Source organism: Microtus pennsylvanicus, chromosome 10, assembly GCF_037038515.1.
Source record: "Microtus pennsylvanicus isolate mMicPen1 chromosome 10, mMicPen1.hap1, whole genome shotgun sequence".
Taxonomy (NCBI): Eukaryota; Metazoa; Chordata; class Mammalia; order Rodentia; family Cricetidae; genus Microtus; species Microtus pennsylvanicus.
This window is the reverse complement of record NC_134588.1, coordinates 27,261,407-27,405,585: the sequence shown is the minus strand read 5'-3', so window position 1 is coordinate 27,405,585 and position 144,179 is coordinate 27,261,407. Positions and strand designations below refer to the sequence as shown.

Sequence of the window (144,179 nt, the reverse complement as noted above, 5' to 3'; positions counted from 1 at the left end):
GGCCAGCCTGCCTGTCTAGCTAGTGAGTGCACACATGTGAGTGTGTGCTTGTGTGTGTGTGTGTGTGTGTGTGTGTGTGTGCAGGGGCAGGGGGTTGTATTTCTGCTGGCAGGTACAAAGTGAGCAGGGTCTCAGATCCATCACCCATCCCAGAGAGCACAGAAGTTGGGTTATAGGCAAGGCCTGCTGAGCCTCCGCTAAAGCTTCCTCATCCCAGCAGAACTGTCTCCTGAAGGACAAAAGTATAGGCCTGAAGGCTGTGTCACCATGCAGAAGAGGATGGCTCACTCCCTGGAAATACTGCTTATTCAGAGGGAGGCATTCCCCACCAAGACCACATCACAGACTGGATTTTATTTTTCAACTATAGGAGGAGGCTTTCCAGGGCAGGAGCTGGGACGGTAGCTCAGCCGTCAGGGTTCTTGTCTAACTTTCATGAAGCCCTGTGTTCCAGCCCCAGCCCTGTATAAAACTGGGTATGGCCTCACACGCCTGTAACCCCTGCATTTAACTGGTGGAGGCAGGAATGTCAGAAGTTCAAAGGTATCCTCCGCTGCTTGGTGAGTTTGAGGCTGGTCAGAGCTACATGAGACCCCGTCTCCAAAAGAGAAAGGAGGGAGGGGAGTGGGAGAGGCAGGTTCCTTGACTTAGTTCTCCTTCACCTACCTTCTAGCTCATGGAAGACATCAAGGCCCACGATTTGATGGGACCATGGAGGGAATGATGGGGGCCACAGTTTGGTTAGTGAGATGACATTCAACCCCAGGCCTCTAAGGTGCCAGGAAGTGAAAGTGGTCACTCTCTGAGGTACCCACTCTCTTTTGTCTCTTCATGCCAGGGGTTCTGGGGACTCGTGTTCCCTACCGCATGTGTCTGCTGCCCTCCGAGAGTCTCCCATCCTTCTTGCCACCAGCAAGGGATGGTTCACTGGGTGGGTCTGCACAGAGGAAGGGAACTTCTACTCTCTTCTGACCTCTTCCCTTCATCACACACACACACACACACACACACGCACGCACACGCACACACACACACATGCATGCACACAAACACACACACATGCATGCACACACACACTTCCCATCCCCCTTTCCCTTCCCAAAGGTATTGCAGAAAGACAGTCCAGAAGCACAGTTGTGGAGGGGTGGGGTTAGAGAGCAGGCCTCATCCAACACCCTGCTTCAACCCAATCCCTTGAGAGACAGGCAATCTGCTGCGGCAGCAAAGCTGCCATCTGGTGTGCTGACCCATGTCTCCTCCGTCTACACACGGAGGAGGAGGGGATGCATAGCAGGCAGGCTGTGTGTGGGTTGTCCAGCTCTAAAAATAGATGGGCATCCAGAAAGGTGAGCCGCAGGCTAGGGTGTGGGTGGATCAAAGGGTCTGCCTGTCTTTATTAGCGGGCATTCCCAGGCTAGTCAGGTGTGCAACTGAGGGATCTGAGGAAACCCCAAGGGACCAGAGCCTGTCATCAGGAGAACGGGGCTTCCTGGTTAGAGCCTGTGAGTCCTCAGCCTTATCCTGGATGTTACTAAGTGTCTTAATTAGGGTTTCTAATTGCTGTGAAGAGACGCCATGACCACAGCAACTCTTAAAAAGGAAAACATTTCACTAGGGCTGACTTACAGTTCAGAGATTTAGTCAATTGTCATAGTGGGAAGCATAGAGGGGTACCCAGGCAGACATGGTGCTGGAGAGATAGCCAAGTTCTACATCTGGATCCGCAGGCAGCAGGAAGAGACTGTCACACTGGGCCTAGCTAGAGCATCTGAGACCTCAAAGCCCACCCCCAGGGACAGACTTCCTCCAACAAGGCTACATCTTTTCAAGCAAGGCCACACCTCCTAATAGTGCCACTCCCTGTGAGCCCATGGGGGCCACTTTCTTTCAAACCACCACAGTATGTAAGGATCCAAATGGTCCCTATTCAGACTCAAATCTAATGGCTGGTATTCTAGAAGAACCCTGTGTGTCCCTCGTTCCCCTGAAGTTCTAGGTGCCACCAATTCTTTCCTTGGCTGACATCCCTCCCCCATAGTCCCTGCTTCAGTTGAGAACCCAACACTCTTGAGGTTCCTTAGCACAGTTCCCACCACCCATGGGACCGTAGGGTCTCAGCACAGCAGTCAGTGAACAAGACTTGATCTAGTCTGCCCTGCGATCTCGCAGCAGTCTTTATAGCTTTTAATTGTCAAGGAGAAAGAAACAAAGGAAAATATGCTTCAGGACCTGTGGGAATGACATGGCATTCACATTTCTATAAACACAGTTATAAATTATGTTGGAACATGGCCCGCATGTTGTCGGCCACAGCCTTCCAGCTACAACAATGTGAAGTGAAGTGGTCTACGCAGCATGTGGGACCACAGGCATGAAATACTCCCTTTCCAGCCCTTTAGAGCCCTTCTCTTCACCCTCAGCCATTTTAGGGGGCAAGCAGGAAGCCATCCTTTTCTTGACAACACACTTGCCTTATGGCAAGCGGTCAACAGATGGCCACTCAGTGCCAGTGCCCACTGTTGGTCACTTACTGAATGCAGCCACCTTCTCTCATTTTCATATAATTTTCACAACCGTCTTGAGAGAAACAAGTACTACCAGTCCCCTTTCCATGAGGAAGTCACAGTGATGTCGCAGGAATTTCCCCTCCCTCACAGCTCCTTAGAAGAGTGTCCCAGGTTGAAGGTGTAACTCACAGATAAAGTGCAAGGCCTCTAGCACCAAAAATGTATTTGAAAAGAGCATCCTGGGCTGGGGAGATGTGCTCACCTGGCAGTCCCGGCAGCCTGATTTGTCTCCCTGGGACCCACATCGTGGGGAAGCAGAGAACTGGACAACTCCTGTAAGATATCTTTTGACATGTGTGCAAGGATTAGTGTGTACGTGTGCATGAATGCATGTGCATGCATGCGTGCAAGCAAGTGTGAGCGTGTTTGTGTGCACATGTGCATGTGCATGTGCATATGAATGTACATGTTCATGGGTGCATGTGCATGCATGCGTGCGAGGGTCTGCATGTGTGCGTGTGTGCAATGTGTTGAAAGGGGAGACAGAGAACCCTGAATTCCAAGCCAGGTGTTCCTGACTCTAATACCTATCTAGGTTCTTTCAAGGCTATCAGTCTAAGATGACCTCCTGCAGGCCTACACAAACTCCCAAACAAACATGGGAATAGGAGTTTGGGTGCTGGGGACAAGGACTCAGGTCCTGCCTTGAATTCCCTCAGCCTCAGGGCCTCGTTGCTGAGGTGAGAGGAGTGTAGGTGGCAGCCAGTCACAGAGGCGAGGGAGCCAGTTCTGTTCAGCCTCCCACCTCCAGCCTGCTCCTTGACCCTCTGAAGTTTCCTTCGCTCTTCAGCTTTCCTCTGGGAAGACTAATTTGCATTTAAATAGGAAAGGCCAGGAAAGGTCACGCTGTAGTGTTTGGGTGCTAATTAGAAATTCATTCCTGTTTAAATATTAAGGCACTTCCGTTAGTGTTTGGAGTGGGGGCAGGGAACGTGTCAAGGAAAGCACCAGGGATGTGTGGAATGTCCCAGTTAGGCCTTTGGAGCTTCAGCAGAGGGCAGAGGGTGTTCATAAGATCTTGCTGGCATGAGGACGTGTCTTGGTAGCCTGGCTCAACTCAGAATGAATAGTAAGGATCCTGGAGAAGAACTGGAAGGTGGTCAGCGGGGTAGGAGTCTTCAGGTTGTCAGTTTCTCAAATTGCTAAAGACAACGCAAAGTAAGGTCCCCATCCATCTCTTAGCCACTTGCCCAGTGGAGCCCCTAGCCTGGCATTCAGTGGGCACACAAGGAGTAGTTGCTGCATGCATGAATGAATCAATATTATTGTTACGAGGGGGGTTATTGGTCCACTGCAGGCATGAGGCAGGTGGTGTCCCCAGTAGTTTATCTGAGTCTTCCCGCTAAATGTTTTGTTTTTTGTTTGTTTTTGCCTCTGTGTTTCCCCCAGAGCTTTGCAGATGCCAGGCTAACATTTCCCTTGGTCTTAAAGCAGAGTACTTTGCCTTGAACAAGCTGACTTAATTTCAAGATTGTATGTTGTATTTGGTAATTGTAGTACAGCAGGAAGGTGAGTCAGGTTTTACTATTCCCCATTCAAAAGGAAGAAAACAACAACTCCAGAGGTCAAGGGATGACCCCGCGGCACTGGTTCAATGTGAAGCTCAGCCAGGGCCCAAGGTCTTGGGCTCCCACACTGGCTCTCTCTTGGCTGTCACACTCCCCCTTGTCCCTTTCCTGGGCTGGTTATTCCCAACATCCTGCCCTGAGACTGGTCCTGGCCTTCAAGTGCAGGCTGCCCAAATGATGTGGGAACCCCAAGTGCAGCTGAGCACCCCTGCCAGACTTAGAGCCTGAGGGCCGTCAACGAGTTGATGGCCAAGGCCTCACATGCTCATTCGAACTTATTCAAACCTCTTGTGCCCTTCAGTGCTCAGCCTGAATACCACCTTCTCGGGACTGGTGTGATTCCTACAGACAAGCGTCCTCTTTCCTGTGTTTCCATGGGATGTGCCCTGTGACTGGTAAGCATGCATGATAATAGCCTCTCACAGTAATAACTGCCACAGACATTCAGGGCACCACGAGAAAGATTTTTAGTATAGTCTATATAATTTCACATTCATAAGAACCCCAGAATAATTACGGTGATAGTTAATAAGTACACATTACTTCCTGTATGTGAAGAGCTGACCTGAGTACAGTGGGTGGGTAACATAGCCTGTAAGTCTGCCATTCTACAGATGAGAAAACTGAGTCTTCCAGAGGGCAAACAACTTGCCCCAAGGCCACAGAGTTAGGAAGACCTTTTTTGTCTGGACCCAGGGGCAGTGTGCGCATCTGTCTGGATGACCAGCTGTGACACACTTAAGGCAGGAACCATGCGATGTGTGTGTCATTCTTCACAAGCACACCTTTTCAGGCTTAGGCCAGCACCCATACATAGTAGGCTGTCCAAAAACCGAGCTGAAGTGGACCAGAAGCCAGACATTGTGAACGCTGGCCGCGTGCCGGCGAATCTGAATAGTGGTCTTTGAATGCAGTTAGCTGGGTTAAAGCCAGGCTGGGAAAAACGGTCCAGAGAGGCATGCACAACGGAGCAGAAATGACAACCTTGTAGGACATCCCTGCCCTCAAAAGAGGGCAGGCACCTGGCCCCATGCCAGGCACCTGGCCTGGGTACCCCTCTACTCACTAACACCACCACCCATCGCTGCCAGCAGCAGGCTCTCAGTATGCCAGGGTATACGCTTCTGCACAAATGAATGAGAAGAAAACTTACCTGACTGGGAGATGAAGGGCATCCAGAGACCATCGTAGAAGACAAAGGAGGGAGGCGGAGAGTCTCTCGGGTGGGCTGCCTCAGAGTCCTGTTTCTCCTGCAGTGTAGGCATGGTCCACAGGGGTTTCTCTGCCAGCAAACAATCTCCCACTCAGTTCCATCTGATGATATTGGATGACTTGAGAAGGAGCTATGCGTGCCCCACGTGTGCCCCCCCAAGGCAGGAGGGAGGAAGCCCTCAGGCCCAGCCCTATTCAAATGGCTGAGTGTCTCTCTCTGAGCCCAGCTGTCAGGGCCTGCTCTGTAAGATGGTAAGAGGGTGCACATGCTCACACAGAAAGTAACCGCCATGGACGCTAACAACAAACAGGTCAGGGAGCTGGGACTCCTCAGCAGATACAGGAGAATACAGGGAAGAGAGCAGGGCCAGTTCTTCAGTGGGTGACCAACAGGCTGCTCCTTTTTCGTTTGTTCGTTTCTCGAGACAGATGTTTCTCTGTGTAGCATTGGTCGTCCTGGAACTTGTTCTGTAGGGCTGGCCTTGAACTTGGAGATCCACCTGCTTCTGCCTCCCAAGTGCTTGGATTAAAGGTGTGTGCCACCACCACCCAGCCTCAATGGGCTCCTTAAACTTACCTTTTCTATCATAGAAGTTAGAATGGAAGCCGGGTGATGGTGGCCGTGCCCTTTAATCCTTTAATCCCAGCACTCGGGAGGCAGAGGCAGGCAGATCTCTGTGAGTTCGAGGCCAGTCTGGTCTACAAGAGCTAGTTCCAGGACAGGCTCCAAAGTTACAGAGAAACCCTGTCTTGAAAAAGAAGTTAGAATGGGTGAACAGGAGCTAACATGGCTGTGTAGCTGTGTACCCGTGACTCTGTCTCCTGAGTGTGAGCCAGGACCACGCCATTTCCATTTTGATCAAATTGCTACAATTTCAGCAACTAAAGTTGCTTGGGTTTTTTTCTTTCCTTTTTTCCTTCTTTCTTTATTTTATGTGCATTGGTATGAAGGTGTCAAATCCCCCGGGACTGGAGTCACAGATGTTGATGAGCCACCATGTGGCTGCTGGGAATTGAACCTGGGTCCTCTGGAAGAGCAGCCAGTGCTCTTAACTGCTGAGCCATCTCTCCAGTCCAAGTTACTGGGTTTCTAAAAATAAATTCGTTTTCTATATTCTTTTTTGTTTTGTTGTGTTTTTTGAGACATAGTTTCTCTGTGTGGCTACACAGCTGCCCTGGAACTAGCTCTTGTAGACCAGGCTGGTCTCGAACTCACAGAGATTCACTTGCCTCTGCTTCCCAAGTATTGGGATTAAAGGCATGCGCCACCACCACCTGGTTAGTTTCTAGATTCTTGATGCCCCACTCTTTACCCCCAATTAAAGTCCACACAGGAAAGACATTTATGGATCACCTGACACTAAACACCCCAAGCCTAGAGGGAAAACTTTCAACCTTCTTCCCTGTTCCCTCCTCTCTGCCCTGTAACTGTCCACCTTGTACAGGGTCAGCCAACTGATTCTCACAAGGCTCTCTTCGCCTCTACGGGTGCCACCTCCCAGAGAAAATCCTGCTCTGTCTGAAGTCACCTCTGTTTTTCCTTCTCACTGACCTTTCACCGAGGACTTTCAGTTCTATTTCAGGAGATTTTTCTCTCTCTCTGAGGAGAAAACAGGATCTGGGGATTTAAAATCTGCACACCAGAAATCCCGCTCCAACTATGAGGAAGACCCTCCTCTGTGAAAGGGGACCCGTTGGGCGGGGTTCAGGAGCAAATGAAACGATATAGCTAAGTTCTCAGAACTCGGGCAGGCGTAGAGTGTTTGCCATCTTCATGGCCTTGGCCCTAACCCCTCCAACCCTCAATTTCTGTAGCTATAAACTGAACAGGTCTCCCAAGGGGACTGAATTTGAGGCTTCATTTAGCAACTGTATTTGATAGGATGGAAGTCACATGTTTATGTTTGTCGAAACGGTTCAATATTTATTCATGCATTTATTATGTGTACATTATGGCCCGATATATATTTTTCGCCGTGCTGCAGATGGAATTCAAGGCCCTGAGACTGCCAGGCAAGCACTCTACCACTGAAAACACTGCAGTCTCTACATCCTGGCTTTTTAAAACGCGCGTTTATGTAACTAAGTAAATCAGCCCCATGGCCTAGGAAGTGTTCGTCTGCCTGGAAAGAGAGGAAAGAGGGTGCAACTCTAGAACCAGAGGACAGCACAGGTAAGATATGTCACAGGCTGTGTTGATTTCACAAGCAATGGACCTCCTATGGAGACTCAGGTGTTCCGGATGTTTCCTGGGGAAGTACCTGTACAGCTGAATGGCCTGCTTTAGCTCTAAGGTCATAACCCCGTGTACAACCCTGGCTTGCAGTCGAGTTGCTTCTTGTCCCAGAAGCCCCTCTGTCACTATTGTATCTCCACCACCACTACCCTTTGTCTCCCAGCCTTCCTGCTGGGCTATACTTTGGTCCCCCCCGAGCAGAGCGGCCTGGTGACTGTTGGCTACAGGTTGGCCCAGAGAGACAGTCATCTATCATGGCAGTCCCAGGATGATCCGTGAGCTGCATGTTAGAAATGCCTGACAAAGCTGGGCTACAGCTCAATTAGAGAGAAGTGTGTGTCTGTGTGTGTCTGTGTGTGTGTGTGCGCGCGTGTGCGGTCACACACTAGAGACTGGGGAGTAGAGAATAAATAATCAAGTAAATAGAGTAAAAATGTCCCTTAGCATCCTGCCTGAAAGACAGCTGCTTGGGAGATGGCAGAGATTAGACCCTTGCTGCCAAGCACCCCTAAACCTGGCCAAGCTTGTAGTTTGCTGTTTGTCTTATCCTATGGAGTAATGAATATAAATGCAATAAGCCACATTCGAAGATGATGTTGAGCTCAATTTGGGCCTTCACAGTCTAAGAAAATAGTTCAGGGTGCCAGCTTTTCTGCTTCATTTGGATTTACAAGATTTGGTGAGAGGGGCAGGAGATGGAGGGCAGGGGCAGGGCTCTCAACTACTACACACAAAGCCCTAAGTTAAACTGCCTGCCACCCCAAATTATGGAGGAAAAAAAAAGGAAGAGATAAGATGTGAGGCCAACACAAAGGTGAAGGTGTTTCCCATGTGGCATCTCTTCAGGAATCCTTTCCTCGGCTCTCCAAAGATGCTCTCATCTAGGAACAGGGGACAGAAGGTCATGGGCTGAGATGGTGACAACCAGGCCACTTGGATCTGGAGAGATGGTGTGCAGTTCACAACAGCTGGTAACTCCAGCTCCAAGGGATCTGAGGCTCCCTCTGACCTCTTCAAGCATCTGCACACACACACACACACACACATGCACACACTCATGCATGCACATGCACACATACACACACAAGCATCACGCACGCATATACGTGTACACACACACACACGCACACACACACATGCACACACACACGGTGACAATAAAACAAATCTTTAAGGCAACTGCTGCCCCAGTCACAATTCCCTGTAACATTGCAGTGATGGGCTGTCTGATGCCCAGCTCAGAGGCTTGGCAATAATAACAACTGTGTGGTTGGATACTTGGGGACAAAATAAAACCAGCTCCAGTAGAGACAAACAGGCCGGGACCGGGCTAAAACACTAACAAAGGGATGTATGTGGACGTTGAGATAACGACGTGGGCTCTGTTGCGGGCTTGGTACTGATTAGCTCAGCGCAGGTTTCCAGGGCTCCTCTCCGCTCAGCTCCTCTCTCCCCACCCAAATCACTAGGGGCCAGCGTAGACATAAAGGAAAGGACTGGAGCTGACATCTTGCCTAATTTAAACTCTGCTCACAAAGAGACCAGAGCACAGAAGGAAGGGTGGAAATCAAGTAAGTAAATGTCAGCCCTTACAGTTGGTCAGAAGCCATTAGCCAGGCAGAGGCTCCAATTAGAAACCATTGAATTAGCACAGTAAAAGAGGAAAGAAACAGGACCGGGCACAGCGGGGGAGGATGGAGAGAGTGAGCTGTGAGGCAGAGATCAATAGAGGATTACCACAAGATGTGCAATGACAGGAACTAGCAGATGTCTTCCACATAAACAGGGCAGCCGGGCCAGAAACCCTTCTTAAAATGTCCACACAGCTCCCTGGCCCTCTCAGATCCCGTCTCGGGGAGCCTGGCCATCTTGTGGACTATTTTGGAAGAGATTTCTCCCTTTTGCTTGAATCAATAGACAAATGGACAGCTTTCAGCCACTTGGGAGCTGGGGGGTTGGAATTTATTGGAACACACAGAGAAGGCAGTGACTCCTTTAGACAGTGCCGGGAGGTCCATTCTGTTTCCTGCGCGAAGCTACTTGAACAGAGATGGAAAGACATCCGACTGTGGAGGTGAACCACATAGACACGTTTCTCTTCAAAGCACTAATAATTATTAATTTCGCGTATAGTACTTGTCAAGGCCAAGACTGTCTTACACATTTTTAGTTTAAAGTCTCATTTTCTTGTCCAAAGAGAGATCAAGGTCCCTTCCCTTTCTTCTAGCTTGAAAGGCTTTCGATCAAGACACTTAAAAGCCTGTGATTGCCATGCGCTCCTGATTCCAGGGCTGGAGGATAACATACTGAAAAAGAACATGAAATCACCTTATTTTTAGGACAGTCAGGGCCCAGGGGCACACAAGGTGCAGAACATCCGTCTTCAGAGAGTGGATGTCATTCCTGTCATTCGAGGTCCACCCTTGCAACCAGGCGTGCAATGAGGGTTGCCAGTTAAAATACAGAAAACCTAGATAAGTTGGGATAGTTAGGGTCAACAAAAAAATCATTTACTGACTGAAATTCAGATTTAAGAGGGTGCTCTATATTTTTATTTATTAACCTGTTGATTTTATGTCAAAAAGAAATCGCCGCCCTAACCCATCCAGTAGAAGGGCTTGCACGCGACATTTGTCTGCACGTGTCTCTGTGAAGTGAGCATGAGCAAACTTCCTTCACAGATGGTCCAGGAAGCCAGGGATTACAGGGTTTTAGGAACTGTGATGCAGAGTCAAACAGGAAGAGGCAGCCTGAGGTCTACCCTAGGTCTGACCGACTCCCAGATGCCTGAAGAGTCAGGTGAGGGAGACTGGGCTCAAGAGAGCCCTTGCTTGAACGCCAGGTTGAGACAGATCCAGGTCTCAGGCAGAAGAGATGGCTCAGTGGTTGTTTCCTGCTCTTCTAAAGGACCCAGTTCAGGTCCCAGGACTCATGTTCTGTGGACCACAACTACCAGTAATAATAATTTAAACAAACTAACAAACAATAAAAGACAGGTTTCTTGGAAGACCTTGAAGTCTTTGAAGGATTTGTGCAGGCAAACGGAAGGACTAGAGTAGTTTTTGGAGGATTTTAGTTTGACCACAGACTACAAAATGCCAAAGAATCTGGCAGTGAGGACCCTGCCCAGTCCTCCCTTCTGTGAGGATGGAGGGCCCCCAAATCCAGAAGCCGGACCTTCACTTTGGTTTTATTTTATGTCTATGAGTGTTTTGCCTACTTGAATGTTTGTGCACCATGTGCATGCAATGCCCTTGGTGGCCAGGAGAGGGTGTTAGATCCCCGGATCTGGAGCTCCATATTGTTGGGGGCCCTCTGGAAGAGCACCCTGTGCTCTTAACCACTGAGCCATCTTCCCTGTCCCATAATCCAACTCTTAGCTACAAGGAAGACCGGAGCAGGAGAGACACAGATCATGAAAATCCAGATAGATGGCAAATCTGGTTTCCCAAGCATTCCATGTGTGTGCTGGCCGGCCTGTCGTCAACTTGACGCACAAGCTAGAAGAGAGAACCTCAGCTGAGAAAATGTTTCCATAAGATCCTGCTGTAAGGCATCTTTTAAATTAGTGATTGATGAGGGAGGGCCCAGCCCGTTGTGGGTGGTGCCATCCCTGGGGTTGGTGGTCCTGGGTTCTATAAGAAAGCAGGGTGAGCAAGCCAGTAAGCAGCACCCTTCATGGCCTCTGCATCAGCTCCTGCTCCAGGATCCTGCTCTGCTTGAGTTCCGGTCCTGACGTCCTTCAATAATGAACAGAACTGTGGAAGTGTAAGCAGAATAAACCCGTTCCTCCCTACCTTTGGTCACGGTGTTTCCTCACAGCCATAGAAACTCTAACTAGACAATGCTCCTATCTCTCATCCCATGGGTTGTAGATACATCAATATGTTTATCTAGTCACAGACAAAACAGCAAAGCATCATGGTTAAGAGAAAAACCTTCACAGATTTCAAGGCAAGTGCTAAAACTATGAAACCGTTAGAGGGGAGCAGGCGCACATCTTCCCGACTTTGGGTTAGGCACTGGTTTCTTAGTTATGAACTCGAAAAACAATTAACAAAAGAAAAATAAATATGTTGTGTAATGTGTCCACCTAAATAATAACTAGAGAGGGATTCCATAAAAAAAAAACAATGATATTTATTTGCAGTGACAAAGAATTGCAGTGGGAATGCATGGCCACAGTAAACTACAAACATAAGCTAGGACTGTGAGGCAGGAAGTATTTAGAGACGAAGATGAAAATGCTCCCTGGACAGGGAGTGGACTGGCCCAGGAATCTAGAGGCAGAAGTTGGCTCAGCTCGCTGGAGGTGGGTCTGTTCCTGTGTTCTGTCAAGAGCACGCTGTGGGAATTGTTGCACTCCTGGAGAACATGATAGACAAGCTTTGTTTCAGAAATCTGTGCAGGCGTGTGAGCACGGTGTATGTGAGCACAAAGAAGTGTTTTCTGAGGTGCATGCCCTCCATGCTCCGATTTTGCTGGGGTCTCACGAGAGTGATTTCATCTTTGGACCCCCACTTTAGTGCCTGATCGTATTTCAGTGTAGGGGGATTCCCATTTTGTTCGTCCGCTCGTCAGTTGATAGACGGGGTTTCTCGGATGACAGCTCTAACTGCTGGAAGTGAAGGACTGGACACTTGCAGTGGCCACATTGTATGGCACCTGGATTAGCTACCTAGTTAATTTGTCTTTTAAAGAACAGGAAGCCAGGTGCAATGCTGTGCAGTCACAGCTAGGCCAGCCTGGGCAAAATAGCAAGACTGTATCTCAAAAAACAATGATAGCTGGGTTTGGTGGCAGATGCTTTTGGAAAGCAGAGGCAAGCAGATGTCTGTGTATTCAAGGCCAGCCTGGTCTACACAGCAAGCTCCAAGCTAGCCAGGGCTAAACAGTGACACCCTATATTAACACAAATAAGTAAATAAATAAATAGTTGTTTATTTAGCATTAGTTGAACAGAGGCTCTTATCCTCCCTTGGACACAAACCAGCCTTCTGATTCTAATTTCCTTGTATAGAAAATCAGTGTTATTATAATGCCTATTTCACCAAATTGCTGAGAGGAGTAAACAGAACAATTTATGTAAAGTACTTAGCGCAACTCCAGGCTATCACAGGCTCTGTGTTGAGGTTGCTTATCCTACTGAGGCTGGATGAGTTCCAGCTTTGGCATGTGATCACAGATTACCCCGACTCCCGGCACCTTCAGTCACATGGCGTAGCTAACCTCTGAAACTGTAAACGTGCAATTGCATAGCCTTCCCAGAAATACACCTGTCAGATGAGCACACACACAGTTGGTTCAGTTACAAACCCCAGCCAGGAGATAGCCAGGGATTAACACTGTTGGAGTTTTGGGACATGCTCAGTACAGGTGTATGTACAAAGAGAATATCTATCTTTCTGGTAGATGCCCACGAAGCTGCTGCAGGAGGGAGTGTGACTTACTTCAGGCTTCACAGTCTGGACCAGCACAGCCAGATGTCAGGATTTCCACAGCTTTCACCTTGTTTGTTCTTCTTCTGTTTAAGTGGCCATGGAAGCTCAGTACCTATATTTCCGTGTGCAGATCAGGCTGAGCAAACATGGCTTCTTATGAAGCTATGAAGGGACTTGCTGCCTGCATGGGCTGGGCATTGATGTAGGAAGCTAACAGCAGAAGAGGGACTCATAAGTAACAGCTTTCACAGTTTCCGTTTCTTCTCCTGGTCCCCGTCTTTTATCTTTTGAGATGGGGGTCATACTGTGTAGCTCAGGTTGGCCAAGTGCTGGCACGGCAGGCTTGCCCTGTCCCGCCCTCTGACTTTTTTTAACAGTTTAAATGAGGAAAGTCCAGAGAAGACAGACAAACAAAGAAGTCTGCATCTCAGACAGGGGGAATGCCTCAGTGTTAAGAATAATTCCAAGGCCCTTTCGTCCCAGCACTTGGGAGGCAGAGGCAGGTGTATCTCTGAGTTCAAGACCAGCCTGGTCTACATAAGTGAGTTGAGGACAGCCAGAGCTACATAGTGAGACCCTGTCTCAAAAAGGAAGAAAAGAAGGGGGGAGAGAGAGGGGGAGAGGGAGAGAGAGAGAGAGGGAATGACGGCTGTAGAGGCGGGGAATGGCTAAAAGCACTAACTGTGCTGGACAGATGCCTCAGCCATTAAAGACTAGGCTCGCTGGGCAGTGGTGGTGCACACCTTTAATCCCAGCACTCGGGAGGCAGAGGCAGGCAGATCTCTGTGAGTTCGAGGCCAGCCTGGTCTACAAGAGCTAGTTCCAGGACAGTTAGGGCTGTTACACAGAGAAACTTTGTCTCAAAAAATAAAATAAAATAAATAATTAAAGACAGGCTAGACTCACAACCAAAAGTATAAAGAGCACTAGCTGCTCTTCCAGAGGACCTAGGTTCAATTCACTGAACCCATATGGTGGGTCATGACCGTCTCTAACTCCAGTCCCAGGGGATCCCTCATGCTCTCTTCCCATCACTGCAGGCACTGTATGACTGTAGTACACAGATGTGCTTCAGACAAACACCCGTACACGTAGAAAAATACTTAAAATCCTTCAAAAACTTAAAGAATAATTACATATTATTATTATTAATAATGTCAGCATTTCAATGCCTACTATAGAGATACACTCTATGCACAAAACCCAGGGCAGGGATATTTGAATCCCCATCGTATAGAAGAGTAAGCAGTAAGCGGAAGCCCACAGCTGCTCTCTCAAAACCACAGAGATCAAAATTAGCACCACCAGGGCTGGAACTGGAATCAGATAGAAGTCTTCCTCATCTCAGGGCCACAATTATTTTTGGTCTGTTTGCCAATGATAAAAGACCTTGAGGTCACGGTCTCCCCTGTTCTCTGAGTCCGGTCATTTGGAATCCGCTAATCCTCGTTAAAGTGAAATTCATTGCTGACCTTGGCAGCACACTGATGCCTCTGTCCTTCCTCCAGATGTGACGCCACCGGTCTGGGGAGTGGTCTGGGCATCAGAGGGCACATCAAAGCGCTCCAGATGACCCTCGCAGGCATTGAGACTGTAGCCTCCTGGGATAAGGACAGTGTGGCATTGCACGGGTGCTTTCTGTTCAAATCAGTGCCAGGAAGGACTGGGAGAAGTGGCTGCTTCCAGCAGGCTTGGGCCAGATCAGATTTGCTCAGGAGCTGGGCCTTGAGGTCACAGAAGGGAAGACCCTCTAGGAGGCCTGAGGTCGCAGAGCCTCTTGCATGCTAGGCCCTGTGCTAGATGGATATTGGAGACAAACCTGAACTCTAAGGTAGCTGCCAGGGCTTCACAGTTGTTTGGCCAGTTTGCTTGTGAACAAATGTATCAGTGTATAGGTTTCTGGAATCTAAACCGAGGGGATTAACACTGGGCAGCTAAGTAAGCATTATAGCGCCCTCCTCTGGCTTCTAGCTGGCCCACAGGGCAAGAGAGAAAAACATCACAGGACAGTGACAGATAGGAGCTACAAAGACAAACATTCTTGTGGCTTTTCCTTGGTATTTCCTATTTCCTAGTGTCCTTAAACTTTATGTTATTAAATTATGCTGTCTATTAGATTATGTAGTGAGAAAGCAGAATTGTAAAAATACTATTTTATTTTATATGTGTGCCAGGTGTGTAGCCGGTGCCTATCAAAGGTCTAAGGCCAAAAAAAGGCATTGGACCTCCTGGAACTGAAGTTACAGACAGCTGTGAGCCACCATGTGGGTGCTGGGAGTCTAATAAAGATCCTCTGGAAGAGCAGCCAGTGCTCTTAGCCACTGAGCCATCCCTACAGATCGAAAAGAACAGAATTTTAATATTCTGCTTTAGTCCCCTATTAATAAAATTCAAAACTAAACCTTAGTTTCCCCTTGACCATGACAGTATGTTACTCTGGTTTGGTTTGGTTTTGAGACAGGGTCTGACTATATACCTAAGCTTGCATTGGATTTGCTATAGACTGGACACAAACACTCAATTCTCCTGCCTCAATTTCCTAAATAGTACAATCACAAGAGTGTAGCACCATGCCTAACAACATCTGTATATACAAATTTTGTTTTCTGAGATAGTGTCTTATAGTCAGCAGACCTCTGCATGCTGGGGTCACCAGGGCTGGACACTCAAGGCAAGTGAAGAAGACACTGTCTTTACTTGCAGCCCCGCTGACAGCTACACACCCACCTACCAGTGCTAAGTCGGGGTAGATCAAAAGAGTGGATGACGTGGTCACAACAAAACCAATAGTCATAGTAATTCTGGTTTCTTCCAACCTTCAGCAGATTAGAGCCAGAACATTCAAATGACAGGAAACACTGTTCAGAATGGCTGACTTCCTAAAAGCAGGGAATGAAGAAAGCAAGGCCACCATCTTATTCTGTGGCTGTGAGGAGACACCGTTGACCACGGCAACTCTGACAAAGGAAAACATCTAATTGGTGCTGGCTTACAGTTGGGAGGTTTAGTTCACTGCTATCGTGGTGGGAAGCATGGTGCATGCAGGCAGACATGGTGCTGGAGAGGTAACTGAGTTCTACATCCAGATCTGAAGGCAGCAGGAAGAGGCTGTGAGACACTGGGTCTAGCTACAGCATCTGAAACCTCAAAGTAAGCCCCCAGTGACACTTCCACCAACAAGGCCAAACATCCTGATAGTGCCACTCCTTATAAGTCTGTGGGGGACATTTTCTTTCAGACCACCAGAGCCACCGACTCAGAAGGCACAGTGGTCTGGAAGTCCCCTGTAGGGATAACTGTCTTAGGTCTCTGTAGTCCAGTGGTTCTCAACCTGAGAATCACAACCCACAAACGTCCCTCTCACAGGGGTCACCTAAGACCATCAGAAAATATGGATATTTACAGGATGATTTGCAATAGTAGCAAAATTACAGTTATGAAGCAACAACAAAAATAATTTTATGGTTGGGGTCACCACAAATGAGGAACTGTATTAAAGGGTCACAGCTTTAGGAAGGCTGAGAACCACTGTTGTAGCCCCTGGCAGGCAGTGGTGAAAAAGGCCCAGGAATGGCTCTATTAAATACATTGAGTCCTCACCTGGGCCCGTAGATAATTCAAAGCAGGAGGAAACCCTGGCGCCTATGACAGTGACATGTGGGACCACACCTTGGCCAAGACTGATGGCTTATGCAAGCCCTTACTTCTCGCCCCAGTTTTCCTCCATTTAAGCCTAAAGTGCCTAGTGTTACATCATGAGGTCCCTGGATTCCTTCATTTGTTACTTTTCCAGCCTATGCCTTAGACCTCCCTTCTCCACTTTTCATTCTTCCTTGTCAGTACCAGGACCTAAAACTCTTGCTATAGTAGCAGCTGCTGCAATTTCTGGGCACTTCATGTGATGCTCCAGAGTACTTTATGTGATGCCCTAGGCTGGGCACTTCATCAGATGCTCCTGGTAAGCAGTTTTCCTCCCAGCAGTCCCAGCACACAAACACTGAGGCTCGCTCAGGAGCTGCTCCTGCCGGGAGGCATCAGCTCCTCATTTGGGTGATGCAAGGGAACCAAAAGTTGGGCAAAGGTTGCCATCTTTACCTTTATTTAAGCTTTTCTCCTTTACTATGGATGGTGTGTGTGTGTGTTTGCGCATGCATGTGTGTGTGTGTCTGAGTGTTTGTGTGTGTGAATCTGGTCAAAGTCTTATTTCTCACTGAGACATCTGGCTGGCCTATAGTTTATTGTTTTCAACGTCCTTGTTGAAGATGTCTTCAGGAAAATAAATACTGTCTCTGGAGTTAATTCTGGTTTGTTTGTTGTTGTTTGTTTGTTTGTTTTTGAGACAGGGTTTCCTTGTCTTGGAACTTGCTCTGTAGACAAGGCTGGCCTCAAACTCAGAAATCCACCTGTCTCTGTCTCCTGAATTCTGGGATTAAAGGTGTATTCCACTACCACCTGTCTGGCAATTCTGATTTTATCCAATGTGTGGAAGTTTCTGACTCCCAGCCAAGCTCTGGAGTGTAGGGCTCCTTTACTTTTCCGTGTCGCCTTAATTTCTCCCGTATTTCTCTCCTTTCTCAACTGAAAATGGTATTTGAGATCTTTTATTTAAAAAGGCAAAGGAGACTGGAGAGCACCATGGAGTAGGCATGAGCATACGTGCATGTGTAGACACACACACACGTGCGCGCTCGCGCACACACACACACACACGAAAAAAAAAGGTAAAAATGCAGGTTGATCTTTACCCAATATTGTCCTTAAACATTGTCGAGCCAAGGAGACGTCTGTGAGCATGGTCTTCAGAAGGCTCTCAATGTCTAAAGCAGGGGAAGGAAGGAGAGATGTGCTGGACCTAAAGGCGGTGTGGACATGCTGGCTTCTCTGGAGCCTCGCTAACAATGCAGAATTGCCTTCTCTCTGTCCTGATGCTGCCAGCCATGCCTAGTGGGGTTTGTTTGTTTTGTTTTTTCCAGCATCAAGTTGTGAGCTGGATACGGGGGATACAGCTGACCAGGAGAAAGAAGCAGCTCCCAATGACTGAGGTACTCTCTCAGGAGAGGAATGTCCCTGGGCCTTTATCTGCCTGTCCCCATAACAGGCGTAGGGGTATTAGCCTTGGATGGAGATTCAGGCACATCACCAAACAGTATACATTCAAACACTCTGAACAAAATAATCAACTTTTGTTATCGTTTGGATGCAAAATGTCCCCCACAGGTGCCTGTGCTGGCCCCCAGCTCTGATTTTAGAAGCTCTGACATCTGCAGGAAGTGGGTCTCTCTGGAGGAACTACATCAGTAGGCAGGGGGACCTCGAGGTTGATAACTTAACCTCACTTTCCGTTCTTTGTACCCCTGTACCCCTGAGATGTGAGGAGTGGAGCCCCTCCACATGTTCCTGCCACTGTGCTGGTCTCCTTTACTATGCATGAACCAAAGCCAGTCCTGCTGCCCTAAGGCAGCTCTTGGTCACAATAACCAATAGGATTTCCTAAGCCCCTGGGAGAAGCAACGACTGGCGGCCTTACTCTACCCCCTAGGGGGTCTGGCACAGCAAGTCCTCCATCAGTTGCAATAGGATGGAATACAAGTGAGGAAAATTGCTAACGCTTCTGAAGCAACAAACTGTAGCTATCAAAAAAGAAATTGTCGGCTGTATGAAGTGTCACTAGGTAAATGGCCATCCTGGACCCCAGAGGTCTAAGGTAGAACTCACAGAAACCTTCCTACCGTGGGTGTGGTGGTCTGAATAAAAGTGGCCCCCATAGGCTCATAGGGAGTGATGCTCTTCCAGTTCGGATGGCCCCACTGTCTCCTTGCAGAGTGTGGAGAACTCTCCTGGGTGGAGAACTGTGTCTCACACTCTCCCCATGTCTTGTCAAGTTGAGCTCCGCACTCACTCCAGAAAGAGCCTGTTCCCTTCCGAGCACTTTCCAAACCAAACAGACACTTGAAACCGCAAGACTATGACCCTGATCTTGCCTCTTATTACTCCTTCGAAGAGAAGCCCTGAAGGTGAACAAACGGCTCAAGACTTCCCGGTGGCCTCCTGCCCTGCAGTCGCAGCCTGGAAAGGCGGTCGGTCCCAGGGTCTTGGTTGTGTTCACGTCTGTAGAGGTCACCTCTGCTGCCTGTCTCAGGGTCAGACCTGCCATCCAGTTAGAGTGGTTTCCTTGATGGTGACCAGGTGTGGGGAGCACTGGCTGAAGCAGCAGAATCCGGGTCATGGCATGGCACGCAGGAGCGGGGCCTCTGCTCTCCACGCTGTTTACATCCTTATCCAGACGGTGTACAGGCTGGCAGATGGGAGAAATTCTTAAAGGCTCTATTTTTATTTTTGTTTTGGGATATATATATATATATTCACAGAAATGCTGTGCTACCTATTAAAATAAAATAATCGGTTAAGAACCAAGTTATTTTCGTTGCCAGTCATAAATAGAGAGGTGTCAGACCACATTGTCCTAATCTGCAGAGGCTGCTGGTGAGTTTCTACACCCAGAAGGGTTATTTGTGTTTGCAGAGCTGTCTTTATTTTAATCTCCCTCTTCTTCCATCCCTACCACCCCCACAGCCCCCTAAGGGGGATTCTTGTGGAGCTGCTGGGATGTGGTTCAGCGGCAGAGTGTTGCCTAGCATGTGTAAGGCCCTAGCTTCCATCCCAGCAACTATAAGAAAAGAAAACACAACTAAAAAAGGAAAGTCTTGTTGATTCGAGGAACTGAAGTAAAATTAAACCTGATTCTTTTTGAAGCCAGAACTTACCCCAAGACTAAAATAAGAAAGCGCTGGGGTGGGAAGATGGATTGGGGAGTGGGGAGATGGTTTGTGGGTGGGGAGATGGTTTGGGGGTGGGGAGATGGCTTGGGGAGTGGGAAAATGGTTTTGGGGGTGGAGTGATGGCATATGGTGGGGACACCTGTAACTCCAGGATTGAGGGCAGGAGGAGATGGGATGATCCTGGGGGATCCATGGTCAGTCAATCTGGCCTAAACAGACCCAGGTTCAGTGAGAGAGAAGTGATACAGAAATATATCCATGGCCAACCTCTGTCATCTTCATGCACGTGTATGTGTGCATGCACACACACACACACACACACACACGCGCGCGCGCGCGCACACACACACACACACACGCACACAAAAGAGTCCTTAGCTACTGAGTGATTGGCTGGGAGAAAAGTTCCCCACAGATACTCAGGTGAGAGACAGACCATGGTTGGTGTGAAGTATCATTGCCTGAACAAGAAAAGCATCCTTGAAGGAGGTCACCTGGGGCATCCCCGCCTCTGGGCACACAGCACAGAGCTACTTTCTTCTTGGTCCTTTGGGCAGATATGAACATGAGCAGGAAGTGAAGAGGCTGGGCCAGGGCTGCTCCTCCACGGAGAAGGACAGAAAAGCAGTTCCCAAGATTGCTCCTGTACATGGAGCCACCTAAACGCAGCACACGCTAATACATCAATGTCTGGAGAGCGCCGGGAAGAATTTTAGGCTTAGGCCTGGATGAGGACATCACTCTCCATTGCCTGGCAACAAGGGTTAGTGTGACAGCTTCCGTTCCTAGAGAGCGGCTCTTAAAGTTCTCTTTGGAGTTAAGGGCTACCTAGCGCTGTGGGGAGGGGACAGAGGAATGCAGCTTAGGACTAGAGGGATAGCTCCTTCCCCTTTTCCAGGAGGGACCTTGGGTAGCCCCTCAAATGAGCACAGAGGGAGGGGGCACTTGGTGTGTTTGTGAGGACCGTATTGTCGCTGGGAAGAGCACACTGCTCCTACTCACACTACTGAAGAGGGAAGACCTTTCTATGGAGTCTCAGGAGGGCAGGGCGGGGCAGCGTGCTCTGGACAGGGACTCTAGAGATCCAGATTCCAATCCTCACTGCACCTGCTCCTTGTGAGAATGAAGGGTTCCTTTGTGTGCTGAGCACTAGGTTCTTGAGTTGGCTCTGAGCTCACAATAAACTCAGGGGATGCTATGATTAGTGAGATGCATCAGTCACGAAAGGACCTACACTGTGTGAGTCCTCACACATGAGACCTCACCTGAGCCGAGTTCATAGGAAGGGTGTGGGTGTGCCTGTGTGAGTGTGTCTGTGTGGGTATGTCTGTGTGTCTGTGTGAGTGTGTGTCTGTATGGGTGTGTGTATGTCTGTGTGGGTTGTGCCTGTGTGGGTTGTGTCTGTGTGAATGTTCCTGTTTGAGTGTGTCTGTGTGGATGTGGGTGTGTGAGTGTGTCTGTGTGGATGTGGGTGTGTGAGTGTGTGTGTCTGTGTGCCTGTGTGGGTGTGGGTATGTGGGTTGTGTCTGTGTGGGTTGTGTCTTTGTGAGTGTGCCTGTGTGAGTGTGTCTGTGTGGGTTGTGTCTATGTGGGTGTGTATCTGTCTGGTGTGTCTGTGTGGGTGTGTGTCTGTATGGGTGTGGGTGGATGTGTCTGTGTGGGTGTGTCTGTATGGGTGTGTCTGTGTGGGTGTATCTGTGTGCCTATGGCTGGGTGTGGATGTGGGGGTGTGTCTGTGTTGGTGTGAGTGAGTGTGTCTGTGTCGGCATAGGTGGGTGTGTCTGGAGATGTGGGGGTGTGTCTGTGAGTGTAGGTGGGTGTGTTTTTGTGGATGTGGGGGGGGTCTGTGAGGGGTTGAGAGGTGTTGGGGGTGGATTAGGTAATTACAGTTGGTTAGGAACAGAGTTTCAGTTTGAGAGGATAACAATCTTGAGAAGATGGAGGTGATGGTTGTACCCTGTCATGAGCTCAGCTTGCTGAAATAAATTCTTAAATGGATAAAGTAGTAAATTACATATTATGTACATTTTGCTGTAATATAAAAAAGAACTTAGCACTGTTCATAGTGTTTTCAAGTAGTGTTGAGGGTTGCAGTGCAGACCCAAACACCCACAGGAGGTAGGCAAGTTGTGTGAAAGAATGAGTGAGCCCAGTGCGCACACGTGACCGGCTCCAGAGGAGGTGGCAAGTCCAGCACCAGCAGTATGTGGGAATGAGCATAGGTTCTTCAAGAAAAAAAGAAAATTCTGGTCAGGTGTGGTGGCACACGCCTTTAATCCCACACTTGGGAGGCAGAAACAGGCAAATCTCTCTGAGTTCGAGACAAGCAAGGTCTACGGAGCTAGTTCCAGGACAGGCAAGGCTGCATAGAGAAACCCCGTCTTAAAAGAAATAAAAAGAAATTTCTGAGTATTTATATAAAATGAAAATACTCAAATTTGATTTTTTTAAATTGACAATTAAAAATTCAAAAAGAAATTTTGGGCCTGGTAATGCCAGCCTGTAGTAGACAATTTAGAAGTTCAAGGCCCTCCTGGAGAGTCTCAAAATAAAAAGAAGGGGCTGGAGAGAAGGCTCAGATGTTTAGAGCACTTGTTGATCTGGCAGAGGACCTAGGTTCAGTTCCCAGCACCTATATGATGGCTCATAATCACTGTAGTTGCAGGGGCTCTGATGCTCTCTTCTGAACTCTGGGCGCCATGTGTGTGTGCACATACGCAAACCTAGGCAAGACAGTCATACACATAAAATAAAAAATAAACCTTTTTCTAAGTAAAAAGAAGGTGGGGGTTATTTATGACCCAGTCAATAGAGTGCTTGTCTAGTATACACAAAGCTCTGGGTTTGACCCCCAGTAGACAGCTCAGTGGGTAAAGGCGCTTGCTGCCAAGCCTGACCACCTGAGTTCAGTTCCCAAGACCCACACTGTGGAGAGAGAGGACCAACTCCCACAAGTTGTCTTCTGACACACAGCCCCCCCCAACAAATAACCCTAAAGACTTTTAAAACAAAAACATGTGATTGTACACCAGTAATCTCTCTACCTCTGGAGATAGAGGCGGGAGGGGGGGGTTGAAGGTTGAGGTCATTTTCAGCTACATAGCAAGTATGGGGGCAACCTGGGTTATAAGAGACCATAAGTTAAAAAAATAAAGAGAAAGGAAGGAAGGAAGGAAGGAAGGAAGGAAGGAAGGAAGGACAGATGGATGGACGGAAGGAAGAGAAAAGTATAAAAAAAGGAGAGTTGAAGGGCTGGAGAGATGGCTCACAGGTAAAAGCACTGGCTGCTCTTCCAGAGGTCCTGAGTTCAATTCCCAGCAATCACATGGGAACTCACAACCATCTATAATGAGATCTGGTGTGCTCTTCTGGCCTGCAGACTTACATGCAGACAAAACACTGTATACATAATAAATAAATTAAATAAATATTTCTTAAAGGATGATTGCTATATAGTTCATTGGCGGAGTACTTACCCACATTCATCCTTCATGCAGCCGTGGGTTTTGGGTTTCATCCCAGCATCTAACTAACTAACTAACTAACTAACTAACTAACTAACCAAATAAATTAATAAATAAAACTAGGTAAACAAGACACCTCTGCAGTTTCAAGTCTATTTCTAGAACCCGAGTTTTCTATCTCTGTACAGACAGCAAATCAGATTTCTTCCTTCTCCGCCAGCACCTCACTGCATACTTCTCCCTAAAAGCATGTGGTAGCCAGGATAAACTGTCTCAAAAAAGGAAGAAGAAGAAGAGGAAGAAGAAAAAGGAGGAGGAGGAGGAGGAGGAAGAAGAAGAGGAGGAGGAGGAGGAGGAAGAAGAGGAAGAAGAAGAAGAAGAGGAGGAGGAAGAGGAAGAAGAAGAAGAAGGAAAAGTTCCCACATGCTGTGTCTGTGATGACTACCCCCAGGACAGTCTGTGCCACCGTCAAAGGACATTACTCTTTTTTTTTTTTTTTGGTTTTTCAAGACACGGTTTCTCTGTGGTTTTGGTGCCTGTCCTGGAACTAGCTCTTGTAGACCAGGCTGGTCTCGAACTCACAGAGATCCGCCTGCCTCTGCCTCCCGAGTGCTGGGATTAAAGGCGTGTGCCACCATCACCCAGCCAAAAGACATTACTCTTGTAACTGTCTCTCGACTTCTCCATCCCAGTACCTCTCTGTGCTCCTTGGGAGCAGATGTATCTTCTGCTGATTCTATTTGTCACCTATCACAAGTGGCCAGGATTGCAAATCAGTTACTGAACTTATATCTCTTGGGTGTCTTCCACAGACAGGCTCGTCCCCCCTCCCTAGAAGCTCGTCTCGGCATACTCAGGCTCCTGAGAGACTCATCCCTCACCTCCCTCTATCCTGAGTCCTGTCGGTGTCTATTAGAGACGGGAAAACCCAAGGTGTCTTCTGTCACAAACCATGCCTCCTCTGACACCTGATAAATGAGTTTCCTCCCCACATGCCAAGCAGTTCTGAGGCCACAGTCCCCAGCAGACACCGGCTGATTTTCCTGATTCAGTTCTGACACTGTCTCCCCGGGGAGAGGAAGAGACACCACAGGTGGGAGCTCAGCCCAGCTCAGCCTCTCCAACCATCGGGATGTTCAGCTGGGCTCAGGAGCAAGGACCATGGCTGCTTTTCCTACTCCTTGCTTGGACCTGCAGGTGACATACAGGAAACTAAAAGTGATTTAAGAATTTGGCATTTCTGCCTCCATTTTGCACCTGTCTTCTTTGCTCTGGGTATTTCTCTTCACCTTAGATTCCGGGAACAGCGGATCTGACCGAGAAACATCTTGTGACTGGAGTGGAAGGGAGTGGAGTCTACCCCCAGGCACCCATGGCTTTCTTCTTTCAACAAGGCCCACTTGACTGATTCTGAGATAATAACCAACCAGGCCGTACTCTGCCTGAGGCTAATGGGCCATTTATGCCTTTCTTCCCTGCTTCCGTCTGTCCCTCTGTGCTGATTCAAGTCCCTTCCTGATCTTCACCATCACTTCCCATTTGGTTTTTTTGTTTGTTTGTTTGATTTTTGGTTTTTTTTTTTTGTTGTTGTTGTTTTGTTTCTTTTGCTCATTTGTTTTTGTTTTTTGTTTGTGGCTGTTTTTATTTTTAGATAAGATTTCACTCTGTGGCCAAGGCTAGCTTGGAACTTGCTAAGTGCACCAAATATTTGGCTTTCAGACAAGTGACTGAACCTGATTTTGGGGGGCACCCTCTGTCCAGCTGGGTATCAGGGTGTGACACCGTCTCAAAACAGCAAGCAGGTGGAGGTGGAAGTCTGAGTTGCTGCTGGCCAGCAAAGCAGCCCTGGAATGACAAATCGGGAAACTAGGTCATGTGTACTTTTTATAAACCGGATTCTGATCTGTAAGAACCAACTGGTGCGTGCACGAATGCACACACACACGCACACGCACACACACAGGCACGCACACACGCGCGCACACACACACACACACACACACGTACACGCACGCACACAGTCACGCACTCTGGCAGCTTCTTAGGGGTGTTTATTCAATCTGTTTATTCCTTGCCCAGTCTCCTTCTCCCTTATCTGTAATACAGAGGGTGTTAAAACCAAAAGCTCTTTCCCCCAGCCTTCTTCGCTGCTCTGGATTAAATATATAACACGGAGCTGGTGATGAGCTTTAGATAATCCTTTACGTCATGCCTTAAATGCAGGTCTGGTAGCCTGAGCAGAACTTGCTGCAGCAGTAAAGGTACCAGGCCAATGTCTGTGAGTCAGCCTTCCTCCTCCTCCTTCTCCTTTTTTTTTCCTAGACAGGATTTCTTTGTGTAGTCCTGGCTGTCCTGGAACTCACTCAGTAGAACAGGTTGGCCTCAAACTCAGAGATCCTCCTGCCTCTGCTGGATTAAAGCCATATACCACCACACTTGGCTTGCACTTCTTTTTTAAATTATATGTGTGTGTGGGGGGGTGTTTTGCCTGCATGTATATCTGTGCATCGTATGTATGCGGTGCCCATGAAGACTAGAGAAAGGTGTCATACCTTATTAGGTAGGTAAGTGTGAACTTATTCATACTACTACTAATAATAGTGAATAATAGAGTGAATACTCGTGAGATATTATTTATGGACAATTTATACTGGTAAAGATTCTTGTATATTGATACAAGTTCAAATTCTATTTGCTGTATTGAATATGCTCCTATTTCTGTTTACAATATTTGTACACCTATACAAAGTTATTTTGTCATACTGTATGCATGCATGTTTCTACCTCTGTTTAAGACATTTTGTATACTGATACAACTTTTATGATATATTTATCATATAGAATTATATATTTCTACCTCTGATCAAAATACTTATACATTGTTTACATTTTGAGATTATTGTCCTCATTTACTGGACAATTGTTTAAAGATTGTTTAATATTTCTGATACGAAGTCTTAGTCTTTAAGTTATACAGGTATTAAGTATTATAGGTCAATAGACATTCATGTTGGTTATATTTATAGTTAGACTAATCAGGTTCCTTAGATACATAGAGATTGTATTCTACATATATAGGTAATCTTCAACCACTTCAAAGAGCTGTAAAATATGGCATTTAAATAACTTAGGGTTCTGCTGACATGAGACACGATTGCTCCTGACAGCAATAATCTACTCCTGAGAGAGTGTTGAACACCAAAGACACTCCACTTAGATTTTGTTTTCTTCTTTGCACAACTGGCCTTTGGGCAAGTAACTGCCCATGCCTCCACCACTGACAAAGTCCAGTGTCTGGACTGGATAAGCAGGATACAAGAAACAAGACTGTCAAATCTTGTCAAGACAGGGTAAGACAGTTCTGAAAATTTTTCCTGCCTCTGAAAATGGTCTCTCAGTTATGCCAGGCCTTAGCCAAAGTTGGTTGTTTTAACATTGCAAATGAGACTTTGGGTGATTGCTCAGGTAGCCAATTGTCTCTGTCATATACCACACATTTTGGAAGCTGCTTGATTGTACTGCCTGTCTACTCAAGTTATATTATTTCCCTTCTCAGCTCTTTGATGGGGTTGAAGATTAGATAGTCGTAGTTACTGTCCTCTTATGATCTAGCCAAGCCATTTCCTATACAAGACTCAAACTCCTCAGGACAGAATGTTTATTAAAACATTTAGCATATGTTCCTTGTTTAATATTGTTTATGCTGGTTGTAATCTTAATTTTATACTTGATATCTGTTCCTAGTGTGTATAGATTTGTATTGGGTTTAGAACTCTCTTATTTAGATAAAAGGGGAGGTGATGGGGAATCTCCTTCAGCCAATGACCTTTGAAAGGCTGTACTAGGTTGGAGCGTGACCTTTTGGGTTCCCAGAACACCGCTGGCCTGCCCAGCTCTCACTCTCTTGTTTTCACGTTCCATACCTTGAGGTTGGACTTCTCATTCCTGTTCTGTGAGTTTTCCCCTTACAATAAAAAATAATAATTGGAACCTTTTGGAGCTAGCTTAGGATTATTTGACTTGTATCTCCCCCCACCCCTTTATGCATTCAGCTACAATACCTGAAACTGGAGTACAGGCAGTTGTCAGCCACCATGTGGGTGCTGGATGTCAAACCTAGGTCCTCTGGAAGAGCAGCCTATGTTCTTAACCACTGAGTCAACTCCTCAGTCCCTCTTCTGTGGCCATAGAATAGCTGCTGTGAGCATCTCTCAATATTTCCAAAAAATGTAGTTATTTCCAATTCTTTTGAGATTTATTTTTACGTGTATGGGTGTTTTGCCTGCATGAATGTCTTTGTACTGTGTGTGTGCAATACCTGCAGGGACCATAAGAGGGCATTGGCTCTCCTTGGGACTGGGGAACTGAACCTAGGTCCTAGCAGTAAGTTGTTGGGGGTTGGGCTATTAGACTAATTAGCAGCTGAACTCTCTCTCTTACTGCCCAAGCTGCTTTGAGCGAAAGGACTGTCGGTCTAACAGCTACCCAGACTACCCTTAAGCCAACACAAGCCATCTTGAATACTCCATAGGTGCCTTGCGATGACTATGCAGAAGACAGCAGCTGAGAGGCGGAGCCTCAGCGTGGGTCAGACTTGTGCAATCACAAACCTGGAAGAACCATTTCTAACTTGGCCACAGGGGGCACACTTATCCAGCGGAGGGTCTACTATGACCGAGGGAAGCTCATGATTGGTTCCAAACACAAGCCTCAAAGACTGATTAGTGCTACACGCCAAGCTGTGACTGGCCAAATGAATGACTGTGGCTGATCTAATCCATCCCCAGATATGTAAGCAGACTCCTTAAAGCTCGCCTAGTGCACTGACTGAGAGACATTGCTGTGTCACCTATCCTGATAAAGCAATTTCTGGGAAATAAAACATCATCTGGAGGGAGGCCCCTTAAGACAAAAAAAAAGTCCTTAATTGAAAGGTCCCTTCAGGAAGGAGCCTGGAGGCTCATATGAGACTCAGGAAGTATACAGACTTCACTGTCTGGGAAAATTAAAACTCACAAGATTCAAGATAGAGAAGAAGCAAACTGAGCAGGGTGGTGGTGGCCCACGCCTTTAATCTCAGCACTTGTGAGTTTGAGGCCAGCCTGGTCTACGGAGCGAGTTCCAGGACAGCTAGGGCTACACTGTTTTGGAAAACCAAGAGAAAGAGAGAGAGAGAGAGGAATAGGAGAAGAGGAAGAGGAAGAAGAAGAAGAGGAGGAGGAGGAAGACCACCACCACAGGTGGAGATGGGAAGTGGAGCTGCCTGGTAGACACTGACCCTCCAAGCTAGCTGGGCTGTCCTCAGAGCGCTCAGGGTTGCAGCTTTCCTGAGTTGTCTCTCACGATGGGGTGGGCTTTCCAATGGGGCAGCTGCCTTTGAGAAACCCTGTTCCTGTAAATGACCCCAATAAACCTATTGGCTTACCAAGGTGGATTCTGGTGTGATCGTTACTTTGGTCTGTCATCTGTCCCTACAACACCTGGTACTGTGCATAGATGAAACAGAGACCGATCCCAAGTGGTCTTTCCTTGCCTACTCAGAAGTACGGGCCACACTGGATATGAGGAAGCAGCATGGTGGCCATGAAGATGGCAGCAGTGTGACAATGGTGGAGGCAGTGTGACTTTAAGGAGTACCAGATACATTCACCCTTAGACAGGGGCTTGATCCCAGAGGCTTTGCACCAGACTGATCTTTTGGGTCATAAGCACCACCTATGGCTTAAAGCTGAAGATCCACACCTTACCTGGGCAGCACGGTGGAGCAAACCCTGCTGACAGGGGCAAGGGAGAGCCCGTCCTGTCCTGAGAACTTGCACGTGGGAGGTGGGAGACCTGGCCCTGCCTCCCATCTACCCTCCCGCATCCCCTGCCCCTCACTGCCAGAGGCAAGTGGGAGAGCTGACCCTGACAGGTCATAGAAGAGCAGATCTGTCCCTGCTCATCACCAGCTGCAGTACTGGGGAGAGCGGGCCCTGCACCTCACCTGGGCAACACAGTAGAGCTGGCCCTGATAGTATAGGTGTGGGAGAACTGATCCTGAGGGTGGGAAAGCGGGAGAACCTGTCCCACTCCTTGCTCATCCACTGCTGCAGGGGTGAACTAGCTGGGGCATGCAGGAGAGCTCACCCTGGTGGTGCGGACAGGAGAAAACTGGTAGGCAACCACCCAGGCCCAGAACCAGAGCTATGTGTTGGCTCATCCCAACATCCACCCATCTGTGATCTGCAGGAGCATGTGAAGGGACCGGTCCTGCAGACCCAAAGTTGCAGGATCTCTGTGACATAGGACAACAATATGGTATCCAGGAGGGGTCCCAGTGAGGGCCTAATATTGAGAGTGTAGCAGAAACCAAAGGCCTCGAACCAGGCTATTGACCCTGCAATGAACTCTGCAAGTGAAGCTGTGTGAACTAAAGGGGTTTACTGTGTGGCTCACTGTGTCACATTGCAGCTTCCACGATGAGAGTTTTCTCTTTCTTTTTTCTTTTCTTTTAAATTTTTTTTTTTGTTTTTATCCTGCCAGGGGAGGTTGCAAAGGCAGAGGGCAGATACAAAGGGATGGGGAGATGAGGAATGGGATCGAGATGCATGACATGAAATCCACAAAGAGTCAAAAGTTAAATTAGAAAAAACAGCAGTGTCCACCAGGGGACTCAGGACACTGCCCAGTGCTGTGTGAGCCAACATCATCTGGCACTGCCCCCGAGTCCCAGGCTTCCAGCTACAGCTGCTCAACAGCTTGACCACATCTGGTAGCCTCAGAGGCAGCCTTAGTGGCTAGCAGCTGTTTCTGATACCAGCCACTAGGCTTGGCAACAACCAGCTTACTTACCACGAGAACCTGGTTCTGGAGCTCGGTGCCCTGGCTTCGCAGCCAAAAATGCCCACTTGATTGAGAAGGAAGGGTTGGGGAAGACCTTGACGGGACTGCTTGACAGCTGAAGCTATGCTTGTCTGCAGAGGTCTAGGACCCATCAGGTGGTTCTGGTATGGCAATGTGGCCTGGGACCGCCTGCTGGTCCACCCCCAGAGCCAATCTGCTCAAAGACATCCCACCTCGGGGATGTCCAGGTCTGAGTGACCCTAGCTACACTGAATGACCGCCTAGGTATCTGGCTTCCAAATGCTGTCCTAAGGAAGGCGTGTACTGAGTTATCCGTCCTGCTGGCAGCCATGGACAACTGAAGGAGCGGCTGAAAGTCCAGCAGTGACCAAGAAAAGAAAAGGGGGACAGAAGAGAGATGACAAGAAAGCAGGGAGCTGACTGAAGCTGTAAGGAGCCCGAGAGGCGAGCCTGCAGGCTCCGGCCACAGGAGTCCCAGAGAGCTGTGAAGTCTTTGAGCTGTAACACCGGCTGCTGCCCAGGGCAGAGGAGACACAAGCTAAGCTTCTAGAGGCCGGCCTCGGAAGAGTTTTCCTCTTGTCTACCCGGGGTTTCTCTACAGGCAGCGCAGAAAGTCGCTAGCTCATGGATGACAACAGTATCTTCTGCCGCTCATTCGTCTGAGTAAGATCCTATTTACTTGTTTTCAATAATATTTCATATTTTAAGTTCTAGACTTTTTATGATTTATGTTTTAAGTCTAATAAGACTTAGCAGAGTTTGTGCTCCTTGCAGTATACACAGTATATACAGTATGTCATTTTTTAAAATTTTATGTCACACACTAGAATCACCTGTGAAGCAGAACCCTCGATTGAAGAACTGCCTCCATCGGTTGGCCCGTGGGCTTGTCTGTGGGATGTTTTCTTGGTTAATGGTTGAGGCATGAGGGCTCAACACAGTGTGGGCAGTACCACCCCATGCAGAAGGTTCTGGGTTAAATAAGAAAGCAGCTGAGCAACCCAGTGGGTGGCACTCCTCCATGGGCCCTGTCTCAGTTCCTGCCTCCAGGTTCCTGCTTGAGTTCCTGCCCTGACTTCCTTCAATAATGGGTTGCGATGGGGAAAGTTAAGCCATACTGTTTCCTCCCCAGGCTGGCTTTGGTCTGTAGTAATAAGAGCGGCGGGGCTGCATCCCCAGCACCCCAACCGCTTGCTAACTTATGCCCCGAAATAATTACATGGACACTGTATTCTTTTAAACACTGTTTGGCCCATTATATCTAGCCTCTTCTCGGCTAACTCTCGCACCTGGACTAGCCCATTTCTAATAAAGTGTGTAGCACCAAGGTGCGCTTACCAGGAAGATTCTAGCCTATGTCCATCCTGGGCCGGAGCTTGATCGCGTCTGCCTCAGAGAGCAGAGCTATCACGCCTGCCTGGGAGAGGGAGCATGGCGTCTCTGAGCTCACTTCCTCTTCCTCCCAGCATTCTGTTTACTCCTCCCACCTATGTTTTAACCTATGAGGGCCAGCCAAGCAGTTTCTTTATTTTTTTAACCAATGACCTTCCTCCATCATTTCCCCTTTTTCTGTTTAAATAAAAAAAGGAAGGCTTTAACTTTAACATAGCAAAATTACATATAACAAAACAGTTATCAAGTAAAAATTACAATATTTACATCTATTTTATCTTTATCATAACTAAGGAAAACTATAACTATAACTAACTATTCTTCAACTCCATCAAAGACTCCAGAAAGATACAATATTACCTAAGCAAACAAGAAATAAGCAACTTTCAAACTCTAGAAATGACAGAGACATCTCGCTGTCTGGACAGTCACCCAAAGTTCTTTTGTACCATTGGGGCATCCATCTTCAGCCTACAGGCCCATAGTATCCAGCAGACATTTCCATGAAGCAGGAAATTTCAAAGGCAGTTCAGTCACTATCTGCTGTGTCCTGCAGAATGTCTTGCAGACTCTTTCATGAATCAGGAACCCCGAAAGATCATCTCACCTTTAGGCAAGTTCAGCAGTCCTCTCTCTGCAGGTTCTTTGTGTCCAGTTTATGCAACAGTCCAGGCAAGAGCAGTTTCTTGCCCAAATGGCTATCAAACTCCATAAGGAGCCTCTTCTATGCCCATCTTCCTCTTGAAGTAGCTGGTGCTGCCAGGAGTAGACGTGTCTCATAGCAAGAGAAAGCAAACTAAGACAGGGAACAGCATCTCACTATGTGGCCCAGGCTGGCCTAGAACTCCTGGGCTCCTGAGATCTCCTGCCTCAGCCTCCCATGTAGCTGAGACCGCATGCACACTGCACACACCTGGTTAGTATAGCTTTTAAAAATTATGCTTTTCTTGGGCTGGAGAGATGGCTCAGCGGTTAAGAGCACTGTCTACTCTTCCAAAGGACCTGAGTTCAATTTCCAGCAACTACATGGTGGCTCATAACCACCTGTAATGAGGTCTGGTGCCCTCTTCTGGCCTGCAGGCATACAAGCAGACAGAATACTGTATAAATAATAAATAAATAAATATTTTTCAAAAAATTATGCTTTTCTCGTCAGCAAATTAATGCACAGTTTGTAGAAATCTTTAAATTTTGAAAAAAGTAAAATCAGAAAAATTTAGAGTCCCAGTCACCAATGAAGTAGTACATGCTGGTGTGTTTCCCTCTCGTGAAGTTAGGAAAATACAGGGACAGCAAATCTGTCCTTTTTGATTACCATTAAAAACAATAAGTGTCTTGGGGCTGGAGCCATGGTTTAGGTGTTAAGAGCACTTGTTGCTCTTGCGAAGGGCCCAGGCTTGGTTCCCAGCAGCCACACAGTGGCTCACAGTCATCTGTAACACCAGTTCTAGAGGATCCGATGCCCTCTTCTGATCTTCACTGGCACTGGGCATCACGTGATACACATACGCACTCAAGCAAACACTGACACATATAAAATAAGTAAGTTGGGCTGGAGAGATGGCTCAGAGGTTAAGAGCACCGACTGCTCTTCCAGAGGTCCTGAGTTCAATTCCCAGCAATCACATGGTGGCTCACAGCCATCTGTAATGAGATCTGGTGCCCTCTTCTGGCATTCAAGCATATATGGAAGGAATGTTGTATACATAATAAATAAATCTTAAAAAAAAACACAAGAAGGCAAACATACACACAAAAAATAAAAAAAATAAAGTAAGTAACTTTAAAGGAAACTTCAATTAAGTGTCTTCTACAACAATCTGGGTGTTACTGTTTTAGATTATCCCTTCATCTCTAAGAGGCAGTATTTCTGTTTATTAAGCTAGTCCCCATTATTGTTTATTTGTATAGAGTTTGCTTAAGCAGCCATAAGAATTGCCACAGTACCTCTTCCTGTGCTGGCTGGAGTCCAGACCTCACACTTGCCTGGCTTGCTCTGTCTCTGACCTCCAGCCCAGCTATCCTCACCTCTCAATGGCTGAGGTAACCTTTCCATGGCTGCTCCACCCCAACAGTGACTAAAAGGTGACCTGTGGCTTCTCCTCCTCCTCCAGCACCACATGATGGATTACCTCTGCAGCTGCCCTGTTCTCAGAGATTTTGAGGGTCAAACGATTCCTGGTCAATAAACAGCTTTGTAGCTTCTGCCTCCAGCCTGAAACATTCCCTCCTGGAGGGATGGGAGCGAAGGCCCATAAAACTCCAAGACAATTCCAATAACTCGCAGGAAATCTACAAGGCTGGTGAGGCCCCTCTCTGACCTCAGAGCAAGCAGTAAGCAACTTGGGGAGAGAGGAGTCTCTCTGAGGGAGCTACCTTAGCTCTCTAGGAGCCTCCTGGGCACAGCTTTCCCGAGCACTGGCCCCTGCTCTAGAAAGGAACCTTCACTCTTTCACCCGCAATAACCACAATAAACTCGTAGGGTCGCCAAGCTAGACTGGATTCCTACACTTGTTTTTCTTCAGTCTGTCTCCTGTCCCCTCTCTGGGGCAAGCAGACACTTATTTCCATCTTCCCAGGAAAAGTCACCGAGCCCCAACAGAAAACGGAAAAATCCTCCTCTTCCCCAAATGGTTCTGATGAAAACCAGAGACAAAGTCAGTGGAGAAGAGCCCCGTCTGAGGCTGAGGGGTTGCAGCAGAGGAGGAACAGATTTGTGCTCTATCAAGGTCACTGTCATCGCCATGCCAAACTGGAAATGTCACCACTGTCTGGATAGCTGCACACATTTTATTAAGAATATAATTTTCTCTTTGTTTCACGTTCTGCACTAGCAAGTGGACTGGTATAAACAAGCCTCTTTGTTTGGGGGGAAAAGAGGGCAGAAACAAAACAGAGGAAGGAGGGAGGGAGCTGACCCGGGGAGTTTCCTTGACAGAAGAGCGCTCTAATGTGTTAGCACCTTTAATGATGGCTTACTTGACTTACAGACTGTCGTGAACCTAGCATGCTGCCTGGTTCTGCCCTTGCTCCTCCACCTAGATGAACCCAGGCACAGCCCAGGAGAGCCAGTATAGGGCAGGGGCATGCGAGGCAGGAGTGGGGACATTTGGGGCAGTGGGAGGGGCTGCCTGGCTGTAGCTAAGGCCCTTCTGCTTTGCTCCTAAAGGGTTTAACGCAAGAGCGGCTTCTTTTCCACAGTTATGTAGACAAACAACACAATGATGAAAATGCCAAAGATGGCCAGCTTCAAGCTCCATGGGAAGCTGTTCTCAGGGTTCTGGCATGGGAAGCTGCTCTCCAGGCTCGGGTTCCCCTGGCAGCAGTCCTCTTCGGTGACACAGCCATCCTCCATCCTTGGGTTTGGTCTCGCGACATGCCTGTGGAAACATTGCAGGGGCTCCTAGGACTGTAATCAGCTGCTTCCTGATCTCCTCTTAGGGTAAATGTGTGCGATCCCGTGACCCACAGGAGCATCCCTAGACACACTGAAAACTTGAGCTAATGTCCCTATCCCGTGTCAGCCCACTGGGGGGCTCTCAGTGGTGAAGAGCATTTCCTTCCACTTTTACTGGAGTACTCAGTCTGGCTCCAGGAACGTAGGATGAGAAGCTGCAGATATGATGGGGAGTCATAACAGGTCCTGTCCTGTCTCACACAAACCCAGCACCCCCGTCCTGGGTGGACATGGAAGTGCTTTTCCATCTTCCTTTAAATCCACATTTAAATTAACAGGAGGGTTCAGCGCTGGGTACCTGCTGTGCCACCTGTGTGCCTTTTGACCTTAAGTTCCGGCTACTCTAATCCTGCAAGGCCAGTTAAAGTTTCCTCAGAAGTTAGAGACTGTTAGCCAGGGAAGGCAGATGGGTCAGAAGTTCAAAGTCATCCTTAGCTAAAGGGCAAATTCAGTGCAGCCTGTTATATACACGTGACCATGTCCTAACACCCCCCACCCCCGGAAATAGTTATGGAATTTTCTAGAACGTTAGGGGCACTGTTGTGTGGCTGAGTCATTGGTATTTAGAGATTGAACTCGGGGTGCCATGCTCTCTCACTGAACCCCACACCTTAGACCCCACTTGGGGGTAATTAACATTTTTTGTCTTTGGTTTTGTTTTTGGAGACAGGGTTTCTCTGTAGCTTTGGAGCCCATCCTGGAACGAGCTCAGTAGACCTCAAGGCTGGCCTCGAACTCACAAAGATCTGTCTGTCTCTGCCTCCTGAGTACCACCACCCACCGGCTTATACTATACCTTTTGTCAGAGTCATGTCCCTTTTAAAATACTAGCTCTTATCCAGCTTCCAAAACACAAAGAGCGGGGCTGGAGAGATGGCTCAGAGGTTAAGAGCACTTTCAGAAGTCCTGAGTTCAATTCCCAGCAACCACATGGTGGCTCACAACCATCTGTAATGAGATTTGGTGTCCTCTTTTGGCCTGCAGACATAACACTGTATACATAATAAATAAATAAATCTTTAAAAAAAAAACACAAAGCCGGGCGGTGGTGGCGCACGCCTTTAATCCCAGCACTTGGGAGGCAGAGGCAGGTGGATCTCTGTGAGTTCGAGACCAGCCTGGTCTACAAGAGCTAGTTCCAGGACAGGCTCCAAAACCACAGAGAAACCCTGCCTCGAAAAACCAAAAAAAAAAAAAACAAAAAACAAAAAAAAAAAACCACACACAAAGAGCAAATGAGGACTTGGGTTCTGGCCTGGGTTCCTTGAGGCTTTTGACATCCTGTCGACACCCCCCTCCCCAACACCTGTTTCCCTAGCTCCAAATATGGATGAGGAGATACAGACTTTGGCTTTGAAATTATACAGTATCAAGTCCATCTTCTCAGCAGGTCCTCTTCAGGTTCAGACCTTTCACAGACATCTGAAGGATGGATCCCACCCCCAATAAAGTCTAGGTCTTTTTATGCTACCAAAGGTTTACCTGCCACTGGAAATGCAGTTTAGGGTAGAATTCTTGGCTGGCATGCCCAAGGCCCAAGGCCACGGGAATATCAAGCCTTACCTGACCACCTTTGTGGGCTTCTGGCTCAGGTAGTAGATGTCTAGGATTCTTCTTTTATTACTAGAAGCATCTCGTCTCTGATATAAAAAGAAAATGCCCACAACAGATTATTTGCAATGCCTTGTAACTTGACTTTTATCCTGGGGGAAAGAATTAGTCTGAAAACTGGCCTAAGTTTTAGGCACACCGGGAAGTTTAGTACTTAAGTCTGACTTTCCTCTCTGGCCAGCCAAAGCACCCAGTGCCGTGAAGAGATATTTGACTTTAGTGACTCACAGGAGGACTGTCAACACCTGGATGACTCGAGATACGTGTTGAAAACGAGTTCTGTTACTAAAGCATTAACTCACTTTCTGTCTTTTTTTTTTTTTAACTAATTTGTAGCGGCTTGGAAATTGTTTTATTTTTCTTTCTTCCACTTTAAAAAAAAAAATCAAGCAGAGGGGCTGGAGAGATGGCTCAGAGGTTAAGAGCACTGGATGCTCTTCCAGAGGTCCTGCGTTCAATTCCCAGCAACCACCTGGTGGCTCACAATCATCTGTACTGAGATCTAGCACCCTCCTCTGGCGTGCGGGCATACATCGAGGCAGAATGTTGTATACATAATAAATAAATAAACCTTTAAAAAAAACACTAAAACAAACAGCTGGATGGTGGTGGTGCATGCCTTTAATCCCAACACTCAGGAGGCAGAGGCAGGCAAATCTCTGTGAGTTTGAGGCCAGCCTGGCCTACAAAGTGAGTTTCAGGACAAGATCCAAAGCTACAGAAAAATTCTGTCTCAAAAAAACAAAAACAAAACCACAAAAGCATGTGTCATTTCCATGTAAATCATATAGTTATTGAAATAAATGTCTGTGAACAAGTACTAGAAAACAATGTAATACATAAACCCTTTCTCTTTAAAGAAACGTGTTTTATTCTTTTCAAAGACTTATTATTTCTCTTCGAATGTGTGTGCCGATGTGTCTGTATGTCTGGCATGTGTGTACAGGTGCCCAGGGAGGTCTGAAGAGGGTGGTAGATCCTCTGGAGCTGGAGTTATAGGTGGTTGTGAGCTGCCAGACATAGGGTTCTAGGTATTGAACTCAGGTCCTCTGCAAGAGCAGGGTACACTTTTAAATGTTAAGCCATCTTTCTGGCCCCTGTCTTTTCTTATTTAATTTAAAAAACAAAAAACAAAAAATTGGGGGAACTGGAGAGATGGCTCAGCAGTTAGGAGCGTGTACTGCTCCTGTAGAGGGTTAGGATTGTAGCACCTACGTGAGGTATAGGTAAACTCACACAAGCATGCACAGTGCACACACACACACAAATAAAAGTAAGTAAAAAGTAAATCTTTTTAAAAGTTAAAAATACATCTTTTATAGCATTATATTTGGGGTGTTTGTGTGGCGTCAATTCCTGTATTTCTATGTTTGGACACATGTGTAGAGATGCACACGGAAACACGCGCCAGAGGTTGATGCTGCAGGGGGCTGTCTTCAGCTGCCTTCCTCAGTAGCCCTCCACCTTGTATACTGAGACGCAGTCTCTCACTTGAACCCACAGCTCCCTGATTCAGCTAGTCAGCTAGCCGGCTTTACTCCAGGGACCATGGGTCTCTGCTTCTCAAGAGCTGAGGTTTCAGGTCCATGCCACCACACCCTGCAGTGTTTACTACTTACGTGGGTCCTGGAGATCCAATGTTTGGGCCTCACTCTTGTGTTGCAAGTGCATTACCCTCTAAGTCATCTTTCCAGCCCACATTATTCAGTAAAATAAAAAGCTATAGCCTTTTGTTTCCTGTTTGTGAGACAGAGCTGTCAGGAAGGAGGTGTTAACACGCGCAGATGACGGAAACGCCTCCTGGCATGGGGTAAACATGCAATAAGGATTAATAGTAACCCCTGAGGTAGGTATTATTAGTTCTGAAACAGAAACACACAGAGGTCCTCGGGAGCAACAGGGAAGGTCTCATCTCAGGAGTGCGTAACGCAAGGACTAAAGTTTCTGGATGTTCACTAAAGCCTCCACTGAGGCAGGCTCCAGGTCCTTCTAGAAAATTTGAAGAGTGAAAATCAGTGCCACAAAGGGTGAATTTCTAAAATCTTTTATTACAGAGAAAGCTTAGAGACCAACATGATCCCTTCCTACATCCTAAATCTTATCCTTATACCTGTAGGTAAGCATAGCTACCTCCCTTCATCAAAGCTTCTCTTTCAGCAAATGGAGACATCACAGAAAGCCACAGCCGGACACAACACAGAGAACAACAGACAGTGGGTGGCCCAGCCTCGTCAGATACATCTATACCACAGTTCCTGCATCGGCAACTCAGAAGGACCATCTCAGAAGAGGGGATGGGGAGCTGGTGAGAGCTAGAACACCAGGAAGTCTACTGTGAAACGCTCTCTCATAGAAATGGCTGCATAGACAAGATCTGAGCATAGCAGCACCAACAGACACACTAACACTAAAAGGGAAAATCCTGCGGGGCATACCCCTGGACAAGGAGATACAGACAACAGCTGATTGCTGAAAAAGGAAAACTTAGCCTAGCTCCTGGGTGAGTACCCCAGTTGGTTATCTAATACAAATAGAGCCCCCAAACCATATATACACAAACAACAAAAATGGACTTAGCAGGTTGTATTTATCTATTTTTGCATACATATATGTATATTTGTAACAATAATAATTAGGGAAAAGAGGCTATTGATTTGGAAATGGTGGGGAGACATGAAGGGTTGGAGGAAGGACTTGGGGGGACTGGAAGAAGGGAAGGGAAGGAGAAAAGTGACAATTATATTTTAATTAAAAAGTAAAAATTAAAAAAAAAGAATTTACTGCAGAAAGAGGAGCTCAAGAAAGGGTGCCAGGAGAGTCAGATTAGTATCCTATGGGAGGGGCCCCCCAACAGAGCTGCCACTGAGCTGGGTAGGGACTTTCCCTCATGCACAGCTCCCTCACCCAACCAGCAAGGGCTCACACAAGCGGCTCACACACTGCTCACCGTAGGAGAGTGGCCACACTCGGACATCCCTGCTCAGTAGGCATTGACCTTGGCTGGCCTGCTAACTGCTAGGCTTGCCCAGCATTGCTGGTCTCTGCCCCTGCAGGTGTTGCTGGTCCCTGCCTTTGCCAGGGTCTGTCAGCCGTCAGCTAACCGAGATGCAGCTGCAGCTCTTCCTGGCAAGCTCGTATTTGGCTCCCTGTCTAGGAGTCTGGGGCAGCCTCCTTCACAAGCTGGTTTCACCTACAATTAAGACTCTGTGAGAAGGCAGCAGATCCCTGCATGTGTGTCTTGTGGGACATCGTGCGTGCTAGTGGCCCATAGACACGTTCTGGCCTTCCTCCTGCTGGTCACCTAAGTTACCTCACACTCAGCTGCAGGCCCTTTTATTTGTCATCCCTAGTGCCCCCAAACTGGCTCTCTAAACCGTAACACCTGTTTTTACTGTGACCGTTTCACGCTACTGGTTTTCTCCCCCCCCCCCCCATTGTGGTGCTGGGGATCAAACTCCAATTTTTCCTCAATTGTCCATTCATATCATTCAACCCTCAAAGGAAGTCCAGGTCTGTTGTTAACCACCATCTGCCAAGCTCTAGGCCCACGCACCTCTGACCCACAGAGATCTAGTAGGCTGACCACGCCCCCTCCTCCTGGTAAGGCTTTTGGTTGGTTTTGGAGATTGAGACACAGAGAGGTTAAGAACCTTGGCTGGCTGGGATAAAACCAGACTCACTGAACATAGCGGACAACGAGGACTACTGAGAACTCAAAAACAATGGCAATGGATTTCTGATCCTACTGCACGTATTGGCTTTGTGGGAGCCTAGGCAGTTTAGATGCTCAACTTACTAGACCTGGATGGAGTTGGGTGGTCCTTGGACTTCCCACAGTTCAGGGAACCCTGATTGCTCTTCAGGCTGAGGGGGGGGGGACTTAATTGGGGGAGGGGGAAAATGGGAGGCGGTGGCGGGGAAGAGACAGAAATCTTTAATAAATAAATAAATTTAAAAAAAAAAAAGAACCTTGGCTGGAGTCACACAGTCTTATCAATGGAGAATCCTGCGCTCACACGCTGAAGCAGCCTCCTCCGGGCCTCTCACTTCCTACAGCTAATTCCTGTCGGAATAGCCATCGCTCTCATGCGTGCATGCCACTCCCTTGCTCAGTCTTCTGTGGCCCTGGCTTACCTAGGTTATAGTGTATTTAACCAGAACTCTTATTTATCTACTCAGAAAACACCTGCTGTGTTTTGAAAAAGATTTCTTCATTTTCTCATTCATTTAAGGTATGTACATACACTCCTGAGTGTGTGGATACACACCATGTTTGTGCCTTGCCCAAGGAGGCCAGAAGGTGATGTTGGAGCCTCTGGAACTAGAGACAATTGTCAGCCACCATGTGGTTTCTTGGAATTGAACCCAGGTCCCCTGGAAGGGAAGCAAGTGCTCTTAACCACTGAGCTATCTCTCCTACCTGATTCACTGTGTTTTGCTGACAGGTCAGGAGGTCATGGACACTATGCAAGCCACAGACAGCTAAGCATGGAAAGACTGTGTAAGCACTCCATTCATTGGATCTGGTCAGCCGACTCTCATAGTGCTGTGTCCTGCGTATCCTGTCCCTCTGGAATGCTGGGACTTGAACAAGAATAGGCCTTCCTCTTGTGCTGGCTGGTGCACAGGGCAAACCACCAATCACTGACTGGAGAGGGAGACTGGCTGCCCTCAACAGAACAATAAACCAGGGCCAACCAAGGGGACGCCTGACTATAAGACCAGAGAGGCTGGAACTGGGTGTGTGGCACATGGGACAACAAAGGGAGCCACGGCATCTTGAAGTTTCCAGAGCAAAACTCTGGTCTCTGAGTGCTGCCATGATGCTCACTGGAACACCTAACCTCGTGACAGGACGGTCCAAACCCATCAGCAGATCCAAGGGCTTCAATAGAGCAAGAAGGTACGACCACTCCCCTAGTTCTGACCACAGTCATGGGAAGGTTACTGTCTATCTGTCCGTCCTTGCCTTCTCTGTCCTTCCTAGAGGGGATCTCTCACCAGAGGCTCAGATGCCCAAACAGGGCCTCTTGCTTCCAGCCACCTCCTAGACACAGGTTCTCAGACACAGTTCTCCTCCAAGGTCACCACAGCCATGGATGCTCAGCAAGAGGTATTTTGTGCTCTTCCCAAGGGTACTGGAAGATCTTTTTGTTGAGCAAATTCCATTTTTAAAAGCCTTCGACTTAGAGAAAAATTTAAACATACACAAAAGTAGACAATAGTGAAGCGAGCCTCCGCACGTCTGCCACACACCACTTTCTTCTTGAAGATAGAAATAGGAATGTTAAATAATGCACTTAAGATAGAAATCTATTGCAAAATAAAATTACAGGATTTCACGGCTCTTAGGCAATCAAATACTCCCTCCTTTTTCTTCCTGTCCTAAGTAATTCTAGCTTCTTTATTTCTTTCCTTCCATATTTTTTGAGATGGCATCTTGCAAGGTTGCCAGGACGGCTAAATCCCTGGAATCAAGCCATCTATGTGCCTTGACATCTGACAAGCTGGGGCTACAGGTGTGGAACATGTACCTGTCTATTCTAGTTTTGTTTTGAGATAGGATCTCTCTATGGATCCCTGGCTGTCTAGAACTTACCACGGCCTTGAATTCACAGAGATCCTCCTGCTTCTACCTCCTGAGTGTTGGTCTATCCTATTTTTAAATAAATTGTGTGTGTGTGTGTGTGTGTGTGTGTGTGTGTCATTCACATATAGAGTTCTTGTGTAGTTTGTAAAGGGTGGACTTTTTTCCCAATATAGAGTAATTATGGCTGTCCACTTGAATGTGTAGTATCAGAACCACTACTAAACTACCAATAAAGTTATAAAGACTGTATCTCAGAAAAAGAGTCACCAATATGTCAACTGGCAGACAGTAGAAAACTACACAGAAACATTAGCTGTCTATACTGGATCTTTATACAAATAAATCTAGAAAAAAATAACAAAAACCAACAATTGGTGTCATCTGTAGCTGATATATATTGCATTTTCGCCTCCCCCCAAGACAGGGTTTCCTTGTGTAGGCTGTTCTGGAACTCATTCTGCAGACCAGACTGTCCTGGAACTCAGATATCCACCTGCCTCTGCCTACTGAGTCCTGGAATTAAAGGTGTGCGCCATCACCACCCAGCTTCATATTTAATCTTTTTTAAAAAATTCCTTTAATGTTATAATTTGATCTCCACCACAAACACCATTTGCAATGGAACAAAAATACACTGGCGTTCATTATAATAATGACTGAGCCAGGACAGCCACCCCAGGGAGATAGAATTTCCTTGCTTCCTTTTCAATTTTTTTTAATTTGAGATGAGGTCCCATATGTCTCTGCTTCCATTTCCTCATCTGTAGACCAGCTTAATAAAAGCCTCTTCCTCACAGGCTGGCTTTGAGATTGAGTTTATTTCTGTGGCTAGTATTACAGAGAAAATGCGTGGCTTACTGTATCGGCACATCTCTGACATCTTGTGTTTATCACAACAGCCGTGGCCAGCACTGGCTTCCTATAAGTAAGATCCTGATACACAGAGATGAAGTCCCATATCTAAGATACATAGTGTGTAGACCAGGCTGGCTTCAAACTCAGAGACTGCTGCCCTTAAAGGCATGCACTACCATGCACAGAGTATCTATGATTCTTTTCCCATGTGTCTAGAGCTGGAGTCTATAAAACAACCAGAGCCTGGTGCTGGCCTGGGCATGGTGCTACACCCCTGGGATGATAGTACACAGGAGGCTGGGGCAAGAGGGTCCCTTCAAGTTTCGACTAGACTGGACTACAGACAGAGAATTTTCTTATTTTTGTCTCTTTATATAGACCTGGTTGTTCTGGGACTTGCTCTATGATTTCCAGGCTGGCCTAGAACTCTGTTTCTGAAGTGCTGTGATTAAAAGTGTAGGCCACCGATCTTGCTGGAGATTTAGAGAAACAAGCATAAAAGGGGTGCTTTTCTAGGAGGAATGTGAAAGTCTCTTTTGTTTCTTCACTATTCCACTAAATTCGAGTCAGAGAATCCTACTTCTAGGAGCCCAGGGCTGGCCATGGCTGTCATGTCAGGCTGATACAGTAAGCCACGCATTCTCTCTGTAACACTAGCTACAGAAATAAACTCCATCTTAAAGCCAGCCTGTGAGGAAGGGGCGTCTCTTAAGCTTGTCCACAGACAAGGGACAGAAGCAGAGAGCATGTTAGCAGCTTGCTCTGTCTACAGAGAGGGCGAGGGGATGGGGCCAGGAGGCAGCCCCAGCTGTCCAGCCCGGTCCTTGCTCAGTGTCATTGTAACAGACAGCGTGACAGGGTGGCTCCATTAGGCAGCTGGGAACAGTATGTTCTGAACAACTATTATCTTCAGTATCCAGTGTACCTCAATTCCCTTACTCCTTCTAAGATCCCAGGAAATAATTATGGACACTGTTTTGTAGATGAAGAAATAGAAACTCAAGACATTAAATGGTTTGCCCTGACACAATCAATAAAGGACTAGTTAGGTTTTTTTTTTTTTTTTTTGCTACCATGGCACTAAGGATAGAAGTCATAGCCTCAACCATGCTGGGAAAAACTTTCTGACTGAACTCAAAACATTTCTTTAGACCTTCCATTAATTAGTAAGTTATCAAATCATTATTTTCCAGTGGAAGCAATATTTACAGCCATTAGTTCTGTTCCTAGGTATTTCTGAAATTTCTGAGAAATAGCCTTTTTCTTAAGACTTTTCCAGGTGGACTATTCTGCACTAATTCTGGTCTATGTTATATCATATTGACTCTGAAAGGGAAGTGTATATGAGATACTGAATCACCCTGGGTTCTAGTCTAATTAACTACAAAACACTGGGTTGCCGTGTAGAGCCAGCATTAACGATAACCATCCTGTCTTCTCATTAAATCATGTTGCCCTGAGTCACATTTGGGGCTGGAGAGATGGCTCGGTGATTATGAATAGGATCTGTTCTTCCAGAGGGCCCGAGTTTGACTCCCAGCACCCATGTCCCAACTATCAGTAATTCCAGAGCCAAAGTCTGTGGCCTCCATGGGTTCCATATACACAGCCACCTCACCCCATGCTCATAATTAAAAATAAAAATAATTCTTAAAAATTTTTATTACACTTGAGGCTGGACGGTGGTGGCACACGCCTTTAAACCCAGCACTCAGGAGGCAGAGGCAGGCAGACCTCAGTGAGTTTGAGGCCTGCCTGGACTACAAACTGAGTTCCAGGACAGCCAAGACTGTTACACAGAGAAATTCTGTCTCAAAAAACAAAAAAAGACCCGAGGAACTCACAGCTCTCATTTCTATTCAATATTGTACCAAAGAGGTCTTAGCCAGTACAACGCAACAAAGAGAAACAGAAACTCAAGGTGCAAAACTAGATTACAAAATAATCTAGAGAAAAAAATTACAATTATGGGGGCCAGAGAGATGGCTTGGCAGCTAAGGGCACTGTCTCTCTTCCAGGGGACCTGGGTTTGATTCCCAGCGCCTACATGGAGGCTCACAATTGCCTGTAAATCCCATTTCAGGGAATCCAATGCCTTCTTCTGGCCTCTGCAGGCATCGAGAACACATGCTGCAAATATACACATGCAGGGTATATTACCTTAATTAGGGTTCTAATACTTTGATAAAACACTAGGATCAAAAACAACTTAAGAAAGAAAGGGTTTCTCCCAGTCTGCACTTACAGATAACAGTTCCTTGCTGAGGGAAGTCAGGACAGGAACCCAAAGAGGCAGAAACCTAAGGAGCTGATGCAGAGGCCATGGAGGGGTGCTGCTTCCTGGCTTGCTCCTCATGGTTTGCTCAGCTCTTTCTTATCAATCCCAGGTCCACCAGCCCAGGGAAGGCACCACCCACAATGGGCTGGGCCCTCCCCCACCGATCATTAAGACAATGCCCTACAGACTTGCCTACAGCCTGATCTTAAGGAAACATTTTCTCAACTGAGATTCTCCCCTCTCAGATGTGTGGCGATCTTTTGCTTGTGCTTTAACTAATAAAGCTTTCCTGGAAGAGCAGAGAAGCAGAGCAGCCAGTCACTAGTTCTTACATCTACATAACTCTAGACCAAAGGGGCGATCCTGTCTCTACGGATTCAAACTGAATGCCCTGAGCTCCTAGCTCCTCCCACTTTATACTCCTCTCTCTGCCCAGCCATATCCCTTCCTGTCTCCACCTCCTTCATGCTGGGATTAAAGGTCTGTGACTCCCAAATACTGGGATTAAAGGTGTGAGCCATCACGGCCTGGCTCTGTTCCTCTTTTAGACTGGATCAATCTCCTGTAGCCCAGGGTGGCCTTGAACTCACAGAGATCCACCCGCCTCTGTCTCCCGAGTGCTAGGATTAAAGGTGTGTGCCACCATTGCCTGACCTCTGTGGCTAACTAGTGGCTTGGCTCTGTACTCTGATCTTCTGACAAGCTTTATTTGTTATAGCACAAACAATGTAGCACCACACAAGTTGTTATAGCTTGTGTCAAGTTGACATAAAACTAGTCAGCATGTAGCCAAGCATAAAACAATAAAATTTAAAAAAAAATTAAATTACAACTCAGTTTTACAAGAGCAATAAACTTCCTGTCTATGCAACAGCACGGAACAATTCAAAACCTCTTTTTCAAAGCCATTATTCTCAGCAAGGCCTAGTGACACCAGGCTGTCCTTCCATCTGTGCTGACGCCAGGACTGAGTCAGGAGCATAGGAAGGCCAAAGGCTGAGTGGGTAAGATGGCTTGCTGAGCAGAGCTACTCTCGGCCAAGCCTGAGGACACAATCTCCAGGACCCTCTGACCTTCACATACGTGCCACGTCACACAGCCACAACCTTGCACACACAGGAGGTCAAGATCACAATGGGAAAATCTACAGAGACAGCTAGCTAAGCTCGTGGAAACTCAGGAACTCTAGACTGACAGCTGTGGACCCTCCATGGGACTGAACTAGGCCTCCTATATGTGGGGGACCATGGTGAAGCTTGGACTATCTGAGGCCCTTGGCAGTAGGACCAGGATCTATCCCTGGGGCATGAGCTGACTTATTGGAGCCCATTCCCTATGGTGGGATGCCATGCTCAGCCTTACTATGGGTGGCAGGGGCTTGGTCCTGCCTCAACTTAATGTGCCAGACTTTTTTGCCTTCCCATGGGAGCTCTTACTAGCTGGGAGGAGTGGATGGGGGGAGGGGGAGGGAGGAGGGGGAAAAGGAAGGAAGAATGGGAGGAAGAACTCTGGATGAAATTTAAAATAAAATTAAAAACATAAATAAAAAACCCATGAATACACATAAATAAATTAATTAAAAATTTGTACAAAAATAAAGAAAGTTCAGAACCTGCCTGGACTACAGAGCAAGTCCAATGCCAGCCTGGGCAACTTGATGAGACCCAATCACAAAACAAAACAGAATGAGTAGGTCAATGTAGCTCTGTTAGGAGAATTTTTTTTTTTTTCGAGACAGGGTATCTCTGTGGCTTTGGTGCCTGTCCTGGAACTAGCTCTTGTAGACCAGGCTGGCCTCGAATCAGTTAGGAGAATTTTTGCCCCGAATGCATGAAACTCTGGGTTCAAATGCCTGCAATCCCAGCAAGTCAGCAGACAGAAGCAGGTGGGTCAGAAGTTGGAGGCCATCCTTGGCTACACACTGAGTTCAAGCCTAGTCTGGGTTAAATTTGGCTCTGCCCCCCCCCCAATGACAACAGTATCACAAAATAAATAAATAAATATAAGAAGATGCTGTTTTCTTTTTTTTTCTTTTTAAAATATTTATTTATTTATTATGTATACAATATTCTGTCTGTGTGTGTGTCTGCAGACCAGAAGAGGGCACCAGACTAATTACAGATGGTTGTGAGCCACCATGTGGTTGCTGGGTATTAAACTCAGGACCTTTGGAAGAGCAGGTGATGCTCTTAACCTCTGAGCCATCTCTCCAGCCCGAAGACGCTGTTTTCAATAGCAACAAAAGAAGTTAACCTGGCAATAATATTAGCCAAAGAGAAGCTATTGAGAAAATTATAAAATCTCACTGAAGGATATTAATTAAAATGATTCTAAATGCAAAAATGTTAAAATACATGCTAAAAATAACAACATAAGGCTAGAGAACAGGCTCAGTGGTTAAACATTTGTGTAAGTGTAAGGACAAGAGGTACGTGAATCTTTATGAGTTCGAGACCAGTCTTGATCTACAGATTCACTTCCAGGACAACCAGAGATACACAGAGAAATCCTGTCTCAAAAGCCTAAAAATAAAATCAAATTAAATCTAGCCATGCTACATTTTGAAGATTTAGAAGTGTTGTTGATTTGTTTTGAGACAAGGTCTCCCTATGTAAACCTGGCTGTCCTCAAGCAGCCTACATGAACCAGGCCTGCTCTGCCCCCTAAGAGCTGAGACTGCAGCGTGACTCACGACAGCCAGCTTAGCGGAACCTGGCTACCAGGAGCACAGATGGAGGGTCACTTTTCAAATCATAAGGTATTTTATGATCAAGTATCAAAAGGTGCTCAGATTCGGCTTTCTTACTCTCCACTTAGGCAAATCCCATCCATCATTTGCATATATTAGCTCTGTGACCTGTGTAAATCCCATCCATTCATTTGCATATATTAGCTCTGTCGACCTGTGTGTCAGGGCCTCGGTCCACCAATCAAAAGAATTGGCTGTTGCAAAGAGGCCTTAGCTACCCAGGCAAACATCTCCTGCAATGCCTAAAAACAGACACCAGGGGGAGCAATTTCATCACTAAGGCCGCCTTTCTTCCCTCCTGGTCACTTAACTAGAACTGAATAGAAATTGGAAATAAAAATTCTGTTTCCAGTTTTTCCTTTTCCTCATCTATAAAGAAAGCCAAGAAGCTTTTCAGGGAGGAAGTTCCAAGATCAATAATTATCTTCCATAAATCACGTCTGGGCTCATGAGTTATGATGGACGGCGGCTAGTGCCCATGAAGCCGTCCTCACATGTGCCTGGCGGGAAGGACAGCGGGAAATTCCTTTGGATAAAATGAAGATAAACGATAGTAAAGCCAGGATGGCTCTATTCCTAGAAGGAAGGGACTGGAAAGACACACTAAGTCACGCACCCCTAAGAGTAGAACACACTGCTATTGGGTTTTAGGAACACGGGTGATTTTACCTTAATTACCACCTTCCAGTTTTTACAGTCAGAGTTTGGCTTCCCCGTGTCTGCCTGCTGCCATTTCGTTTCATTGGCTGGTTTCTTTTACATAGAAAGAAATCAACAGGTTAGCGGGTAACTCACGACACACCACTGGTCCCCTTGCCTGGGAGGTCAGTGTTTTAAAGGTAGGGTGTGGAGGTGAAATCACATTGTTTGCCAAGATGGCAGTTAGCTCCCATTAGCATGTGTCAAAGGTAAAGAAGGCTTATTAAGTAGTTATAGAATATGCAATTTACACTTCATGTGAAGCCAGCTAGAGTATACAGCTCCTATTGGGAATAAGAATGTTTTCCAGTTAATTAACAAACTATTACAGAGATGTTTAACATCCGGTCTTCTAGAATGTGCTTCTTGATCCACACACTTAATTGAAGCCATTTAACACACATTCCCTTGTCTCATTGGGCCTTCTGATAGCAGCATTTAACCCTGCACGTGCTAATTGTAGGTCTAGAAGCTATCTTATGAGGCAAAATAGACATTAAGACACAGACAATTAAAGACCTGGTAAAGCATTAGCACTTCTAGGAATTGGAAGGCTTTTCTCCCCTGGGTATCCATGTACACTGTATGTTAAGTGGACAGAGGGAGCAGGAACACAGGTATATGAGCAAAAGATGGGAACAGCAAGGATGCAGGAAGGTTCTGAGTGCCTGGGGGTTGAGAGATTAGAGCAGGGGATCTGGGGGAGGTATATGCTCTGGAGTCATGACAGGAGGGGCTCTAGAGGAGGGGAGGGAGGACCACAGGAAGTGCCGGCACATGCGGAGGTCAAGAAGGCAGCAAGGGAGTTATTCAGAGAAGGTGACCACTGTGACTAGACTACTTACATAGGAAAAAAATAGAAAATTGAGCAAAAATATAAATATATCGATGATAATGGAATCTACAACCAAAGGCTAATGGAATCCAGATTAGAAAAGCGACCCACTAGAAAGAACAGACCACTGAAATGCTGACTGCAGTTGGAGACCAATATTAATTAATTCAGACACACCTATATAAATAGAGACACATGCATAAATGCACACATTATATACAGAATAATACATCTGTGCATTGTGAATAGGTGAGGGAGTGATGCTACCTGAGCCTTGGTTTCTCAGCACCATCCTGCTGGCCTACAGTGCCTAAAGTAAAGAGACTTCTGGGACAGGAAAGAGCAAGGTAAGTCTTAATGTCTTCTTAATGTCTGAAGAAATGATATAGACTTTTAAAAGCAGACCACTCCCATCTTCACAAGCTTCCTCTGGCCAAATCTGGGATAAGTAAGCATTAAAATGATATTAAGATGACAGAGGCAGGCGGATCTCTGTGAGTTCAAGGCCAGCCTGGTCTATAGAGTGTGTTCTAGGATAGTGTTTTCTAGGAGACCCTACCTTGGAAAACAAAACAAGATACCAAGAAGGCTTCAGATTTAGCTCAGCGGTGAAGTGTGTGTTGAACATGCTAGAGGGTCACTCTTTAGCAGGGACATGTGTGTATTTGTACAAACACACATTAAGTAAACTATTGTCTTAGGGTTTCTATTGCTGTGATGAAACACCAGGACCAAAAGCAAATTGAGAAGGAAAGGGTTAATTTGGCTTACATTTCTAAGGAAGTCATAGGGGAGTGAAGCCAACTGAGTCCCCTGGCTTGCCCAGGACCACCATCTCAAGGACAACACAACCCACAATAGGCTGGGCCATCCCCCATCAATCATTAATTAAGAAAATACCCCACAGGCTTGCCTACAGCTCAATCTTATGGAGGCATTCTCTTAATTAAGGTCCCCTGCCCTCAGATGACATTAGTATGTGTCAAGTTGACATAAAACTACCCAGTACACTCTCCCTGAGGCCTGTGAGACTTTCTCGCACGTTATCAGGCCCAAGCAAGAGGTCAAAGAAACCCAGACTTAGAGTTGGTCCATGGGAGAGCCAAGAATTGGGATTGGCACCTTCAATGAAAGCAGTTTGGGAGACTGAGCTCTCAACCTGTGGGATCTGATGCTGACTCCAGGTAGCTGTCAAACTGAATTGTCCATTTCCGCCTGAAGAATTGAAATATGGGCACACACCCACAGTCTTACACATGCTCTCTCTCTCTCTCTCTCTCTCTCTCTCTCTCTCTCTCTCTCTCTCACACACACACACACACACACACACGGTGTCAGAAATAGTCTGTAATTAAAGTAGAGTATACTAACCCAACAGAATGAAAGCACCGATCTCTAAAACTGGCCAGGGTGTGAATTACAGGGAGAGACTGAAGCATTGCTGTGCCAGGATGAAGGACATTGCAGGGACTAGACACCCAGATGTGAGAAGTCTTCCTAGAATGATGGTAGACCAAAAAGCAAAAGGATGCTGTTGAGACAATAGCTAAAGCTGGCAGGGTGGGTGCATTGGAGGTGGGGTTGGCCCTGGGTGGATCTCTAGAGTGTTACAATGTGGCTCCTTTGAGGTCAGCAGTGTGCATGGCCAAGGGCTGGAGGCTTCTTGTTTACAGGTTTTTCAGAGACACAGTCCCCTACACAGCAAAACTGATACATGGTATACTACCGAGTCTGGTAAAAGAATACAGAGTTCTTTATACAACTCTTGTCACTCTGTAGCTGTAAAATTAGTGCAAAGTAACTTAATATTTTAAATGTTCAAAGAGCCAGCTGGTGGTGGTAGGCGCCTTTAATTCCAGCATTTGGGAGGCAGAGGTAGGCAGATCTCTGTGAGTTCAAGGCCAGCCTGATCTACAGAACGAGTTCCAGGACTGGCTCCTTCTTGAAACCCTGTCTTGAAAAAACAAACAAACAAAATATTCAAGGAAATAGAAAAAGGACATAGATATAAGATTGAGGAGGAGGAGTTCTCAACACCAGGGGGCACGTAAGATTTTTTGGCTGATTTATTCATTCATTCATTCATTCAGCCAGTGTCTCATTACATAGCTCAGGCTGGTCTTGAACTTGGAGCGCTTCTGACTCCAGCCTCCTGAGTAGTAGGTGCACAGGTGTGTGCCACCATGCCTTGCTCATGCACACTAAACTTTAAAAGTTCGGCCCGTCTCCATTGCATACAGAAAGCAGTTTTTAATTATGCCTGAGCATTTACTTATATAAATATTTCTCCAGGCACTCTGATAAGTCATATTCTGAAGCATTCTGAACTCAGCGCTGAGGATCTTATTTCCATTACCTTATTTTTTTCACTGTGTTACTGTGTATTGCAGCTAATTAAATAGCGGGCTTTTTATAGAACAATCCTGCTAACAAAAACAATAGCCCTCATTTGTAGCTAAGTATCTTTTATTAGACGGCATAACTACTCTGCTCCAAGCTGCATCCCCAGTCTGATTTCTATGCTTGAACTCCACCTCCACAACTCACTACAAGGCAGAAATCATTATTAGCCTACTTACAGGTGGTGAACTCACAAACAAGGGCGGGGTCTTAGCCGGTGAGAGGCAGAGCTGGGATTGAACCCTGGCAAGTCTGTCTCTAGCGTCCATATTTTTTTGATATGTATTTTTGTTTTGTTTTGTTTTTTGTTTTTTTTTGGTTTTTCGAGACAGGGTTTCTCTGTGGTTTTGGAGCCTGTCCTGGAACTAGCTCTTGTAGACCAGGCTGGTCTCGAACTCACAGAGATCCTCCTGCCTCTGCCTCCCGAGTGCTGGGATTAAAGGCGTGCGCCACCACCGCCCGGCTGATATGTCTTTTTGTATCTAGAACACATTTAAAGCTTTGTAAAAGTTGGGCATGGTGGCAAAGGCCTTTAATCCCTGCACTCAGGAGGCAAAGGCAAGTGGATCTCTATGAGTTCAAGGCCAGCCTAATCCACTTGGCTAATTTCAGCCCCACCAGGCTGAATAGTGAGATCCTGTCTCAAAAACAGAAAGGTTTCTTTGGAATAGAAACTACACCTCTATCTGCACCCACGTTCTTCTTCAAGCAGATTTAAGACAGCATCCTGTGCCTAGAAGTAGCACTCGGCTGATAGGCTGCTCCTGGGTAGAAGCTCTATCTTCTGAACTGCTGCCCACTCAATATGACCTAAGCCCCATGTCCCAAAGTTGTGATGTCTAAGGGACAAGACATCAGGCATGGAATAGGAAAGGAGAGAGAGACCGACCATCTACCTCAGTGTAGGACCAAGGTTTCCTCCAAAGAGGCCAATAGGAATCAAGAAGTCCCTCTTCATATGCCTGGAATTGAGCTCAGAGCAAAGATGGAGCTTTCTACCTGCAACATTACACAACGTAGAGAGAAAGCTCTTGGACAAAGGGTTAAGGAAGACTCACTGGAAAAGCTGATTCCTAGGCATGGGGTGCACGGGAGAAGCCTGGGGTGGAATGTGTAGAAAAGGTGAAACCACCCAGGCTGAATAGCAGACACACTGGGGTTCTGGCCACAAAGAGCACGTTATATCTCTGGGCAGAAACAAAGAAACCTCTAAGTGGGCAACATAGCTCTCTCTCTCTCTCTCTCTCTCTCTCTCTCTCTCTCTCTCTCTCTCACACACACACACACACACACACACACACACACACACACACGAGAGGGAGACACAGAGAGAGAGAGAGACCAAGAGACAGAGAGAGGCAGACAGAGACAGAGACAGAGAAAGCTACGTTCTGACTTTTGGCTATAGCATCCCTCCTCAAGGGGAGGTGTACACACACAAATACTTCCTTCCAATGCAGTACTGACCCCCGATGACCACATGTTCTTTTCTGACCAAGACAGTCCTGCCTTACTCTTGCTGTTCCAGTCTCCCTGACTAGTAACCCCCATTCTTTCCTCATCCTATTTGGGGTGATAAATCACACAGGCACCGTACTCAATTCCCACTCTATACAAGCTGCCAGTGGAGGCTGTTAGCTCTGTTACAGTCAGCTGTAAAATTCCTCTGAAGGAGGAGGCAGGGAGCCTGAGTTATACATGCAAACCCGGCTCTCAACCCAACACTGGAAAGACAAGCCATGTCCAGTCCCTAGCTGAAGAAAGCACTACCAACTTCTGCCCGGGGACCTGGCTGGCTTGTCTTCTTCGCTGAGCATGTACTTTACCATGAACTGCACCCCAGCCCTCATTGGGCTTTCTGAGTGGTCTTAATGACCAAATCTGCAGGCTACATAAGTGGTTTGACAAGACACACGTTCACTCTGTTAAGTAGGGTGTTGCAGCTGTCATAGTCCAAGCCGCAAGATGACTGTCCTCCACCAGGGACCTACTAAAATGACAGAAGAGTGTTCTGAACAAACGTAAGCCTCCCTTCGTAGGCACCGACAAGATTTTCTGGTGCAGACTACAGCTCCAAAGAGCATAAGCAAGGGTCTGCATGAACACACTTCCCATCACCTGTGCGAGGAAACCCAATGCTTATTTACATTTACTTCCAGATCGAAAATGGAACAGACGTCGTGGGGGCCTTTTGAAGAATCAAAATGGCTTATATAAATCCTTCACATTAAAATATCCTGTGCCATCACCAACTCTCTGTTTCATTCGATTGCCAGCTGAAAATATCGAGGCGTCTTTGTCTCGGGCTTATGTAAAGCAAAGGCTGCTGGCTGCTCCTTCCACTCTTAGGTGTTTTAAGTAAGAAGGCTGCTTTTTCTGCTGCAAGCATCTTCGTAAGATCTAGACAAAAGGGTTTTCTGAGGAACTGGGGTTTGGTGAATAGAAAGGATTCCTTTAGTGAGCCATTTAGACGTTTTAAAAAATCCTTTCAGAAAAGGCCGTGCTTGCTCAGAATCGCTTCATCAAATCTGAACTGTTTCTGAATGGGAGGCCCGCCGCTCTAGTCGCATTTACCTGGGGTGTCTTTTCATTTATTTAAATTCTGCAGGTAGTTTAAATACCAGAATCCAATTGCAGCTAGCCTGTGTGTTGCTAAAACTGTGTGATAGGCTTAGTGAGCACACTCCAGGCTCCTGTCAGGTGCAGGGCCCTGTGATGGCTCAGCTAATGAAGGGGGTGAAGTGTCATTTCAAAGGGATTCACACGAGCAAGCGGCCTTTGAAACCTCTCCCCAAACCGCAGGATCTTAACAGGAGAGAGAAAGAGCAGGGCATGAGAAGAATGAAAAGAACTCCAGGCACAAGGACCAGCTGGCAAGAGGCTCAGGAGATGCGGCAGGAAATACACCAGGTGCATCCACTAGGTGACAGGGATAAAAAGCTACAGGAAGTACCCAAGTGTCGGGGGTAGGGTGGGCAGAGCAAGTGAGTGGTGTTACTAAGCCTCCAGTGGTTGATGGTAGATCTACACTGGGGAGGGGGGGAGTCAGGACCAGAAACCACTTCGGGAGGTTTCACAACTGTTCAAATAAAACAGTAACAATACAGGTGGAGATGGAGAGCAATGAGCAGAGGAAGAGAGGTTCCCACATGGTGGAGGTCAGGGATGAATCCCAGGGCTGGTATATGCTAGTCAGTGTTCACTTCTGAGTTTCATGTGCAGCCCCAGGTTTTTCTAGGTTGGCTGGCTAGGTGGCTGGCTGGCTGGTTGGTTGGTTGGGGTTTTTTTTTTTTGTTTGTTTGTTTGTTTTTGAGATGGGGTCTTGTTGTGTAGCCCAGACTAGCAAGGAGCTCACCATTCTCCAGTTTTAGCCTCCTGAGTACTGAGATTAAAGGTAGGAACCACCTGGACCTGCCTGTAATACGTTCTTTTAAAAACAAGATTCTAGGGCTGGAGAGATGGCTCAGTGGTTAAGAGCATTGCCTGCTCTTCCAAAGGTCCTGAGTTCAATTCCCAGCAACCACATGGTGGCTCACAACCATCTGTAAAGAGGTCTGGCGCCCTCTTCTGGCCTTCAGGCATACACACAGAATATTGTATACATAATAAATAAATAAATATTAAAAAAAAAACAAGATTCTAATCTCTAGAATTTGGAAACTGCTATATATAAGAAGCTATGAGAAAAGGACATTCCATAGAGGTCTGGGACCTTAAGCCTGGACAGGGATGGCAAGGTTAAGCAGAGGCCTCCTGTGCGACTGGATGGGAGTGTGAATGTGTATCCTGTGCAGTCGCAGGGGAATGGCCATGTCACAAGGTATGAACACATCCCTCCTGCCTGCCAAACACTCCTGATTGTGAGGGATCATTTGTCGAGCAGACGCAGGAAGGAGGGAGGTTTAGAGACCGGATCAACCAACCTGACACAGGCCAGAGCCTGAGGAGGGTCTTGGAGGAGTTATCACAGGAGGAGGTGACAAGGGACCCCATAAAGATAGGAGAGGGTGGAGCTAGAGGCCTCAAGCAAAAGAGAGCAACACAATAGTCAGGGGGCTGGAGAGATGGCTCAGAGGTTAAGAGCAGTGGCTGTTCTTTCAGAGGTCCTGCGTTCAACTCTCAGCACCCACATGGTGGCTCACAACCATCTGTAATGAGATCTGGTGCCCCCTTCTGGCCTGTACGTGCCAGCAGAACATTGTATGCATAATAAATAAATAAATCTTAAAAAAAAAAAAGACAATACTCAGGATGAAAAACCTCGGAGTGGCAAAGCTAAGAAGTAAAAAAGCAGAGGTACCAAAATAGTAAGAGACAGAGGGCAGCAAAAGAAGCCAGGGTGAGGATTCCTCATTGAGTACAGTTCCATGCTGTGCTAGGTGCTAATGGCCCAGGTCAGCTTTCTCCTGACAACCACCTGGCAGGCAGAGCCATTGGATGCAGCTGACTGGTTTCCCCAAAGCATGCCACAAGTAAGCAGTGGGCAGGGCACCTAAGACAGCCAGGTCCACATGCTTGGCCTCCGGTCTCTGTAGTGGGGGAGGAGACTAGAGATCACATCTATCCTGGGTTCACAGGGGGCCTTGAACCGAGTTCAGTGCGGGAAGGGCGCAGGTGAAGTGTGAGGCTGGCAGAGCCCATGGTGGCTCTTTCACAAGGGGGCAAAGGGAGCATTGATACTGGGTTCTTGGCTAACACAAAAACCATTTCGAAAGGCAGAATTTTTTCATTAAAAGATCAGCTTTAGACTAGGACTTACATACTCTAACAAAATACAGTGAGCTTCTTTATATATCTGAAAATGCAAATTCTATGTTTAATATATGTGTAGAAGTATTCGTGCATTAGAATTGTACATACTTTACATATGTGTAGAAGCATTTATGCATTAGATTTGTACATACTTCACATATATGTAGAAGTATTCATGCATTAGATTTGTACATACTTCACATATATGTAGAAGTATTCATGCATTAGAATTACATATACTTTACACATGTATAGAAGTATTCATGCATTAGAATTGCACATACATTTTTGCATTCCTTGCCTTTGTCTTTCAAGAAATTGAAATTTCCTTTCAAAATGATATTTACCGCTGGATCTGGGGAAGCAAAAGGAAAACAGGCTATGAGAACAGACAAGATAGCAGAAGAAATAAACACTAAGTGGGTTTTTTTTTTTTTCTCAGCCATGGGGTGCTTTCACCAGCGGAAGCAAATTCACAGTGTCCTTTATGGAGAAAAGAGCTTTCCTCCGGAGCTGCAGGAGCCGAGGGAAACATGCTCAGGCCTCCTGGGGGACACGGCTGGCTGTCATGTTTGCAAGCCTCTGAGAGACATAAACTAGCAGGCTGCTCTCCGGGCGGTGGTTTTCAGTCTAGCATTGTCCCTGCAAACCAGCTGTGAGCTGTGTGTGCCTGAATGTCAGGATAGGAAGGGCTTTCCACCTCCTGTCTGGAACAGCACCCTGAAGAGGGCGAGTCAGTGGCTTTCTGAGTACAGGGGACAGTCAGCAGCAGCAGGCCTCCCAGAGTGACACTTTGGGGTGTGAGGAGGATGCAGTGTTGGTTGCATTCAGTCTCGCTATTCGTAGAGGCATTTTATTTTTCTTCCGCTGTTTTGACGCAGGATTTCACTGTTTATTCCAGGCTCCACCTCCCAGCCGAGGCCCCCTGTCTGAGTTTCCCAACGGATGGGATTACTGACCTGCTCCACCAACCACATCAGGCTAACATGGGCACTTCAAGTGAGATAACTGAGAAATTTAAGAAGTGGCCAGGTATGATTCCATCACTAGTGAGGCTGAGGCAGGAGGATCACTGCAAGTCCAAGACCATCCTGGTCTATATAGCAAATTCTAGACCTTGGGCTATCTACTAAAAACCTATCTCCCACATGCCCCCCTCGGAAAACGAAGTTGGACAATTAAAGCTGAGCCCACCCATTGTTCCAAAAATGAACGAAAACGAGAACAATTTAATCACTGGTTGTTTGTGTGACCTAATGAGCTCCCTGCCATTGCTCTCCTCCCCAGTCCCACCCCTCACCCCAGCAGGTGCTTTTGTGACCTTCTGGGTCCAGGCTGAGACAGGATAATCCCAGGAAAACTCGGGTTAAACCCTCCATACCAATGGCGTTAGAGGGCTTCTGGTGACAAAAGTGACCTTAAACCAGGTGATGGTGGCACACGCCTTTAATCCCAGCACTCGGAGGCAGAGGCAGGCGGATCTCTGTGAGTTTGAGGCCAGACTAGTCTACAAGAGCTAGTTCCAGGACAGGCTCCAAAGCTACAGAGAAACCCCGCCTCAAAAAACCAAAAAAAAAAAAAAAAAGTGACCTTAAATAAACAGTTTCAGGCCGGTTTTGTGACTGAAGCAATCACTGGTGGCAATCACTGGTGGCCAGGGCTTCAAGACAAGTAAGAGTCTCCACCTCCGACCAGGAAGTTGACATTTGGTGGACCCAGCTGAACATAGTCAAACTCATTTCTTCAGTCCCAGCAGAAACACATGTCTATGGATGCTGTGTCCTGAAGCTGCAGGGGCAGAGGGAAGGGGACCCTTGGCTCAAACTAGCTTGAGCTGGCCGCAGCTTAGCTCTTTGCTTTAACTTCATGGGCAGCTTTGATTGGATGGACTAGCTCCCTAAGCTCCTTCCAAGGGTAGGAAACAGACAAGACCCCAGCCTGAGATGGCTACTTGTCCCATGGTTGCTTGTACACTGCCCACCTACTGTCCAGTGAGGTCTATCCTTAAATCCTGTTACCTTTCCAAATGAACTGGTTGTGACCATTGGAGAAATCTCCGTTTCCATCCAATATCAAGATTGGTTTTTTCCCCCAGAGAGCACTTGCCCTGTATCACTGAACTGTGAATAAGCGTGGGGAACTGTCCTTTTGTATAGATCACACAGTCTCCAAAATACAACATGTTCCTCTAGTATGGGCTGAAGTAGAAAGCACTGTTTTAAGAGGCAGTCCTGAGCTCAAGTCTCAGTTCCATCACTGTGTGTGTGTGTGCACGTATGTGTGTGCGTGCAAGTGTGTGTGTGTGTATGTGTGTGCGTGCATGTGTGTGTGTGTGTGTACATGTGTTGGTGAGCCTGGGTGGTCCTTAGGGCCTTGTGCACGCTAGGCAAGTGCCCTCCATTGAGCTATACCTCCAGCACAGCCAGTTCTGCCTTCTTAACCCTCAAACATGCATTGAAATCCTGCTATGTGTAGCTAGACAGGGAGAGGTGGTGAAGCTCGGTGGTCTGGCTGTCACGTCACATCCCAGAATATGCTCATCTCCGAGGGACACTCCTCAGAGTCTTAGTCAGTGCTCTGATGCTGTGAAGAGACACTATGACCATGGCAACTCTTATAACGGAAACCATTTAACTGGGACTAGCTTACAGTTCAAAGGCTTAGTTCCTTATCATCATGGTAGAACATGGGGCATGCAGGCGGACTTGGTGCTGGAAAAGGAGCTGAGAATTCTATGTTTATCCTTAGGCAACAGGAAGTGAACTGTGGTCACTGGGCATAGCTTGAACACAGGAGACCTAAAACCCCACTCCGAGTAACACACTTCCTCAAACAAGGTCACACCTCTAATAGGGCCACTCCCACTGGGGACCTTTTTCTTTCAAACCACCACATCACTCCTGCTTTCTGACTTTGGCTAAGTGTTGTGAGGATTAAAGGGCTTGGTCATCCAGGCCAGAAGTCGTGGGTGGACCACATAAGGTGCTGTTTCTCTGGGTTCATAGGGGACTCTTAGGAAATGTTTGTGAGCTATACAGTGGGGACCCCCCAAGGCCATCCTTTGAGAGCCCTAGGGACAGGAACTACAGTGGGCGTCTGATTTACGCTGCTTTGCACAGCACGCTGCTGGGACTGAGGCCGCTGGAAGACAAGGCAAGGGATTCCAGGGACCACAGCTTCCCAACCACTCAGTCTCTCCGAAACTACTGCCAGCAGTTTGTACGTGAGAAGTTCAGAGACGTACACGATTCATCCTTCTTTCTGGGCATGAAATCACCTAATCCAAAAAAAATCGTAGTGAAATGTGCCCGTTTAAGACAAAGTGGATCTTAGGACCTCACAGGAGGCTGGAACCCTGACATTATATATATGAGCTAATTTTAAGGAATCCATATATATAAGCCGACTCTAGTTAGGTAAAGGATCTGCACACTGGCCAGTCCTTCCTGCAACGTCTTATCCAGCCATGTCTTCTGTGTGAAAGAGACATTGCTGCTCGGATTCTGCAATCTGAGGACTTATTCCATAAGCTCTGTGCAGAAAGAGGCCACACGGCTATTTCACAGGTCAGCACGCACGGCACTGACTGTGTAAGCCATGCTGGACAGGGTATTAATAAATGGGAAGCTGCCATCTGGCAGCACAACCATGGTACCTTCACTGCCATCGCTGTGGTCAGATCCGTGTAGGTTTTTGGGTCTCTTCATGACAGGTTGTTCACAGGGAGGCGAGACCAACAATTGCACTAACTTTTTCTCGTACGCTTTTCTGGTGGAAGCTGAGAAACAATATGGAGAATTGAACTGTTCAGTGTTGTATACATAGAGTTCAAAAGTTATTTTCTAACCCAGGCCTTTCTTCGAGGACCTGACATTATTGCCTAATTATGGCTTTCAACAATGAGGTGGACCCCCCCCCCCCAGCCACTCAAATCACTGCTCCCATTATTCCAACAGGTACTGGATACATCTTATACAGATACATCTTATACTGATACAGATTATCAGTAACGGGGTACTGAAGACATCTGAGAACAAGCGGGACATGGTTGTCCATGAGAATAGAGATAATGAAAATACAGGCTACATCCAAAAACCCAAGGTGACTAATATAATAATTGGATTTTCAGTGTTGAAACAAAACAAAACGACAAAAACAAAAACAAAACAAAACAATACAAACAAAAATTTCCCTCCCTGGCCTTGTATTTCCCAGTCTGTAAGGACCTCGGGCTGTCTGTTCCAGCTCCCCTCCATATGGCTTCCTGTTTTCCTCTTCATATTTTTAGTGCCTCTTACTGCATATGTCCCTCCTTCTTCTACTTTTCTGATTTAGACTTCAGATGTAGTTTGTCAAACGAATACCCCCCAACATGAACTGTAAACGTACGCAGTATTGGGCCCGCTGAAAATCCAAGCTTCTCCAGTTGCATGTGCAGTTCACAGTCACTGAGACACTGCACATCCACCATACTGATAGAAGCTGGCCTCCTTTCTGACAGCGGACTCCTGGGAGCAGGAAAATATTACATTCATTAAGACAATGTTACCAGTAAATACCACAGATACCACAGCGCAGGCGCTAAGGCACACATTGCCGCTGCTGCTCGCTGCCTGAGAGTCCTGCTGGGATTGGCAGCCTTCAGGCAAAACTTGAGGTTTCTACTCTACCTGAGGTTCTTAGGGATCGGTGATTTCTAATGTTTTTCCTCAACTAATGTAAGAAAACTTACCTGGGTAAAATGAGGAAAATAGTTTCATCCTGGAACTCTGCTCAGGACTCCAGTGCCCCGCCCCGGAAGATAAGCCGTTAATTAAATAAGACTGAGGTGTGAGAGATTTGTTTTCAGTGAGTGAGAAAGTTATTTATCAGTGCCTTCCTTTTCCTGAGGCTACCGAGAGCTCAGGGCAGTCAAGGACTGCAAGCTGGCAACAGTTGGCTTTCCCTCCTGCAGTTTAGCACTGAGCACAATGAGACACAGTTTTTAAAGGATTCAAAATTTTCTACTTACATGCATTTTGTGCACAGGTGCAAATGCATCTGTGCAGATGGGTGTATACCACAGGAGGTCAGAGGATATCTTATGAAAACGATTCTCTCCCTCCACCACGTGAAGCCATAGGCAAGGGCCGTTATGTTGTCAGCCTAGCGGTGTTTTCGGTTTTAATTGGCCGCTAGAAAACACTGTGGCTGATGGACTGGCATTTGGAAAAAGCCAACGCTCAATCCTCCACGCAGATTGAGTTGAACAGGTTTGTGAAGTCTTGATCTGTCTAAACCTGTTCAACCTCAAGTCAATTAGTTATATCCCCTTTACCTCTTGATTCCCACTCCCCAAACAGACCCCATCACCCACGGAGTGACGTGGACAGGGTGGAGTCACTCATCTGAGGAGCCTTCTCTCTGGCTTTGCCATTCGGGACTCGTACATTGGCTCGTTTCTCACAGGTCTCAAGGATTTTAATATTTCAGGGAAAGCAATCTCGGTGCTCAGCACAGAAAGACAGCGTCCCACTTTAGAAACAGCTTTGCCTTTATTGGTGCTCAATCAATGTCCACTTAGGAAGCCCATCATAAACAAGCTAGAAAAAGCCAGGGAACTGTGACCCATGACAGAGTGCTCAGGAACGCTTGCTTGGGTAATTCTGTGATTCAAACTATGCTTCTTTTCACAAACGCAGGCTTGGTTAACATTAGTTTCTGCCTTCTCCATGCATTTGGGAAGCTGTGTCCAGAAATCAGTCTAACGCTAGAAAGGCAAAGGGCACTGTGGCTCACAGCTCAGATTTTTATTTATTTTTTATTATTTATTCATTTATTTGGGACTGGAGGCACACTTAAGCCATCCGGCGACATTTGTTCCAGAGAACAGCTGTCTGTTGTTTCCCTGGCTTCCCAAAAATAACCTTCCAAAGAGCTCCCATCAATTTCAGTGACATTAAACAATTGCCTAGAGGGAACACACATATGGAAGACAAACATGCAAATGCAACCCAACCGGATGATGAATCCACTCACCCCTTCACATGGTTGTGGGAAGTCTATGCAGTCAGGCAGTGAGTCAGTTACCTAAGCTGTGTGAGACTCACCCAAGGGTTGCCAGGAACAACTGTCCCTTCCTTGCCTGCTAGATATGAGGGTAATCACAATACTGACAGTGTGACATCAGTGACCTCCCTCCGGCCCAGCAACACTGATGGGGAAATTAGATGATGGACTTAAGCTGAGTTCAAACAGAGGGAGGCACTGGCTAGCTTCAGAGCTGGAGTGCTGTGGCAGAAGATCTGAAGAGGCTACAGTCACTATGGCGCACAGGAGGAAGGAACTACACGTGACTAAATGGTGCCAAGAAACATGGAGGAGAAACGAGAAGTCAAGCAAATGCCAGCATCTGGGCCACCATCAAAAGACTCACAGGGAGGGCTGGAGAGATGGCTCAGTGGTTAAGAGCATTGCCTGCTCTTCCAAAGGTCCTGAGTTCAATTCCCAGCAACCACATGGTGGCTCACAACCATCTATAATAATGAGATCTGGCGCCCTCTTCTGGCGTGCGGGCATACATGAAGGCAGAATATTGTATACATAATAACTAAATAAATCTATATTTAAAAAAAAAGACTCACAGGGAAACCAGAAAGTGGAAGAGATATCGGTCCACATGAAGGATTTTTATGAGAGCCAGGTGTGGTGGTGCACGCCTTTAATCCCAGCACTGGGGAGGCAGAGGCAGGCAGACCTCTGTGAATTTGAGGTCAACCTAGTTCCAAAAGAGCCAGGAGAAACCCTGTCTTGAAAAACAAAACAAACAAAAAACAGGGGCTGGAGAGATGGCACAGCAGTTAAGAGCACTGCTCTTCCAGAGGTCCTGAGTACAATTCCCAGCAACCACATGGTGACTCACAACCATCTGTAAAGGGATTTGCTGCCCCCTTGAGGTATGCAGTTGTACATGCTGACAGAGCACTCTTAACATTAAAAAACATATACATAAATAAACTTTAAAAAGAAAAAAAAAGAATCAGAGCTGGCAAGAGGGCTCAACAGGTAAAGACACTTGCCACTAAGCCTAATGGCTTGACTTCCATTCCTAGGACACCTGAAAATTGCCCATCCTCTAACCTCCACACCACACCCACACTGTGGCATGCGACTGTCCAAACATATTACACATACATATGCAGTAGGTCTTTTTATTTTTAATAGAAGAAAGAAAAGCCGGGCGATGGTGGCGCACGCCTTTAATCCCAGCACTCGGGAGGCAGAGGCAGGTGGATCTCTGTGAGTTCGAGACCAGCCTGGTCTACAGAGCTAGTTCCAGGACAGGCTCCAAAGCCACAGAGAAACCCTGTCTCGAAAAAAACAAAAAAAAAAAAAAAAAGAAGAAAGAAAAAAGAAGACTGGGGATGGAGGGTATGTTCTGAGCGTACCGAAGTCTCATGGTTTAGACCTCTTTAAAACACGTTCATGTCTCATTCCATTCTCCGGATCCCCGCAAGGCAGCTGAGCCATATCATTACATTGCAAAACGTAGATCTTATTGTTGCTTTATTTTAGGGAAAGAGCCGTCATACTAGTAGCTGGAGTCTTTCAAGCAAAACTGCTGTAGTTTTCAAAACAATTATGCAAGACAAAATGTAACTGAGAAAACACAGTGTGCTCCTTAAACTCCAGGGAAAAGGGAGCCATCTGAAAGGGTTTAAAGAAAACAGAGGAATCGGCCTGTCTAGACTCGAACCCCAGCTCCATCCCTCACCATCTGCAGATGGCTGAGGTCCCCCTTTATCTGCAGTGGCAATGACAGCTGGAACTTTCCCCATGAGACGGGCATGATGCCTTCGTGAATTAAAACACATAAAGTACTTGGCACCCAGAAAATCCTATGGGTTTCCATTATTTTAATTATTTCTGAGCCCTGGCCTCAGAGTTTCTGCCTGGAGGATCCAACCCCTTTACCCTTCAATTGTAGTCTTATAACTTCAGCCTTTTCCAGGCCCTGAGAAAGAGCGGAGCATCTTGGGGTGGACAGCTAGGAAGGCTGAGTGCTCCCAGACCGTGAGTGCTCCCAGACGACTGTGACTCCTACGTTCTGAATAGAGCCCCAGCTTCCAAACACACGATGTGATCGTTTATCAACATCCAAACACTGACTTCACCAGACAAAGACTTGGAAAATTGACACATTTGTTTCAATGAAAGCAAATAAACGATAGGCTTGACTTATTAAGATGCGGAAGCATTTTGTTTACACGGCCCAGAATTGCTTTCAACAAAAATCGGGCAGCAGGTGGAATCGCTTCCGTTTTCAACAGCGAGACCGTTGGAAGGAGACAGACGTTTGTGAGACATGTTTGTGGTCAGACCCCCGGAATTGGAAACCCGCAGGGTTAAACTCAGCGCTCTCCAAACATCTCTGGCGTGAGCTCCCTGTTTTGTGTGCTTGTCTTCAGACAGACCATGCTCTTGAAGCTCCCCCTCATTCATATGCATGGTGCCATTGTCAGCCCTGCTCAGTCTGAGAATACCCGTGCCCAGTGAAGTCCTGAAACAGTTGGTGCCAATGCGCCCAGCCTTCCTGTCAGTCTTAGCCGTGTGGTTCTGGGCACTGGCTTGTTTTGTTTTCATTCTCTCCATAGCTGTGACGACATTTTATCCCATTTTTTGAGGCGAGTTTAATTGCCAATCGACTAGGTATTCAATTTGATAAGGTATCTAAATCCTGAGTTTCCTCCTTTTATTAAAATGTAGATCCAATTTTCTCCTCCCTTAATGCCACATGCTGTTATTAAACCAAAATAATGGAAATAGTAAAAGCCAGATGTCACTTCAGTCTCAGATTTGATATGGGGCACAATTTCCTCTCCTCAAGCCTAATCTGCCGCTTATTTACTCCCCTCCTCCTTGGGAAGAATACACAATTTAAATGTAAATGTAATTTACGTAGGGGAGCAGCAAGTAGATTTGCAGTTTCAATTGCCAATAACCGTTTGCAAAAGGGAAAATCAGCCGAGGCAGAGAGCAGCAGCTGTCAGTCTCAGGTTGAGTCATTCACCATCTCAGCTCTGTCCCCTGAAGCCACCTGCCACAGAGCTGCAGCCAGGGGAATGGGTTACAGCAGCCCCTCAGGTATTCCTAGCTGGATCCATCACTCCTCTGTGGAGGCTGGGGGAGCTTGGGTCTCAGTGAGCAAAGCCCACTGTCATCACCTTGGAAAGCTAGAACTGACAAATTTCTCTCAAGTTATCGATCGTCTCTGGTAGCAGAGCCGGCGCGATGCTTGGCTTAAGTCAAGGAAGGGGAAAGGAGACAAAAATAAATAAATAAATGAAATTCAAGAGTACCATTGAAGAACTCAGCTTCTCTGTTAAGAGAAGAAGAATACAGATCATTAAAAGAGAAGAAGGTAAGTGTCAACAGGAAAGCCCCCAAAGTGTCATTCAGCCTGAGACTTCCAGAAACTCTGCTTTGTCACAGGAGCTTGGGAGACAGCCATGAGAGCCTGAGTGAGAAGGAAAACCAGCCAGACTGTGTGGGGCCCAACTGTGGGGTTCTTGTGGGCAACATTGAGGGGCTTGGCCTTTCCCCAGGCACATTTAGAAGTTTCTAAGTGGGATGTGCTCTGACGTGCCAGGTAGATTAAACAGGGTGAGAAAGAGTGAAGGGTGTGCGGCTGAAAAAGTCTAGAAGCTACCTGAGGGGCTACACAGCAGCCCGGAAATGATACCCGCACGGACGTCTCTTCTGCTCCCTCAGAGAGGCTCCACTTCTTCCTGTCCCTTGTCTCAGGAGGGAGTACACTCAGTGCGTTCAGACAGGCCTACTCCTCAGAAGTAAATCTTCATGAGTCTACACCCTACCTGAAGGCTGCAGTGACACAGATAATCCACAGTCTCTCTTGTTTGTCTCTGGGATTAATGGCACCCTTTAAAAAATTTGCCTTCCTAATTAATCTTTCTTAGGCTGATATTAAAATTATTGAATAGCCTTGGAGCCCCGTCAGCTGGACAGAGGAGTGCGGGAGGAGGGGTTGATGCCACAGAACTTCATCTTGGATCAGACCAGGAGACTGCTGGAGGGACTGTGTGGTGGCAGGGGCCTCTATGGTGACACACTCCTGCCCGCAGGCAGCCTAAGCACCTGCCATGATGGTATAGAAGGTGAGATGGGGAGTAAGGTGGAGTCTCTGCTCCCAGGGAGCTACCTGGACCAGGGAAAAGGAATAAAAACATGGCGGACCAGAATGGAGAAGGCCAGGAGGGGACGTTTCACTAAGAGATATGGGGAGAGGGGGGAAATCCCAACAAATACATGTGAAACAAAAGAAAAAGTCACTTAAAGGCCACTGCATAAACACAACAGCAAGTGTGCTTTTAAGAAAGCATGTGCAGGCCGGGCATTGGTGGTGCACACCTTTAATCCCAGCACTCAGGAGGCAGAGGCAGGCAGATCTCTGTGAGTTCGAGGCCAGCCTGGTCTACAAGAGCTAGTTCCAGGCAGGACAGGAACCAAAATGCTACGGAGAAACCCTGTCTTGAAAATCAAAAAAAAAAAAAAAAAAAAAAAAAAAAAAAAAAAAAAAGAAAGAAAGAAAGCATGTGCAGGGGGCTGGAGAGATGGCTCAGTGGTTAAGAGCATTGCCTGCTCTTTCAAAGGTCCTGAGTTCAATTCCCAACAAACCACATGGTGGCTCACAACCATCTGTAATGGGATCTGGTGCCCTCTTCTGGCCTGCAGGCATACACACAGACAGAATATTGTATACATAATAAATAAATATGAAAGAAAGAAAGAAAGAAAGAAAGAAAGAAAGAAAGAAAGAAAGAAAGCATGTGCATGACCTACAGAGCCCGCTCAGCGGTTAATAGTACTGGCTGCTCTTAAAGAGGATGGGGGGGATGGTGGGTGATCATCATCAACATGGAGATTCACAAACATCTGTAACTCCTGTCCAGAAGATTTGGTGTTCTCTTCTCCCCTCTAAGGGCACCAGGCAAAATGCACAGACGTAAAAATAAACCTTGTTTTAAAGCATCCTTACTGATTTGCTGTGGTGGTGGTGGTGGTGGTGGTGGTGGTGGTGGTGACGACGACAGGATTTCTCTGTGTAACCCTGGCTGTCCTGGAACTCAGAGGCCTCTTGCCTCTGCCTCCCGGGTGCTGGGATTACAGGAGCGTGCCACAGCACCCGGCTTTTTCCTAGTGCTTTTCACGCGAGGGTTCACTAACCCAAGGAGTCATCAGAGATGACTGAAGGGCAGTGGGGACACAGAAAGGTAGCCAGCCCCAGGAGCTCCACCGTCATTGCTTTGCTTGTGGGACTCTACAAAAATTGTGTTCTTTTGAATATATTTTTATTAATTCCTTGTGAACGTCATACAAGCATACAATAGATTTGATCATATTCTCCCCCAGTTCCTCCTAGATCTACTCCCCACCCCTCCACTCTCCATTCCTTCCTATCCCTAAAGTGTGTTACCCATGTAGTCATAGGGTGGGGCCAACAACTAGAGGATGGTTGACCTATTAGGGGGCCACACTCTTAAAGAAAACTGGCCTTGCTGAGCAGTGGCGGTGTACATGCCTTTAATCCCAGAAGAGGCTGGCGGATCTCTGTGAGTTAGAGGCCAGCCTGGTCTACAGAGTGCGTTCAAGGGCAGGCTCCAAGGTTATGCACATACAAAAACAAAACAAACAAAAAGAAGAAGAAAAAGAAAAGAAAAGAAAAGAAAAGAAAACTGGCCTCTCCTCCAGAAGTCACCCAGTGACAATATAGTTCCTCAGCTGGGGGTGGGGCTTGGGAGCCTCTATGTTGGAATATTGATTAATCTTGGCAGCTGCTGTGTTCATGAATACAATGGTCCCATTCTGTCTAAAGCACACTGTTTTTTGTTTGTTTGTATGCTTTTGCTTTTGTTTTTCTGGTCCTCCCCAGTGTCTCTCTCTTAGAATCTTTCTGGTCCCTCTTCCACAATGAACCCTGAGCTTTGGGGGGAAGGAGTATGATTTAGATGCCCCATTTGTGACTGAATACTCCACAGACACTTCCTACCCTTCGACCAGCTGTGAGCTTCTGCTAGCCACCACCCACTGCACAGAGACTTCTCTGATGTCTGAGAGCTGCACTGATCTCTGGGTACAGAGATGGGAATTTGGAAGGCAGCTCGATACTACGCCATTTAGTATAATAATTGCAGTAGATTCACCCTGAGACCAGTGTGCTCCCCAGCTATGGATCCCCAGTCAGATTTACAGTACCAAGTGTGAGCTTCATCTGGTGGAGTGGCCCTTCAATCCCACCAGGAGGCAGCTGGTTGTTCCCATGACTTTCTTGCCACTACTGCACCCCTGGCGGTGCTTTGCCAGCTCTGTTGTTACTGTAACTCACAGGAGGCGCAAGCTACACAGAGAAACCCTGTCATGAAAAAAAAAATAAAAGTTCAAGGTTGGGGGTATAGCTCAGTGGTAAAGCTTCCACTCTGAGATCCTGACTCCATCCCCAGCACATACTCACACACACTTAGAAGCAGAGCCAAACCACCACTTGGCTCGGGGTGATTAGGAAAGCTTTCTGGAGGAGGCAAGCAGCAGGCAGGGATGAGCGAGCGTTCTAGGTATGGGCACATTGTGAACACCAGCTTGGCACTTGAAGTGGGGACAAGACCTGGCTGGCTTTAGAGGAGCCAATTCATAAGGTTGTGATAGTTTGCAGAACACTCAAAGATTTCTGGGGAAGGTGATAGTTCCCAGGCCTCTTCTGTTCCTACGGTCTTTCTGTGATGGAGCCTGCTGCTGCTGACGGAAAGTTCTTGGACACTGGTGGTGACAGACAGCTGAGAAGAACGTAGCCATACACAGCAGGACAGAACAGAGGCGAGTAGAGAGGGACATTTACAGGTCCCTCCCCCCATCTCTTGTGACTTCAGAAACAGTAGTGGAGGGATTGCAAAAGGGCTCTGGATAGCCAGGGTCTCCTTTCCTGGAGGGGGCGCCAGAGGACCCAACACTAGGACACAGCTTGGGAGAGGTTCACAACTCAGGCTGGGGTGGACCTCATTGACAACCTAGACCTTTTGTAACATTGCCTCTGTTTACATTCCTCTCCAACTCTGTCACTCAGGGTCAGGCACATTCCACATGAGATAACATATTTTAGGTGCCCGCCACACTATTCAGCAAGTGCTCACAGTGAGAGAAAGGCACCTCACTACACCAGGACATTAGCCACGTGGTGAGAGGGGATGCCACTCCCCTTAAAAGCCAGCCCAGCCAGGGAGCCACTTTCTCTGAGTGACATCAGAGAGAGAACACACTAGAGGAATGGGTTTATACCCCCAGAAGCACTTGGGGAAAACGCCTTTTGATAAGAAACAGACCAAGGTTTTGATGGTATTGCAGGATATAGACTCCTGTCTTTTTTTTAAATATTTATTTATTGTGTATACAATATTCTGTCTGTGTGTATGCCTGCAGGCCAGAAGAGGGCACAAGATCTCATTACAGATGGTTGTGAGCCACCATGTGGTTGCTGGGAATTGAACTCAGGACCTTTGGAAGAGCAGGCAATGCTCTTAACCTCTGAGCCATCTCTCCAGCCCTAGATTCCTGTCTTTTGAACTGCAAGGAGGCGAAAGAAACCAGAAAGGAGCAGCAAGGAACAGAGGACAAATGAGGTCCATGCACCTAGAGTAACTTGAGGGGGATCTCCTGCTGGACACTGGTCTCTGGAAACACACGCGTGCCCTAGTCAGTTCTGTCATCACCAAAGGAAACGGAAACACCAGTTCCAGGGAGTCATGACTGCCACTGGAACAGAGAAACAGGAATGTTTCCTGAGTACCGCCAGGGTGGAAGGCGATTGGACAGCCAGCAAGGCTAACCGGTGGGGGTCGGTCTGCAAATGGCCTCAGAGCACACCTAGGAGTTCTGTGACTTTATCCTGGGACGGTGAGAGCTCTGAAAGTTTTATGGAGGGCTTCTGTTTGTTCCCGTGATTTAAAAACAACTTGAGCATATTCTGGGATGTAATTGACACTCACATATGTGTCAATATGTGTCACATATGAAGCCAACAGGTAGCACCTGCCTTGCTTCAGCTGTCAACATCTTGTCACCAAAGCGCTTTGGACAGAGGAATGACAGGTTGGCTGTTGCATTTGAGGGCACCTCGCTGTTCTGGAGAGGACGCTAAGGATGCTGCAGAGGCAGGAGCATGGGCGTCATAGGTTACAGCTGTCCATTCATTCATTTATTCAATAAATATTTCTGTGTCTTACTACATGCCCGCCGCTGTCCTTGCTGCTATGAATTCATGTGTAAATAAGCCTGAGGCTCCTGCCCACTGGAGGTCTTGGCTTAGGAGGAGGAGGCAGACCAGCAAGCAAACGGATGAGCTAGCTTTCATAGAGCAATATGGAGGCAGGATTTCAGAGAGGAAGGGGAGACCCAGGAGGAGGACGCTTATGGTCCAGGGATGATGGGAAAGTTGGGGTGCCTAGAGCAGCAGAGTGAGGAGCAGAGGGGCCTGGAGTGAATGGTGGGAAAGGGTCCTTGGACTCAGGCAGTGGCAGACAGGAGCAGTCCACATAAAGGGATTTGGAAGGAAGAGTCAATAGGGATTGTGGTGGACCCAAGGCAGGGAGAGGAGGTATTCAGATGTGTGTTTAAATATCTCAGTAGATGGGGATACCTTTCCTCAGGACAGGAAAGAGAGACTACAGAGGAGATTCAGACTCCCACAGAGCTGCCCTTCACAGTCAGGTCCCGGCAAGTGAGGCCACTCTCACCTCTAACCCCAGTGAAGAAACCAGCTGCCATGCATCGTCTAGACAAGCAGTTCCCACAGGCAGTTCCAGCCGAGCCCCACCCCGGCTGAAGTAAGTACGCCTCTACCTCCCACCACCTAGAGCGATCGGGATACTTTTTTTTAACAAAGATTTTCTTTAATGAGTTTCTAATAAAAATTGAATAAAAGATTGCTTCATCTCTGAGACTTCCTCCTTCTCCTTCTTCCATATGGATGGAAGCCAGAGGTCAACCTCAGATGTCAGTCCGTCTTGGTTTTTGTTTTTTATGTGGCTCTGACTGTCCTAGGACTCTCTCTGTAGATCTGGCTGACCTCAAACCTATAAAGACCCGCCTGCCTCTGCCTCCCAAGTGCTGGGATTACAGGTGTGCGCCCCCACACCCGGAGGTTTTTGTTTGAGTCAGGGTCTCTCTTTCTTGTTTTGTTTGTTTGGTTGGTTTTTTTTTTTTTTGAGACAGGATTTCTCTTCATAGCCTTGGCTGTCAAAGACCTCATGCTATCTATAGACCAGGCTGGCCTCAAACTCACAGAGATTTGCCTGCCTCTGCCTCCCAAGTGCTGGGATTAAAGGTGTGCACCACCACCTGATCTGAGTCGTGGTCTCTTATTAGCCTGAAGCTCACCGGCTATGCTAGGCTGACTGGCCAAGGAACCCCAGAGTCTCTACAGCCCCAGCACTGGGATTACAACCACACACATGTGCCACCATACCAATTTTAAAATGTGGATTCTGGGGATCAAACTCAGTTCCTCATAAACAATCTTTCCAATCCTCTTCATAGGCAGGGTCTCACACTGTAGCCCAGTCTAACCTGAAAATCACAGTGTAGCCCAGCTGCATTCAAGCTCACAATAGTCCCCCCCGCGTGTGTGTGAGCAAGCATGCAAGTGTGTGTCTGATATGCATGCATTCATATGGCTGTGTGCACATGTACATCTGCACGTGTGTGGAGGTAGAGGTCAGTTGATGCGAGCAGTCTTCTGGTTCTCTTCACATTATTTTTTTTAATTTCTCTATTTTTATTTTATGTGTATGAATGTTTTGTCTGTATGTATGTAAGTGCAATGTGTGTACTGCATGTACGCCTTGTTCCTGCAAAGGCCAGAGGAGGATGGAAATGGAGTTTGGGATGGTTGTACACTGCCATGAAGTGATAGGAATCAATCCCAGGTCCTCTGAAAGGGTGTCAAGTACTCTCAATGGCTGAGCCATCCCTCCAGCCCCTCTTTGTTTTATTTTTTGAGACAGTCTCTCACCGAACCTGGAGTTCACCAATTCAGACAGACTGGATGGCCAGTGGGGCCAGTCTTCCTGCCTATGTCTCCCCAGTACTGGGAAAACAGACACATGCAGTTTTCACACGGGTACTGGGGATTCAAACTCATGTTCTTACGCTTGCGCAGTCGTCTGCCAAGCCCTGCTTCATTTTTTAAAATTATTTTTATTGTATATACATATTTAATTTTATTTGTAGGCCAGAAGAGATCATCAGGTCATCTGCAACTTAGAGTCACAGTTGAGCTGCCATGTGGGTTCTGAGATTCACATCCTGGTCTTTCGAGATCCCTGCTTTGACTCTTTGAGACAGGGTACCACGACATAGCCCAGGCTGGCCTGGACTTAAAAGTTTATTATTTTGCTAAGCCTTCTGAGAGCTGCAGTTGTAGTCAGATGCCATTGTGCTGGCCTTTTCTTTTTTCCTTTCTTCCTTCCTTTCTTCTTTTTAATGTTTTTTATGTGCATTGGTGTTTTGCCTGCATATATGCCTGTGTGAGTGGAGGATGTTGGATCCCCTGGAACTGGAGTGACAGACAGCTGTGAGCTGCTATGTACGGGTGCTGGGAATTGAACCAGGGTCCTCTGGAAGAGCAGCCAATGCTCTTAACTGCTGGGCTGAGCCATCTCTCCAGTCGCTGGCCTTTTCCTGCTGGCTTTTTTTGGACAGATTTTAAGAAGAAAGGGGTCCCCTGAGAAGTTACGTCAATGTCTCTGCCAGTCTGTGGCACTGCTCATGCTACTGCCCCATTATGTCAGGAGGACAAGAATGCCAAGAATTAAAGGGTACAGGGGTTTGCTGGGAGGTTACATGTAGGCCTGGGCTGGAGAGAAGTCTAGAATCAGATCATATTCTCATCTCATGATGTGACTTGCATAGCAGACAGATTTATTAGAAGAGTCAAAAAAAAAAAGTGGCTCGTGCCGATAGCTGGGACAATGAGGCAGAAACCCCCACATCACAACCCAAATGGGAGCTCGGCAGCAAGGAGGGCACCCGGCCCAGGAAATGGCTCTTCAGTTCTCTTTAGCCTGCTTTCTAGCTATGAACTGTCCTTGCTGCCGCACCTCGTTCTTGAAGGACATTTTTCTCAGCTGTCTATTTTGGTGTTTGTTGGGGGAGGGGGCATTTGGGGTCATTGTCTGCAAATGAATCCTGGACAGCGGGAGTCCGCTGCTCTCGCTCCTCTGCCTGTCATCTGTCAGCCAGCCAGAGCAGCCTGCAGCTAGGCCTCGGACTGCCTAATGAAGACAGAGAGGTGGCTCTGGCTGTGCACAGGTGTCGCCTCCCCATTAATGGAGGTGACATTCCGAAGCGCTCCTCATTACACAGCAGACATTGGACGGGGCTGGGACACATATTGATGGCAGCGGGGCCAGCCAGCGTCTGTCTCAAATCCCATTGCCCCTGAGCAGTGAGCAAGAGAGACGTGTCAAATCCGTGGGCCCCTCTCTTTGCAGAGAAAAATGAATTCCTGACATCGAGGAGCAACGCTGCTACTGGTTGACCCAAGGGTCCTTGGCTTCAGGCCCACCCCGTTGCTGAGCAGCCCATATAGAATTCATGTAGGAAGGGCTAACAGGCCAGGGGTTGTGGGCCTGAAGTTCTCAACTTCAGGCTTGGATATAGAGGCTCTGATGGCTTTCTTGGAGAGGGAAATGAACCCACGTTGTAGCTAGGAGAGTAAGGTTGCAGAAAACTTACAGGTGGAGAGCTGTCAGGGACCAGGGCCACATGGATGAGAACATAGGACCGGAAAACTGGACAGCCTTTTCTCTTGGCCTTGCAGGCGTGCGTGGTTGGTTCCTTTGAGACAGGAGCGACCTGCCCATCATTCTTGGAAACACAGGAACGGAGTGTCCGCAGCCAAGACTAAAGTGGCCATAAGAAGAGCTCCTACATGCTTGCACACACCCCTACAAACCCCAAACCCCGAGCTCACCCTCGTTGGTCCCAGGCTCTGCGCAGGCGCATTAGGCCACCCACGCACAGCTTGGTTTTAAACTCGTAGCAGAAGGAACTCGGCTTAAAAATAACTATTTTGACAGTTGAGATGTAAATATGTGAGTGACGCGTGGGGCTGTTTTCCCTTCGTGCTTTTCCCCATCCCCCGTGCCAATTCTAGCCCCGGCTCCGCAGAGGCTGAGATGGCAAGAGCTACTCCTGCAGGACACTAGGCGCACTGCAGCGGAAGTCAACATACCACACCGCACCACCTTGTGGTTGGGGCAAATGTTTTGATACATTGTGTCTCGTCTGTTACCTGACAAAAGAGGTTGTTTAGCTACTCCTATTTTTTTGTTGTTGTTTTGAGAAGGATCTTGCTAATTACCAGATGCGGCCCTTGAATTCACAATCCTTCTGTGTCAACCTTGGCATGCACAGCTACCCGCACACCCCCACTTGTCTTCAGTTCAGTTTGGCCTGCATTTACTGAGTCTCTCCTCTATACCCAGCACTGTGCGAGCTGCGGTGGAGCATGTGAGAGACACTAACGACACACTAGTCATTTGTAATGCTTCCAACAGAGTGTCTCAGTTATTGCATCTCGAACACCTACCTGCCCAGAGTCAGGTACTAGGAAAGTACCTCAGTATGTTACCTGATGGTACTCACAAAAGCTCAAGGGGCTGGTGTTACTGTTTGCATCCTACAGGTGGGCAGCGGAGGTATGGGATGTGAAGTGACTTCAGTGGGCTGCCTCATCTGGTAGGACACTGAGATGTGAACCAGAAGCTAGTCCTTACCTAGGTGAAGGTGAAGAGCAGCAACCACCATCTCTAGGGGTAGGGCGCAGGATCGACCACACCGAAGTCCGCCTACCAGTGTTTCATCTAAGCTAAAGCCAAGACCACCAAGGACACCAAGGTGTGTCAACTGCTGTCTTTCTCCATTTCTTATCACCGACAACAGAGGGGAAGGAGGACTAGGGAGTAAACAAGGGTACGTTCGAGTATTTGTGGCCCAGTCAGGTACAATTCTGTCAGAGTCCAGCCAGCTGGTCTTTGCCTCCTTCCCTGTCCAGTGTCCTATGCCCTTGGCTAGGTGTCCGCTGATGCTCTCAGGTATGTTATGAGCACCGTGTGCCTGAGGAGGCCAGAAGAGGATACTGGATACCCTGAAAGTTACAAGCAGTTGTAAGCTGCCTCCTGTAGGGGGTGAGAACTGAACCCAGGTCCTCTGCAAAAGTGGCAAGTGCTCTTTGTTTGTTATTTGAGGCAGGGTTTCTCTGTAGCTTTGAAGCCTGTCCTGGAACTAGCTCTTGTAGACTAGGCTGGCTTCAAACTCACAGAGATCCTCCTGCCTCTGCCTCCTGAGTGCTGGGATTAAAGGTGTGCGCCATCACCCGGTTAAGAGGGGCAAGTGCATTGTGCCATCCCTCCCAATTCTGCTCTCGGGCTCTTTCTCTCCTTCCTAGCAAAACCTGTCCCAGGAGAACTTCTGATGCAGTCACCAATGCTGGGGAATAAATGTCTGTTAGCCACTCAGCATTCGCCTCCCTCCTGGATTTTAACCCCAAGCATTGTGTCCAAGCACAAATGAGACGCCAGGAGTCAGACTTTGAGAGCGGAGAGGAACTTGGGAACAATAGGACCCACTTGTGACAGAAGAGGTTCCCACAGTATCCGATGGCAAGATCATGGTGGGTTTTGCCTGTGTGCCTGGCCTCCAAGGCTCAGCTCCTCTGAGAGGCCTTTCCTGGCTCTCAAGCCCCGAAGCATTTTGCTTGAACTCTGTGTAGAGGGTCTGGCATTCCTTGAGCTTTGTCAGGTAGCTTTCTGTCATAATGCAAATTCCTACAGGGGGGGGGGGCGGCCGCTGGCTGACTTCCTGTTTCTCCTGCAGTGGCTCCCACAGCGCTCTGCTCAGGGTCAGGACTCGATACTGACGATGAATTCAGTGGACAATAGCACATATTTCCACAGAGTAAAAGCGGGGATGCAGACAGGGGATGGGCTGGGGCAGTCAAGCAAGACGACTCCTGAACCAAAAACACAAGATGTAGGCCTGTCCCAGGCAAGCCTGTGAACACTTCCATTACTTTGTGCCAGGCATTAAGGCAGCTGTGCCAGAAAAAGAGAGCCACCCTGGCCACGAACAGTCAGTGTACACTGCTGCCTACAAAGCCACACATGCCCAGCTTTCAGGAAGTTCAACCAGGAGGATCAAGTGTTTGAGGCCAGTCAAGGTAACAGAGTATGTCCCCAGGCCAGCCTGGGCAGTAGAAAAAGATCCTATCTTGAGACCCAAGTTAATCAATTCATCTATAGCTGTTCCTTCCTTACAGGACACTGGCTTTGAGGTTAAGGGCCGAGGGCTCAGGTTCTCTGTCCCGTCTTTTCTTCTTTTTTTTTTTTTGGTTTTTCGAGACAGGGTCTCGCTTGTCCTGGAACTAGCTCTTGTAGTCCAGGCTGTCCTTGAACTCACAGAGATCTGCTCACCTCTGCCTCCAGTGTGCTGGGATTAAAGGCGTGCGCCACCTACGCCCGGTCTGTCTGTCCCTTCTTAAATCCATGTTTCTTCCCAGTAAATAGAATCTCTGCCCTGGTCCCCTCAATCCAAGTGGAATCTCGCTCGCTACAGTTCTTTTTCAGGTGATATAATTCATACCACCAGGAAACCTCTGTTATGAACATGCCTCCATCTTTCTTCCCTTGCAAGGCTAACAATTGTGCATCCTGTCAATAGTTCTGAGAAGCCCAAGCAAAGATCTTTATTTTATATTGAAGTAGCTGTGAGCCGTGAGATCACAGTACAGTTCTAAACCACTGCCCCTTTGTGGCGCCGGTCAGTTTGACCCACTAGTTCCCTGAGACGCTAGGTAGCAGGAGGCTGACTTCTCCTCAGTTTACAGATAGTACAAAAGGGTTTCAGAGTACCATACCAGGGCCCCGGGTGGTGCCCAGTGCTCCTCCAGGCCTCATCACCTGCGTACACACTCCCGACTTTACTGCCCAGCTCCATTCTTCCTCCTCACAGATCAGGGGAAACACACTTGACTTCTGCTGCTGTGTGCTACAGTGTGAAATCAACACGAATGCCCCACAAGCCTTGACAACATAATTCACTTGCTGCAAAGGGACGTAATAAAGTGTGTTTATTACAGCAATTATTGGAGCAGAATCTGCCAGCATGCTTTTCAGTGGCAACCAGAAAAGTGCTTACTCCAGATGCATAGATCTCGGAAACCGTGCAACTAGGGCCAAAACGAAACCGAGGCTTTGTAAATGGGTCTCAGTCACACGAAGAAAAAGAACCGTTCAGGAGTCAATTCAACCGAGGCAGAGGTCAACAAGACGTAGATTGCTGTCTGCTGGGTTAAGATCTGGACCTGTTTCCAGGGTCGAGTCGTTGGGGACATACACAAAATGTACCCCGTAACCCAGCCACCCCACATGCCGAGTTCACAACTCACTGATTGACATAGGAGCATATAGATGGCCATTAGCACCAATGATTCTCAGGGATTCCCTGCCACTGTGGTGGAACTCAGGACACAGGAAGACAATTAAAGGCTGGGCCTTAGAGGAGAGGCAGAAGGAACAGCTAACATCTCTTACTAAATGCTGCCCTCCAGGGCATCGTTACACTGCAGGCTAAAGATGTAGCTCAGCAAGAGAACCTTTGTCTAGTAGTTCTGAGATCTGGGGCTTCATACCCAGCACCTTGCAGGAGCCTGGAGGTGGAATCCCAATTTCCTGAAGGGAATATGGCTAAATTAGAGGGAGTCTGATTCCTAGCCTGGAGAATATATGCCGCCTTGCTTGGGAGAGATTAACTAAACAAAGACACAAATGCATTTGCCCTCACTCTTTGGTAGAGGGACAGAAGGGAAGTAATTTAAATTCCACAGCAGCAGCAGCAAGTTATCTGACTGCTGTAACCAGCTAAGCAGAGTTATATTGCCTATGCCAACAGGACATTCCTCAGAACACTGGCTGCCCCCAATAGAGGCATCAGTGCATGGCTTGGCTCACTGAGAAGACATCCTGACAGTGGTCACCCCAGTTGATCAAAGTTCTGACCTCTCAGAAAACACAAAACTGGTTCTTTAAGCCAGCAAATCCAAAAAGTCCCCTTGGCTATGGGACGACTTAAGTGTTTCCCCCTTTCCCCAGCATTCCTTTCCCTCCTCGGGCCTCTGTGAGGAGGTGCTAGGCTGAGGGATGAGGGCAGAAGGCAGCTGGGCTCTCTGGAACAGAGCAAGTCAGAGCTTTGAGCATCATGAACAACAGGATAAAAATAGCAGCGTTGCCATGGCAAGGGAGGCTGGGAGAGTCCTGAGGATGTGTCTAGGTCCTGCCATCTCCCCCGCTGGCATTCCTCCCGCCCCTCAGATAGAATATAGGAATGAACTGAGGGAGGAGAGGCCTCCCCAGCAGGGAAGGAGCGGACCAGAAGCCCACTCAGAAAACTGTTGAACTTTAGACCCTGGGCACTTCTGTCAGGGCCCAGACTGTCCAGGTTCCAGGGCCCCTGGCTTCTGAAATATCTTCTTTGGTTTAAGGCTGCTCTGAGCAGCTCCCTAGTTCACCCTTCCTGTGGACAGTCTGCTTTCCGTGCGAGGTTCTGACCCCACAGAAATCTAGAAAAGGGGTTTATCCCACAACTGTAGCATGGTGGGCACTAACCACTCCAGAGCTGGGGGACCAGAGGGTTTGCTCTGATAAGCCAGGCACCCTGGTCCTGGGTGGTTTAGCAGCGTGTGCTTTGAAGCTTAGGAGGTGGTGAGAGCTACGATTGTTCTTCCTGTCTGCCGAAGACACAGCAGGTTCATTCCTAGGGAAAACTCAGGTTCTTGGGGGGCTTGCCAGACACAGCAGAACCTTCAGGATGAATGGTGGACTTCCTAGAGCAACAGCTAGGAGACCGCTGAATGCAGCCATCCAGTCCTCTCCTGGTGAAGGCCTGTCTTTGAGGTTGGGGACCAAGGGTCCATCTCAGTTTCAGCCACGTCTGGTTACATCCAATACAAAGGAAGGCAGGTGTGGGACTCATCCGTGGGAGAGCGGAAGCAGTTTCTGTGGTCAGGAGGAACCCTAGGGGAAAACTGCAGCTACCCACACAGATCAGTGTCTCTCGCCCACTGCTGTGCAGATCCCACCTGACGGATGGGGAGGGCGGCTGCATCATCTTGGAAATGGGCAATGGGAAGCTACACAAAGTGAACCAAAGCAGAGATTAGGCCCATCTGAATCTCTTCAGTGTCTGTGCCATAGGAACACAGAGTTGGCAGCAGTCACAGCCTAGACAGTGCCTGGAGTCAGTGCAGGCCACAGACTCACTCACTTTAGTATCGCTGTATGGGGGAAGAGAGGTGTACCAGCGCTCACTGGAGGAACATTCTAGAGGAAGCTGTGGTCTCGGGATTTCCCTCACACTCCACCGCTTCTCAGATCTGCCTGTCTCTTCACCATGCTGTCCTCAGAACACATCCTCTGAGGCACAGGACACCTGACACCCCTCAAAGCCCTGAACTCAGAGTACAGCAGTGTACCCTTTTATCACCGAAGAAACCTGTCCCAGAAACAAGGCCTGGCTCATCCAAGGTCACAGGACCATTGGTGCTCAAGCAAGGCTAGAACACAGGAGATCTGCTCTTGGCTCGGGGCTCCTTGTGTCTCCTATGTCTATGCCAGTTAAATTACTGCTTTTTACTTTCTTCTAAAAAATTGAATTTTTCTATATATTTCTATGGATCCATATACTGCCTCCTGTAGGAGCGAAGAAAGGAAAGAACATTCTAATTAACTATTTTGAACTGAAGACAAGGAGTCCTTGGGTGTCCTGGGTCAGGTTAGAGGACATTCAAGTCCCAAGAACCTCAACAGTCATTTATAAGTAGTTCCATAGTCCACAAGGTGAAATCTGTGTTAAAGTGGGGGACACAGAGCCCACCCGCCAGGGAAGAGTAGTACCATGTTGGAAGAACCAAAGGTATGCATACCTGCCTCACCCTAAGAACAAAGAGGGCCACCTCAGTAGAGTCTGAAAACCTGTGGGCTGGCCTTCCCTCAGGCAGAGTGAAGGGAACTTTAAGCAGAATATAGGAAATTGACAGAACCCAGGCAGAAGCTGAACTGGGAACAGGTTTCTGGCTGCTTCCCCCTTCCCAGATGCTGACTCCCCATCTCCCTGAGAAGAGTCAAAATAATAAGCATGCGTTTGCTAGATGATACTACTGCCTCCTATTCAAGCCATGCCTACTGCACCATGCTCCACCTCACCAGGGAAGAAGGGAGGAAGGGCAGCTGTCTGCAAAGGTGGGGGGTGGCATACACTCAAAGAACCTTGAACCACCCAGGATCCTATAGGAAGGGCTTGAGATATCCAGTGTCCCTCCTACACCAAGGACACCCTCGTGGGGTAAGCAGCTCTCCGAGTCAGCTCTCTGCCAACATGTAGAGCTGCCTCCCTGCCAAGGGCTGTGAAGTGAGCACGGGAGAGCTGCCCCCTTGTTACCCTTTCCAGAACTAAGCTCTCCATTCTCTGACCTGTCCTCTGGGTGAGCCTATGTGGTTGGGACATAACACCCAATGCCTCTTAGTGTTGGGGATATGATTTCATCCTCCAGTTCCAGAGAGACTTCTCTGATTGCAGCCTGGAAGGCAGGCCTCAGCTAGCAACATTCAGGGAGGGATCTCTGGCTTCAGTAACAACGTACACCCCAGAAATGTTTCCGCCAATCTCTGCCTCGCCCAAGGACTCCACTGTCTGAGAGGAAACTGGAAGTTTGCTTTGTTCCTTGTGACCCCACTGGCCTTTGCTGCAGACACTTGCTGTTTCCCTGAGGAAAGGATTTGTTTAGGAGTCTTTGAATAGAAAATAGCAGACCTCTGGTGGTTCAGGCGGGAAGACGTGAAAAGCCAGTGGAGAATAGGGAGAAGCCTCTTGGCTGTGATCAGGCTCTACCAAGGCAACCTGAAACATCCTTACCAGGGGCACCCTATTTGCTGAGAGGCCCTCACTGAGTTCAGGCCTTCCTTCATCTTGAATCCTGACCCTCCTGCCAGGCCTTTGTTTATCTGTTCTGCCCCCCACCGGCAGTGGTGACTCCTTTCTGTGATGAACTGTTCCCACAAGGAGAGCGGCAGGCTAGCAGACCTGAAGCTGCCGAAACGTGCTTCTATTGCTAGAGTTTGTTCCTAATTCCCAGCTCTGTCTAGCACCTGAGAGATCCGGGCACAATGACAAGGCCAGGGGAGGAGGGTGAAGGGAGGAGAGAGGAGGAAGAGGAGAGGAAATGCTTCTTCTGCTTCTGAACTCCTAGAAATGAGTGTGGGGCACAAGATCCTGAAGCAGGAGGTCGACAGCGGGCTAGGAAGATGAAGGGAAAAGCCAAGGACAGTCCTAGGGTTCCCCGACCCAAGAGTCCTCTGAAGGTGTTACATGCCGGTATAATACCCTCTCCAGCTTCCCAAGGAGAGGAGAGGAACAGGGATGAAGGAACAAAATGGGGGTAGTGGTTTGGCTTAGATCTGGGGGACAGTCCCTGAGGAGCTTAGTGCCTGGGGGAAGGCCTCCCCACACCTGTGAGCACTATAGGAAGCTGGCGGGCCAGGGCCAGAACTGTGACACATTGTCACCCACTGCCTGGTCCCTCAAGTGTCTAACTCTGGCCTCCAACCTCAGTCCTGGCCCACCTGGCCCAAGAGGATGCAGGGAGGGGACTGAGACCCTGGGACCCCAGCAGAAACTCCAACTTGTGCGTGGAGGTGGTGTCCCTACATCGAGCCCTCCAAAGTTGGCAAGAACAGCTACTTTCCTCTCCCAAGGCCACATTAGCTTCATGGGAGGAGTAACCCTGAGAAGAGCTTGGGAGCCTCATCTCTTGGTCGCAGGCTGCCCAGTCTGCTGAAGAAGGCATGAGGCAGGTCCCGGAAATCCCCTTGTGTGACGGAAGCCTCTCTGCAGGAGCACAGAAGATTGGAAGCAAATAGGGGCGGTCATAAGAAGGCTCAGGAGGTTGATGCCCTCATGTTAGTCAGAAGCAAGATAAATGAAGGTAGAAGACACACACACTGAACTCCACAGCAGTGAGCAGCCTCAGGCCTGGATCCACTGGGAGCTGACAAGGGGGCCCTGGCTCTGCTCACACCGCTGTTTCTCGCTCTCTTTGAATGTCTTCCTTCTTCCTCTTCATCTTGCAGAAGCCGTGAAGACCACAGAAACAGGCAAAAGTGAACTGGGGCATGCCCTGGGCGGGGCGGAGAATGCTCACCAGATATCTGTAGGGAAAGGCAGGGTAGAAGAGTAGGAAGCAAGGAGAGAGAGAGAAGCAAACTGGGGTTATCATTCCCAGAACCCTTGGGGCTCCCTGAGGCTGTTGCCTGTCCTACCAAGTAAAAGAGTTCTACCACTAAACCACAGCTTCTCATTTCCTGCCACATGTGGGAGTGGCATCACCTTAAAGAAAGCCCAGTTGCTACCTGTGTTGTCCCCAGCCTACTGCTTCATCTCATCCCCACACAGCTGCAGCTGGGACCAGGAAGCGAGCAGGCTTAAAACAGTCTCTGGACATGCCATTTCATGAAGGTTCCAGCATGCCATGTGTGGGTGGGACTGGGGTGTCCACTTGATTCTTGAGGTCACATATCCAACACTCCAGATATGGGAGGCTACAGATTGAACCTCTAGAATGAAGTTTTAGATTCTGTCCTTCCCTAACAAACCCAAGTTGTCTGAAACTCTTAAAGAACCCTGTAAGGGCCACCAGGTAGCACACATTCCCTCTAATGCTATCCTGGCCATGCGGAAAACAGACAGCAAAGCGGGGGTCTTCAGCCAACAGGCGTTGTATTTGGCTTCTGCACTACATAAAAGACCGGGAGGGTGGTACATAGTCCATTTCTTCTTCCCCAGGTAAAAGGTCAGTCTGAGGTGAAGGTTGAGGCTGAGGTAGGCCTGAGGTGGAACACAGAGTCTGGCTGGGGTTATAGGCTCGGGTTGGTAAAGCACACCCTGCCCGGAGTCTGGCTGGGGTTATGGGCTTGGGTTGAAGCACACCCTTCATCCACTCATTTCCATTTTCCTTGCATTACTCATCTGCCTGGTCGCCCCTCCCCCTCTTCACATCTCTGTCCATCCTATCCCTAAACAATCCTGCTGTAAGAGTGAAGGAGATGCCTTCTAGTCAGCTTAGCAGGGCAGCTTAGAACATAAAGGCAGGCACCCTACCCAGAGATCAGGCCAACACACTAGGCCTAGTAGGAATGGCTTCTCTCTCTAGTAAAAGCATTGGGAGAAATGAAGGAGGTGTGTAGCAACAGGCCGCTTGTTGGTTCCCGGTTGCTTAGCCCCAAAATAATCACACAGAAACTGTATTATTTAAATCACTGTTTGGCCCATTAGCTCTAGCTTCTTTTTTTTTTTTTAAAGATTTATTTATTTAGTTAGTTTACAGTGTTCTGTCTGCTTGGGTGCCTGCAGGCCAGAAGAGGGCACCAGATTTCATCACAGATGGTTGTGAGCCACCATGTGGTTGCTGGGAATTGAACTCAGGACCTCTGGAAGACCAATCAGTGCTTTTAACCTCTGAGCCATCTCTCCAGCCCTAGCTCTAGCTTCTTATTGGCTAACTCTTACATATTAATTTAACCCATCTCCATTAATCTGTGACAGTGGCTTACGGGTAAAATTTTGGCATGTCGCCATCAGGGCTATATGGCGTCTTTCTGACTCTGTCCTTCTTTTTCCCTCTGCCCTTCTTTAACTGTAATGCACACACTCCATACTGGGGTGCATGTGAAGGGATTTACCCAGAAAGCACTCAGTTTAGTTTTCCCTGACTAGCTAAGTTTTGCCTTGCTATAGGTCCAAAGCAGTTTCTTTATTCATTAATGGTAATCATAGCTTACAGAGGGAAATCCCACATCACCTCCCCTTTTTTGTTTAAACAGAAAAGGGAAAATGGTGTGGGAGGTCCTTCTGTCTATGTGTTGCTTTTATTGCATAATAAATAAAGGAACTGCTTTGGGCCTATAGCAGAGCTATAGGGGAATAGAGCTAGGTAGGGAAAACTAAACTGAATACTGGGAGAAAGGAGGTGGAGTCAGGAGACACCATGTAGCCCTGCTGGAGACAAATGCCAGAACTTATCCAGTAACCCACAGCCACATGGCCATACATAGATTAATAGAAATGGATTAATATGTAAGAGTTAGCCAATAAAAAGTTAGAGCTAATGGGCCAAGCAGTGATTTAATTAAGTCAGGCGGCTGAGAACCAACAAGCCACTCTCTCCATACTACAGAGGTGCAGGTTAGGGCAAAGGGTTCGGAATAATAAAGCACAAGGCACCCCCCCATCTCCAGCAACAATGGCAGTTGGTGTCATGCTCCACTCAAGGCGCACCCGTGAAGTAGCTTTCCTGTTTCTTGAGGAACCTGACGTGACCCATGTGGTGACTGTCTGGACAGTTTCTGGGAAACTCCTTCAGGATAAACTTCCACTGTGCTTGTCTTACACTGCTGAATGCCTACTATGGAGCTGTCCCATCAGGATCCACCCCCAGTCCCTGGTAATACATCCAATCACTGTAATTAATAGGGATACTGTGTTTCCAGTGACCAGCTGGATGGGCAGGAGGCCCAGCTTGAGTCAGCATGGGTAGGAAGGCAGGCTGCTGCTATTTAATAACCTGCTTTCCAGCACCACTTACACACCCACTCTAGTGGTATATATAGTAGTTTATATAGTGAGCAGACAATCTCTAGGATAGATAGATAGATAGATAGATAGATAGATAGATAGATAGATAGATAGATAGATAGAACTGAGACACAACTACTATATTTCTAGATCTACCACAGCACTCTCTGGATCCTCTCACGATACACCAGGGGGTGGGGAGGGGTGTCCATGCTAGGTCCTATTCTTGACTCTGAGGTGGGCATACTGCCACCTTGGGAAGTAGTAGCTATATCTCTCTGGGCCTTCCGTCCCTTTTCTCTGTATACCAGGAGGCTAGTTAAGGCTTGACATTTAAAGTCCAAACCTAAGGGAATATGTGGGCATTGGGAGCTGCAGCTAGATCTGGTAGGGAGGAAGAGCCAGTGGGGTCCCTTCATCAGTAACTGTAATGCACTCACTCCATACTGGGGTGCATGTGAAGGGTTTACCCAGAAAGCACTCTCAAGACATCAGAAGAAAAAATAGCAATGGACACACAACAAAGGACACCACAAGGCTGCCCAGAGAAGAAATCTGCTCTCGAAACAACTTCTGTCATCCATCAGGTCTAGAGTCTCTCAGGCTCTTAGTCACAGGACACTAAGATCCTCTTTCTTTTTCACCTTCCTTCTCCTTTGATGCCTGCTCCTGCCCAAAGTCCTTAGTGAATGATGACCCCCCCTCCATGGAGATAGTTGGGGCAGGTGTAGGAGGAGGAAGGATAGTTTAAGAGGCACAGGAAGAAGCTTTGGAAGAAGCCCCTTGGGAGCTGGGCTGCTCAGTGGGATTCCTGGATTCTTTGGTCCCAAAGGTAGCAAGAACAAGGCAGAGAGCCAGGTTATTCTGCCCAAATATTAGCTCTCAAGTCCTCTGGCTTCTCCTTGTCAGCTAAGACTCTCATACAGGGGTACAACAACTTCAAGACCCAGAAGCCTGGACACAAAGGTCACTGGACCTCATCCCTGAAGTGGGCAAGGCTTGGGATAGGGAATTCCACGTTGGTGTGTCTGAGTGTTGTGGCTTCATTTCTTCTCCCCAGAGGCCCCAGCAGCAGGGGACCTGAGAGCCCCACTGCCAAATCTCTGCCCCAGTGTTCTGCCCTCGCAGGCATGCACTTCCTTTCCCTGCCTATATCTTCCACAGTTGGCAGCAAGCTTTACCTCTAACATAGGCTGGAGGCCTCCTGGAGAAGTCAGATCCCATGAAGCACCACCCCCCCCCCCGCTGGATCATCTAGACCCTGGAATACTCCCCTTCATCTGTGCTCCAGTGGAAACCCCCAACTCTGTTCTCCCCCAAGCTACCACTGTTCAAGAGTAGATAACGAATGGACACCGGCCAACACTCCTGTTACCACCCCCACCTGGCTCTTTTTAGCTCAGTTCAGGATGGTCTGGGGTCTAATAACCAAGACAGTCCCTCTGCCAAGATTGTCTTGTGAGAGTCGAACAGAAAAGATGCCAAGTCACGGATCATCCACCCTCCCAAGTCACCCATAGGTCCCCACCTCACATTCTCTCTTAGTCACACTCTGACCCTTCCACATCAAGGGCAAGTGGGGAAAACTGAACAAGTGGAACACGTGGAGGAACCAAGGGGCAAGAAAACACTTCTAAATGAGGAAGAAGCCAGGGTTTCGTGCAGCCAGTCCTAAGATTCTTCAGTATCTCTAGAATTTTGGCAATGTCCTCTATCAAAGTGGGCGGTAAGGGATACATGATACTTGAGTGTTGGGACAAGTCAAGAATCTCTGACAATTGTTTCTCCCACCCCATCCCCTCATCTTCTCAGGCAGGAGCAGAAGCCCTTTCAGCAAGACCCACCCAGGTAACTGGCAGAAGTGACTCAGTGAGGAGGGGTGCCCTAAAGCCCAGGGAAACAATGCACCATCCTGCCCCCCTCCCCCGTGCCCTCCGCACCCGAGCCTTCGTAATTAAAATATGAATTCACCTTCCCTCCCAGAGCCATTCATCCCTGCAAAGGGAAGCAGCTGCAGCTTAGGAGACCGGATTTGGGGATTAGCTTGGGCAGAGCAGCAGACACACCAGGAGAAAGAATTCAAAAGGAAGGGGGTGAACCGGGTTTTCTCCCACCTCCTCCCTCTCCTTTCCCCAGCTCTCTCCGTGCCTCACACCCACCCCTTCCCCCAAAGCCTGGCCTCCAGGTTTCTGGGAACTGTAGTCTGCAAGGCAGTGTTGATAAACAGGCAGACCTGGGGTAGGTGGTGTCATAAACTACAGATCCCAGGACCTCTTCCCAGGGCTGCCATCTGCCAAGCTAGGCACAGGGCACTGGTCTGGAGAAACCTGTGTTTTCCTTGGAAGTTAACCCCTTCTTGGACTATTAGAGAAGAAGCTCCATGAACCAGGAAACCAAGGCCTCTCTGTATCCCCAGGCCTATAGAGGCCGAAGTCTGCAGGAACAGCCCTCCCTCTTCCTTAGCTTCTTGCTTGTCTACCTTTAGAAAAAGAATAAAAGCCCCCTCCTCAAGATTACACAGGATTTAACAGTGGTTCTGAGGGACTGAGGGCACAGTCGCTGGGAGTAAAGGCCAAGATAACAACACTCCTTATACAGTCTTTACAGCCTGTATAAGGGGCTCAGTAGCTTACCACTGACTCCAGGCAGGGGAGGAGGAGCCAGGAACCTGATGCAGACTACTCCCACCAGGTGTCCCCTAGAAAGAGGGAACCAGCGGTCTTCCCAGTCTTCTTTGCATTTAGATGTGAAGCTTGGCAATCAAACTCAGCTTCCACTAGAAACGGACAGATACCACCAGGGAAATGTGCCTGGCTCTCATTGTAGTTAAACACAGACCTGTCTCCCTAGGGACGCCTCATGCTGGGTAGAGCTGATGCCTGTAAGAGACTTAGATTGCTCAGTTATGATATTTTTGGTTTCGGCTGTCTGCAGGCAGGGACAGGACAGACGCAGGGCTGCTCTGTGAATCCTCGGGGAAAGAGGGCACGAGGCCAGCATGCCTATTCAGAGGATCTCAACAATTCCGGGAGATACGCCATTGCGGATCTTCTCCAGACCAGCCCCACCCATAATGGCCAGGCATAAAGGCTGCACGCAAAAGAGGCCCAAGGTTGTAATGCCAGAATAGCACCTGACCCCCAGGCCCAGGCTACAGAGGGGACTAACTCTTACCTTCTCCCCTAGCCCACCATTTCTTCCATTAATAGTTACTGTACAGTCCTACTATGTGCCTTGCTAGAACTTCACAAGGGATACAATCTTTGAAACCACTCACTTGTCCCCTGGGTGTCTGGGGTCTTCCTGGGCAAACAGTAAGAGGGGATTTATGAGACAGGCCCAGAGGCAGAGGGAGGAGGGAGAGAGCTCTTCTGCTCAGACTTTTCAGTCAGGAAACTGGGAACGGAGAGAAGTTACCAAAGAGGTTCCTAGAGTTGAACAAAAACCCAGGCAAACTCAGGAGTCTAGTCAGTGACTCCGAGAGGGGACTGGTTCAGGGGCTAGCCACCCCTGAGTCCTTCCCCTAAGCCTAGCCAAGAGGGGAAGTAACCTGACTCAGCCACAGCCAAACTGCAGCTGGTCTGGGCTTTCGCTTTGCTTCCATTCTGATTTGCCCCTCTGCCCACGCTGAATAAAGAAAATCGGTGATATTGGATAAAATTTAATATCGTGCATCCCCCTCGAGACCTCCAGGGAAGAAGTGTTAGTGTGTTTGAAGCCACCCAGACTCGGGGGCTTATTCCCAACACACAAGTTTGATTTCCCCCGAAGCTCCAGTAGCACCAGCCAGTTTGGGTTCAATTCCCATCTCTGTTCCTTACTAGCCATATGCCCTGGGCCAGTTTCTCGGCTCCCTTATGCTTTAGATTTCCCATAAATAAAATGGGCTAATAATAAATAAGGCTGTCTTGGAAACCAAAGAGGTTAATACAGGTAAATCGGCCAGAACTGTGGTAACTAGGCGCTTGCTGAATGTTGACTGCAGAATGGAAGAGTCTAAATAAGACAAGGTAAGTGACCTGCCTTCTGTGAGCGCACTTCAGCGGTCTGTGTTAGACTGGAATGGGGAACCCAGTGTAGGAGGTGGGGTGATTCCCTTGCCATTCCAGCCAGACTTCCTGCTTCATTTCCATCTGTGCGCTTCCCAGGGATGGCAGGGATGAAGCCAGGCAGTTTTCAGAGTGGGAATAGAACCAGGTTGATGGAGGAAGCAGGGAAGACGGCATTGCCCTCCAGGAACTCAGCAGAGGGGCACGGCAAAGACCAGAAGCTATGGACTCCGGTTTCCAGCATGGTACCCTGGGGAGCTGTGGCCTTCCTTAGTTTTATTATGGACATGCTACCACCACCACCACCACCAGCAGCAGCAGCAGCAGCAGCACAGCTGGCGTGAATGCTCCCTCGTCAGTCTCGGAAGAGTCTTAAGGGTCCGGACAGAGCAGCTGGGGATTTCGAGCTGGGCAGAGGGAGGAGGAATAAAAGACCAAGACTAAGAAGCAGAGTGTGGCTGGACAGAGGAAAAAGCCTAGGTGCTGAGCCTGAAACCAGCCCCACATCTCCATTAACCAAGGCTTAAGTAGCTTGGTAAGAGGGAACGAAAAAATTCCTCAGTAAGACCTTAGCGCAAGCTGCCGCCTTCTTCCTGGCAGCCTAAACCTTCAGAAGGAAGGGGCCAGATCCAGAGGGAGGAAGTGACATGGCCAAGATCACACCGCCTAGCCCCAAATCCAGAGTTACTAGATGTGCCAGCCCCTCCCTCTAGTGCTCCCTATGGCTGGTCCTTAGTGAGTGTGGTTGTGCAGGAGCTTGCCCCTCACTGTAGCCCATGGCTTTTAGCCCTACATGAGTTCGGAACAGCAATCACATAGGAATGAAAAGCCATAGGCCACAGCAGAGCTGAGGGGTCCAGTGGCAGGAATCTCAAAAAGCAGGAAACTGGGGAATCTCACACCTCCCTCTTCCCCACCTTGCCTCCCAGGGAGCCCAAGCCCCCCCACCCATAGCATTCTCTCACCACTCCCCTGCCACCTGGTGGGCCCCAAGAATACTAAAGCTAAGGCAGTAATGAGTTTCCAGTCTAGCCCTTCAAAGGCCCCACACAATGGCCCTCGTGGTGGGTACGGGGAGGTGCGGCTTCCTGGCCATAAAGGACCTCCTCAGATTCCTCTAATTAGCATCCAGCCCCCTCCCAGGTCCCTAACTACCCACTCCCCTAGCAAACAAGGGCCATCTTTTCAAAACTCCCAGGCCCCATAGTGAGCTCTTTGGGGGGGGGGGGTGTTAGGCTTAATTAACCCTTTCCAGTACAGCAGTGTGCTTTGTTTAGAGGAGGAATGAATGTTGAACTCCCTCCAGTTTTAGGTAGCGCATGCTTCCCAAACTAGTGCAGGGAGTTGCACCCTTCTCTAAGCCAGGGGTTCTCCACTTCCTAATGCTGTGACCCTTTAATACAGTTCCCCATACTGCGGTTGACCCCCAAGCCATAAAATTATTTCGTTGTCTATTTTATAACTGTAATTTTGCTACTGTTATGAATCATAATATAAATATCTGATATGCAGCCCCCAGAGGGGTCGAGACCCACAGGTTGAGAACTGTAGTTCTAGTCTTAGCGATGAGAAAGGGCCTGGGCTGAAATCCCCACCAGCCAAGAACAGTCCATCTGGTGAGTTGGAGGGAGGGGCATCATCAAGGTCTCGGAACCCTGGGAAAAGTATGTCCTAAATACAAGTTAATTTCCTTCCTTCTCTCCCACTGTGGGTCAGTTGTAGGCGTCTGCCGCGAAAGAGTGGGCCCCCAAAAGCACCTTCTCATCTAAAACCAGGAAAGCCTCAGGGGACACAGACCTCCAGACTGAGTCTGCACCTCTCCCAGGGACCCCCAGTGAGGGGGTGTGTGGTCTGGGTCAGAAACTGTCTCTTTCAAGAAGCATCTTGTATCCTACTTTAGCCTACCCCCAACCTGTGCCAGGGGCAGGCTGCGGTAGCAGGAGGCTTGGTGAAGCAATCTTAACCGAGCTCCCAGCGTGCACCACACACACACACACGCACACACACACGCACACACACACACACACACACACACACACACACACACACCAATCTCACCCTACCTTAATGAAGCATCACCCAGCTTCACACTTGAAGTTCCCAGTGCTCAGGTCGGCAGCCTCTCGTCTGTCCTTTTCACTGACCCCCAGAATGCCAGCCCTAAGACACACAGAGAGCTGTGTGCTCCAGGCCAAACATCCACAATCCCCTCCAAGGAACAGCGGCCAGGGGCTGGGATGGCAGGTTCACCAGGTGGCCCCCGCAGTTCCCTTTATAATTCCACTTCCTGCCTCCCAGGCAGCCTCGGCTCACTCCTAGCTCCAAGTCTGACCCAGGCCTCCTCCCTCCTCCACCCACTCTTGGCCAGGCCTAGCTGTGCCCAACTTGCCTTGACTCTCTGGTGACCTGCCTCTCCCCCTACCAGACTGGTGGGGGCGGGCGGTCAGTGGGCGGGTAGTCAGGTATTCCTTCGATTCTGACTTGGGCCTGGGTTAACAAAGGTCTCATTGAGCCTCTGGCTGTCTGGTCGGTGAAGCACAAACCTCTTGTATCTACTTGCTTTTGATCTCACTCCCTCTGAACCAGCCGGGAGTATTACTCACATCCCCTGCTGGGCTATTGGTGTGGAGGGGCTGTTTGGTCCCCTCCCTCCTCTGCCAACTCCTTTTTCTCCTTCCTTCCCCCGCCGCTCCCCTCCAACTTTTTAAAAATGGTTTAATTTTTGGCAGGAGACCTGAGGCAGCTCCCTGCGGGCCCCCCTCCTCACCACACACCCCGTTCCCACTATTCCCCTGCCTCAGAAAACCAAGGTCAGTGCTGGTCAACCCTGTCCCTTCTTCAGACAGCTCAAGTGTGGCATCCAACAACTCCTGGCCACAGTACTATGTCTTGACTGCCACACTCAGCACACGCGACAAGCCCCAAGAAAGTTCTGGAATGGGGTGTTCCCTGTAGCTATTTCTAGGACCAAAGGTTTGGTGGGGCTGGCGGTTGTGACAGACATTTGGTCTCAGGCTCTGGCCTGACTGGACCTCACTTGAAACGTGGAGGAAGGGGAGGCAGGTCAACTGGGCCTCACCTCCGTTCGCCAGGAAAACCCTGCCTCCTCAGGTCTGCTTTCTCTGTCCCCAAGACAGTCCAAGGACACAGTTCCGTGAGAACCCAAGGACTCAGCCATTTCCACTGTCCCTACCCTCTGAGTCCACCCCTAAACCTATAGCTAGTGGTGGGAGCCTGAGCCCAGGTAGCCACATGTACCCTCTTTTTGGGGCCTCTATACGGGGCCACTGCCGCTTCCCCCAGTCCCTGCCCCTGCCCCATCACATCCTCAGGTCCGTCTCTCCAAAAGTCTATGTACTCCAGGGGAAATGAGTCAAGAGCCCAAACCAGGCTTGAGAGAAGGCTCAGTAGTTAAAGCTGTTCGTCACTAAGTCTGATGTACAGAGTTTGGTCTCTAGGTTGCCCTCTGACCTCCACATGTATGCTATGGATCACATGACCACACACATACATGCTCACAAAACAAATAAATGTAATTTTTAAAGAGCTCTGCCTGCAAAGAGTACCTACTCTGAGTAGCCCTCCCTCAGGTGTGCCATTCAGCCAAGCTCAGGATTTGGGAAATTTGTTCCAACAGAGGCCCCATTCTTCCTGCTGCTGGCTCTCATTGTCCCTCATGACTCCACACATTCTTGGGCCTTAATGAGAAGCCAAGACTGCCATGGGCTTTGCCCTGCCTTGTCAGTGTAACCCCGAGGTCTGTAGCAGGTGCTGGGGGAGGGTGGGCCGGGGCCCAAAGAAGGGAGTCAAGAAGAAGGAGATGGGGGCCAAGGGCAGGGGGCAGGATGGATGGGGAAAGGGTAGAGTCAGAACAGAGACACACTAAGAGAAACTGAAGGGGATGGAGGTTCGTGGAAATATTAGAACATCTTCTACAAGTAAAAGGAACTTAACTTTTTTGAGTGGAAACTCTAGTGCATGCACCCACAATTACTTATGTCTGAGTTTTTTCTTTTTCTTTCTTTCTTTCTTTTTTTTTTCTGTGGCAGTGTTTCTCTGTAGCTTTGAAGCCTGTCCTGGAACAAGCTCTTGTAGACCAGGCTGGCCTCAGACTCACAGAAATCCTCCTTCCTCTGCCTCCCGAGTGCTGGGATTAAAGGTGTACACCACCACCCGGCTCATGTCTAGTATTGTTAACATTATGGTCACAGTTAGGAAAACTGAGGCTTTCTTGGGACTTTTTCTTTTGCTAGAGGGGTGTGTGATGGGGAATAGGAAAAGGGGTAAAAGGAGAGGGGAAAAGAGGAAAACACATGAAAGTATGGGAAGCAGACAAGCCCAGGGCTGAAGCGGCACGAGGGAGAGCTAGGGAAACAGAAGAACGAGAGACCTGTGCAGACTGGGGTGAGGAGGAGGGCCCAGCATACAGGTTAAAGCATCCTGACCTCCAGCCATTCCCTCAGAAGTCCACTGCCTATTGGGAAAGCAGACACTGAGAGCAGCTGAGATGCCTTTCCTCATGAACTCTGCACAAACTGGAGAAGCCAGGTCAGGCGAGAATGAAGCCTGTTGCACAGAAAGAATGCTAACTTTTAGGGATTCCCTCTCAAAACACTTCCCTTCCAGGGCCTCACGCTACTTCTGGGTCTTCCAGATTGACAGTGGTTCCTGCTAAAGGTAAGCCAAGGAGAGCAGGTCTCTCAAAGGAAAGAGGTGAAGACATGCTAATAAAACATCAGCTCTCCAAAGAGAGAAGGGCCAGCGACAGACTAGGCTTAGCCCAAGGACAGTAGATGCCACCAACATTCCTAGAGAAGACCAAGCGCATGTACACAACCGTTCTCCAGATCTACACTGGACACCCAGGAGTCCCATACTAAATGGGATGCTTGTGTGGAAATCTTTAATAAATTCAATTAACCAAACCTATGATCCCATCAAAGATGCATGAGTCCACAATGGAACTGACTAATTCATGAATTCACAATGGGACTAGCTGACTCTCAGAGATTCTTCTCCACCTATGTGTCTTTTGGGGCTACTTTGAGCCCGGGAGACCTGTCTCCGCTCACGGTGGCAGAGCGAGGGGACCTTGGGATGATAGATATTAAGGCACTTACTCCCACCAACTGTCTGCTCGTAGGTTCTAGGCTGTGGGATGTGATGACGAGCTGTAGAGCACTCCAATTCCACCCATCATGGTGGGAGGCACTGCTGTAGGTTCAAAGGAGCCTCAAGAGATTCAATCTGTTGTCTCTGCTCCAAATAGACCTCCCAATTTGGAAGTGTGTTTGGGATGGATCAGTACTGACCCAGACAGCTAGGTTCTGAAGAACCTGCTGACTCCCATACACTGTCCCCCAGACCAGAACCAGACCAGGAGTGGGCTTGCCGCAGAGAACAGGATGGCCTCCCTCTTTCTAGGCCTAGACTAGGTAGCCTTTCCCATGGTTTGAGTCTGCCCTGCACACCTTCCATTTCTACCCCCAAAGCATGAACAGCTCAGGTTCTCTCTCATTTAGCAGTTTGAGAGCCCCCCTAGAGGAGGTGGATGCTCCTCCATTGAACAGGAAAGCACAGCGAAGTCAGGCAGGAATTTTCTTTTGCCCAGGGGCTTCTCCAGTTGACCTTTTCTGAACATTTCCAGGCAATGAGAAGCAGCTTCTAACCTAGCAGGTCCTTGGGCTCTTGGAGAAGGACAAAGAGGATGATGAAGAGGAAGAGAAGAAAGAGGAGGAGGAGGAAGAGGAGGAGGAGGGACGAACAGCAGCCTGGTAACAGCCTCAGGCAAATCATAGTAGAGAAACTAAGGAAACAGCCAAGGTGGAAGGTGAGGGGACAGGTCTCTCCAGTCTTGGTACCACCAGGCCTCCAATCCCTACTAAGCCTGTTGGCCGGACTTTAGAAGGAAGATTTAAGTATGAGCTTATGTCACCAGAGTTCAAGCTCACAAGTATAGGACCCAGGCTGCAGATTTGGTTCTCAGTCAATCACGCTGTTAAAGAAAAATATGACAATGGGCCATTGGCAAATTTGCATGCAGTTTGCCTGAGAATATCATGAATAATATCAAACGGTTCTCACATCTGCCCAGACCTTGTCCTCCCCTTTCGGTCATGTCCCCTCATCTGCAAAAGATGATGAGGTGTATGGGGACAGCTACTCCTTCAGTGAATGTGCATCAAGGATAGGTCAAACACCGTGTAGACCCTTGGATAGGACTCATGCTGGTACTGGTGAGGGACAAGCCACCACGCTTTAAGTCAGAGCTGCCCTAGGTCTTCATCAATCAGTTTGATGACATGACTCCAAGCTTGGGACAGGCTAGACTTGACCACGCCTACTCTCAATTCTCTGTGTCCTCATCCTGCTCCGAGGAGAATGACCCCACTTCTGAAGCCTGCCTGCCAGACAGTCATATCTTTGAATGCATAGCAAGAGTGTAGAGGCAAGAGGAAGCACCCAGTAACCCCCTTTGGAGGAAACCTGAGGTGGGTGAATATAAGAGCCTGCATCTGTGAGAGCCTTGATAAAACTGGACAATTTGAAAAGTAAAAGCTATTTCCAGCCTTGTTCCTCAGCCGGGGCACCCTTGAAGGTCTAAGTCCCCAAACTGGCACCTTGGGTACCTCCTGGAGGACAATCCCTTTCTCTCAATGCAGAACCCAGTCACCAAGGAGCTGACTTCCGCTGCTAAGTTAGCCCTGAACTAAGTTGTTCACCGACAGAGGAAAGTACCTTGGAAAATTCATCAGGGAAAATTAAATCAGACTGGGATAGAAGAATCTGCTAATGAAGACTGGGGCCCCGAACACCGGTGCTCCCAGAGGAAGGCTGTGGAATGTTGCTTAGAAAGAAGGGCTCTCCCTCTGGGCCCTAGGCGCCCTCTCCTGACCGGCTCTGGAGAGGCAGGGGCCTACCTTTAGGGGCACTATCCGTGGTCAGGGACCCTTTTACATGAAGGGGAGTATCTGATCATCTCAAGGCTGCTTTGTCGGGTCTCTACCAGGGTTCCTCCTTCTAGGTGGCTTCTCCCCGGCCCTTGTTAGGTCAAGGGCTGCTAAAGGGTACTAGGGGTGGGCTCAGAGGTCCCAGTTCTACCACAATGACTGGAAAGGGTTGGAGGGAGAATGAAGTAGCTAGTGTCCCCCTCCTCCCGGGTACATGATTGCCTCACATTTGCTGGAGTTGGTGGTTTTGCACTGGACATGGCTCCTCCCGGCCTCCTTCACAAGGGCTTCCAGGACCTCTCTCTGCTCCTGGGGTACCCTGCACCGCTGCTTCTCCGTTCTATGTGCCAAACAAATGCACAGGTGCTACAACGTCCCGGTCCCTGCCTCAGTTTCAGCCCCTTCTTCGTCGCATTCCACCACGCAGCGAAGGAGAAGAGGGAAGCACTCAAGAGTGGCTTTCACGGGAGGTAGACTCAGCTTTAGAGGGCGAGCTCCCTCACCTTCTCTCCTGAAGCCCCACTAACTGTGAAATCCTTCAGAAGGAACAAAGGCAATGGAACCTGGGTGGGGGGCTTCCTTTTTGCCTAGCTAGGGCAGTGGTTGGCACAGGCGGCAGCGGGTCAGATCTGGCTTTCAGGTGAGCCTGCCGGAGGTGGAGGGGCCCGCCCAACCCAAAGCAGAGACGCCAGTCCTCGGCGGTTCCCGGCCCCCAACCCGGCCCGCAGAGGGGTCGCCGACTCCCAGCACTTTCTGCCTGTTTTCCGCTCAGTACTCACAGTTCGGATGCTGAGCCGGCTCCTCTCTTGTACTCACTTCCTTTGTCTCCCGTCTCCCTCTTTCCCTCTCCCTCTCCAACCTCTCTCTTCCCTCCTCGTCTGATTCTCGGCTGTAGCTTCCAGCGTAGAAAAATAATTATTCTTCTCAATGGGTTCGCACGGGGCGCGCACGTACACACACACACACACACACACACACACACACACACACACACCACCGGGTACCCAATCAATGCATAAATCTTCGGGGTCCCTTTAACCTCTGCGGATGACTCCAGGAGTTAATTATGAAGCCTATTTCGGCATGGCATAAATATGCATTAAGGGATGAAATGACAACCGACGCGCTGAACTTCAGGGAACTGGCATTTAGACAGACTTCGTCTCGCCCCCGCCCCCTCCCGCTCGCTCCTTGGCCCCAAAAACCACCTCCCCAGCCTCGCGCCCTCCGGGGCTCGCGGGGACCGTCGCCGGCTCCTCTCGGCATTAGCCGCACCTCCGGCGCCCCCTGCGGCGGGGCAAACCCTCGCGGGCCGCTCCCTCCAGTCCTCGCCCCGCAGATCGCGGGGTCCCGGCCGGGGTGGGGTTTCCATCTGAGAGCAGCCGCGAGCTGAGTCCCGGGAAGAGCCGGAGCGAGCCAGCTACCTGCCCGCACGCCCGAGTTCTGCGCGGGCGAGAAAGACCGCGAAGCCGGTCCTCTCTGCCCGCGCTGCCGCCTCGCGCCTTTGGGTCCCGACCCGCACACACACGCGCACCCTTGCACACGCGCGCGCACACACGCACTCACACGCACCGCCTGGCGCGCATCGACACTCCTGCGCGCGCTCACGCCCTCTCACACTCAAGCTGTAACAAAGGAAGGGGCCAGCGCTGCCTTACTTTTCTTCCGCCTCTCTTTTGCGGCCCCCTAGCCCCGGGCCGGCGGCCGGCCCACCCGCCCTCCACGCCCCCCGACGGCGGCGGGCGGCTGGCAGCCGGAGCAGCGCGGCGCAGCGGCAACTTTGCGCCCGGCGGGCGGGAGACAAAAGCTGCGGCGCAGCCGGAGGCCGCGCGGCCAAGGTGTGCTCGCTAATTGTCAGGAAATGTGTGTGTGTGCGCGGCCCGAGCCCGCGGGCGGGGGAGGGGTGGCCGCGGGAGCGGGAGAGAGGACGAGGGGACCACCCCACCCCCAGCCCACGCCACTCGCCCGCGCCCGGCACCCGAACCGGGATTAGAGAATAAATTATCTGCTGTCTTCTCATTGGGCCGTGGTTGAGGACGCCGTCGGCGGCGCCCGGCTGGGAGCTCGCCCAGCTCTTTGCATTCACTGCACAGCTCCGGCTCTCCTCCCTTCGCGGGGGCTGAGAGCCCAGGGCTGGGCTCCAGACACCAGAGGACACCAGCCGTCTGGCCGCGCCACCCCTCCTCCGAACTAGCCTGAGCCCTATTCCCTTCCCAATCTGTCTGGTGTCTTGGGGACAGGAGACTGGGGGAAAAGATGCCTCGGTATCTCTCCTCTTTGCCTTCACACCCACTCCGAAGGAGAAAGTGCAGGGTGGCTGGGGACCAACACGTGGGACTCACCCATCACAACCACAGAGGGTTTACAGCGTTTCCGTGACCTGGGCCCTGACCTCCGTTCCCACAGGCGACAATGAGGAGAGAGAGAGAGAGAGAGAGAGAGAGAGAGAGAGAGAGAGAGAGAGAGAGAGAGAGAGAGAGAGAAAGAGAGATTGCTCTGCTACCCACTCTAAGTGCACACTTCCTGGGCCTGCCTCTGACCCTCCAGGGAAGAGAATTTAAAACTGCCTGCTTAAGAAATGTCTCTAAGAGCTCCTTGCAAAGAATCCATTCATTTATTTAGCAAACCACATCCAGGGCCATCCTGTGTGGTGACATCCACTAGGGAGGAGTGCCAAGCCAAGAAGCAAGATTGAGAGGAGGCAAAGTCTAGCAGAGGAGGTGTGTTCCAGCAAGGTCTGAGCCCCCCCCCCCAAAAAAAAAACCGGGAATGATTCGCTTCAGTCATCCATGCAACAAATGATTTAGCATGTTTTACATGCCAAGTTCTGGAGAAAGCACTGAGGATATAGTGGTGTCCAGTTCTCTGGAACACACAGTCTAGCGGCAACATGGCCATTGGTGTGATAGAGCTAATTAGGAAGTGTGTGTGTGTGTGTGTGTGTGTGTGTGTGTGTGTGTGTGTGTGTGAAATGAGCCCAGAAAGGTTTCTCTGAGAAAGGAGAGCTAAAATGGATGAAAGATGGGATGAGGCAGGAAAAGAGAGAGCTCTAAGCAGAGGGATTTGTAGGTTCGTGAGCTGCTGGTAACTGCTCATTCAAAGACAACCAGATGCCCATCATATAGACGGGACGTGCAGAGGGAGTGGTCCCTGGAGTTAATCTCCAGGATCTGCAAACTGACTCTCAGAGGCTCACTCTGTTGCTGCCAGCTTTCAACACGGCCATACCCAACTGTTGTCTGCTGCAACTGAGCCAACCGGATGCTTGCTAATCCAGGAGTCCTAGATGCTCACATCGCTTCATCTGGTAACACCGGGCCATCACACGGGAAAGCTGCTACGCACTGGACCCCTTTCCGTGATCTGGGATTGTTTGCTCAGTTTCCACCTTTATCATGTCTGGGTTTTTAACAACAGTCCTGTGGCTCCATTGCTGTCCTGCAGATAGATGAGAAACTGAGTCAACAAGAGAGAATGGCCTGTCTGGTACCACACATAGATTCAGTGCCCTACAGAGTGTGTGGCTTTCCGCTATCATTCTAGTAGCGCTCAGCATCCAGCCCTGCTACTGTCAGTGAGCCTGAGGAGCACTGGGAATAAGGGGTCCTCTGCCTCGTCCGGAGCCTTCAGCACCTGGGACAGGGCTCCGAACATCCTTTTTCACCCCTTCCAGCAGACCTGAATCTAGTCTGCCCTGAAAGAAAGGGAATAATTCAGGAATACATATAGCAGCAAGGTGTTGTGGTCACTGGATGAACTTTGAACTTTGGATTTGCCGCTGTGCCTACATGCTCTTCACTTAGCCTTTCTGAACCGTAGTTCATTCCTTCGTTGACCCAGCGGTACTCACAGTATGTGGGAGGTTCTCATGAAGAATGAGGTTGTAACATGTGTGAAGTATCTATGGAAAAACACACAAACTATCGATTGGGAACAGCCGTTACTTCTGGGAAGAACTGGCTGCGGGCGGCGCCTATATTTTAGGGCTAATTATTTAGTAGTGGTAAGGCTATGCCTGTGTTACCTGTGCAAAATAAATAATGCAGCGTTTTGGTGAGAGTAAAACAACGTGACGGCAGCACTAAGTGCGTATTCCATGCCCCTTTGCTGAACCAGGTGGGGTGTTGTCTTTTGAAATGCCAAGGTGAGCCATTGAGGAAAATCGATGTCTCTCAGAAAGTGGATGCTACCAAGGAGTTTGCACACAACCCAAGCACAGGTCTAGATGGTGAGCCAGTTCAGATATTTTCAAACCTAGAATCTCTGTAATGCAGCCCTGGGCCGCACAGGGAAACAGTACTGCATAGATGCTGCTCTATTGAGAGACCCAAATCCCTCCAGGGAACAGGTGAGTCAGGATACAACACAGTGATGAGGTCTGGGCCACCCCACCCCACCCCGCACGGGTCCTTGTGTCCAGAGAGGCTGGACAGGAGCATTCGGGGCTGAAAACTTTGCCGTGCTTCTCAAGCTTGTGAGCCAGTTTCTTGCCTGGCAGCCTCTGGTCCCCAAGAAAAGCCGAGAGCGGCAGGTGCGAACCTAAGGAGGGAGGGCACCTTCTCCTGTTACCCCGCAGGTATTGAGTCCCGGGCCAGGACAGGGCAGCCATTCATCAGCCAGCACAAAGAGACACTCTCTCAGCTACACGAAGACCAGGCCAGGTCACCTCAGACACTGGGGCATAACATCAGAGGGAACACCAGAGGCCTCTCAGAGGAACGCTTTGGACTGGGGGCTAATGGCGTGGGGGAGGGTTGTGATAGAAAAGACACATCTTAGAGAAGGGAAAATCCATCGTGATCTGAAGGAGGGAGGCAGATATGATGGAAGAGACTACAAAAGTAGAAATTAAACTGAGTACAGGGGAGCTGGGAAGATGGCCCAGAGGGTGAGAGTACTTGCGAGACAATCTCAAGGACCCGAGTCCAAGTCCTAGGACCTGTGTAAAAAGCCAGACATGACAAGAGCCACCTACAGCCCAGGTACTGTGGGGAGGAAGGAATAATCCTCAGCACCCACATCGTAGGTAGGCAGGGGAAGGATTGCCACACCCAGTTCTGGGAGGCGGAGACAGGATGATCCTGGGGACTTGCTGGGAAGCCATGCAGTCTAGGCAATCAGTGAGTTCAGTGAGAGATCCCATTTCCAGAAACTAAGGAGAAGGGTTGTAGAGGGAGATGCCTACATTGACCTCTGGCCTCCATATGTGTGTACAACGAACATGCGTGCTCTCTCTCTCTCACGCACACACACACATACACCACACACACACACACACACACACACACCAAATAGAATATTCCTTCTGGAGAGCTGCCAGGGACAGCAATGTAATTGTAGCATTTGAGAGGTGAAAGCAGGAAGGTCATGAATTCTAGGCCCGGGCTATAGAATGAGACTCTATCTTTTTTGTTTGTCAGTTGGTTTGTTTTTCAAGGTTTTTCTCTGTGTAGTCCTGGCTGTCCTGGAACTTGCTCTGTAGACCAAGCTGGCCTTAAACTCACAGAGATCCATCTGCCTCTGCCTCCTGAATGCAAATATAGCATATATATATATATGCATATACATATATACACACATATATACATACACACACATATATACATACACACACATATATACATACACACACACACACACACACACACACACACATATATATATATATATATATATATATATATATATATTTAGAGAGAGAGGAGATAGGTAGGTAGACAGGCAGGTAGGTAGATGAACATGTCAGCGACCCAGGGCTGGAATAGCTATCATCCAGAATAAAGGAAATGTCTTCTTTCTCAGCAAGTTTCCAGAAGAAAGTCTGTGTTGAGGCTGCATTGTTTTACCGTGGGCTGAGTCTGGTCGACAGACAGGGAGGGACTTCAGTCTCAGCACTGAGAAGGTCACGTCCTCACCTGTTTTGCTGTTTTTTTTTTTTTTTTGCCTCCTGTTCACCTTGTCCCAATTAAGGCAAAACCCAACCAGCCTCCAGCCTCCAATCAATCTTGAAAGCATTTGTGATTTTTATGAAAGAGACAGGTACAGATTTTTTTCCATGTTAGGCAGACAGAGGTATTTTGGGATTATCAATACCCACAGGATTCTGGGAAGTCACTGTGTACTCTTCCTGGGGCTGGGGCTTGTTCCAACAATGCCAAGGCCTTGTCTGTAAGACATCACTATCTATACACAGGCACACTTAGTCAGTGCATGCACCGTGTATCCGGTACAGCTCTTATACAAAGTGCACAAATAAGTTTTATTCAGCTTTTCGATGTCTTCACACCTGCCAGCTAGCTTTGGACTGTACTTTAGTTTTGATTTCTTCCCTATGCTGAGGTCTAAACCCAGGCCGAGCCGCTGTCACAGCCACCTCGCTCAACAACAGTGTCAGGACAAGACACGCCACGTCTCTTGTCACAGCCCTATCCGTTCCCATGTCCTCCACAATCATCCTCCAGAAGCTGCACAGCTCTCTTTAACAGCTGCCCACCAAACCCTACCCTTCACTGCCTACCCCTTCCTAAAGTGCCCTCCAGTACTGGCCTTAAACTCTGGCCTTAGCATTCCCTTTCTCTCCCCCACGCTGGTCCCTGCCTGACCACTGAAGATATTCCTCCCATAGAGGCTGAAGTGTGGTGAACAGTGACATAGGTCTGAGCCATTTGTGGACTTCCTCCAGCATCGGACTTAGGCGGACGTTAGACACCTGCTTCGCTGCCATCTTGGCCATTCATCACATGACCAGAAGCAGCAGATGCTCCTACCGTCCTCTGCATTCTCAACACTGCCCTTCCCCAACCCCACCTTCCTCCTACTGCATTCCTTGGGTGTGTTCCTTCTAACTTCCCTTCCATCTCACAGGATTTATTTCATGCATCTTTTCATCCATTGACTTGCTGGACAAACTCCACTTTTGGTTAAAACCAGGCAACTTTTCACCCTTCGTCTGTGTACTAAAGGAAGTCTCACCATCACGCTAATTGACTGACTGATGGACCAGCCTGACTCCATTTTGAGATTAAAAACTATCTTGTGAGCCGGGCGGTGGTGGCGCACGCCTTTAATCCCAGCACTCGGGAGGCAGAGGCAGGTAGATCTCTGTGAGTTCGAGGCCAGCCCGGTCTACAAGAGCTAGTTCCAGGACAGGAACCAAAAGCTACAGAGAAACCCTGTCTCGAAAATCAAAAAAAAAAAAAAAAAAAAAAGAATAGAAAAGAAAAGAAAGCTAAAAACCATCTTGTTAGCGAGGTCAAAAATTAAGCTCATTCCTGTTTTCTGTCAAACTTGGATTTGACCCATTTTTCTAGAATTTGCCATACTCTATACCCTGAACTTCACCCTGATAAGATGTTCTGCTAAATAATTTTTAGATGTTCAGCCAAACTTCTATATAACCAAAATCTCTCTGGAAATAGCCCAACCCTTGAACACCCCCAGTCTTGCAATTTTGCTGGGAGGAGGGGAGCAACTATATAAATCCTACCTTTTCCGGTGTTTGATGCAATTTTCTCAAAACTCTGTTTTAAGGAGATAGCCCTGTATACTGGCTGGTTTTGTGTGTCAGCTTGACACAAGCTAGAATCATCAGGTGAAGGAGCCTCAGTTGAGGAAATACCTCAATGAGATCGAGCTGTAAGATGTTTATTGGGGAAGGGCCCAGTCCATGGTGGGTGCTGCCATCCCTGGGCTGCTGGTCCTGGGTTCTATAAGAAGGTGGACTGAGCAAGCCAGCAATCACCTTCCTCTGCCTCTGCATCATTTCTTGCCTCCAGGATCCTGTCCTGACTTCCTTCAGCATCACTGAAGGAAATATAAGCCAAATAAACCCTTTCTAACCCAACTTGCTTTTTGGTCATGGTGTTTCATCACAGCATAGAAACCCAAACTAAGACACCCTGTCTGACAGAAAATAAAGCTTGCCTAATTTGACCAAAGAATTTGGGTAAAGATCTTTACTCTTGTTCAGTGGGATAACAACTGGAAGCCCCAGCAAGAGCAAAACCCCAACCCAGATTCTGAAGCCAGATCTTCACTCCAGGAATCCAGGACCAGAATGCTACCTCAGGAAGTTCAGTGCACACTGCAGATGTTCTAAGGCTCCAAGGCGTGCTTTTGGTTTGGTGGATAGTTGTGGTGCAAACTGCCCCAACAGAAGGAGGCCAGCAGCAGCTGTCCGAGAAGGCCTCCATTGGCAGTCATGGGAGGTGTCTCCTTGTATAATGTCTGGTACTATCTCTGATGGGATCCATCTTAAGGGCAGAGAGGTACCTGATGAGATACATAAACCCCTGTCCAGGGCACCAGCAAGACATTGTACCGCCTATCAGGTTTTGTTTTATACAATCATTTGTTGTTTTTTTGGTGCCTGTTTCTTGGTGCCCTGTGTTTTGTTCTGTGCTTTGTTTGTCTCCTGCCTAGGACACGAGTGAAAAGTCACTCTGCCTGCCTGGCTCTTGGACACTGAGACGTGAGATGGAAATCAGTCGGGTCTGTTTAAACAGTCAAGGTGGCCACTGCGACTTTGTTTCCAACCTGTCTCTTTTGACTATGTGAATGTTCTCTATTCTATGTTTATTGGTTTCTTTTCTTTTTTTCCAAGTCTGTTTCTTTAAATCTGCTACAGCCACAGCTACAGGAGTCCAAAAACTTTGTGTTGTTCTGCCTTCCCTTCCAGAATGTGCTGCTAGGTGCTGGCTGGGATAAAATGCCACAACGTGGAAGGCAGGAAGGTGGGCAGCAGAAAGCACCCAAGGGCTGCAACAAAGCAGAGAAAAAAACCATTGCAGCCCAAAAGTGTGGTAGGGAGAGTGGACCCCGCCAGAGAAGACCAACTAGCAACCGTCGAGCGTGGTGAGGGCTTGGCTGCTCGCCATGACTACTTCAACAACCAGGGCCTGGAACTTCTATCCCTGCGCCTCCTTCTCTATTCTCAGGCTGCTCCCCCAGGTCACTGAATTTAATTTTTAGATATGGATAATATTTAATATTGTCTTATGCCCTTCTGTTTTATTAAAAAACTGACTCTGGAGTTGGATGATGGCTCCCCCTTCTCTAGACCTAAACATGCTTATTTCAAAATTTTCTGTCTGTCTAACAGGTGAGCTACCTGATTTTGTGACAAAAAGACAGCAAAACAAAACAAAACAAAAAACAGACTGTTGGGGGCTGGAGAGATGGTTCAGAGGTTAAGAGCGTTGGCAGTTCTTCCAGAGGTCCTGAGTTCGATTCCCAGAAACCGTATGGAGGCTCACAACCATCTATGAATTCTGCTGCCCTCTTCTGGTGAGCAGAAACATATGCAGACAGAACACTGTACACAGAAGAAATAAATCTTTTTAAAAATAGACTATTGATTTCACTCGACTTTTGTTAAAATATAAACTTATCTCAAGATTTATAAAACCATTATATGAACTTCTGTACCCCAATATTTACAGATTGGGTGTGGCTAAAGATAAAGTCTATACAAAAGGTTAGCTTAAAACTTATAACAAAAAAGTGTTAATAATTAAAAATCTATACATGGGTAATTTCAGTTTACTACAACACACTGTATACATGACTTGGATTCAACTCTTGTTTGAAAAAATTGGGAAACAACACTAGAAGATTACAATGATTAAAGACATAAAATGAAGTTTTATTTACTATGGTCAATAACTATTTGCTCTTAAAAAGAAACTAAATGACAGGTCTTCTGGATGTCAACTTTATTGCAAATGTCATGGATTAAATGTCCTCAAATTCATTGAGTCTGCCTTTATCAAAGCGGAGACACTGTGGTTTGACATATGCACAACTTCCTCTAATAATTCTGCCAGTTCTAATCTATACTTTAAAAAGAGGAGTAAACCTAAAAACAATCCATTTTTAAACAGTCAGTACAAATGCTGCCAAAAGCAAAACCAATTAAGAGAGTAGATTAAAATAAACTGTCTTATAGGAAAAAAATCAGCCCAGGCCATCTCCTGACTTAGGGCTACTTGCCTCTCTGGCCAGACTTTGATGCCAACCTGACAGTCACTAGCAGGGATCAGCATCCCTGTCGGGTCTTCTTCCTTTAAAAAAAAATTATTTATTTATTATATATACAGGGTTCTGTTGCATGGATGCCTGCAGGTCAGAAGAGGGGCTCAGATCTCATTATAGATGGTTGTGAGCCACCACATGGTTGCTGGGAATTGAACTCAGAACCTGTGGAAGAGCAACCAGTGCTCTTAACCACTGAGCCATCTCTTCAGCACCTCTGTTGGGTCTTCTGATTAAAATGTATCTTAGAAGGACCAGCAGAGGTTTAACATCATGAGAGGATCTGGCCAGGGTTTGGATAGAAGAAGATGGCAAACATCTGTATTATTCCAATAAAAGATCAAAAAAGCTAATGAGTTAGGGCCACAACTATAAGCACAAAAAATAAGATGTTTTTGGTATTTTCTTTCTGGTAAAGCACACAGGCTCAGCTGAAGTCTGTCACTGGGTCTAGAAAGCATCTTCCTCCAACTCATGGGTTACTTCCTCTACATTATTTTTACACACACATGAAGAAAGAGGACTTCTGCTGCCAGGCATTGCCGGAATGTCACATGAAACGGTTTCTAGATAGCCATAGGTATCTACAACTATGCATGTGATTTTCATTGCCTGCAGAGCTAACGAAAACCTCAAAATGTCCCAACAGAAGCAGGCTCCTAAAGTACAGGATCCAAAGCACAAAAGTAGAAAAATGATGGAGAAAGGACAAAAATAAAAATAAATTGAGAGGGGGGTGAAGGACTTCAGAAATGCTGGTCCCACAGGGAGCTCTAGAGAAAAGATGGCATCTTACAGTCCGTCTTGCCTCGAAAGAAAGACTCTGACTTTGGTAATGTGCAGAGGTCTGTAAGGACTGTCTGATAGGACGAAGCCCAGGTGCTCTGATATGCAGGTGCTGGTTATACAAAGCTAAGGAACTAGCTCTTATTGCTGGCTTTAACTGGGGGCTTCAATGGCTGCTGAGTTTCCCGCTAAATTCTACTGGGCCTACAGCACACGTTTCTATGAGATAGTTGTTGTGGGAGGTCCTTCCGCTCCTCCAGCCTATAGCCGCTGAGATACCAGCCCATTGGGGCATGGTCTCTCTCCCTTTAAAAAAGCGGCTACTTCCCTTCTCGTTCTCTTCGCTTCCTGCTCCGTTTCCAGCGACTAGACTCCTTCCTGATTGCACAGAGGGCTGTTGTCTGGGACAGTTATCTGTAAGTTTTTTCCCCTTTAAATAAATACCACCCTATTAATCATAATTCCAAACTGGCGTGGCATTGTTTGTGACTTACGCCTTCAGATAGTGTTGAAAACACTAATTGATTTGGAACTAAGTTTGAATCCTAATCTTACAAAAGCTAATTACTTATTATAAAAAATAATTAGGACCGGAAAGTTAATTGTCAGTCACCTTATAAATAACCAAATGTGTGCTAAATTATACGTATAGTCATATTAAATATAAATGTAATTTATTTATGGGGTAACCTTTATTTAGCCTTTTGAATATGTTTTTAAGATTAAGCTTCAAACAAGTAACTGAAATCAAGTAAAGTTTATTTAAAGTCAGATATACTTAATAGATGTTCCTGAAAACTTTTCAGAGATCTGCTGAATGTGGCATTAAAATGTTTAATGGAGCCAAGCAGGGATGGCACACACCTTTAATCCCAGAACCCAGGAGGCAGAGGCAGTGGATTTCTGTGAGTTCAAGGCCAACCTGGTCTGCAGAGCAAGTTCCAGGACAGCCAGGGCTACATGAAGAAGCCCCTGTCTGGTATGGGGAGGGGAAGGTTAATGGAAAAAACTTCCTATGATAGACAGAAATTCCAGCGCTTAGAGGTGAACCCAAGGTCTCCAGAGAACAGGGAGGGAGCACAGACTCGGATTGTGGGGATACCAACCCCTGGGAAATCTACCCCATCTCTCTTGCTTCCAGGGCCTGGCACAAACTGTGGGCACCTTTACTGTTTAAAGGAACTTGCTTTGCAATGACTGCTCTTAGTAAGCAACCACCTGTGTCTCCTGGTAAATGACTGGACAAAAAGGGTTTAAATTTAAGTTCTGAGGGTCTAAGAAAATGTTCTAAGGTAAATACAAGTTATAAATGTCTGGGAATATAAAAGCTTCATGAAGTTATGAAGATCTAAAAATATAAATGCAAGCTATAAAGGAAATGATTTAAGATACGCCTTTTTAAAATGATAAATGTTAACTAACTGGGCTCACAGGGACTCGCAGAGACTGAACCAACAACCAGAGAGGTTCATGAGGCTGATCTAGGCACTCCTCATTTATGCTATCGTTGTGTAACTTGGTCCTCGTGTGGGACTCCTAACAGCAGGAATAGGGGATGTCTAGGGACCCTACTTCTCATACTAGGTCACCTTGCCCAGTCTTAATCATGGGGAGGTGCTTAGTCTTACTGCACGCCATGCTTTGTTGATACCCATAGGAAACCTGCCCTTTCTTGGAAGGAGACAGAAGAGAAGGAGGTTGGGGGTGGGGTGGGGGGAGGAGAATGGGGAAGAGGGACTGGGAGGAGAGGATGGGGCAGGTTGTGGTTGGGATAAGAAATAGATGAAGGAATTTTTTAAACAAGAACTGTTTCAGATTTATTTCCCCCTCTATGCTATTGCTATACTAACATTTTAAAAGTTCAGAGTTTCAACATTGATCAATGAAGTTCTGATAAGCTGGTAAAGAACTGACTACTAGAGCTGGAGAGATGGCTCAGTGGTTAAGAGCATTGCCTGCCCTTCCAAAGGTCCTGAGTTCAATTCCCAGTGACCACATGGTGGCTCACAACCATCTGTAATGAGGTCTGGTGCCCTCTTCTGGCCTGCAGACATACACACAGACAGAATATTGTATACATTACATATATATGATCTATACCATGCCAGACCTGGGTAGTCCTACAAAGCTAGAGTCCTAGTCTTGCTGAAAACTGATATGAGCTGGTTCAGCACACAATAATTGTTCCTGACCCCTGCAGCTGGACCAGCAAACCAGGTCTTTCTTCTGAATGCCCCATTTCCTGGAAGCCCTCCTGGCCTTTGACTAACATTCATACATGCAGGGAAAATATTCATACATACTTAATAAAAATAATAAACCTTTAAAAAATAAAATAAGAAATAGAAAAACAAAACCTACCTTCCTCTGGATCCCATATCTTTTTCTAGGTGAAATCTCATTCTTTGTTGAACACACAGAGACACACAGACAGACAGACAGACAGACAGACAGACAGATGCGCACACACACTAATACATTTATGGATAATTTTTAGAAAGCCACTTTTTTCAGTGCTAAGGAGGGAACCCAAGACTGTTCACATGCTGGGCAAGACCTCCGCCCTGAGCCCTGCCCTCCTTTGCTGGCTTGTCCACATTCTAGGCAGTTCTCTGTGTTTACTCTCTACTTCCTTGCTATTGTCTCTTCAGCTTACTCTGGGTGACATCTGTCTTGTTTCAACACCTTCAGATCGTTCCTTTGTGAAGTTCATCACCAGCCTCCATCTCACCAGGTCTGAAGGCCAGAACAACCCTGATTTGAATCACTGTCTCCGTGGGTCACAAAGGATTCCTGTTTTCTTGAAATGTCCTAGTGTCCTATCTCCCTGGTCATTCCTAAACCTTCTCCTAAACCAGCCACTCTTCCCAGTTCTCCTCTTTAGATCATTTTATCTAGTCCCATGGGTGGCCTGAAAAACCAACTGCTGGGGCCGGAGAGATGGCTCTGACTGCTCTTCCAGAGGAAGTCCAGGTTCAGTTCCCAGCACCCACATGGCAGCTAACAACTGTCTGAAACTGCAGTTTTAGGTGACCCAACATCCGTGTAAAAAATCACTAACGCACATAAAATAAAAATAAATAATTTTTTAAGAGTTGGATCATGGGACTGGAGAGAAGGCTTAGCAGTTAAGAGCACTGACTGCTCTTCCAGAGGATATGGGGTCAATTCCCAGCACCCACATGGTAGTTCACAACTGTCTGTGACTCTAGTTCCAGAGGATCCAACACTCCCATGCAGACATATACTCAGGCAAAACACCAATGTACATGAAATAAAGTCACTATGCCAGATGGTGGTGGCACACGCCTTTAATCCCAGCACTCGGGAGGCAGAGGCAGGTGAATTTCTGTGAGTTTAAGGCCAGCATGGTCTACAAAGCGAGTTCTAGGACAGGCTCCAAAGCTATACAAACCTTGCCTTGAAAAAACTAAATAAGAGCCAGGCGGTGGTGGCGCACACCTTTAATACCAGTACTTGGGAGGCAGAGGCAGGCGGATCTCTGTGAGTTTGAGACCAGCCTGGACTACAAGAGCAAGTTCCAGGATAGGCTCCAAAACTACAGAGAAAACCTGTCTCAAATAATAAAAAAAAAAAAACCTAAAATTAGGAAATAAACAAAATAAAATCATTAACAAAAAAAAAATCCCCTGAGCTCCAGACTCAACTATCCAGTGCCCTAGCCATCTTTGCTAGGATGCTGTGTTATTTTCTGGTGCTCCCACAGTAGTGTGGCACAAATGAAGCATCTTGGAATATCAGACACACATCATCTTATAGTTAAGGAATTCAGCAGCTCAGAACCCAAGTGTGGACAGACATCGAATCCCCTGAGCATCTCCTCCAGCTCCGGGTGACCCTAGCCTTCCTCAGTGTGTGACAGTATCCTCTACCATCTTCACTTTTGCATGGTGGTCCTCCAGCTGCGTCTGTATCTTCACATGGTGTCCTTTGTGAGGGTGCCTGGGACCAGATTCCCTCTTCTTATGAGGCTGTACACAGGACTACGCCAGTGGCCACACGTTCTCTTGATTATATCCAACAAAGAGTTTATTTTTTCTCTCTTCTTTCTCCCTCCCTCCCACCCCCACTCAACCCCTATTTCTGAGCCCAGGCTGGCCTTGAATTTCTGTGTATTCAAGGATGACCTTGAACTTCTAATCTTCCTGTTTCTACCTCACTATATTGAGACTACAGGCATACACCAGCATGCCTGGTTCATATGGTCCCAAGGATGGAACCCAAGACCTCATATATGTTAGGCAAACACTCTTACCCACTGAGCCACATTCCGTACTGCTTTACCGCCAAGTAGTCACGTTCACAGTGATTGGGGGTTAGGACTGCAACACGTCTTTTTGGGGAACCCATAATGTCAGCCTACTGTGTATCTCTAACTTAGCATATCCATAGCAGAATCCCTGACTTCTATACCCCTTTCTTCTAGCCCTTCCTGATGGGGAACCTCCTTCAGCCAAAGGCCTTTGAGAGGCTGGACCAGGTGGGGCGTGGCATTCGGGTACCTAAAAGTGCGCGGGAGCGCCTGCTCATCTGTTTCCGCTCGCCACACCTGGATGTTGGATCCTGTTCCTGTTTTCTCGTTGTAATCCGTCAGTTTCTCTTTTTTTAATAATAATGATGATGATGATGATAATAAACCTTAGTATACCCTAAGGGTGGGATTCCTTTATTCACGTTTCCCCCATCTGACATGTTCTGCTTCACAGTCCTCTCCCGATTTCCCCCATCTCATTTAGTAGTGCCGTCAGCTCTGTTCGAAACACTGGAAAACATCCTGATTTCTCTCCTCCACCCTTCATATCCAGTCTACCAGTAAGACATGATCCCTGGGTCTGGAGAGATGGCTCAGTGGTTAAGAGCACTGACTGCTCTTCCAGAGGATGCGGGTTCAATTCCCAGCACCCATATGGCAGTTCACAACTGTCTGTAACTTCAGTTCTAGGGGACCCAACATTCATGCCAAAACAAAAACAAACAAACAAAACACCAATACACATAAAATAAAAATAAGTGAATTTTAAAAAGGAGTTGGATCATGGGACTAGAGAGATGGCTCAGCAGTTAAGAGCACTGAGTGCTCTTACAGAGGACATAGGGTCAATTCTCAGCACCCACATGGCAGCTCACAACTGTCTGTGACTCCAGTTCTAGAGGATCCAATACTCTCACACAGGCATATATGCAGGCAAAACACCAATGCACATAAAATAAAAATAAATAAAATTATTTTTAAAAAATGCCTCATCTCCAAAGATCCAGCCTCCAACCTCCCACACCCACAGGGTCTAGAAAGTCCTTTCACCTGAGAGGCTGCAGCTCCTTGCTGTTCCCCCACCGCCATCCACCTCCCTGTGTGGTCCACTTTCCCCCTAAAGCCAGAATGAATGCTATAAAGCATAAATTAGATCACAGCCCTCCCACTGTTTAATGCCTTCCGAAGAGTTCTTACCGGAATTAGAATAAAACCCAAGCTTCTTAACTGTGCTTAGGAGGGTTTACATGGCCTGACCCCCTCCTCTCATTTCCTACAACTCTCTCTCTCTCTCTCTCTCTCTCTCTCTCTCTCTCTCTCTCTCTCTATCTCCCCACCAGCTGACAGGTTGTTCCTGACAAGGGGCTTCCCATTTTCTGTTCCCTTTGTCTGAAATGCCCTTCCCTTTATTCCTCATTCCAGTCATGTCTCCAGAGTTACCCCTGGGAAAAGTGCCCCCAAACTACCCCATCACCCTATCTCACTGCATACCCAGCCTTACCCAAGATTATTTCATTCGCTGCCTTCTGTGTTTACAGTACGACTCTTCTATTAATATATTAGACCTCTGCCTTTGTTCCTGCTGGATTTTGGCTCCCATTTCAGAGTGAGTGCGTAGCAAGTGCTTTGTAATATTTATTAAGCAAACCAATTCGCTGCTATGCCAGGCACTGTACTGGGGACCTAGAAATAAACAAGCAACAGAGATTGGTTTGTCTTGCATAAGTAAGACAACAACCATTCCTTATCACATGTTAGGAGGAAAACCAACTGTTGAGCCACCTCTCAACCATGGTGTCCCTGAGGGTGGCATCTCCCTTTGCAGAACGGCAGAAGCATTTTCAGCCCTGCATCACCCCTGCATCCTTGCCTCCTCAGTGCAGGAGATGATCTTACTGTCTGCTTCACAGAGAAATACAAAGCCTGGACAAGGAACCAGGCTCCAGCCTCCCCTCCCCTCTCCTTTTCCTTTCTTCTTGTTGGTCCTTTTGGGGAAAGTGGGCTTCATTTATATGCACGCCTACATTAGTGCCGACTCTGGGTCTGCACCTGACCTAGGATTAATTTTTCCTTTGAAGCTCAGTTTCCTCATCTGTAAAAAGATAATGAGAACACCATCTGCCTTGAATCGTCCTGAGAAATGAAGAAGGCTCCCTTGGTCGCATGGCCATTTTTTTCAGGATACCCCGTAACTGTTTCGCCAGCACACAGTCTGACTGACAGCCAGTCCAGCCCATCTGGATCCGCTAAGTGCCACCCCACTCAAGAGCAGGCCCCGAGACGAACCCTACATCATGGTCTCTAGTCCCAGGGTTCCCAACACTGCTGTAAAAGGCTAAGAGAAAGGCAATCCATGACATTTTAATGGTGCCATGTTAATTTAACTAAGATTGTTCTTCCATCTGATTGTCCTTTCTGTCTGTGTAGTGAGTGTCCTGTATCTTCGGAGTTAACCAAAATATACTTTTCCTTCCTTAGAAAGAATGCTAGCTATACAAGATCCTTTCTTCTACTGGAAAATGAACTCAGGTATCCTAGGCAGGCTGTCCCTGCCTTGGCTCAATGGAGGGGCAAAGGTGGTGACCGGATGCCCTGCCCCACCACTCTCTTTTGTAGTGGCCCAGCTGGACAGAGCTTCTTCGACTGCTAGGACAGGCACCCTCCTTCACTGGCACCACCTTCCTTGGTGCCCTCCTCCCTGGCACCCCGCTATCCTGGCACACCCCCCTTCCATGATTCCCTCCTTCCTGGCACTCGCCTTCCCTGGCACCCTCCTTCCCTGGTGCTCCCCTTCGTTGATATCTCCCGTTTCCTGGTGCCCTCCTTCCCTGGCACCCCCCTTCCCTGACACCCCCCTTCCCTGGCGACCCCCTTTCTCTGGTGCCCTTTATCTTTGGAGTCCCACTTCCCTGGTGCCCTCCTTCCCTGGCATCCCCTTCCCTGGCGCTCCCCTTTTCTGGTGCCCCCCTCCCCTGGTGCCCTCTTTCTCTGGCGTCCCCCTTCCCTGGTGTCCTCCTTCCCTGCCTGACAGAGTGCTGCTTTTTTTTCCCTGAGTTTCTGAGTTGCTCTTGCGAAGCCCATGGGAAAAATTCTGGATTTGAATGAAGAACATAAAAACGTGGTCAGCATACTGGCCCTGCTGTTTTTTATCTTCTCAATGCAATTGGCCCCAGGAGGTGACTGGCTAGCTGACCTAAGTGCACAGGAGACTGCACATCTCAGCCTGCCTGATGCCTGAGTCTCCCCTAAGGACTTGACAGGTCAGCAGGGAGCTGCAAAGACTCAGGCCGGAGGCTGGGCCCAGACTGTTCTGGGAGCTGGAGAGTGAAGAGCAAGGGTGTTAGAGTGAACGGAGAGAGGAATGGCAGAAGGGTCTGGGTTCTGTCATTTTGTGCAGGAAAGGGAACAGGCTCATGCTTTCTTCACAGAATCCCGTGTCCTCTTTGCAGCTAAGTTCAAACATGGGCAAGCAAGTGACAGAAGATGTCAGGGCAGGAAAGCACTACTAGGGACCAGAGAGAAGTCCAAGGGGTGAGGAGGAGGACAGCACATGGTAGAGGGGACTGCTCACCTCGTGGCAGCCTGGAAGCAGGAAGACAGAAAAGATCTAGCGACGAGACACACCTTTCAGATGATCTTCCACCAACCTGGCCCCAACTCCTGCTTTCTACCATCCCTCAATAATGCCATCAAATTAGGACTCCATCAGTAACTAGTGAATTGGTTAGGTCAGAGCCCTCATCAGCTAATCACCTGTCAATGACTAGACCCACCAGTTGGGGACCAAGCTTTCAACATTTAGAGGGCACTTCATACCCAAGCCATAATAGGCCACCTGGGAAGAAAAGTACAGCCAGATCCCCAGCTCAATGCCTGACCTCAGCGGGGCTCTCGCTTCCCTGGGTATATTTCCTGGGAAGTTTGATAAGTCTGCGCTTACCTCCGAAACCATCATCTTTTGGGTGGATTCCTGGAAATTTTATTACAAAGGCAGGCAAACGGCAAACTGTGCAGGTGGCCTGGGTGACACCAAGAAGCCCCGTTCCTTTTCCTGGCCTCTTTCCACATCCCTTCTGTACCTTTGCACACCTGCGGGGGAGCATAAGGGTCCCGTAGAAGGGTCTGCCTCGCTCCCATACAGTGCACAGACTGGCGCAGGAAAAGGACAAGGCCAGGAGCCAGGAGCGCTAAGGCTTGACGCTTGCTCTACTGTAGTATTTAGACTCTGAATTTCAGAGGCTCCCTAGCCCCATGGAAGGCTCTGGGAGGAAGCAAGTTTCGAGCAGGGCCAGGACAGTCAGGTTTAGGTGTTCTTGCCCTGAGCAGCCGAGATCAGCTTCTGAACGGAGCCCAATTAGCCCCACTCATGAATTCTGCATGTGGTGCTGACTTTCTTCTGCACCCGTCCTCCCTTCAGCAAAGCCCTTTGATCCCTGGGACGTAATTACAATATCTGGCCCGTTTTAATGAAGGCGAAAACTATTCCACACTTGTATTTTGCTTCTCCGGGGTGGGAAAGGGCTGGGAAGGCGGGGCAGGAGGAAGGGCTTTGGGAGAGGAGAGAGTGAGAAAACTTCCTGTCATTCTGAGGCCGTGAGTGCCGCGGCTCCTGCTCTGCTCACACAGGCTTCTCACGGAATGGCTGCTTTGCCACGGCAGCCGGAGCAGGCATGTGCTTCACAAACACTGATGCCTGAGAGCTGTGCCCGCTTGGCTCTGAAAATGAAGTTGACATCATGTCAGCTAGACGAAGTCAGGATTTCATCTCACACAGCTCATTCAGCTGGGAGTCCACAGCCTGGGAGACAGGCCAACCTACTCAGGGGGCCCCAGGATGGTGCTTTCTCAGGCTGTCTGCTTTCCTTCCCTTCTTGTTCCCTTGACCTGCGCCTATCACATCACATTTTCCTACAGCCGTGATTGTAATGAGCCCAAATAAACCACTAAGAAAGCAAAGAACATCCCCAAGCTGCATGACAATTTCAAAGATATTAAAGCTGGAAAATTAATGTGAGGTGAAGCTGGTAAGATGGGAGGTTAAAGAGATAACTCTGTGGCTAAGACCACCGGCTACTCTTCCAGAGGACCTGGAGTTTGGTTCTCAGCACCCACATAGTGGCTTGAAACCACTGTAACTCCTGTCTCAGGGACAGATGCTTTCTTCTGTGCTTCCCAGACACTGTACACACATGGTGCACATACTATACACAGGCTAACACCCATGCACATAAAGGAATAACTTTTTTTTAATTGGTAAGGTGATCTTGGAGGCAGAAGGTAAAGCAGTAGACAATGGCTTGCCTGCCTTTGGCTTTTGAATCTTTTTATTATGCATCGATCCCAAATTCAAATAGCAAATGAGAAGTAGGTCTGGAAAGTGAGAAGCACTTTCCAGTTGGCCAAACTGGTGGACCACAGATTGTTTTCTATTATGCTCTAAAGAATACTGGTGATTTAAAGATGTATAGTTCTACGGACAGATGTTAAGACTGAGCCAGGCCTGTGGTCCCACAGACTCCAGAGACAGACAAGAGGATCATCCTCTAGTCTGAGGGCAGTGTCGTCTCTGTAGCAAATCCCAACCCAGTCCGTCTCAACTTTTTTCTACATAAAATCTCACCATGTAGCCCTGGTTGCCCTGGAAGTCACTCTGTAGACCAGGCTGACCTGGAACTCACAGAGATCCACCTGCCTCTGCCTCCTGCATGCTGGGATTAAAGGTGGGTGCCACCACCGCCCTGCAATAAGAACGGTTGTCAAGGTTCAAAGCTGAACATGGTACATGGCTGTTCGAGGTCACATAAACACAGGAATCTCAGGGTTAGGGTTTATGTTTCAAAAGTGACTGCCAAAAATAACCCAATTCTCCACTAATAGAATGACATAGCATGGTGCTGTGGGAACTCCTTCAGCCAGAAGCCTTTAAGATACCAGCCCACTTGGGCGTGGACTTTTATAATATAAATGCCGGAGTAAAGTGCACACCCGCTCTCTCTCCCGGCTTCTGGATTCAGTTCCTGTTCCCCATTCGTGCAGAGGACTGTGATCTGTGAGTCTACCCCTAAATAAATAACCCTTTATTATGCTCAATTCTGAGCTAGCGTGGGATTATTTTATAGCATCCCTCACCATCTGGCACCCACATGATTTCCAACTCCATGCCTTCCAGGAGGACCAGCTTAAAAGGCCCAAAATGTCCACAGCCCAGAAGGTATCCCACCCCTACCTTCCAGGCTTGATTTCACCTACTAACTAGTTTTTTGCCAAAACCCCGCCACAGTGAAGCTACCCGTGGTGGGCTCACACACACTGAGGCTTGGGTAGGAGAAGCAATTCTCAAAGGTATGAGGAGACACCAAAATGCCAAATGTTTTAATTGTGGTAGAATAGGACATCTGAGAAGGGATTGTAGACAAGCAATTCCTAGAAATAATGTCTCCTCTGGGAATGGCAAAAAACAGAAGGTCTCAATCTATCTTCTGGAATATGTAGGAGATGTGGCAAAGGCTGGCATTAGACTAGTGAATGTAGATCAACAAAAGACAGACAATGCAACCTGGTACCATCGGGAAACTCCTTGGGGTGATCTCACGCAGGTCCCATGTCAAATGTGGTCCAGTCATTCCCGGTCACTGTGGAAAACATGTCTCACCAGGAAAATTAAAAAATCTAGTGCCGCCGGGCGGTGGTGGCACACACCTTTAATCCCAGCACTTGGGAGGCAGAGGCAGACAGATCTCTGTGAGTTCGAGACCAGCCTGGTCTACAAGAGCTAGTTTCAGGACAGGCTCCAAAACCACAGAGAAACCTTGTCTCGAAAAACCAAAAAAAAAAAAAAAAAAAAAAAAAAAAAAAAAAAAATCTAGTGCCTACTGTAAAAAACCATACTGTTCTGGATGATAGAATAGATATGGAGGATGAATCAAAAACTCCAATAGGAAATAGGAAATGTATATTTTGGCAGACTTCTATAAATGATCAAAGACCAAAGCTAAGAGAGCATATAAATAACATTGCAACTGAGGGATTACTAGACATGGATACAGATGTGACTATCATTACTCCAGAATCTTGGCATACAAATTGGTCTCTTCAAGAGGCAGACGTTCAGTTCCTAGGAATTGGAACTCTTTCTCAAGTGAAGCAAAGCATGAGATGAGTTGAATGCATAGGGCCAGAAGGACAGAAAGGAAGGCTGAAGCCATATGAGGCTAGTATCACACTGAATTTATGGGGTCATGACTTGCTGCAGCAATGGAGTACCCAGTTTAACATTCCTGCAGTCCCAGAAACTTATGTTTCTGGGAAGGATGTTATAAGATATTATAAACAAAGGCCACCAGCCATTCAAGCTGTACAAGAACACAAAGCAATTAGACAACCTTCAGAGGTACTAATGGCCCTACCTTTAAAATGATTTACTGAGAAACCAATATGGGTTAAACAATGACCTTTAACAGAAGACAAACAGCTGGTACAAGAGCAACTAGATGCTCACCATTTTGAAGAATCAACCAGCCCCTGAAATTCTCCTGTATTTGTTGCTAAGAAGAAATCTGGAAAATGGAGAATGGTGACAGACCTAAGAGCTGCCAACAAGGGAATTCTACAGGCCCTCTACAATCCGGAATTCCTCTGCATTCTCTATTACTAAAATGACGGCCTCTTATAGTTATTGATTTAAAAGATTGCTTCTTCACTATACCTTTACAAAAAAGGGACAGAGAAAAATTTGCCTTCACAGTGCCTACTTATAATAATTCTCAGTCTACTAGGAGATATCAATGGACTATCCTCCCACAGGAAATGCTCAATAGCCCCACCCTGTACCAATATTTTGTGAGTCAACCATTGGAAATAACACGTAAACAATTTCCTAAATCTATAATTTACCATTACATAGATGACATTTTGCTATCTGATTCAAATGCAGATACCTTAGAAAGAATGTGTGAAGAAGTAAAGAAACTTTGCCTAAATGGGTATTACAAACTGCTCCTGAAAAAATACAAAGAGGAGATTCTCTCAGTTATCTAGGTTATAAAATAGGTTTGCAGAAAATTAGAACACAAAAGGCACAAATTAGGAGAGACTGATTACAGACTCTTAATGACTTTCAAAGATTGTTAGGAGACATTTCTGGTCTAAGACCGTCTGTTGGGATAACACCTGATCAAATAATTCATTTAAACAAAACCTTAGATGGTGACAAAGACTTAAACAGTCCCAGAGAATTAACAGCTGAAGTTGAGAAAAAATTAAATGTGGTTGAAGAGAAATTACAATAGGCACACGTGGATCAGGTGAATCCAGATCTCAGTTGCATTCTAGTCATCTTGCCTTCCAGGATTTCTCCTACAGAAATTTTTTTTAATATTTATTTATTATGTATACAATATTCTGTCTGTATGTCTGCAGGCCAGAAGAGGGCACCAGACCTCATTACAGATGGTTGTGAGCCACCATGTGGTTGCCGGGAATTGAACTCAGGACCTTTGGAAGAGCAGGCAATGCTCTTAACCATTGAGCCATCTCCCCAGCCCTCCTACAAAAAATTTAATGCAGAAGAAAGATAATGTCTTAGAATGGATCTTTTTTACCACATAAACCAAGTAAAAAGTTAAAAAATTATGTGGAAAAGGTCTCTGAATCAATTATAAAAGGAAAATTGAGACTTTGTCAACTAGCTGGTATAGACCCAGCAGAGATTATAGTTCCTTTTACTCCTGATGAAATTAAAAAAATATGGGAAGACAATGAACCCTGGCAAAGAACTTGTGTTAATTTTTAGGTGAGATTAATAGCAATTATTCTAAAAGTGATCAAATTAACCTTATAAAGAGAACTACTTGGATCCTTCCCTGCCTTGTACATGATGTGCCAATAACTATAGCCCTTATATTTTATACTGATGCAAATGAATCGGGAAAGGCAGGGTACAAATCAAAAGATTTAAGTAAGGTGGAACAAAGCCCTTATATTTCTTTTTTTTTTTTTTTTGATTTTTCGAGACAGGGTTTCTCTGTAGCTTTTGGTTCCTGTCCTGGAACTAGCTCTTGTAGACCAGGCTGGCCTTGAACTCACAGAGATCCGCCTGCCTCTGCCTCCCAAGTGCTGGGATTAAAGGCGTGCGCCACCACCGCCCGGCAATATTTCTATCCAAAAGGCAGAGCTATATGTTATTTTCTTGGTGCTAAGGAATTTTAAAGAACCTCTTTATAGGGGCTATAGAGATGGCTCAGAGGTTAAGAACACTGACTGCTTTTCTAGAGGTCCTGAGTTCAATTCCCAGGAACCACATAGTGGCTCACAACCATCTGTAATGGGGTCTGGTGCCCTCTTCTGGCCTGCAGACACACACAGACAAAATATTGTATACATAATATATATATATTCATATATATATATGAACCTCTTTATATAGTTGCTGATTCACAATATGCAGAAAGAGTTGTCTTGCATATTGAAACCCCTGAATTTATACCAGATAATACAGAATCGACTTCATTATTGATTCAGTTTCAAGATATAATCAGGAATAGGCTTTGTCCCATATACATAACACATATCTGATCTCATACTGGTTTTCCAGGTCCTCTAGCACAAGCTAATGCAAAAATTGACCAATTATTTATTAGAAGTATGCTGAAGGCCTCTAAATTTTATAAGAAAAAATCATGTCAATAGCAAAGGTTTGACATGGCAACATGCTAAGGAGATGATAAAGAGATGTCCTACTTGCTCTTTCTACAATCAAATTTCTATAATCAAATACCATTACCTGTAGGGAGTAACCCAAAGGGTACTCAAAGGAATGAATTCTGGCAGATGGATGTGTTTCACTTTACAGAATTTGGAAAATTAAAATATGTACACCACACCACTTAGTTTTTCAATGGGCAACTGCCTTGAGCTTAGAAAAGACTGATTCAATAATCATGCATTTATTAGAAGTTATGGCTATCATGGGTATACCTGTACAAATAAAGACAGATAATGGTCCAGCATATGTCTCTAAAGAAAAAAACGAAACAAGTTTTTGCTTATTATACTATAAAGCATATTACAGGTATACCAAACAATCCTAGAGGTCAGGCAGTTATAGAAAGATCAAATGGAACTATAAAGGGTATGCTAAACAAACATAAAGGGATGTAAAATACCCCAGAAATAGATTGCATAATGCTTTATTAACCTTGACTTTTCTTAACACTAATGAGAAAGGAACAAGGGCAGCAGAGAGACATTGGATAATAGAAAAGTCTTCTGAATTAAGTCAGCCCGTGTATTTCAAGGATGTGTTGACCTCACAATGGAAGCCAGGAGATGTGCTATGTTGGGAAAGGGTTTTGCTTTTATCTCCACAGGAGAAGAAAAACTATGGATACCATAAAAATTAATAGAGATTCTATTTGAAAAGGAGAAATCACTTGAGAAAGAGAAATGACAGCTCATCCACAGAGGTGACAATTATACAGGTGGCAAAGAAGCCTCATAAGGGTGGGACAGGATTCTGTTCTTGTCTTTGCAGGAAAATACACATCTTCAAAAAGTCAAGAGACCCTGGACATTTGAATGCCTAAACAGGAAAATATAACTATCCAGAAAGGATACCTGGGTCATTACACAGGTAGCCAGTTGTCTCTATCATTTATTGCACATTTTAGAAGTTTCTTGTTTGCACTTTCTGTCTACTCAAGTGTACCACCTGGTCCTGCAGTCATTAAGTCCCAAAGAATCACACAGAGGTCTACATTAGTTATAAATTGGCCCATTAGCTCAGACTTCTTATTAACTAATTCTTATAACTTACATTAGCCCATAATTCTTGTCTGAGTTAGCCACATGGCTTGGTACTTTTTTTTTTTTTTTTGGCAAGGCAGTCACCTCTTAACTTCCTCTGCGACTGAGTCATGACAGCAGACTGCAGAATCTTCTTCCCAGAATTCTCTGTTCTCATTGCCCCACCTCTACTTCCTGCATGGTTGCCCCAGGTATACTTCCTGCCTGGTTACCAGCCAATCGGCATTTTATTAAACACGTACAAGAAACAGATGTTTACAGGGTAAAACCATTGCCCCACAGCAGTCAAGTAATATTATTTCCCTTCTCAGATCTTCAATGGGGTTGAAGATTAGATAGCCATAGTTACTTTCCACTCATAACTTGGCCAAGCTATTTCAAATACAAGACTTAGACTCCTTAGGGTAGGATAATTATTGAAACCTATAGCATATGTTTCTTGCTTGATATTGTTTATGCTGGTTGTAATTCTAATTTTTATACTTGATATTTGTTCTTATTGTATATAGTTTTGTATTAGGCTTAGAACTCTTTTATTTAAACAAAATGGGGAGGTGCTGTGGGAACTCTTTCAGATAGTAACCTTTAAGATACCAGCCCACTTGGGTGTGGACTCTTATGCTATAAATGCCAACATAAAGTGTGTGCTTGCTCTCTCTCCCAGCTTCTGGATTTGGTTCCTATTCCCCATTTGTGCAGAGAACTGTGAGTCCTTCCCTAAATAAATAACCCTTTATTATATTCAATTCTGAGCTAGAGTGCGATTATTTTATAGCATCCATCATCGGCATAATCCTATAGTGAAATATTTTTCAGACAGACAAAAAAAAGAATAATATACTGACATGTATTAAAACATGGGCAAACTCTTAAATTGCCATACTAAATATGAGAAGTTGGACATGAGAAGTTAAACATACGTAGTGGTAGTAATGCACCACAATGTCTTGTCAGCTTTCCCTCCCTCACTATAATTTCCTTGAGTGAATTGCCTGTTGGCTCAGTTGCTTTGGACTGGAGAACAAGTAGCATGGTGGAATACCCAGGGTAGGGATAAGCACAAAACCACTCATTGAAAGAGAGAGAGAGAGAGAGAGAGAGAGAGAGAGAGAGAGAGAGAGAGAGAGAGAGAGGAGAGAGAGAGAGAGAGAGAAATGAAACACTCTGGGTGCTACACTCCCCTTCAAGGAAAAGCCACTATGCCTCAAAGATATCCAACTAGGTCCCACTACCTCCCAGTGAAGCCACTCTGGAATCAAGTTTTCTTTCTGAGACAAGGGACAAGGTCTCACTATGTAGCCTAGGCTGGCCTGGAACTCATTATGTAGACCAGGCTGCCCATTTGTGTCTGCTCCTAAGTATTGGGATTAAAGGCCTGTGCCACCATGGATTAAGCCTTTGAAGGCCACACAGGTTACAGACCACAGCAATTGCAAACATACTAATGCTACCCAGAGTCAGTTTTATATTAGGAGTGTTTTATCACTGTTAAAAAGAAGAAAGGGGGCCTTTAAGAGCATTTGCTGCTCTTGTGGAGTGGCTCCCAGCACCCACACAGACTCACAAGTCTCTAAATCTCCAGAGCCAGGGGTTCTGAGCTCTCTTCTGGCTTCTGACTGTACTGCATGCATGTGGTGTACATACAGACCTGCAGACATTATAAAAAGACAGACAGGCTAGGAGTGTGAGGCTCATCTGTAACGCCAGTACTTGGGAGGCAGGAACAGGAGGGTTCCTACAAGATCATGGCCAGCATAATCTCCACAGAGAGATCCAAGTCAGCTCTGGCTAGGTAGCCAACTTTGTTTAGAAAATAAAATATTTAAATGTTTTTGTAAAGAAAACAAGGGGAGGACTGGAGGTGCCATTCAGCTGGCAGAGTGCTTACCTGGCAGGTACAGAGCCCCGCATCCCATGCCATGCTTGGCAGTGCGTGCCTGCAATTCCAGCACTTAGGAAGATGAAGCTGGAAGTTCAGAAATTCAAGGTCATCCTGGGCTTTGAGAGTTTGAGACCAAGTTACAAGAGACTTTGTCTTTAATATATATATGGAAGGAAGGAAGGGGCAAAGCACAAAAGGTAAATGAATAAGGGGAAAATGAGATTCCAGACTCTTTCTTCCTCATTTATAGGCTGCGGTGAGCGCTGCCACACAGGGGCAGTCAATACATCATTGACAGGTGTGAGACCTGGCTGCTCCTCGGTCCCCCAGAGGAAAAGCAAAGGGCTCTTCTGGAATTATCTGGAGGTTGTGAGGTAGAGAGGGGAGGAGTACGGAAAGGGGGGCTGACTGAGAGATAGCAGGCTAGCAGCCTGAAGCTGGGGCAGCTGGGGAGCTGAGATGCCAGAGAACAGGGCATGGCAGGCGCTTGGCAAGCCCTTCCCACCCACTCCACGCTAAGTTCTGGCTCTCCTCCCCATGGGGAGCTGGCAGGGCTGGCATGGCATCATCTGTCTTCATTACACCGTCCCTACCGGCTCTGTCACTTCTTGCCAGAAAATGCATCAATATTCCCCTGTGGTTGTCAGCCCTGAGGCCCTTCCTCGCCTCTCCCTCTCCCCGCCTCACTTTCTTTTCTCCCTCCTTTTCCTTCCCTTCTTCCCTCTCCCTCCTCTCCTCTCCATCTCCCCTTCCTGCCACTTCCTCCTCTTCGACCCCTCCTCCTTCCCTTCCTCCTCTCCTTCTTTCTCCTGGTCCTTCTCCTTCCTCTCTTCCTCCGTTTCCTCCCCATTCCGCTTTCTTCCTCTTTTCTCTCCCCACTCCTGCTCTACTTTCTTCCTCCCCTTCCCCTATCCTACACACACACACACACACACACACACACACACACACAAACACACACACACACATAAACACACACACACATAAACACACACACACACACACTCTTTCCCTCAACATTATGTGATATGCTTGGATCACCAGAAGAACCCAGCCTGGCCCTGCACTGTGAGGTCCCTGCCTCCTTTCACCTCTGGAGATTCCACTGTGACTCTCCCTATGCTACGAGGTCCCTGCTACAAACTCTCCCAAGGGACACCTTTGGAGGGGAGACAAAGGCTTCTTGCTCTCCAGGAGGAACCTGCTGCCGACCAGGCTTGCTCTGTGCTCCTTTCCACCCCTCACCCGCCCCACCCCCTGAGGGCCAGCTCCTGGCAGGTGTGCAGTCCCTGAGGCAGACACAATGCCTCAGACAACAGACCTGTGTCAGGCTCGGAGTGACAGTGATGAGCCTTGGAGAGCAGTTAGTGTGGCCCGAGGGCCTAACAGGCTAACTAAAGGCTGGCGCCTGAGTTCCTAAAACCCAATAGCAAAAGGTAAAAATACAAACTTGATCAATCTTACCTACCAGCTGGCTGGTTACCTTTAGGACAAAACCCAAATGATATGCTGGGTGGTGGTGGCACACACCTTTAATCCCAGCACTCAGGAAGCAGAGGCAGGTGGATCTGTGAGTTCGAGGCCAGCCTAGTGGAGAGCGAGTTCCAGGACAGCCAGGGCTACACAGAGAAACCCTATCTGGAAAAACCAAAACCCAAACCAAACCAAAATAACAACAAAATCCAAATGGTTGCTGCCATGGTGGCCCATGCCTGTAATCCAAGCACTGGGGGAAAGGAGCACCGAGGCTGGAGAAAAGCTGGGAATTTGCAACCAGCCAAGGCTCCATAGTGAAATGATGTCTCGAAAACAACACCAACCAACATACAAATCCAGAAAAGGGTTCCCCAATCTAATCCAACAGTCCCTGACCCCCCTGAGGGCACCACCATCAGCTCTGCTCTCTCTTCTTGCCTCTGCCTCTCTGGCTCCCCAGAACTCTTCTGCCTGTTGCTTCAGCTCTTGCCGGTCCACAGCGTGGCCTGTCAGACAGACACACGGGGTCTCTGTTGAAATCTCTCTTCTGAGAGATGCCACAGACACCACTATGGCTCATGCAGTCCCCCACTCTGACTTACCTGCTTGCATTTTTTTTTCCTAATCTTATTTTGAAACAGGGTCTCCTCACGGGGCCTGTTCTTCCCATGTTCTGTCCCAGAAGGTCCAAGCCTCCTTCCCACTCTACTGTGATGACCAAGTGTACCGTATTTCTTGGAACCTCAAAATCCCTTGGGTACTCTTTTTCCATACCTAACTGGCAGAGAGCCCCTCCCCTGAGCAGGACCATGTGGACTGTCCCTTCAGCTGTCCCTGGTCCAGAAGCTCAGTGGTGGCCAGTTAGTCCTCTAGACTGGCTGCAAAGTTCCCTTCCCTGGGTATCTGCTTCAGAGGGTGCCCCTACCATGCCCTGCCCTACCAGTACCCTGTGACTTGCAGAGGGCCACCACCCACTCCCGGATAGCCAGGGTGCTCTGTCCTCGCTCAGCACCCACACTGACCATTCAACAAGTATTTTGGGCCTGCCTGCTCTGAGTGAAGCCCTGTGTCCCTCCCTGGGGATACCAAGACGATGAAGAAGTCAAACTACCCTTCCTCTCCAGAACCTTAAGGCAGGAAGACAAGTCCCTCAGCACATGAGGTAGCAAAGGCAAGGGAGGCCCCCCAAAACAGAGCGCTAGCCAAGCACAGGCACTGCTGGCAATTGTGGCAAACATAGAAGCTGCAGCTCAGAGAGGTTAGAAGCTTTGTCTGAGGTCACACAGGAGGCTTGCCCATGAAGTGTTGAAGTGGGACTGAAATCCAGGCTGTCCGGCTTCAGGGCCAAGATTTTAAAAAATATTTGATCTATTCTAGATGAATAAAGGGAAGAGGCCCAGAAACAGGTGTCACAGCTGCCTGGGGCAGGGGTGGGGACAACTGGGGGATGGCTGGGGGTGGGGACAACTGGGGGATGGGTAGAGGTGGGGACAACTGGGGATGGCTGGAACTTAGGCTTCACTTTGCAGTCACCCCGACCAATCTGAACCTGGCTCTGGACACTTGGAGCTGGAGGGGCCTAGTGGCCTGTTTAGCCCCTCGGGTCAGGAAGCAGTGCTGTCACAGGGATGGCTACAGAGACTGCCTTGGGCAACTGTATCAGCTGGACAGCGGCAGATAACTGCCCCATTAAAACACTGCGCTCCACACTGTGTCAATGGTGACGTGCCTGGTGCAGCTTCCTTCCGTGATGCCTGTCTCTCATGACGTCACACTCGCCAGGTGCCGGCGCCGAATGGGCCATTGATTTATTTATTATTTATTTTGATTTTTCAAGACAGAGTTTCTTTCTATAGCTTTAGCTGTCCTGGAACTTGCTCTGTAGACCAGGCTGGCCTCAGAATCACAGAGATCTGACTGCCTCTGCCTCCCGAGTGCTGAGATCAAAGGTGTGCGCCACCACCGCCCAACTCTGAATGTGTCTTAGCAAGTAGCCTGTGTCTTGTATCTCGTACCATGCCTGGCTGCTCATACAGTGATACAATAAAGTTAGTGAGACTGGGGGTAAATCCTCAGTAGAGTGTGCAAGCAAGAGGCCATAGATTCCATTGCCCGAGTGCCTGAGGATGGTGGCAATGACGACAGAAACATCACTGAGGTCATGGTTGAGGGTGAGGACATGAGCTGGGATTCCTAGTACTCAGAGGGTAGGGCCACGCGGAGGAAGGAGAGGCGGATCCTGGGATAGAGGAAAAGACACCCAAAGTTGATGTCTAGCATCTCCGTGTTTGTGGCACACGTACACACATGTGCACATACACTATGCACAAAGTTCTGAAGGATGGATTGGATAGGTGAAGAAGCATATGGATGAATCCCAGCCCCACAGGAAGCTAATCCAGCAGCCACCACCCATCTCGGGGCACTGGCCTGGGCTGGCTCTGACTCCAGCTCAGAAAACACTTTTGTGTCACCGTGGCATCAGTCCTGAGGATTACGGGAACCCCTCATGGCCCTGAGAAAAGCAGAGCCAGAAGCCTCTGGCCACTCTCCTTTCCCTTTGTCCCATCCCACTGCTGGCCACTCTGCTCAGAAGTCCCCAGGATCCCAAGGCTATGATGTAGTCTCTTCCTGCTTGGTCCTCACTGTCCCCGGTGCCCTAAGCGGTGGAGCAGGCACAGATGCTGTGAGCGCACCTGAACCACAGCTCGCCAAGTCTCCTAGTACTGTAGTACCGACTGGTGTTGTGCCTGCAGCGCAGCCCAGATTGAGAGCTCTGGGGAGCCAGGTCTACATCCTCAGTGCCCTAAGCGGTGGAGCAGGTTCAGAGCCCGGACAGCGCACAGATGCTGTGAGCGCACCTGGACCACAGCTCACCAAGTACTGGCCAGTGCTGTGGCTGCAGCTTAGACCAGAATGAGAGCTCTGGGGAGCCAGGTCTGCCCACAGCAGCACTCAATCTCGCAAGGAAAGACCAAGAAGAATGGTGGCCATTGGCCAAGGAAGCGGGGTGGGGGTGGGCAGCATGGAGGGGCGGAGCAGCATGCAATGAGGGAGGAAGAGGAGGAGGCAGACACGCTGAACCGCTGAGGTGGGTGTGACAGGTGAGGACGAAGAGGGTTGAGCACTGCACCCAGGGGGGAGCAGGGGAGGAAATGGGCGGAGCTAGGAACTCACAAGGAAAATCTCATTACTCCCCATGGTGGGCCTGAGACCTATTTGGTTAAATTCTGGTTCACTAGAGAGGGATGGTGACAGAGAGACTCTCACTTTCTCTAGATATAAAGTAGGCTTGCCCGGCTGTAAATCTGCAGGCTGGGTTTGAACCTACGATGTCTGGCTTCAGCATCTCACCCCACACTGTGCTACCTTGGCAGACAGAAGGGGAAGCACAGAACCCCTTCAGCAGCGCTGAAGCACCTCCTGCCACCCCGCAGGGACTGGAGCAGTTAGGGGAGGGAGGTAGGAGGCCATTGCTTCAAGCAGGCAGGAAGAAGGCTGAGGAGCTGGGAGAGCGAATGGTGGATCTGAGAAAACTGAGAGGTAAACTTGGCACACTGTGGAGCTGGCAGGGAGTGCGAAGCTGGGAAGGGGGAGGTGTGAGGGGGATTTGCCTGTTTCTGGCAGGGTGCTTAGAAGAGGGTGTACATGCCACCAGCCAGCCAAGCTGTAAGAACAGAGAAAGGCCTTCAAAAGGTCACCTGGTTCCGGCTGGGATACATTTACCTGGGAGGTATCTGTGGAACACCCAGGTAGAAGTGCTGCCTCATGCTCCCCTGGACCTCTCCTCCCTGTCCCATTTTCCCCAGGTCCCCTGATACCTCACAGCAGAGTCCACTGTGTCTTTTTTTGGGGGGGGGGGGGTTTGAGACAGGGTTTCTCTGTGATTTTGGAGCCTGTCCTGGAACTAGCTCTGTAGACCAGGCTGGTCTCGAACTCACAGAGATCCTGCCTCTGCCTCCCAAGTGCTGGGATTAAAGGCGTGTGCCACCACTGCCCGGCCACTGTGTCTTAAAGAACCCTAGATTCCCCAGACCCTTTGCTCATCTTCTCCTGCAGTCTGTGCCTCCTCTTCAGGCCTTCCACCAGATCCTGCTGGCCCCTGAGCTCTTCAGAGTGTAAGATGGAGTTTCCCAAGCTTTCTGGGATGTAATATCCTTCCATGTGCTAAGATCATGGTGGGGGACTCTAACCCCAGCAGTGAACCTGTACCAAACTGAAGGAGACTCTGGCAGTCTGCCCCACTGAGAAGCCCAGAGGGCACTCCTATGTCTATGCGTGGGTAGGGGAAGCTGGGAATGTGGGGAGGGGGTGGGAGGACAGGCAGCACTTTGGACTAAGAGGGGCTTTCTCTGAGGACAGATAGCCTAGACTCTCCTGACTCAGCCTGGCTCACAGTGCTGTAGGGCCGGGAGCCCATAGGACCTGAAGCACAATTCTACAGCCCTTGGTTGAGGGCTCAGTGAAACATTTCTAGAATACTCTAAGATAAAGCATTTGTTTCCAGGAGCTATTCTACTTTCCTTGCCTGCCAGGCCATGCCAGGGCGGGCATTTGCGTGTGGGGAAGCCCTCGATGCAGGAACATTCTCGGCAGCCACGTAGACCACAATGCCGAGCTGTGAGCCATGTTGAGGGCAGAGTGCCTACTGCGGCCGCAGCTACTTTCCCCCTCCTCTTCCTGATCTCCTGCATCCAGCATGTCTGCAGTTCCCGACATGCCTGACGGGCCGGTGGGAGGGAGGCAGGTCATTCACTGCAGGAGGGGATGGAGTTAGAAAGACTCAGGACTGTCCCAGCATTGACTGTGAATAAAGAGGAGTGTGTTGTGTCCTTTTGCCTGGAGACACTCGCAAATATACAGATATGTCTTCCTGTCTGACATAGACCCTGCCCAAGCCACCTTCCCTGACCACTTTAGCCCATGGCTTCTTTGTTTCTGTCTGAACTTAGACGTGTGTGTGTGTGTGTGTGTGTGTGTGTTTCTGAAAGGGTGTGTAACTGTGTGCATTTGCAAGTGGGTGAGTGTGTGCCCATTTGTGTGCCGATTCGTGTATGTGAGTGTGCATGTGTCTAAAAGTGTGTATGTGTGAATGTGTGTGTGTGACTATAGATGAGTGTTTGTGGTTTGGAATATTTGTGTGTGTATGTGTGTAAATATGAGAATATATGAGTGTGTGAATAAGTGTGTATCTGCCTTTGTGTTCTCAACTTCTCCTGAGGACCCACCCCTGTCCACTAATTCCCAGGGGAGCTGAAGTCTGCAGAAATAAACTCATATGTCTGAAGCATCTGTGGGTGGTATGGAAAGGGAAGTTGGGAAGTTCTACTGGTTTTCCTCCCGATGTGGGAGCAGGAGCACAAAGAGAAGCTGTGGAAGATGGAGGCAGACTCCTTGGAAAGTACGGTCAGTAAGCGTCGCCTTCTGCAGGGCATCACTATGCCAGCTCTGATACCCACACCCTGCTCTCTCCAGCTCACAGGTTTGGGCAAGTCACTCAATCTCTCCGAACCTCACGTCCTTCACCTGAATGAAAGACTATTATGTCACCTGCTCTGCCAAATCAGAGGACACTGGAGGATTCTGCAAGGGGCTTTGCAAACTGCAAACAGACGTGGGCAGAGAGCATTTACATCGAGGCCTCACCTCAGTCTGTTCTGCCAGGCAGAAACAGAGGAAGGGCCAGAAGGAAGCCTGGCTCGCGCCAGCGGGACGCTCTGCATTAGCCGGGTCCTTGGCAGGCTGTGAGAACAGGAGCTGATCAAAGGGCACGGTTGTAAACAGCAGGGGAGGGCCTTTCTCCCCGGGCTGGGTACCCTGCAGACCTCCGAGCAGCCAGCAGGGCCTTCCTGCCCTCTAGTGGTCAAACTGGAAAGTACATTCACCTCACAACCTCGTCTGTTGGTGTTACACTACCAAGGAGGCCTCAAGAGGCTGTTATCCACAAACCTTCAAGGTATGCATTATGGTTAGGTTAGGGTTCCCGTAGTAAAGATAGAGATGTTCCCACTTAGAGTTATAAAATTTGCTTTCACAGTAGTGGAGCAAGCTGTGCAAAACAAGGTTGGGAAGACACGGGCTCATTGTTACAGGAACATTCTTACTGTGGCAGGGTCTAGAAAGGCTCTTGGGCAGCCCAGCTTAGGCACAGCTCCTGTGTCCTCCCCCTCCCCCAGGAGCCTAAGGTCTCCCTTCTTTCCCAAGGCCCACCTCCCTTTTCTTCTAGGGCACAGGACTGTCAGCTTTTCGGTAAAGGGACGAATAATGAATGCTTTAAGCTCATGAGGCCTGATCACAACTACCGACCTCTGTCCACAGGCTGCAGTCAAGGATGTAGCCTAGCTAACAGCATGGTTGAGTGTCGATAAAACTTTATTTAGAGATGTTGAAATTTGGAGCCTTCTACTATTTTCATTCCTTACAAAAATGTTATCTCTTGTATCTTTTTTAAGCATTTAAACAATGAAAAGTCTTGTCCAAGGCCTTGAGTTCAATCCTTAGCATCCAAAGAGAAAGAGCTAGCGCTCTTAGCTTGCAGGTGAACAGAAACAAGCACCAAACTGCCTCTGACCTTTGCTCTAAGACATGGGAGTCTCCCCGTATCCATCCTTGCTCAGCTCCGGTCTGATGGCTCCTTCTAAGGCCTTTCCATTGCTTCATTTCCTTATTTATTCCCCTCACCAGAACCCATCCACGATCCTGCCCCCACTCTGTCTTCTCTTCATGAGACTCATTTATTTCTAGTTTCCATGATTGGGAACCCCCTCATGCCCCTTCAGACCATGCCTCAGCCGAAGAGCCTGCACCCAGCCACTCCAAAGAGCTTGGGCTCACACTTCCATCTCTGTACATGCGGTTCAGGGGCGCCTGGGACTTGTAGTTCTTTGGGACTGAACGACGACGAGGCTGGGCGGGACAGAAACCTCTGTCAACACATTGGCCTTTTTTACACTCAGGGGTGTGTTACTCGGGAGGAGTTATGGGGTGCTGGAGGGTTAGAGCCTTTTTCCCCTTTCAGTTTATGTGCATTGGTGTTTTGCCATGGGTATCAGGTCCCCTGGAACTGGAGTCACAGACAGCTGTAAGCTGCCATGTGGGTGCTGGGAATTGAACCCGGATCCTCTGGAAGACTAGTCAGTTCTCTAACCACTGAGCCACCTCTCTGACCCTGGGTTAGAGCCTTGTGCACTGGGATATGCCACCCTGGATCTCAGAAGAGAAGAAGGCTAGCGAGTCAAATAGTCCCATAGGCATCAGAAACGATCCCTTAGCCATGGGGAAAGGATGACGTCCCTTAGAGAAAAAGAACTTTCCAACACCCCAAGACTGACGGCCAGCAGGTGGCAGCAGAGGTCACCGAGGAGGTTCTTGGAGACTGGGAAGCAAAGCTGTGGTCCCATACTTAAGGTTTACCTCCTGTGTTGGGCAGGAAAAAGGGGACACCAAATCAAAAGGAAGTGGTTCTCCTGGGGCTTTTCAACTAAAAAACCTTCTGGATCAGCTCCACGGATGCATGGACAAGAACACTGAAGAAGAAACGCAAAGCCATGATCTTTGGAGCAGAGATGGGGAGAGTGGGCTACCCACTCTGAGGTTGCCAGGGCCCAAATCCCAGCCGGATGGGCTACGAGCTGCGTGGCCTTGTGTCTATGTTTTATTTATTTCAGGGGCACCTGTGTGTGTGAGACCCCAGCGCTAGGGAGGTTAAGGCAGGTGGGGCAGCTTGGACTACACAGTGAGACCTTGTCTCAAATACAGAAATAAAACTTTATATATGTACAAAATGAATATATAGGCAATGACTGAGTACATGCAGGACAATGCTCATGGCATTATCTCCTGGAACTGGGTGAGTGCTGGATTACGTGGAAGTGTTTGGCACTTGGAGAATGTTCAGAAACATTTAACAACAGTTAATACGGCTATTTACAATTTTTCACTTTTATTCTGAGAAAGTCTCATTCAGTTACTCAGGCTGAACTGAAAGTCATTCTGTAGCCCAGGCAGGCCTTGAACTTGTCATCCTCCTGTCTCAGCATCCTGAGTTGCTGAGGTTACAGACTCATACCATCAGGTCCTCTATAGGATGTTTATCTTTAAGATCATTCCTGAATGGGAGCCCTCAGGTCTCTCTGTTCCAGGAGTATGCCCCAAGATCTAAGCGTGAGACAGGCGTAGAAGCAGCAGCATCATACTGCCCCCGGAGCCTCAGGATCTGGATGGCACAGTGGAATGAGCCAGCTATCTGGCTGGGGTCAGCTCCCCCTCCACCAGCATCACCCTCTCTCTGTTTGGGACCTTTAGAGATGTTCTTTGCCTTGGCTTCTTCAGGTTCCAGGACTTGGGGGTTGGAGGCTACACCCTCAGGTCTCCTGCCCCACACATTGCTTTCCTAGTGGACCGCATCAGGAGGCACATGCGTGCGTGTGTGCGCGCACACACACACACGGACAGCACCTGTGCTGGCTGGAGGAGAGGCAGGCTTTAGATCACACACACACACACACACACACAGCACCTGTGCTGGCTGGAGGAGAGGCAGGCTTTAGATCACACACACACACACACACACAGCACCTGTGCTGGCTGGAGGAGAGGCAGGCTTTAGATCACACACACACACACACGGACACGCACACACACACGGACAGCACCTGTGCTGGCTGGAGGAGAGGCAGGCTTTAGATCACACACACACACGGACACACACACACACACACACAGCACCTGTGTTGGCTGGAGGAGAGGCAGGCTTTAGATCACACACACACACACACACACACAAACACACAGCACCTGTGTTGGCTGGAGGAGAGGCAGGCTTTAGATCACACACACACACACACACACACACACACACACACACACAGCACCTGTGCTGGCTGGAGGAGAGGCAGGCTTTAGATCACACACACACACACACACACACAGCACCTGTGTTGGCTGGAGGAGAGGCAGGCTTTAGATCACACACACACACACACACACAGCACCTGTGCTGGCTGGAGGAGAGGCAGGCTTTAGATCACACACACACACACGGACACACACACACACACACACAGCACCTGTGTTGGCTGGAGGAGAGGCAGGCTTTAGATCACACACACACACACACACAGCACCTGTGCTGGCTGGAGGAGAGGCAGGCTTTAGATCACACACACACACACACACACACACACACACACAGCACCTGTGCTGGCTGGAGGAGAGGCAGGCTTTAGATCACACACACACACACAGACACGCACACACATACACAGCACCTGTGCTGGCTGGAGGAGAGGCAGGCTTTAGATCACACACACACACACACGGACACGCACACACATACACAGCACCTGTGCTGGCTGGAGGAGAGGCAGGCTTTAGATCACACACACGGACACGGACACGCACACACATACACAGCACCTGTGCTGGCTGGAGGAGAAGTAGGCTTTAGATCACACACACACACACACACACACACACACAAACACACAGCACCTGTGCTGGCTGGAGGAGAGGCAGGCTTTAGAACACACACACACACACACACACACACACACACACACACACACAGCACCTGTGCTGGCTGGAGGAGAGGCAGGCTTTAGATCACACACACACACACACACACGGACACGCACACACATACACAGCACCTGTGCTGGCTGGAGGAGAGGTAGGCTTTAGATCACACACACACACACACACACACACAGCACCTGTGCTGGCTGGAGGAGAGGCAGGCTATAGATCACACACACATGGACACACACACACACACGACACCTGTATTGGCTGGAGGAGAGGCAGGCTTTAGATCACACACACATGGACACACACACACACACACACACACACACACGACACCTGTATTGGCTGGAGGAGAGGCAGGCTTTAGATCACACACACATGGACACACACACACACACACACACACACACACACACACACACACACACACACGACACCTGTATTGGCTGGAGGAGAGGCAGGCTTTAGATCCAAGAGCGGTGACTTTCTGCTCAAGAATTTCCCCCGTTGAAGTACTGAGCTTCCTGCCCCTAGGCCTTGCGGCTTCTCCCCAGGCACCTTTCATCTGTCCCCTCTCTCAACCCTCACAGTGGGTGGCACTGTGAAAAGTGAAAGCTGGCACTCCGATATCCCCTGGAGCTAGAAATGGGTTAAAAAGGAGAGTAATTCAGTCCCCAGCCTGAGAGTGCACCTCCCTTCTCCCCTCCTTTAGGCAGTATTGCTTCTCAGAAATCAGGAGGCACAGGCTACCAAATTAGCAAGCTCAAGGACCCCTGGGAGCAGCAGTCTAAAAACAACTAAGGGGCAACCTAGGAGGTCAGAGGCCTAGAGCAGTACGAACTGAGAAGGCAGTGGACTAGCTCGCCTCCTGCAGGTCTGCAGACTGGCTCTGGACCTTGTTCCTGCAACCCTTGCTCCAGCTGATGGGGAGTGGGCCACAACACCCCCAGACTGGCAGACTCCTCACTTGGACAGACAGTTGATCCCTAATTGAGCTGGTGGCACTGGGGAAATGCCCCTTGATGTCCAGGTACCAGGGCTCAAGCTCCGGGTGAAGTCCCCCTTCTCGGAAGCATCATTCTGCAGGATCCAGAAGGCCAAGGAGAGACGTAATTGCACCGAGCTTTGATTTCATGTAAGTGGCAGAGGTACACTGGGAGGGGCTGAGTGACACGGGGTGCCCCTGGGGCATCATGATGGGGAGACGGGGCTTGGTTTAGAGCTGAACACCATAATCCTTCTGCATTCAGGGAACTGAACCCAAAGTGAGATCCAGGATGAGCTAGATAATTTGGGGGACCCACTGGAAAATGAAAGAAGCCAGGGCCTTTTGTTCAGTGGTATTAAGAATTGAACCAAGGCCGGGCGGTGGTGGCGCACGCCTTTAATCCCAGCACTCGGGAGGCAGAGGCAGGCGGATCTCTGTGAGTTCGAAACCAGCCTGGTCTGCAAGAGCTAGTTTCAGGACAGGCTCCAAAACCACAGAGAAACCCTGTCTCGAAAAACCAAAAAAAAAAAAAAAAAAAAAAAAGAATTGAACCAAGAGGGGCTGGAGAGATGGTTCAGAGGTTAAGAGCACTGGCTGCTCTTCCAGAGGTCCTGAGTTCAAGTCACAGCACCCACATGGTGGTTCACAACCATTCACAATGATATATGGTGCCCTGTTCTGACCAGCAGGTGTACATGCACACAGAACACTGTATACATAATAAGTAAATCTGTTTTTTATAAAAGAATTTAATTAGAAACCTGGGGGTGGGAGGAGAGGGGGAAACACACCTTTAGTTTTTAATCCCAACACTCTAGAGACAGAAGCAGGCAGATCTCTGTGAGTGTGGTGCCAGCAGAACCTAAGTAACAAGTTCTAGGCCAGCCAGGGCCACACAAAGAGACCCTGTCTCAGAAAAAAAAGAAGAAGAAGAAGAAGAAAGCAAAAAATAATTTAGCCAGGTGTGGTGGTTACATGCGGGTCATTCCATAACTTCAGAGGCTAAGGCAAGGAAGATGAAAAAGTTCAAGGCCAGCCCAGGCACCATAGAAAGACTGTCTCAAAACAACAGCACCAAGACTCTCAAGAAGCTAGCAATAGGGCACTCAGCCAGGTGTGGGACCACTGAGAGACCCTGCTGAGTCGGGTCCAGTTGAGTGCAGGATGAGCCGCACTCTGAGCCTGAGAACTCTTTCTTTTCCCCTTTAAAGATTTTATTTATTTTTATTTTGTGTGTATGAGTGTTTGCCTACGTGTATGTATGAGCATCAAATGTCTGGTACCTGAGGAGGCCAGGAGAGGCCAGAAGAGGCCATTGAATCCCCTGGAATTGAGGTTGAAAAAGTTGTGACTTATCATGAAGGTACTGGGAAGTGAACCTGGGTCCTCTTCAAGAGGATCGAGTGCTCTTGCCTCCATCTCTCTAGCTCTGAGAATTACTTCTCTTTTGTTGTTTTTGTTTTGTTTTGTTTGGTCTTGGTGTTTTGAGACGGGGTTTTTCTGTGTAGTCCTGGCTGTCCTGGAACTCATGATATAGGCCAGGTTGGCCTTGAACTCAGAAATCTGCTTGCCTCTGCCTCCTGAATGCTGGATAAAATGTGTGCACCATCACCTCCTGGTGAGAATTACCATTTTTTAAGCAATCTACAGTGTGTGTGTGCCTGTGTGTGCGTGTGTGTGTGTGTGTGTGTTGAAGTGTGTGCACAAGGCCATGGGTGTCCTCCTCTATTACCCTCCACCTTATTCCTTTGAGACAGGGTATCTCACCAAAACCTGGAGCTAATTAGCATGCCTCAGGGGTCCCCCATCTCTGGCCCCAGCACACCCCAGAACTAGGGTTAGAGGCATGTGTGCGCACAGCCACTGGGCTTTTAATGTGACTGCTGGAATTTCTATCTCAGGTCCTCATAATTGCACAGCAATGAACCATGCCCCCGGCTCATGCTAGATGTTTTATAAACAAGATTTCATTTAACTTTCAAACAATTGTAGAAATAGACCACATTTCCTCCACAGAAAGCAAAGCTTAGGGAGTCAACCCAGAGCCCAAGGCCACAGGCAATCCCAAGAGCATCTATGCCAGACTCTTCTGTGGTCAGAGACCATTTCTTTCTTGAGTGACTCTATGGTCTATGACTCACAGAATCTCAGTGGGGATGGGGCTGCATCCTGGTGTGTGGCAGAAATCCACCACACTCATCCTGGAGCCCAACCTGCTCAGTCGAAGAGGAAAAGCACACCTGCTCTGGATAGACACTACTGCATGACGCGAGTGACAGAGAAAGTCACTCGCCTCTGCTAGCCTCCGTCTTCTCATCCCTAAAATAAAATTACAGCATTTGTTTAGCCCTCGGGGTAAATGTGACCTGCTACATCATTGCCATTCGCACCTCTTCTGGGCAGCCCCTGAGCTCATCTCCCAGTCTGCACTGTGGCTGTCCAGCCCTTCTCTGATCTGTTCTCTCTCTGCTCGCTTCTCCTCCAAGTGCCGAGTGCCAGGGAGTTAGCTGCGGATGCCTCCTGGATTTCAAGGGTTACTGCTACTCACACCAGCAGCAAGGTGGCAGCGGCGGCGGCGGGGGGGGGCGAATAAAAGAAAATGCCAGCCGTGAGGGAATGAGGGAAACTGGCCATTGCTGGATTCCTTTTTTTTATTTGTTTGTTTTTTCAAGACAGGGTTTTTCTGTAGCTTTGGAGCCTGTACTGGAACTAGCTCTTGTAGATCAGGCTGGCCTCAAACTCATAGAGATCTGCCTGCCTTTGCCTCCCGAGCGCTGGGATGAAAGGCATGTGCCAGCGCCTGGCCCATTGCTGGATTCTTACCAGCACCGCAGTCCTCCCTTCTGAGGAGGCAGCTGCCTGCCTGTGCTCATGGAGGGCCCTCTTTTATTCTATCACTCAACAAAACTCTCACCCAGGTCCCCGCCTTGCCCCTCGCCTCCTCTCAGGGAAAAGAGGCCAATCCTTTCTTGTAGGATGCCTCCTTTTCTGGAAGCTTCCCTCTGGGTTCCTGGTCAGGACTGTTCTGGGTGGCTTTGGGTCTCAAGAGGGTGGTTTGTGTTTCTGCTGAGCCCTGCCTTGAAATCCCTCCTCTGTTCAGCCTTCTCTCATTCTTCTCAGGGACAAAGATCCCCCTCCAGACTTTCCTATCCTGGAGGGAAGAGAAGGCAAAGGGGTGGGTGGAAGGAAACCTCACCTGTGAGACCTCCCGCCGTTCCAGAGAAGAGAGAAGCCTGGCCCACTGACCTCCAGTTGCCCGGATGACGTGTGCTCCTTCTATCTCTCCAGGAGTAAATATTGGCTTAAATTTATTTACCAGTTGTTTAATTAAGAGCAGTCAGTCATGGCTCATGAGTGGTAGGGATCCTGGGAAGAAATGCTCAAAGAAAGCAGTGCCCACGGGAGCTGTTGTGTTGGCAGGCTCCCTGGGCCAACAGTAGCTCTGGGGAAGTGCAAGCCACAAATTCTTTCCTTGCCCTGGCTACATGAGCCTCTGTCTGGTGCCACCAACTTGTGAGGCTGGGCTGGGTCCTTGGAATGCAGGCCTCTGGAGGGGCTGGTTTCTTGCCAATCCATTTGGCACTTGTCTGATTCAGGACGGCCTGGTATTTTAGGTATTGTACCCGGTCACGCCACCATTGTTTGGTCACCTGTTAGTGACCGCACATTCAGATATGCCTGAATCATTCAAGCAGAAGGTCTGTGGACCAAGCTGATCACTCAGATCCAGTGAGTAGGTCTGGAATCTGTCGCACCTTATAGCCAGGTTCTACTCCAGGGAAACTCTAGGGGCTCACAGTACTGGGTCACGTGGCTCATCCCGGAAGAAACCCGATATAAGGCTAGGCCTTTTCCTCTTCCTCACTCCTCAGTGCCCTGTGCCTGTCCACTGTGACCCCAGATGCTGACTCCTGCTTGCCCCTCCCTGTTCTACAGGCCCTGTGATCACTCAAGCCACACCTGGCTGTGCTGGGGCCCCAGGGGCTCCCAGGCTGCAGGAAAAGGGGAAGTTGGCCTGAGAGGAGATTAGGGAAATCAGCAACAACTCCAGACTACAATCTTCCCAGGGCTGGGTTCATTTGGGGTGACTGCAAAGACACCCTGCTGTCTCTCTAATGCTGGGCCTCAGACAGCAGCTTTCCCACTGGCCCTCGGTACATGTCTGGCTGGACCCAGCCCTGTCCGACAGCTGGGACTTGAACAAGTGGTAAGGGGACACAACCTGCCTAGGCATTTTCTGGGTTGTGCTAACCCTCAGAGGCCATGACTCATGACCACAAGGCTGTTTGTACCTCTCCATCCCCAGTTTGGGGGTGGGGGGCAAAATCAGCACTGGCATGGTGCCAAACAGAGCCAGCATCACTTTGGGGAGTGGCCGGGCTGGAGAGGATTCTGAGCACTTCCTGGCTGTAACAGCAGAGACAAATTCCTGGGCTCTGGCTAGGAGCTTTATACAATCTAGTGCTTCACTTTAATTTAAAATGCTAGCTGAGCTGGGTGGTGGTGCACACCTTTAATCCCAGCACTCAGGAGGCAGAGGCAAGTGGATCTCTGTGAGTTCGAGGCCAGCTTGGTCTACAAAAGCTAGTTCCAGGAGAGGCTCCAAAGCTACACAGAGAAACCCTGTCTCAAAAAAAAAAAAAAAAAAAAAAAAAGCTAGCCACAGTCATATCTATTATTTCTACTATAGAGGACTGGAAGCCCCGATCCTGTCTGTCCCAGTAAACTCACCTTCTCCCTTAGGCTGGACAGCTTTCTTTTTTCTTTTCTTTTTTTTCTTTTTTTCTTTTTTTTTTTTTGAGACAGGGTTTCTCTGTAGCTTTTTTTGGTTCCTGTCCTGGAACTAGCTCTTGTAGACCAGGCTGGCCTCGAACTCACAGAGATCCGCCTGCCTCTGCCTCCCGAGTGCCGGGATTAAAGGCGTGCGCCACCACTGCCCGGCGTGGGCAGCTTTCCTTATAGTTCTGTTCTTCCCATACAACTTGGCATCATACAGGCCCAGGAGGCTCAGACAGGAGACCAGAAAACTCGGGGTAAGGATGGGGAAGAGGTACTTCCCTCCCAGCCCAGGCTGCTGCTGGCCTTCCTCCAGCCCCATACCTTACCCTGGGCAGCGGTATTTGCATAGGACTGCTGGCCTTGTTCATTCCTCTATTCTATGGCTAGTGGTCACGGCTGGCTGGAGCCATGAGGGCATTTATGCCAAGCTAATCGCTTGGTACCTCCCCGCTGTCCAGTCAGCCGACCACTCTGTCGCTATGGAAGCCTCTCTAGTGAGGGACCTCGCCTGCCAATCCATTTCTCCTACCACACATCTGCCTCTATGCCAGGTGGACCTGTCAGGCAGACACGTCTCACACAGCTCTGGCCAGAAGGCTCTGAGAGTATCCCAGCTGACTCTGTCCGTCACTGGTATGCATGCATCTTTCAGTGGAGTGGGGAGGGGGTGAGGGTGTGTGTGGGTGTGCATAACTGTTCTAGAACAAACGTTGAGCCAGGATTACTGTGTGTACGTGTGTGCGCGCGCGCACGCGCATGCCCTCAGGTACATGCCATGGCACACGTATGGAATTCAGAGGACACCATGCCAGGGTTGTTGACTGAGATGGATACCAGGAGATTAGTTTACATGAGAAGGGTTTTCACCTACTGAGCCAGCTCAGTGTCTCACCATGCCTCTTTCTAACTCACTTCCTAAAGTCTACCCTCAGAATCCCCTGGAAACCAGTGTGTCCTTGCTGGCTTTGCTGAGTTCTGGATAGCCATGTGGCAAGACGTGGGGCTCCCTCTGTTTTACTTGATCTCCCCAAGTCTCCTAGAACCCCATAGTCATGGAGGGCCAAGCTGGAAGCGCATGATTCTCAGCTCGAGTTTCTCTTGCCTGGAGCAGGGGAGGCAACTTTGTTGTTTCCTGAGAGGGGGTTAGGAGGGGGTGAGGTTGGGGTTTGGGGTTTAATTACGGAGCAGGAACTTGGCGGTCAGGTGCTCCCACAGGGCATATGGCACCTTCTCGCGGCACCCGTCTAATGAGATGGTACCAGGCGGTTGGCAGGTGGGCTCTGTAATTTAAGGGGCCTGATTGCAGTGGCGGTGAGCGCCTTTAGCTTCATCAGAGCAAAAGCCTCTTTGACTTTTTCTGACTCAACTGAGGGGTCGGGGGGTTGAGTTCTGGTCTCTCTCAACGTGTTGCAACATGGCACGCTCTTCGGTGGCCCAGTGGGTGAGTTCAGCGGCCTCTAACTCCACGTGGCTGTTTAGAGCAGTGTCGTGTTTGGACACTGTTTGGCACAGGATGACGCAGAGAGGAAAGTCAGGATCTCAAATGCATCTCCCGACAGTTCCTCCTCCGCACCTGCCTCAGAAGCTGCCACATTGTATGTGGGGGGCGTCTGTCACCTACAGGGGGAAGCTCTTAGAACCTTCCGAGACCCTCAGAAAAATTTTCTCTCTGAAAACTGACAACAGCTAATGATTCCCCTCATTAGTCTGCCACTAAAAGCTAAAATTCCTTCCCTGGAGGAAAATGTAAACAGCAGCAGCTCCCTCCTTCTGATGTCCCAGTGACAAACCAAACTTAGATTCCACCACAGCTCATCCAATGGGTTTCTCGGGTTGGCTCATACAGCATGGCGGGGGGGGGCTCCTGACAGGAGCACAGGTGACCCCCCCCCAAAGCAGCTGGACTAGAAGGTCTGTACCTAGCATGGACGACCTTTCCCCAGAGGTGCATGGATGAAACCCTCTCCCCTAGCCTTTCCCAGTCTGTGTACTCTGGTTCCTACCTGAGACCCCAGGCCTGCAGATAATTTGGGCAGAACTGCGTATGATTGGCTGAGAGGGTGGTTGGTTCAATGGCCCTCCCCAGCTGCCGGTGGACCACAGGTCTTGAACATGGTGGACTCTCAGGGAAATGACGGCAGTGTGGCTCAGAGGATAGAGCCTTACATATTTCAAGAACCATCCTGAGCTATCTTCAGTCACCGTCCATCCGTCAGCACATGACCCCAGAAGAATGGCACTATTCTACCCATTCTACAGACGAAGAGGCCAAGGCACAAAGTAGCAGTTTATCACACAGATAGAGCGGAAGCCGGCAGGACTGCTCTAGCATGCTAGTGTGTGGAGACTCTCTTCTTAGATGAATGCGTCTCTTGCCCCTGCATTTCATATGTCCCTCTTCCGTAGTCCATAGGATGGGTTTGTAAACTGTTTTTACAAAGACCTAAAGTCACATCTAGAGCCTTCCTAAGCTCAGGGTGTAACATTCCCCACCCTTAAGAAGTCAGGAGGCTGGGGCCCCAGGAGAAGTGCTCCACCACTGAAAAAGTAGCAGTTAGTATCTACGAAGGGAAGAAAACAAGGGAGGGCGAGACCCCAGGGAGGCCCATCCCTGAGGGCGAGAGAAATCGGGAGGCCCATCCCTGAGGTCGAGAGGACCAGAGAGGCCCATCCCTGAGGGCGAGAGGACCGGGGAGGCCCATCCCTGCTTTCAAGCTGGGTCGTCTATACAATGCAATGCATTTGTGCTTGCATAGTGCTGGCATCAGATGCAACACAAAGCCTTCATTCAGCGGGCCAGGTAACCACTCTACTGCTGAGCCACACTCCAGCCCCCAAATGAGATTCTAGATAACACATCTACAGAGAAGACCTGCCTTAATCTAAGCAGGAACCACGGTGCAAACTGAATAAAGCCTCCAGTGCCTGCCCAGCCTGTCAGTAGGCACAGGATCACTCATCTTCTGGGGACTGGGGCAGTGACCCAGGCAGTGGGCTTGGGGCCTGGCGTTAAGGAAGAAGCCATTAAGCGTGAACAGGATGTCCTGCAATTCGCTTTGTTTGCTTTCTCTGCAGGGTAGAAGGCAGGAGACAGCCTGGGAGGCTGGCACACTGTCAGGTTCCTCCTCCTTTAGGTCTGAGTGACTTAGCATCCACAATGCCCTCAGTCTTCCTTCC

General features: G+C 48.3%; 2 protein-coding genes across 2 annotated transcripts; both read right to left on the bottom strand.

Moving 5' to 3' along the window:
• Positions 1–34,572: 34,572 nt before the first annotated feature.
• Positions 34,573–97,324, bottom strand: Lemd1 (LEM domain containing 1). Its single transcript, XM_075987410.1, has 6 exons — positions 97,238–97,324; positions 61,121–61,239; positions 60,387–60,509; positions 57,016–57,086; positions 36,526–36,602; positions 34,573–34,885 (listed from the first exon to the last, which is right to left on the bottom strand). Exons 2-6 carry the CDS (start codon positions 61,200–61,202, stop codon positions 34,678–34,680), a joined length of 561 nt encoding a protein of 186 aa, XP_075843525.1. The 5' UTR covers positions 61,203–61,239; positions 97,238–97,324; the 3' UTR covers positions 34,573–34,677.
• Blacat1 (BLACAT1 overlapping LEMD1 locus) lies at positions 82,902–83,003 on the bottom strand. The gene has a single exon (XM_075987409.1). The coding sequence runs from the start codon at positions 83,001–83,003 to the stop codon at positions 82,902–82,904; it is 102 nt and encodes a 33-aa protein (XP_075843524.1).
• Positions 97,325–144,179: the final 46,855 nt, after the last annotated feature.

What these genes read in the sequence shown, in the direction of transcription:
- Blacat1 (XM_075987409.1), bottom strand. Translation starts at nt 83,003, where the DNA reads ATGCCCCAGTTCACTTTTGCCTGTTTCTGTGGTCTTCACGGCTTCTGC.
- Lemd1 (XM_075987410.1), bottom strand. Translation starts at nt 61,202, where the DNA reads ATGGTGGATGTGCAGTGTCTCAGTGACTGTGAACTGCACATGCAACTG. An exon ending in TTCAGCGGGCCCAATACTGC is followed by an intron (nt 60,510 to 61,120) that starts GTACGTTTACAG and finishes ATTGTTTCTCAG; the next exon opens with CTTCCACCAGAAAAGCGTAC. An exon ending in AAGCCCACAAAGGTGGTCAG is followed by an intron (nt 34,886 to 36,525) that starts GTAAGGCTTGAT and finishes ATGTTTCCACAG; the next exon opens with GCATGTCGCGAGACCAAACC.